The sequence below is a fragment of the Hevea brasiliensis genome, chromosome 2 (genome assembly GCF_030052815.1).
Source record: "Hevea brasiliensis isolate MT/VB/25A 57/8 chromosome 2, ASM3005281v1, whole genome shotgun sequence".
In the NCBI taxonomy this organism is placed as follows: Eukaryota; Viridiplantae; Streptophyta; class Magnoliopsida; order Malpighiales; family Euphorbiaceae; genus Hevea; species Hevea brasiliensis.
The window spans coordinates 63,806,982-63,951,160 of NC_079494.1; the positions used below are offsets into that span (position 1 = coordinate 63,806,982).

The 144,179-nt window shown below is 36.3% G+C and overlaps 2 protein-coding genes across 3 annotated transcripts; both read left to right on the forward strand.

Moving 5' to 3' along the window:
• Positions 1-19,976: 19,976 nt before the first annotated feature.
• On the forward strand, positions 19,977-82,509 carry LOC110639395 (phosphoglucan, water dikinase, chloroplastic). Of its 2 annotated transcripts, none has more exons than XM_021790321.2 (19): positions 19,977-20,324; positions 21,114-21,720; positions 27,768-27,854; positions 27,922-28,053; positions 28,726-28,851; positions 28,933-29,111; positions 35,469-35,553; positions 37,670-37,819; positions 37,931-37,983; positions 38,450-38,658; positions 38,764-38,882; positions 39,210-39,280; positions 48,983-49,100; positions 63,539-63,622; positions 63,729-63,815; positions 63,902-63,978; positions 64,203-64,356; positions 64,450-64,561; positions 81,315-82,509. In XM_021790321.2, exons 1-19 carry the CDS (start codon positions 20,152-20,154, stop codon positions 82,214-82,216), a joined length of 3,525 nt encoding a protein of 1,174 aa, XP_021646013.2. In that variant the 5' UTR covers positions 19,977-20,151; the 3' UTR covers positions 82,217-82,509. The 2 variants fall into 2 exon arrangements, with proteins under 2 accessions (XP_021646013.2, XP_021646035.2); XM_021790343.2 differs by lacking the exon at positions 81,315-82,509 and adding an exon at positions 80,142-81,094.
• On the forward strand, positions 75,356-80,135 carry LOC131173342 (uncharacterized). The gene is made up of 3 exons (XM_058135623.1): positions 75,356-76,695; positions 76,807-76,860; positions 77,004-80,135. Exons 1-3 carry the CDS (start codon positions 76,339-76,341, stop codon positions 77,346-77,348), a joined length of 756 nt encoding a protein of 251 aa, XP_057991606.1. The 5' UTR covers positions 75,356-76,338; the 3' UTR covers positions 77,349-80,135.
• Positions 82,510-144,179: the final 61,670 nt, after the last annotated feature.

The following is a 144,179-nucleotide window of genomic DNA, read 5'->3' on the forward strand; positions in this document are numbered from 1 at the left end:
ACTGGGTGAGTCCATCCTGCAGTTTTGCACAGTTTCCGTGTCACCTCACCACCTGCAGTGCATTGGTAGGACACTAGGTGTCATTTTGGCATTCTGTAATAAATTTTGATTTTCTCATATGTAATTAAACTTGTGTAATGTATATTGATGATTATGTAAATAATGAGAATTGAGTTTGTGAATGGAAAAGTAAATATCTAATTGTGATTTATACTTGATTATCACATGTGATGGATGATTGAAAAATGTTGTTGAGATCTTGATATTGAGACTTTGTTAATGAATTGAAGTTGGGATTGTTTGGAAAATTATTTGGAAGTGTTTTAATAGGTTCCGAAGAACTGTTTTCTCCATTTTTAGCCGATACTCCGCCGGATTTTCTTTAAAATTTTCGGAACCTTAAATGAATAATACTTTTGATAAATGGCTTAAATAAATTATATTTCATAAATTATATTCACAAGCATGGTATAAATTAATTAAGGTATATTAGAATGTGCTGGCACACCGTGTGGCATTACTTACTCGGGTATACTGTACACGGGTAAGGGGTGTCACATTTAGTGGTATCAAAGCACGGTTTAGGCGTTTCTGGGCCTAGATTGAGTCCATACCATGCATTGCATTTGTAAGAGTCGATGTGACACTAATGCAGATCTGTTTATCTTTCTTATTTTGAATAGGATATGGACCCTTCATCACAGAGAGCAGTCGAGGAGGAAGTGGAGAGCCATGCTTCACCTGCAGCAGCTGAGACTGGGGGTAGGGGAGAACCTACTCCACCAGCTCAAGCAAAGCCTGCTCAGCCTCCACAGGCCATGTTTCAGCAAATGACCGATTTCTTTAGACAAATGGCCGGAGTAATGCCAGCACCACCACCACCTCCACCTCCACAGCAGAAATCACACCTGGAAAGGCTAAGAAAGTTTGGAGCAGTGGACTTTTTCGTTAAGAGAGAAGATGACTCTGTTGCAGCCGAGAATTGGTTGAACAGAACGGGCAGAGTTCTAAAACAACTCCACTGCACTCTAGAGCAAAACCTGGAAGCTGCCATATCTTTGTTGCAAGATGATGCCTACGAATGGTGGGACACGGTATCCAGTGAAGTGCAGCCAGAAGCTATAACTTGGGACTTCTTTCTCTCAGAATTCAAGAAGAAATATGTGGGTACTGTATACCTGGAAGAGAGAAGAAGAGAGTTCATTAACCTGAGGCAGACATGCCTATCGCTGGCCGAGTATGAGAAGGAATTTGTTCGATTAAGCCGCTATGGAAGGGAGATAGTCCCTAATGAAGTTGAAAGGTGCAAGAGATTTGAAGAGGGACTAAATGATAACATCAAGATCCAGCTCACTGCCTTGGGAATCACCGAATTTAGCAAGTTAGTGGAAGCTGCAATAAGGGTTGAAAAAGTAAGAATAAGTGAGCAGACCAGAAGGGAGAGACAGCAGAAGAGGGACCCGGGTCAGTCTAGCTCATCTCCTGCACCTGGGAAGAAGTTCAGAGGTCCACCTGCACAGAGTTCAGGTTAGCCACATGGTCAGGGTCAGTCTCAGGGGCCCAGGCCACAGTTCACCCCTAGGAGAGGTCACCCACACCATCGTGGCGCTCTCCAGGGATGGGGTTCAGGGGACCAGCCCCAACATCTTCTGCATGTCCACACTGTCTGAAATGGCACAAGGGGGAGTGTTGGAGAGTGACTGGTGCCTGCTTGAGATGTGGGTCAACAGAGCATCAGTTGAAGAACTGTCCACGCAGAACTACTACAGCTGCTCCAACACAAGCAGAAAGACTCGCCTGCACTACGTAGAGGTAGAAAATCCGCAGATCTCGACGCAGGTGGGACCATCACAGAGGCTCAGCATCCGAGCCCAGAGAGAGGCCGATAATGCACCACCCGCCGTAAATTATGCCCTAAGAGCTCGGGAGGAGCAAGATGCCCCGAACGCCATCGTGGGTACGTTTCTCCTCTACAATACACCCGTGCATGCATTGGTGGATCCAGGATCCACTCATTCATACATCTGCATCAACCTACCCGTAGAAAGGGGGATACTAGTAGGGGAGAGTGACCAAGACATTCTGGTCACTAATCCATTGGGCCACAGTGTAGTAGTAAACAAAGTGTACAAGGGTTGCCCGTTAAGGATTCAGGGGTATGAATTCTTGGCAGACCTGATTGAGTTGCCCTTCCACGAGTTTGACGTGATTTTGGGAATGGACTGGTTGTCACGTCATCAGGCAATAGTTGATTGCAAATTGAAGAGAATTTCTCTGAAAACTTCTGAGGGTAACGAGATTACAGTTGTGGGTGAAAGGACAGATTTCTTGTCCAATGTCATCTCAGCCACAGTTGCAAGAAGAATGATGAGAAAAGGTTGTGAAGCCTACCTAGCACATGTGGTGGATACTAGGCAGGCTAAGCCAAACCTGAGTGACATACCCACGAAAGGACTTCCTGCAGGTATTTCTGAAGAATTACCAGTTTGCCACCGGAAAGGGAAGTTGAATTTGCTATTGAGACATCTGCCGCACAAAGACCCATTTCCATTGCTCCTTATATGATGGCACCCACTGAATTGAGGGAGTTGAAAACTCAGTTGCAAGAGTTGCTGGATAAGGGGTTCATACGCCCCAGTGTGTCACCATGGGGAGCTCCAGTGCTATTTGTGAAAAAGAAGGATGGGAAATTGAGGCTTTGCATTGATTACCGGCAGTTGAATAAAGTGACTGTGAAGAACAAATATCCGTTGCCTAGAATTGATGATCTGTTTGATCAGTTGAAGGGAGCAGGAGTATTTTCTAAGATTGATCTCAGATCAGGGTATCATCAGTTGAGGGTGAAGGATGTAGATGTGCCCAAGACTGCATTCAGGACCCGATACGGGCATTATGAGTTTCTGGTGATGCCCTTTGGCCTAACAAATGCACCAGCGGCATTTATGGACCTTATGAACCGTATCTTCCATCCATACCTAGATCGGTTAGTAGTGGTCTTTATTGATGATATTTTGGTGTATTCTAAGACCAGGGAAGAACATGATGAGCATTTGAGGATTGTTCTGCAAACCCTGAGAGAAAAGGAACTGTATGCTAAGTTGTCCAAGTGTGACTTTTAGCTGAATGAGATTGCATTCCTTGGACACATAGTGTCAGCTGATGGGATTAGGTTGGATCCCAAGAAAATAGAAGCGGTGATGGAATGGAAGCCTCCCAGAAATACAACTGAGGTCAGAAGCTTCTTGGGGCTAGCTGGGTATTACAGAAGATTTGTGAAGGGATTTTCCCTAATAGCTGCTCCAATGACCAAGTTACACAAGAATATCAGATTTGACTGGAATGACAAGTGTCAGACCAGTTTTGAGAAGTTGAAGGCTATGTTGATAGAGGCACCAGTGTTAACATAGCCAGTGTCAGGAAAGGACTTCGTGGTCTATAGTGATGCCTCACATAATGGGTTAGGGTGTGTATTGATGCAAGAGGGAAGGTGGTCGCTTATGCTTCCAGATAGCTAAGGCCTCATGAACAGAACTACCCTACCCATGATCTAGAGCTTGCAGCAATTATCTTTGCACTGAAGATATGGAGGCATTACTTGTATGGTGAAAAGTGCTACATTTACACAGACCACAAGAGTCTCAAATATTTGCCAACCCAGAAGGAGCCCAACCTTAGACAGAGGCGATGGATTGAATTCTTGAAGGACTATGATTGTGTAATTGACTACCATCCTGGGAAGGCAAATGTAGTTGCTGATGCTTTGAGCAGAAAGTCCATCACAGCTTTGAGATCATTGAATGCCCGTCTCACTTTGATTCGAGATGGAGCTATTTTGGCTGAGTTGCAAGTGAGGCCAAACCTGCTACAGCAGATTTTAGATGGGCAGAAGGTAGATGAGAAGCTAATGGCTCTTATGAGCAAAATCCTAGAGGGAAAAGCAGCTGACTATGAAGTGAAAGCAGATAGGTGTCTGCACTACAAAGGAAGACTGTGTGTACCAGATAATGGGGAATTGAAAGCCAGTATTCTAAAAGAGGCACACACCAGTGTATATGTTATGCACCCAGGAAGTACAAAGATGTATCATGATCTGAAGCTCCAATATTGGTGGCCTGGTATGAAGAAGGACATAGCTGACTATGTGACTAAATGCTTGACATGTCAGCAAGTCAAGGCAGAACATCAAGTTCCATCAAGTTTGCTACAGCCTATACGCATACCTGAATGGAAATGGGATCGGGTCACCATGGATTTTGTAAGTGGTCTACCTTTCACCCGGAAGAAACATGATGCAGCATGGGTGATAGTGGACCGATTGATGAAGTCAGCACACTTTCTGCCAGTTAGGACTGACTACTCACTAGAAAAGTTAGCAGAATTGTATATCAGTGAGATAGTTAGACTGCATGGAATTCCACTTTCCATCATATCTTATTGAGACCCAAGGTTCACATCGAGATTTTGGAAGAAGTTGCATGAGTCCTTGGGTACACAACTCCACTTCAGCACAGCTTTCCATCCTCAGACGGATGGGCAATCAGAAAGAGTAATCCAGGTAAACAATTGAACCAATTGAATTAATACAAATATTGAACTGAAATGATAACAATAACATGAAATATATGTCAGGTCCTTGAGGATATGCTGAGGAGTTGTGTCATTGAGTTTGAGGGAAGTTGGGATAGATACCTCCCACTGGCAGAATTTGCATACAACAATAGCTACCAAGCTAGTATCCAAATGGCCCCGTATAAAGCATTATATGGGAGGAAATGTAGAACTCCAGTGTGCTGGACTGAATTGGGCGAAGACAAACTGGTAAGGTCAGACCTGGTGAAACAGACTGAGGAGAAAGTGAAACTAATCAAAGCCAATCTGAAGGTTGCCTCGCATGCATGTAAATCTTATGCCGACCTGAAGAGAAAAGAAATAGAATATGTGGTTGGCGACAAAGTGTTCCTCAAGGTGTCACCATGGAAGAAGGTATTGAGGTTTGGAAGGAAAGGTAAGTTGAGCCCTAGGTTCATTGGCCCATATAAAATCATCGAACGTGTGGGTCCAGTGGCCTATAGGCTAGCTTTACCACCAGAGCTGGACAAGATTCACAATGTGTTTCACGTATCCATGCTCAGAAGATACCGCTCAGATCCTTCACATGTCATCTCCAGAGAAGAAATTGAAATACAACCGGATTTGACATATGAAGAAGAACCTCTACGGATATTGGCTCGGGAAGTGAAAGAGTTGAGGAACAAACAGATTCCACTGGTGAAAGTGCTTTGGAGGCACCACAACACCGAGGAGGCAACTTGGGAAAGTGAAGAGACGATGAGGCAACAGTTCCCTCAACTGTTAGATCGGGTAAATTTCGAGGACGAAATTTAAATTAGAGGAAGAGTTGTAACACCCTCCCAGAACTACTCCGTACATCCCACTGCTCCGGTGATCGGTGTCGGTCCCGGACAACTAAAATGTCCTAAAAATATTTAAACTAAAGTGAGGAACCATAATTAACTCAAAAATTAATAAGAAAAATTTAGTAAAAATTTAATAAATAAAATAAAAACAAGTTAAACGAGCTGTTCTAGCGATGGGTAACTGAGAGGAAGTTGCGGTTCTCGCAACGAGGAGCCCTAGACCCGGTGAAAAATTCATAAAATAATTTTTGGGACTCCAGAGAAGGGTTATTGAGGTTCCCATGGCATTAGAATGCCAAGAAAATACCTAGAAAAATTTTTCAATCGGTACAGATAATTTTGACCCGTTAAGCCAAACGGAGGGCATTTTGGTCATTTCGCCTTCAGAGGTGATTTTTTGCCGACTTGTCCAGTTAAGTAAATAATTAATATGACATAAAATATGAAGAAACATTACTAAAAATTTAATTGAAATTGAGTAGTGATGAAAAGAAAAGAAAAATCAAAATAAAGCAATTTGTGATATCATAATGATGTCATTTATAAATTACCAACCAATCACAAGCTAATAAGCTTTCTTAAATACTTAAAAGAGACAAAACAAAGACTAAAATAATTAAAAATCTAGCAGCCATCATCCTCCCCAATTGCAGCCGAAATCAAGCCTTGCCCTAAACCTCCATTTTCTTCATTTTCAAGCTTGAAAAACCTCTCAAACCTCACCCCAAAACCCTAAGTCATCTTCACTAAAATTTATCTACACACCCTAAGGAAGCTTTAGGCAGCCAAAAGAGGAAGAAAGAAAGGAGTTTGGGTGGCTGAAAATTCTGCCACTTAAAGGTTAGTGCTATACTTTCACTCTCACTCCTTTAATCCTTGCTAGAGCATCATTTTAAGTTAAGAAATTGTAAGAATTTGAAGTAAATCATATATGTTAGAGTATCTTCAATTTTCGGCAGCCCTAAGGAAGGATGAGTTTGATTGTTGTAATGAATTTAGAGTGGCTAGAAGTGATATTTAAGGTATGAATATGCATGGATGTTGAACTAGTGTGCTAATTGAGGTTTATGGGTAAATTGAATTGGACATTAGGGTTTTGAGAAGTAAAAATTGACTTGGCTTATGAAACTGTTAAAGAACACTCTAATGGTCAATTAGTGACCATTTGAGGTATGTTGACCATAAATTGGACTGAAAAATGGCATGGCAAAGTGGAATGGTAGGCTACCTAAAGACAGCAGAATGGTGACTGAGATTCCAGTCCAATTACACAGCCATAACTTTGGCTGTGTTGGTCCAATTGGTGTTTGGCCAATTGGACATGAAACTAGGCTTATTATAATGGCACATTTTTGCTGAAGAAACCATGCCCAAAAGACCAAAGCAAGAGGACCAAAACTTGGCCCCAATCCGGATACCCTGCAACTGATTCTACAGAATGACCAAATGAACAGTGTAACTGTTCATTTGGCCATAACTCACTGTAGATTTGGTCAATTGACCTGAAATTTTTATAGCAACAAGACATAGACAAACAACTTTCATGAAGAAACCTACCCCAAATTATGGCCAGAACCAATTCAAAAATGCAATCACAGCCATCGCTCATGTTATCAGAGATATGGTCAATTCTGCAGATTGGCAATCAGGCCAGCTGTGATTTTTGAGCCATATCTGGAGCTACAAAACTCCAAATGGAGTGATTCAAAAAAGGAAATTCAACTAGACAAAATAAGGAACAACTTTCATGTTTGTCATTTCTTCAAATTCTCACTGCAACAGTGTTTAATGGAACAGTAAACATATGCTTCAAAAACTGAAATTTTCTGCCCTCTTGGTTTTAAATTAGAAATGGTAATGGTGACCAATTCCAACAAGTTTTAAAGGCAAAATGTGGTATGTTGGGAGTGCCAAAACCAATGTACCTAATTTCTACCTAAAAGTCAACATATTAGTTGAGCAAAGAGGTGAATAGTGACACCGAAATTTGAAATTCAAAGATTGAAGAATTTAAAAGTTTCAAATGCCCTAGTATACCTAACAAGATTGGTTTGGATAGTTTGGCATGCCAATAAGGTTCGATTAGCGATCGCACATGGCAACATGCCATTCCGTGATTCTATGGCTTTTAGCCATTCTGACCTTATATTGAGATTTGGCATTGTGCCTGATGTATTTACAGCTTGTTAGCTGTTCTGTCGCACACCGGGAGATGCATATGTGACCGATGGTGTGATGGCCCGAGGTACTAGGTACCCAGTGCCAGTTTACCCGTTTATCCAGTCCAGTCGTCTAGTGTAGGTTACTTGGGCAACCAAATGAATGAAGGTGAACAAAGTCAATGAAATGATGGATATACCAATACCAAACAAACAAATCATACACATTCTATACATATTTATTTTCTGCTATTTTCTTTTATTATATTATTGCACCACTAAGCATTATTGCTTAGCGCGTTGCTTTTGATACAGATCGTGAGCCCAGTAGACCGCAGACTGGGTGAGTCCATCCTGCAGTTCTGCACAGTGTCCGTGTCACCTCACCACCTGCAGTGCATTGGTAGGACACTAGGTGTCATTTTGGCATTCTGTAATAAATTTTGATTTTCTCATATGTAATTAAACTTGTGTAATGTATATTGATGATCATGTAAATAATGAGAATTGAGTTTGTGAATGGAAAAGTAAATATCTAATTGTGATTTATACTTGATTATCACATGTGATGGATGATTGAAAAATGTTGTTGAGATCTTGATATTGAGACTTTGTTGATGAATTGAAGTTGAGATTGTTTGGAAAATTATTTGGAAGTGTTTTAACAGGTTCCGAAGAACTGTTTTCTCCATTTTTAGCTGGTACTCCACCGGATTTTCTTTAAAATTTTCGGAACCTTAAATGAATAATACTTTTTATAAATGGCTTAAATAAATTATATTTCATAAATTATATTCACAAGCATGGTATAAATTAATTAAGGTATATTAGAATGTGCCGGCACACCGTGTGGCATTACTTACTCGGGTATACTGTACACGGGTAAGGGGTGTCACATTTCCTCTATGGGTTTTGCATCTAATTGGTAGAGAGCATCAAATTAATATTTGATTTAGAGATTAAAAGCAAGGGGAAACAAGAGATTAGAAGAAAATTGAAGATTTGGGGAGTTAAAAGGAAGTCATCAAGAGGTAAGTTCTTTAATGCTCATTTTGTTATACAAACCTTAAATTAAGTTAGATTATGATGAAATTTCATAAGAAAATGAAAGAAAACATGCATGGAACCTAAACTAGGGTTTTGGCCAAATTGGAAAAAAATTAGGGTTTGATGTATTTCAATGAAAATGATGATGAAATCAAGCTTAGTTGAAGTAGTATGCATGATTAGAGTAAAGAAATTGCATGAAATGTGTATAAATTTAATTATGGGAGATTAGGGTTCATGGGAAAATTGGAGTTTTGGTGCTAGAGAGTGAAAATGGAGTGTGTAGTGTTAAATTATGGTCATTTGAGGTTTATTTAGTTTGAATTGACATTGGGTTGATGAATGGAGGTAATGAAATGGTAGGATTAGGGAAAATTGCAAACTTTGGTGTTTGAAAATTGTGGGGTTTGTGCTAAGAAGTGCCATTGATGTGTCAATGCTAAATTATAGTCATTTTGGGTGAATTAAATGTGAATTGAGGTTGGTTAGTGGGAATAATTGAAGAAATAAAAAATTTGAACCTAGGGCAGAATTTGCACACTGAGTTCAGTGTGTTTAATAGCCCATAAATTGAGCTACACAACTCCAATTGGTGTGAAACCAATTGGAAATGAAACTTAAGACATAGGGCTTGTAACACCTCTATGTTCGGTAGTGCGTTCTACTGTTTCGGTGACCAGTGTATATCCGGACAGCTAGAATGCCTAGAACTACATTTAAATGTTAGTGAGGAGACATAAAATAATGAAATACAAGAAAAAAAATACAAGAAAAATAAAGGAAAAATAATAGCAATGAAATGAAACTAAGTTAAACGAGCCAGCATCGCAGCGATGGGTGACTGCATGGGAAAGTTACAGCACAGGCAATAGCTGATCCCAGGACTGCAGGGAACCCTAGAAATTTAGTTTCGAGACATAATTAAAGACTTATTGAAGTATAAATGTCATTAGAAATATCAAAGAAAAATTAATTAATTAGTACAAAAAAAAAACGAGAAATCGAGAAAACGACAAAACTTGGTGTTACCAAAAAATCGGGAATGCAACCCGAATAGGGGCATTGTGGTCATTTGACATCCTGAGTTGCCTTTTGACCTAAATTTTCATTAAAAATAAATGATATTACACTTGAAAAATGTCATGAAAAATTAAAATGGTGGTATATAATCTAAATAGTAAAAGATATGAGAAAAATGTAGAAAATTAGAAACTTTGGATTAATTAATACTTTAACCATACTTAGTGCTCCACTAAGTGAAGTTAATGGACATATAATATAGTATATTGGGACAGAAAATCTGTCATCTACAACCTCCCAAACAAACCAGCCGAAAATCTTCCCAAGCTTTCATCCATGGCCACCCACTTTCCAAGCTCAAATCTCCATGATCAAGCCATGCTTTCCACAACTTGTCTTCATTAAAGTTTATCCCCACTTTGCAAGCAAGAATTTGATAGTAATTTCAAGAGGAATAGGTGAAGCTTGGTCAAGCTCACAAGGGGTAAGTATCCATTTCTTCAACTTTTCTTTGTTAAAGTTTGTGTGGGTGTTGAGATAAGTTGATATATAGAAGAAAAGTTGAAGTTTGGTAAGTTAGGGTGCTGCTCCATTTCGACAGCCATGGAAGTTTAATATGTAACTTGTTTTCTTCATGTAATTGGTGATTTGGGGTGTTGATTTAAATGTTTAATTGTATTGAAGTTGAATTCCATGTATAAAGTTTGATTTGTAAGCTTGAAAAGTGAAAATGGAAGTTGATGTGTATGTGTAATTTTTGGGCAGCCTCAAAATGGAAATTTGTAAGGTTCAAATTCGTGAAATATTATTGAAATATTGTACAAAAGAATGGCAGCATATATGTGTGTGGAATAGTAGTGATAGGTATGTAATTTGATGATAGAAGTTTATGTGATAATTAGAAGTATTTATGTGTATATATTATTGGGATTGAACTTTGTGAATGGTGACTGCATTTGGTGTATTTGAAGTGGTTATATTCTGTCCAAGTTGACCTATAATGTAGAGAATGGAATGGTTTTGGTTAGTGCCAAATGCAGAATGGTATGGGAAATGAAAATGTAATTGGTAAACATGTGTTTGGTTTGGTGTTTGAAAAGCATGTAGAGGGCAGTGTGCAAATGGACTTATAACCCTAAGTTTGTGGCTCCAATTGGTATGAGACCAATTGGAAGTGAAACTAGGCACAAAATGTGCCAACTTTCATGAAGGAAGCTTACACGTCCAATTGGTATGAGACCAATTGGGAATGAAAATAAACACTAAATGACACAATTTTCATTTAGGAACCATGCCCAAAAAGTGACCAAAACCTAGTGAATAAATTGACCAAATCCAGAAATTCTCAGTCTGCCCTGTACAAACTGACCTGTTCATTTGGCCATAACTTGAGCTAGGCAGGTCTAAATGACCTGAAATTTTACCAGTTGACAGATGAGATATAGACCTAAAACTTTCATGAAGAACACAAATCCAAATTATGCCATTAACTAAGTCATTTGGCCACCCAAAGTTGGTGACCTAAAACTGCCAGAACCAAAATTTGCCCAAAAATCTGGGTTAAGTCCAATCCGGCAGCCATAGTTCAAATGGCTATAACTTGAGCTAAAAAATTCCAATTGGAGTGATTCAAAAGGAGAATAAGCTTAAGACAATAGGGAACATTTTCTATGAAGAAAGTTTTACCAAATTGTAATAGTAAAATGACCAATAGAACATTGCAACTCAAGATACCAAAACTAAAAATTTGCAAAATTGCCTAAAAGACTTAGAATTTGAGTAAACAACCAAAACCAAAAAATTTAGTGACCAAAATATGGTATGTGGGTGAAGTTAGAATTCCCATACCTATTAAGCCTTAGAAAGTCAACAATTTGACTTGAATAGTGTAGTGAATAGTAACCCCGAAATAAAAAAAATTAAAGAACATCGAGTTTAGCACATTAGAGCTAGGTAAAAGTGAAGTTAAATTTATTTTTGGATTTATGTTAAGTTATGGTACTGAAACACTGTAAAATTGTGTGTTTCAGTTGAAAAGAACACCAGGAAAGAACCCGAGGAATCGAGTCAAGGCCAAGAGGCGACTCGTTTAAGGTTTGTGCACAACGTATAATTTTTGTAAATTATCTTCTGCATATTGTTTTGAATAATGTGAAATATTGAATTATGACATTCTTATGATGCTTTTGATTTAAATTGTTGAAAGTTAATTGTGTATATTTGAAGTGGCAATGTTTAGCAAATTGTTAAGATAAGTTTTGAAACCACAGTGTCATGACCATATATTTGAACACCTCACTAGCATGACTAGTGGGGGTAATTAATTTTGAATTTTGATTCTTTCTCTGGTTGAAGTGTTGAGGTGTGTGCTAGTAGAAGAAGAAATTGAATGGATATCCATATATTTGAGCTAGCTAGCCTTGTGATGTGACTTCTCCTTAGCCTCTGGCTATTGAGATTATATTTGTTTCGAATGGCATGATATAACTATGGGTTTTATGAAATGTGTTTTAATACTTTAAAATGAAATAGTTTTGTAACATTTCCATTGTACGTGTTCTGTACGTTCTGTTGCTCCAGTAGTCAAATAACAGTCCAAGCAAGTCAGGATGTCTGGAACTACACTTCGATGATAGTAAACAGACATATAATGATGAAATAAATAAAAAGAAAATACAAGAAAAATCAAACAAAAATGAAAGAGAGAAAATGATGCTAAGTTAAACGAGCCGACACCACAGCGATGGGTGACCGCACTGGGAAGGTCGTTGCCGACCTCAGGACCGCGGAGAACCCTCTGAATTTAATTTTGAGACATAAATAAAGGTTTATTGAAATGTAATTGACAATAGAAATATCAAAGAAAAATTAATAGATTAGTACAAAGAAAAATGAAAAATCGAGAAACAGACAAAAATCGGTGTTACCGAAAAATCGGGAATATAACCCCAAGTGGGGTATTTTGGTCATTTGACACATAGTGTTGCCTTTTGACCTCAATCTCCATTAAAAATAAATGATATTACACTTAGAAAATGTCAAAGAAAAATTAGAAAGTTAGTATAAACGAAAAATAAAAATTAAAGAAATCGGCGGTACAGGGAGTAAATCGGTGTTATCGAAAAAATCTGAACTTGACCCAAAGAGGGGCATTTTGGTCAATTGACACCTAGAGTTGACTTTTGACTTAAATGTCAATGAAAAATAAGTGGTATTATATTTTGAAAATTTAATGAAAAATGAAATTATAAATGAAATGCAATTAAAGGAAATATGGGGCTATAATTAGAATTATGAAAGTTTAATTATTTTAACTATTATTTAAATGTTTAGTGGGGTATAAAACCATAAGTGGACAGCATTTTCCACTAAACCATTTCATCTTCTTCACTCCTTCATCACCATTGCCGAATTTGATTTTCTCTTCCAAGCTCATCCATGGATGCCCATATATAAGCCTTCATGCACCATTAATCAAGCCATCATTTCTTCAAGAGTCCTTCATTAAAATTGTTCTACGCATCATGGGCAGCATGTAGGAAGCAAGAAAGAGGAGTTTTGGTGAAGTTTAATCAAGCCCAAGATGAGGTTAGTGCTTAATCTCCCCATTTTCTTTCATTAAATCTTGTTTTGAGCTTTGGGTGAGTTGATTTGTGAAGAAATTGAGTAAATTAATGTATATTTGGTGAGCCCTTCATTTTGGCAGCCAAGACATTCATGGGATTTTGAGGTGTTTAAATGATGTAGATGAGTTTAAAGATGATGTTTGATATGGGTATATGTATGGGAAGTGATAGGACTTGAATTGATTGAAATTGAGAAATTTAAATTATGGTTTGAAACAATTATTGGAGATTTATGTTGTTGCTTCATTTTGGGCAGCCATGAACCCTTGTTGAGCTTGAGTTATTTTTACTTCTAATGAATGAAAATGAAGGTTGATTAATTCAAATGAAAGTTGTAGTAAGTTTGTATTTAAGTATGTGCACGTAGTGTTTAAATTAAGGGTGTGAAATGGAACCTTGATGCCTTGAGCAAACTGCCATGTTTGGCAGCCCCTAATAGCATGAATTTGTGTGTGAACATGTGATTATTAATGGTATATGCTAATGTTAAATTGTGGGCAGCAAGTGTAAGTGACATTGAAGTATGAATATGTTGAAGTGTATGTGTAATATTGACATTGAAGTATGTTAAATTTTGGTGGAAGTGAATGTTGAACTTAATGATGAATTGTGTTCATTGAGCACTTGAACATTCTACCCAGAATTGTTGCTGGAATTGTGTACAATAGATGTATGGAAGTATTGTTGATTGAATATTGTAGTAATGAGGAGGAGAAGGAACATTAAATTGGGAGTGTATGAGCTTTGTGCAGGTTGTGTATTGAAGGCAGCACCTAAATGAGGCCATAAGTGCCAAACTATGAACCCAATTGGTATGAGGCCAATATGGGATGAAACTAGATACCAAATAGGCCAACTTTCATGTAGAAATGTTGCCAAAATTCTGCCTAGAAACTGACCTTAAAAAGTGACCAAATCCGGATTAGTGCATTTAAGGCCTGAAAACTGACCATTTGGGCAGCAGTTAGTGTTTAGGCCATAACTCACACAAAACAGGTCCAATTGACCTGAAATTTTGACCATGAATATTAAGACCTATATCTACAAGTCATATGAAGACACCCAAGCCCAGAAATGACCATAAGCAAGTCAAAAAGCTTGCACAAGTTCGGGTCCAAAAACTGGCCGAACCTAAAATGACCTAAAGTGACCAATTTTGATACATTCTGTTCAGCTTTAGTAAATTGACCATATCTTGGTCTACACAACTCAGAATGACCTGAATATTTGCCCCGAGTGCAATAAGACATAGAGCTACAATTCTTATGAAGACACCAAAACCCAGAAATGGCCAGAACCAAGTCAAATAGCTTGCACAAGTTCAGGTACCAAAACTATCAGAACTAAAATTGACCAAATTTTGCACTAAAGGTGTAATCTGTCCAGTATTGGTAAATTGACCATATCTTGGTCTACACAACTCAGAATGACCTGAAATTTTGCCTCGCGTGCAATAAGACATAGACCTACAAGTTTGTAGTTTGGACCGAAACCCAAAAACCGAGGGAACTAGGTTGTCCGACTAGGTCAAAATCGTACACCGAAATCCGATAAATTGCAATAAAATGCAATACACTTGGAAATGAAACTGGTAACATATACCAACACTAAAGGGCTATAAAATGTGACATATTGGTAACATTAGAATTGACTCATATAGAGTGCATCAAGGGTCAACATTTTAGGTTGACTAATGAAATGAATTGAAGGGAATAGTACCAAGAGAAATAGGACTTTAAGCTAGACAAATCTAGCACACAAAAATTGAGAAATTAACCCAATTTTGCACCAAAGTTGCAATCTGTACAGCTTTAGTAAATTGACCATATCTTGGTCTATACAGCTCAGAATGACCTGAAATTTTGCCACGCGTGCAATAAGACATAGAGCTACAATTTTGCTTCTTTGACCAGAAGCTAAGAACCAAGGGAAATAGGACTTTAAGCTAGATCAATCTAGCTCACTAAAATTGAAAATTGGTAATTATATAAATAATGCTTGAAGTGATTTGGCAATGAATGCCAACTTGTGAAAATGGTAAATTGCATTATATTCACAACATATTAAATTGTAAATTGTGACATGTGATGCTAGAATCAACCTATCCATGATACATAAAAAGGTCAATAATTTTATTGACCAGTGAAAAGCATAAAGATGTATAAACCCTATGAATAAAGAATTAAATATGTAATATTGTAATATGCCCTAATTTACCTAGTTGACTAGTTTGGATAGGTTGGCATGCCAATAGGATTCTGACAGCTGTTTTGTAAATGACTTTACGTCATACTGTGTTTATGGCTTATTATGCCATACTATGATCTTAATAGCCTATGGTTATATAGATTGTGTTATTATACTCGGCTTAATGCCTGATTGATTATATGGCTTTTTAGCCACACTATTTGCACACCGGGAGACACTTTGTGACCGATGGTGTGACGGCTTGAGGTACTAGATACCCAGTGCTAGTATATCTGTTTATCCAATCTGGTAAGTGTATAGGCTACACGGGCAGTCAATTAAAATATTATTCAATTCAAGCAATTAAGTTAAGTTAAGTATAATGAAATTTCAGTATAATTAAGTTAAGTATTGAATGAATGAGTAAAAGAGATTAGCAAAAGAAACATAACAAAAATATAAATTGCAGAACCGTAGAGACTTGAAATACAATACAGTTAGAATAATTTGTATATTGGGTAGTATTACTGAAAAGTTATAAACTAAGCACTTCCAAAGAGGAACAAACTAGTATATGGGATCATTGATGCTAGAAATACCGTACCAAATTAAATTGATTCCTGAGTATCTGAATTATGATTTATTTCTTTCTTTACTTGTATATATTATTTCTTGTTATATTATTGCACCACTAAGCAGAAATGCTTAGCGCGATGGAATTGCTTCCTCGCGCAGGTACTGAAGGTAAAACCAGTAGACTGTCGACTGAGATTTTTGGAGTCCAGACCTGCAGAAATGTCAGAAGAGTTCAAGATTGTCACCTCCTCAGCAATGCATGTAGATAGGGCTCATTTTATACATGTTATGTATATTGTTCATTCCTAGCACATTGTAAATTATTTGTATATCTTGTACGAAATAAACTCACGTAATTAACCTATGAATTATGGAAGCTACTCAAAGTAATTTTTTTTATATGTGAATTGAATTTGAGTTATAATGAGTTTGTACTTGTGAATATTGAGATGTTGAAAATCTGATGAGATTTCTGAGAAATCTGAATACTGTATTGAGATACATTATGTTTGAAAATTTTTGAGGCTATTAAGTTTGAGAAATTGAGTATATATTGAAATTGTTTTTGGCAGGTTCAGAAGAACTGCTAGTCCACATTACAGCCGGCACGTTGTTGGATTATCATTAAAATTTTTGAAATTTCCAAATTAATTAGATTTTGATAAAAAAAATAGCCTAAACCTTAAATAAAGTTTTTGAATAAATAAATCAAGAACTGTAATAAAATCAGATAAGATCAGGTGCTCCGGCACGCCGTGTAGCACGCCTTGCTCGGCTACACTGTAAACGGGTGAGGGGTGTTACAAGTTTGGATTAAAATCTCATAATTCATGTTTTATATTTAATTTTTATGTTCAATCCAATTTTTGAATAAATGTGATTTAAATTCTGCATAAAGATTATTTTAGTATGTTGTGCACTACTGAGTCCTAGTACTCAGCAATAGCTGTTATTACTGTTGCAGATATAGAGACTAGAGGAGCAGCAGAGTGAGCTGCTGAGGATTGTGGAGTGACTTACCCTGAAGTTATATCGGGTATAATTTATACCCTGACTGTAAATATTTATTTTGATGTATGTAAGGCATGTAAATGTATGGACATATGAAAATGGGTCTTGAGCAGCTTGTACAAAGTTTGTATAAAGTTTGTAATAAAATTTAGTTTGAATATCTTTTAATGTAAATTTTTGCAATGATGTATATAAATTACTTTGTCATTAATGAAATATGAATGGTAGTATTTTATTTTGAATTGAATGAAATTCATTAATGGTATTTGATGATTGTTGGATATTGGAAATGGTGGATTTAAATTTTGGAAGTTGATAATGTATTGAAATTGATTGAGATGATTGTGAATTTGAAGAAGTTGTTGAGAAAAATTATTGGAAGTGCTTTTTTTTCAAGTATTTGAAGAACTGTTTTCTCAAAATACAGACGGCACTCTACAGAAATTTTTATAAAATTTGCGAAAAAATAAAATGGGCAAAAAATTTCAACTAGTTTTCAACTTTAATTAAATGTTTTGATACCAATTAGAAAATGCTCATCACTTATCAAAAGTAAGAAAATTGTTTTAAAATCCCTTGTAGGGTACTTAATGAGTCATCGGTAGGTGAAGTTCGGTAGTTCATTAGGTATTCTACGGGATCATTTTATGCCTTACAGAGGGGTAAAGTGTGACACTGCAAGGTTATAAACTCAGTACTTCCAAAGAGGAACGAATTAGCATATAAGATAGTTAATATTAGAAATGTCATTTTAAATCAAATTGATACTTGAATATTTAGAATGCTTGATTCTTTCTTTATTTGTATACATTATTTCTTGTTATATTATTGTACCACTAAGCAGAAATGCTTAGCGCGATGGATTTGTTTCCTTCGCGCAGGTACTGAAGGCAAAACCTAGTGGATATTAGACTAGGATTTTGAAGTTCAGATGTGTAGAAGTGTCAGAAGGGTTCAGGGTTATCACCTTCTTAGCAATGCATGTAGATAGGGCCCATATAAGTCATTTTATGTATTTTATATATTATAAATATTTTGTATGTTGTAATGTAAACTAAGAATTGTAAACTAAGAATTTGTAAGTAATATTTATGTGATGTAAATTAATAAATTGATTAGTTCATATGTAATTAATTTGTATATCATGCAAATTGTAAATTTATTCAATTAGTTTGCAAATTATGTAAATTAATGGAAATATGAGAATTTTGATATGTGAATGGAGTATGAAGGAAAGTGGATGGAAATGAATATGAGAATTGAAATACATGGATGATATTGAAATATGAGATGATTATGAGATTTTATTTTGAAAATATTATTGAATTTCAAACAGGTAAATAGTGAAATACTCTAAATGGTAATAAAAATAGGGGAAACTCAACTGGTTTCTCTATAAAAAAATAATTAATATTAAAATATACAAGAACAAAATTTTTAAAGGAATAAAGTAAGATAAAATAGGGTGCTTCGGCACCAAGTGTGACATACTTTGCTCGGCTACACTGTAGTCTGATGAGGGGTGTCACAGAGAGTGCTACATCTTTAATCCTAGAATAAGAAAACTATTCACACATAGTAGGTTTTACAATCAAGTTTATAAAATAATAAAGTGAAGAAATAAGAAGAAAATAGAATGAAAGAATCTAGATAGAGAATTATCACCTTGAACTTTTGGAATTTCAATTGAAAACCTTACAGATCTATTTCTCCTTTTGCCTCTCTCAAAGGTGATGTACTCTCTTAAATGTAAAAAGTCTAATCCTTGATGAAACCTTGAGTTCTTGTATTTATATCTGTCGAAAAACCTTATTTCAGAGTCTTAAAGGCCTTAGAAAACCTCTACGAGCTGCTAGGAGATGTGGGGTGTTGAATATGGAATTCTATCCTTGACAACAGCATGAGGTGTGTAATGGTTTTAGTTTACATGGCCTTACCTCGTGTAACCTTCTAAAGCATCAAATTTTGGAGTTTCGAAAGCGCTGAACATGACACAGGACGTTTTATTTTAACACAAGCCATGTAATCTCAATTATCAAAGAACATAGGCCATGTAATTCATTACACTAGACATGTTGTCTCTTTACCTCATAATATGGGTCGTGTAATGGAAAATACATGCAGTGTAATACTTTGGCTCCTTTTACGCTACATTTTTGTATTCTGATGCTTCTCCAATCGCCTTCATGCCATTTTGGGCTATTAATATGCACTTGATAAAGGCTAAAAACCAAGGAATCAAACTAATTTAATACATAATTTAAAAGAAAATTAAAAACACTTGAATTTAAATTAAAAGCTTGAATATAAACCTGAAAGTAACAAAATACTAATAAAATGCAATGAATTTATTTCCTAAATGCCTATATGATTTGACTATTTCATAAGGAAATAAAAAATAAAATCATCTAAAATCATTGCTCATACATATCTATTTTACTTAATCATGTTTTGCAAAGATGGGTATACACATATTACTACTATGAATTTTGAGTCAGTGAGAGAGAGAAAGAAATTAAATTTTGAAAAAAAATTAAAAATTATCAAAAATTAAAAATTTTGAATAAAATAAGTAATGTATATAAAAGTTTAGATCTATTCTTCCATTTCCATTTGGTCTTTCTTTTAAATATAAAGATTAATTAATAATTTATTTTATTAATCAATCAAAATTTCATGTACTATATTATAATTTATCACTAATTTTTTAAATTCAATTTAATCTTTCTTGGTAAACCTTAAAAGTTCAATTGTTTTATACAAAATTAAAAACTACTGATATAAATATAAATTTGCATAAAGATTTGGCATTTTTAATCTGACTGCCCCATGTTTTAGCGATGATAGTATGAGCTAAAATTATAAAATTTAAAATAAAAGAAATGAAAAAAAGTGCATTTTTAATTCACCTATAAAATAATTCGCACCGGATATGGTTTTGCGGGGGGAGAAGATATAATTTTGTGAGATTGGTCTTGGGTATTTGTTCGTTTCGTGACTCAGCACGTGGCGCGATGAAAATTCTCAAACCGTTCTCCTCCACTTTCTCAAACTGCAATAATTAGTTTCTGCTTCTCTCACGGTATTTCAATCTTTCTCTTCACAGAAATGGATTCTCTGCGTGTATTGCACCTCTCTAATTCTTCCCCCAGACTCAATTTCCACGGAAAGCGATTGAATTTCTTCCATGCTCTTCGTAATCCTGGGATTTCTTTTCCTCTTCGCTATCGATCAAGCACCATTCATAGAATCATTTGCGGTGTTTCTCCTACTGAAACAAGGTAAGCTACTCTGCCTTTCTACATGTTATTGTTTCTTTCTTTCTTTCCTTTTACCTTGCGTTAGGATAATTGATCGAGCTATTGGGTGGCGGGATTTTCTCTGGAGCCAATAAAAAGAGATTAGAGCTTGTTGGGTATATAAAATTTTAAGAAATTCATTTAGAAATCCACATTTTACATGTTTGGTAGGCAGAATAGTGCATTTGGCATTGCATATTTTTAAATCTATAGAATTGGCGAGTGCTCTTTTACTTTTAATTGCTGCTAGAAAATGTTGGGAACGCAATGAATGTGAAGATTTATGAAATTTCAGTCCCATATTATTTCATTTGGGAAAATCTGATGGGAAATATCTGTGAATCCTAATTTTATTTTCTTTTCTTTTGCTAGTTTTTTCTTGGCAATAAAACAGAGTATTTATGTTTCTAATTGTTTCCGTTTAACTTGCAAGCTGCATAGTATATGTGTTTTGAACAATTTTTTTGAATGAAAAATTGCCATGGCATGGAATACTGCCTTAAATGACTTACAAATTTTAAATTCAATAAACAATAAGTGAAAAAAAAAAGATTATGTTCCACGTTTTCTGCTTTAACATCTGCAATAGCTGCCTGGTTGAGTTGTAGCTTTGGCTATTGAAGGTATTCATTTCTATCCTCTAATAGTACAACATATAAATAGCATTATAGATATTGTGAAAACAGTGAAATGTCTTGATGTTTCATGGTTTCTTTGAGTTTTTTAGTTATTCTTTAATGAAAGTGGATGCTCAAATTGTTTTCATGGCAGAGAGGGAGAGAAGAAGATGCAAAAAGCCAAATCGAAGTCGGGGAATGGAAAGGTTCAGCTTAACGTTCGGCTAGATCACCAAGTTGAATTTGGTGAGCATGTAGTGATTTTAGGGTCTGCCAAAGAATTAGGTCTGTGGAAGAAGAAGGTGCCAATGAATTGGACAGAGTCTGGATGGGTTTGTGATGTGGAGTTAAGAGGGGGTGAGTCTATTCAGTATAAGTTTGTTGTTGTGAGGAAGGACAAGAGTATGGTATGGGAAGGTGGGGATAACCGGATCTTGAAACTGCCAAAAAGAGGAAGTTATGTGATGGTCTGCCAATGGAATGCAACTTTGGAGCCTATGAATCTGTTGCCTTTGAATTTGGAAGAGAATGAGGTGGAAGTGGAGGATGTGGATGAGAATGGATCTGTTAGTGCTGCCACTCTTTTGGAGGTGGAGACTAGTCCTTTTGTTGGGCAGTGGCAAGGGAAGTCTATCTCATTCATGCGATCCAATGAGCTCCGGCATAGCGAAACTGAAAGAATATGGGACACTTCAGACCTTGAGGGGCTGGCTTTAACACTAGTTGAAGGTGATCGGAATGCAAGGAACTGGTGGAGAAAGGTATTGCCATTTAATATGCCAGATGACTTTTTAGGATTTTTGGGAATTTTCCAGTAGATGTGGAAACAAATTTTCTATGTCACCCTTTTGATTATTAATACAGAATTCATAAGGTTACAAAAAATTTGCAATGACTACTATTTTTTTATCAGCTTTTTCTATGAGCTCGTGGGTGTATATGCTCTTAGTCTTCCATGCACGTGTTTAAGATTAGTAGCTGCATTAATTGATGGCTATTTGGTATGTTAAAATAGTTTGATTTAGTTTGTTGAAGCAACAACATTCATGTTACATTACTATGCCTTCCATGATGAAACACTCAATTTCTAACTAGCAAGTATGGAAATATGAAAATTGCATAGCAGTTCTTACAAAGATTAAGATTCTAAACAAAAGAAACACAATAAAAGATTTAAGGCACAAGATCAGTCGTAAGATAAACAAATAGAGAATATTTGACTCAACTTCTTTTTTTTTTTCCCTGGTTAATCACTATAACATCTCCATTATTCATGAATTGAAGAATTATATATTTGTTGAAGTGCTGAAATTGATTCAACTCTAAACAATGATGAATTGACTTATAAAATTAAACTACTTTAACACTGATGTGGCTACTAAAGGGCTCCATAACATAAATAAAACATCAAACAAGTTGCATGTACTCTTACTGCATTCTATATTACTACAAATGTTGACATGAACAATGCCATTGTCTGATATAATCATATGGCTTTGAACTCATTTGTTACTATCAACTTGATATTTGATAGAATATTTTGTAATTGGAGAGAGATTGAGGTAGATTAAGGCATTGGTGTTTTCTCCAAGGTATGTGTTATGGAAAGTCAATTACAATGTATATATGTTCCTAATTCGTTTAGATTATATTCCTAGTTTAGATAATCATAGGAATTTACATTCCTATTTTGGACACATAATTGTAGATAGAAGAGTGTACATATATGTACCAAAATCGTTATGAATATACAAGTAGAATTTTCCTCATCACATTGTATTAGAGCATATAAATATTTGTGAAACTGACAAACTTTTCCGTATTCCCCTTGAGTAACAAACCAAGCTGGTTGCTCCATATATACTTCCTCGTGCAGAAAAACATTCTTGATATCCAACTAGTGTAAAGACCAATTATAGGTGTTTGCAGGCAAGTTTTGCTATTAGAGAGAACGTGTCAGAATAATCAATACTATAGTTTGAGCATACCCTTTAGTAACAAGACAGGCTTTGAGACGAACCAAACTCAGGATTAAAAATGCGTTAAATGACGATGGTAACGGAAACGGTAAGCTAAAAAGCCTTTAAATAACGGCTATTTAAAACCATGATGGCTAGGCCAGCTATGTTGCGTGGGAGTGAATGTTGGGCATCTAATGTGCAACATATCCACAAAATAAATATGACAGAAATGCGAATATTAAGATGAATGTCTGGTATTACGATAATGGATAAAATTAGGAATGACTACATCCCCCTAGAGAGTGTATATAGCACACATTGGGGATACAACAAGAATGGGTCAATTATGATGATTTGGTCATAACCAAAGTAGAGCATTGAATGCTCCAGTACATGAACTTAGTAAGTTAATGGTGGAAGAGTGATATAAAAAAGGGGTACCTAAAATGACATAGATGGAAGTAGTATAAAAAAAAATTATAATTTTTGAATATTGATGTTGAGTTGCTCTTAAATAGAGTTGAATGATGAAAAAGATTAATATAGCGGATCTCAACTAGTTTGGGATTAAGGTTTAATTGTTGCTGTTGTTATGTATTAATTTTTGGACAAAAGTTAGACAAAAGGAATAAGAAGGCAGCTATTCTAACAATCATGGTTTCGAATAATGTCCATTCGCCGTTATTTACAAGTTTTGGAAGGGCCCGTTATGCAATACACCGTTTTTTACAGACAAATATGTAATTGCAGGTGTAATGGCCTTTGTGACCGTTACGTAATGATAACGGCTGTTATTTACCATCTTGTAACGGTAACGGCTGTTACTTTAATTATTTCTCTGTTGCAATCACATGGAAACAATGATATTTTGCTTCTCTTTTCTTTATTTATGTATTTCCTCTTACATAGCTACTATATCTCTCATAATTTCTCAAAATTTTCCCCAAATTTCTCATTTCTTCTATAGAATCTCTCCCTTATTTTTTTGCTAAGTTAAGATCATCATTAAATAAATCTATTCTAATTATAAATTATTTAATGCTAATGATGTCTAAATATGATAGATTTAATATCTTTATTTGATGTGTTTGTGCTTATTGTATAGTTGTGTACCTTAAGTTTACTTGTATCTACCAAAATATAGTAATTTTATGAACTTAGCAAATTTTTCAAAAAGATTTGTGTAGCATCAAGCCATTGCTGTTAAGTTATGGCCATTATCATCACCCGCAACTGCGATTTGAAACCATGCTAACAACAGAGCTTATAGCTATTATGTTAGGGTTACAGAACCTCAATAGAGACTTAGAAGAAAGAAGAGAAAGAAATAAAAAGAAATTTAGAAAGAAAATAGAGAATAGGTTGAGAGTGACCAAATCATCTCAACCTCCCTTCTCTCAACTTATCCTCAATTGGTACCACTCATACCTTTTCTCTAATACTCTCATTACGGACTTTATTTAGTCTAGTATGGCCACTCATCCACCTTAACATTCTCATATTCGCAACTCTTATTTTCGACACATACGACTCCTTCATTGCCCAACACTCACTACCATATAACATGGCCGGTCGTATGACTGTACGGTACAATTTTCCTTTCAACTTATTTTTAATCTTGCGATCACATAAAACTTCCGTGGCACGTCTCCATTTTAACCATCCGGCTTTAATCCTATGACTAACATCCTCCTCACATCCCCCATCTACTTAAAGGACTGAGCCGAGATATTTAAAGTGATTACTTTGGGACAGTATCACTCCATCCAAACTAACTACATCCAAACTAACTCATTCTCTATCACCAGTTCGGCCTTCACTGAATTTGCAATGCATGTATTCTGTCTTCGTTCTACTTAACTTAAAGCCTTTTGACTCCAGAGTACTTCTCCAAAGCTCTACTTTCTATTAACTCCTTCTTGCGTCTCATCTGTCAGAACTATATCATCCACAAACATTATGCACCAAGGGATACTCTCCTTACCATCAAAAGTAACTAATTCTATTCTAGGCAAAATCTGTGGCATCCCCTCCATATAAGAAAAATTCCTAGAAAGATTCTCAAAAAGACTTCCAAAATTGCCTTGATTCCTTTCTTGCAGATTCTGAGTCCCTCTTGGGTTGGGCAGCAGTCCCCTGCCATCCCCCAATATTGACTGAGGCCCCATATTATCAGATCTGTTTCCACCTTTACTAGAAGTACTAGCTCCTTTACATTGCTCTGCAGCAATAAAAACTCTCAATTCCTCACCATGAATAGAAGTTTTCTTCATCATTTGCTCTAAAAGAACACCCTGACTAGAGGTTTTCTTCATCATATCTTCCTTGAAATCCTTCAATTCTTCAGCATTCCTGACTGTCATATTTTGCAGGTTTTGAGACACATCCTGCAGATTCCTCACTTGTTCCTCCAACTCAGCAATCTTTGCCATTTCCTGGTTCACTATAGCTGATCTAGTCATAATTCCGACCCCCAAAAGACCAATCTTCCCCCTAGTTCTTGGCTTCGATAGCTTTGATCCCAAATGTTAGGGTTACAGAACCCTAATAGAGACTTAGAAGAAAGAAGAGAAAGAAACAGAAGAAATTTAGAAAGAAAATAGAGAATAGGTTGAGAGAATAGAGAAGTATTATTTCTTGATGGTTCTTGAATGACCTTTACAAGATATGCTAGCTGAGATTTACATCTCTCCAGCTGCAGTTACTTCTCTAAGAATCAGCCACAGTTATTAACTCTTCTAACAGAATCAGTGACAACTAATGACAGGATTAGTTACAGCTGTCTATCTCACTTTCCCACCACTACTTTTCCCTTCTATTTCTATATCTTTTCCTTTAATATGTAACATGTTGTTGCTCGCACTTTAGATTGTTGCAGTGGATGGAGTACGTTGAATGTGATGACTCATCATAAATACCATTTGATTCAGTGCAAAATCACCTTTTTAGGTCATGACTCTAGTTAGCAAGCACTCTAGTGCTTAATATTCAAAATGAAAATAGTACTTGATGTATTGATGAACATTTAAGGAATAGAGTTTGTTCTGTGGGTTCTATTTACTTCATTTTTTTTGAGTTTTTCTTTTCCTTTTAATTATGAAAATACTATTAAATTTGTAGTTATTATACATTATGCAAGTCGAGCAAATTCATATTTTACTTTTTTATTCAAAAATTATTACTATTTTATTTTATATTTCTATAAAAAGGGTTTATTGTTTTCTAACGCTTCACTTTTTCCCCTGTACTTTCCTGTATAAAATAACTGGAAGTGGGAAAAAGAAAAGAGTTTGGTCTATGGCTTCTATTTATTTCTTCATTCTTTTGAGAATTGTTGTTCTGTCCTTGTTAACTATGAAAGTACTATTAAATATGTAGTTGAATATATTATATTCTATAGGTCAAATAATTTCACGTTCAACTATTTTATTTGAAAATTATAGTCACTGCATTGAATATCACCATAAAACATTTAATTTTTTTCTAAGGCTGCATTTTTTTTTCCAAAAATCACCTACTTGTTTATTGATTTTACAATCAAAATCAATTAGAAATATATATATATATATATTGTTTAAAGTACATTGGAAAATTATCTTCCAAAAATGGAAAATACCATAAAAATATTTGGACCTATGAGATGCTTGTATACTTTGTTTAACCTACTTGAGCGAAAGAGAGAATTACACAAAGGGTAAATTGTGCTTTTTAGAGGTACGATACAAGGAGTAATTGTAATGGTTGTGACTAGAAATGATTTGTATTGTTGGTGGACTATTGAGTTCAAAGTAGTGTAAAAAACAAAACAACTCTTTTCTCAACTAGGAAATTATTTTTTGAGGTATATGTTTCAATTTTCAAATGCGGTTTTTAAACTCAAAAAATGTTTTCAATGAAGTCATTAAACTTTTACATTTTGTTACTCTTTCCTTTATTGAATTGGTCTTGTAGTAAAATGTAAATGTGCCACATGAGGTCAAATGGTCAATCCAATGGTGATTAGTGAAGGAGAGACTTATTGAACAAAACTGAATAGTTAATGGATGACAACAACAACTACGACTAAGCCTTTATCCCAAACTAATTGAGGTTGATTATATGAATTCTTTTTTAACATTCAGCTCTGTTTGAAATCAATTTTGCATTAATATCCTAAAATTGTAAATCTTTTGAGATTGCTTCCCTTTGTGTCATTTTAGGTCTCCCTTTTTCCTTCTATGTCTCATAATATTGGGAAATGTGGATTTTTTTTTTGTGAAAAGTGTTTTTTCAAACAAATTGAACCTAATTTAGCATTTTCTCCCTTGTTATGCAAGTTTGCTTTGGTTTCTATAATAAAGTACGGTGTGCTAATCGTGTGTGTACACACACACACACACACACACACACACACACACACGCACGCACATGTTATATAGGTAAAGGGATGAAATAAAATTTTGAAGTTATTGAAATTATGATTGTTAATTGGTGAAACTCTCTTTTATATTTTGGATTCCATCTCTTGTTATTATACATCCTATTTCAATTATGTTATGTAAATTAGTAATTTGTCCCAAAAATGATTGGTTTGGTAAAAAAGAAATTGACATTTTGGTCTTTAGGACTAAAGTTTGTGATTTTGACAAAAGCACCAAATTGTGTATTAGGCTTTGCCGTAGGAGTTTCTGTAGTTTTCTCAAGGTACCATGCTACATGGGTGCTTTGTCATGTTGGTGACCTCTCTCTCTCTCTCCAAACATGTATATGTATGTGTGGAAATAATTATTTCAGTTGAAGTGTTGAAAAGTCAAAATTTTGAACTTCTTTGCTTTGCTATTAACCATGGTTCCCTTCTATTTTTAAAGCTTGAAGTTGTACGGCAGCTATTGGTTGGAAGTTTTGAGACTGCAGACCGATTGGAAGCTCTCATATACTCTGCTATATATCTGAAGGTTTTTATACAACTTCTTCTTCTTCTTCTTCCTTTTTGTATCCCTCTTACATTTTTCTTTTATGCAGTGGATAAACACTGGACAAATTCCTTGCTTTGAAGATGGAGGTCATCACCGACCAAACCGGCATGCTGAAATTTCCAGCCTTATATTTCGGGGGTTGGAACAAATTTCTTGCAGAAAAGATACTTCGCCCAAGGTAATAGTTTGATATGATAAGGATGTCCTAGACTTTGATGATATTTTACCTTTCCTTTCACACATAACAGGGGTGCATTATCAGTTGTGTCTTGTCTGGTCAAACATCAACCAATTAAGTGATATTTGCAGCCTTGTGTTAAATGCAGGGTTCTTCTCCTACAGTGCTTTTGGTCAAACTCCTAGTTTGTCCATTTCTGAATAACAAGTCATTCGAGCATGTTCCCTGTCAACGCTAATGACTTTAAGCTCAGATTTAGACTTTGAGTAACTTCATATATTTATTTTTTTCAATGAAGATGCCACAGTAGCAAAATTGATTTTGAAATTGTATGTCCTTATGTCTATTCTAAGACTGCAGTGTACGCTTGCTAGCAACAGAAGCAAAAGTAGACCTCTGGCAAAAACAATTTGAGTACAGGGGCTTGGCTAATGAAAACTAGATTATGGTAGGACTGATTATTGTCTTGTCTTATTCAGTCTATGGTGGTGTAATCCTCTTAGTTTCTTGTACAAACTACTCGTTATTTGATATCTAATTCTGAATGTAACTGCAGTTTCATCTTTCTTGGTTTTGTTTTGTTTTGTTTGTTTAACGTGCTATCTATATGGCATTTAAGTTTTTTTTTTTTTTGCTTCTCCTTAATTACTATAATTTTTGTTTGATGTTTAGGAAATACTTGTTATCCGAAAGATCCATCCATGCTTGCCATCTTTTAAAGCAGAATTTACGGCATCTGTCCCTTTAACTCGAATTAGAGACATTGCTCATCGGGGTGATATCCCTCATGATCTCAAGGTTAAAATGCATGAATAATTGGTAAGTTATCTTTGCTGTAATAAGGTAATTTGTATTAATTTACTTATTTTTTCTTCCCAGCAAGAAATCAAACACACTATACAAAACAAGCTTCACCGCAATGCTGGCCCTGAAGATTTAGTTGCTACAGAAGCAATGCTTGCAAGAATTACCAACAACCCTGGTGAATATAGTGAAGCATTTGTAGAACAATTCAAGATATTCCATCATGAACTCAAAGATTTCTTCAATGCCGGAAGGTGTGATTTTATTAAGAAACTTTATTTAATCTCGTTAGCTTTTGGTTTTTTACCTTATACCTCCTTTGCTATTGTTTCATGTCTTCTGTATGACAGTATAGCTTTTCTCTTCTAAATTGTTCATATTGATTAGGTCTTACATGTAGAGATGTTTGCAGGCTGGGAAAGTGATCAAAGACACCTGTTTGGGAAGGTGATTTTTCCCTTTGGCCCAACTTGAAGGGGGCCTGACTATTACTTGAGATGGGCATAGGCAAGAGATTTCCTTGTGGCACAACTCAAATTTAACTTTGGAAAAATACCTGGCTCAGACCTTTGGGCTGGACTCATGTGTAAGCGTAAAGGTCTGTGGATTTTGCATGGTCTCCATTCTTAACAAGTCTAGTGATGCAGGAAAGCCTGCAGGTCTTAAGGTTGAAATTTGAGGTTTTAATGTGGGTGCGAATTTTGTTGGAAAGTAGAGGTTTAGAAGAGTATAGGTTTGGGAAGTAAAATTAGTGCAATAAGCACGGTTGTCTGGATGTTTTCTGGACCGAAATACGCAACGGAAACAATAGAATAGTTTAGGCTTCACAATTACACATCCTTAGGTATCCCATCCATGACTTCAATTGTATCACACAACTCAAGAAGCAAAACTGCAGGAATTCTTATTGATCCAAAAACTGAGGAACAACATCACAAACATGGGTGTTTATAGACAAAAAAAAAAAAAAAATCCTTATCCTTTAAGGATTTGAACTCCAAAAAAGTAAACAGTAACCTTTAAGGAATCTAAAAGTAATCCTTAACCAACAAGGACTCTAAATAAAGGCTCCTATAGAAATCTGGATCTTTCCTGTAAATATGGAATTACAAAACTACCCCTGTGACTTAAATAAAGGACCAGCAGCTAGTATTTTAAATAGACACATAAGTAAAAATCTAAAAGAACTAGAAAGTACTCTATAATTTTCCTAATAAACTCTTAGTAAACTGAACCATAACTCTTAGCTTCTTCAGGACTATGAAATTAGTTGAATTCCTCGGCTGCATTATCTAATTACATATTAAGTTAATTATGGTAGCATATATGGTTGGGATGATAGGTTGGATTGCATATTTCAGTTCTAATTTTTGTACCATGATAGATGATGATATGAATAGGTTCAGTCTATGGATAGTTAACTTGTTAACTTGCATTTTTATGATGGAGTATGTTGACTGTAGCTTTCATACATTCCTTCATAACATGTATGATTTTCAGTCTTTTGAATTTGATGTATACGTCTAATTGTTCTTTAGTTTCTTTTACTTACAAACCTCAAACTCTAAAAGGCAGGTGACCTTCCTAACATGCCCATCTTGACATGAGTTGGCTGCCTGGATGTGCCTTTGTAATATATAAATCCGCAACACTTTTTTTTTTTTTTTTTTTTTAAATTCTCTTTGTTAATGCTATTTGATTTTGAAATCTTGGCCATCGATGCAATTTTTCAAGTGACCTTACCATGAGGTCAAGTATACTGATCAAATTAAAATAGCAAAAAGAATGGAGGAAGAATATTTCTTTAGTTAGAAAAGGTAAACTAAAGCTGGTGGAGTTGAAGAGGATAGAGAAGAGAGCCTTGGAAATCATGAATTTGAATTTGAATTTGGCAGTGATGATGGGGGAGACTATGTTACTCTTGATGATGAGTAGTTATCTTGTGGTTGTTGTGGGGATTATTGCCATTTACTGGAATGTACAAATATGATTTAGGAACTTTTAACATTTTCAATCAATTTTATTTTGTTTATGTTTCAAGAACATTGGTGCTACTGTGCTAGAACTCCAAATGTTTCATGTTATTAACATTAATAGTTGTCTTTATTAATTTTGTGCCTTGTGCCTTTAATAACTATAGATCTAACATATGCAATTCTCATGAACTTAAATCCATGAATGTGGAAAAGAGGAAGGCTGCTTTGGGTTATAAGATTGCAATACCATAAATTTTAAAGCAATATATCTTTTTGTTAAACAAGAAAAGAAATGTTCTTATAACAATAACAACAACAACTAAGTTTTAATTTGAAACTAGTTGTGGTCGGATATATTGACTCTTTTTCACCATTTAGCTTTTTTTGAAACTAATTTCACATCAATATTAAAAAATCGTATATCTTCTGATACTACTTCCCTCCATATCATTTTCAATCTCCTCCTTTCCCTTCTCACTCTTTCCAACATTCACACCTCCAAATCATCTTAATTGACCTTCTCTCATTTTATCCCCAATGTGTGATACTTTCACTCTCTGATGAATGTGATTGTTCTTAATTTTATCCATTATCATAATACCAGACATCCATCTTAACATTTGCAATTTTACCACACTCATCTTATTGGTTTTTGGCTAGTCTGACTATAGTTTTATAGTACTTGCCTTTCACTTTCTTAAGAATCTTATGGTCGCACACACATCCATTACACTCCTCCATTTCATCCATCTCATTTTTCATTTATTATTTTGTTCTTTTGGATGATAGAACCTAAATACTTGAATTGGTTGCATTTTGACACCAAATCTCTGTCCAATTGAATCTCCCCTCCATTCATTCTGGGAGAACTAAACTCGTAAAGCATATATTTTGTCTTATTTATACTTAGCATTAAAATCATTACTCTCAAGAGTGTTCCATAAGTCCGACTTTTAGTTATTTATACTTAGCATAAGACCCTTGCTCTGAAGAGTCCTCCACAATTCCAACTTTTGGTTAACTTCTTCGCTAGTTTCATCCAGTTAGATAATATCATCTGCAAATAACATGCATCATATGACATTATCTTGAATATAACTGATTAGCTCATCTACAACCAAGGTAAATAGGTGCAAACTCAAAGTCAATCTTTGATGTAAATCCACTGTTATGGGGAACTCTTTCGTATCCTTTCCCATGGTTTTTATACTTGTGACCTTCCCCTCATACATGTTCTTTATGACATTTATATATTTAAGATAAACTCCTTTCTTCAAAGAACTCCCCTCAGTACTTTATCATATACCTTGTTTGGGTCAATGAATACCATGTGGTCTCCCTATAAATTCCATTAATCTTCTTAACAGAAAGATAGACTATGTTGTAGATATACTAGGTATAAAGCCAATATAATTCTCTAATTCCTTAGTTGTGTCCCAAAGTCTGCGTTCAATCACTCTTTAGTCTTTCCTATAGTTTCATCATTTGACTTGTTAGTTTAATGCTATAGTAGTTTGTACAATTTTGGATGTCTCCTTTGTTCTTAAAGTTAGAAGCCAAAGTGCTCTTTCTACGTCCATTTGACATCTTTCTAGATTTTATTATGCCATTGAGCAGCTTGGTTCGCTAAGCTATTCCAATCTCCACAAGACACTTCCATATTTTTACAGGGATACTTTCTAAGTGGCAAGCTCCCCATAAATTCATATTCTTCATGGCCTCTTTAACTTCAACAAACTTGATTCGACAAGTGTAATAAGGTTCTTCTTTATCAAAGGAACACTAAGGGCCTTTTTACTTTTGGAAAAAATTTTTAGTTTTCCATTTTTCATTTTCTATGAAATTCCCGTTTTCATTTTCTATGGAAAATAAGGAAAAACATAGAAAATGTATTCACCTTCAAATGATAGAAAACGATTTTCTAATTCAAAAAAAAAAAATTGACATCTCTCATAATTAAAAGAATAAATCATTGTAAAATAAATTTAAAAACTTATTTTATTTTTAAATATATTTAAAAGAATAAATCATTAAAATTTTTTAATGTGTTATTCATTTACATTATAATAATAAGATTAATTTTTTTTATCATTGTAAATAATTATTTTTTTGAATAATTACTGAATTTTAGTTACCAAAGTTCAAGTATAATTTTGATTATAAAAAAGTTTTTGGTTTCCATTTGGAAACAGTTGAAATTAAAATTTTTTGTTATAAAGGAAAAAGGTTTAGAAAACTGGTTTTTTAGTTCTAGATTTGGAAAACTAGCACATGTTTACACTAAACTCTATTTTCCAGTTTTCTTAGAAACTTTTTCTTTTTATTTATTTATTTATTTTTTTTTTCAGAAAATTAGTTTAAACAAGCCTTAAGGTTTCTAAAGTCATCCTCATGACTCGCATTAAACAACTGATCAAAGTTGTACTTTTCCTGCAACTGTGCTAGCTTGTACTTCTCATTCTCCCCTCCGGCGTCCGTAAATTTTGATACAAATTGGCAAGAGATTTACAATGAGTCTCAATAACCTCTAGCTTAGCTTCTCCTGTTGCCAATTTATATTTCTCAAAGCCTTCCACATGCCGTGAGTAACTTTCAATACCCTTCTTTCTTCATCTTAATAGCCTTTTGAACCTCCTCACTTGGCCACCAACACTCTTGTAGAGGTGATCCTTACTTTTGGATAGTGTAATTAGAGGCGTTGGGCTATGGGCTCGCCTCGCCTAGCTGAGGCGAGGCAACTTGAAGGAGGCGCACTACTGAGATTGCTGAGGCGAGGGGCGCTGGGCAACCAAGGCGTCGCCTGATTGAAGAAAGTCCATTTTTCCTTTTTCTATTTTTTTTTTAAATAGCATAAAAATACAAAAAAAAGGAACCCTAAACTCATGTCACCAATAGACTTGCAGAACAGCACCAGACCAGGTATTTTTCCTTTCTCTCTCTCTCTCTCTCTCTCTCTCTCTCTCTCTGCCCTCTTCACCTTCTTTGCTCTCTCTCTCTCTCCTCTATTCTTCTTTTGTATTCTTCTCCCCTCTCACTTGTCGTCTTCCTCTTCCCAACTGACTTGGAGAATGCCATTTTTTCTCCTTTCCTACTTATTTTCCCTTTTTTTTTTTCTTTTTATTTTTTTTCTCATCTTTTCTATGCTTTTCTCTCTTGCAAACAGTTACACCATTTTTATCAAGCAGTAGCACTTTTTTTCTTGTTAATTTGTTGTTTCATATTGTTTATTATATGGGCACTATGATATGCATTTTGTTATTTTCAATTGTTATATGATTTTTATTAAATGGATATTGTAAATCTCATTTAGAATGGTTAATTAATTTCATTTTAAAATGGTTTAGGTCCCATTAATGGGAAGTTTGATATGGTCCTCTTGGTTTAGAATAAAAAGGTATTGTGCATTTGCAAATGGTAATTTAATGTGCTTTTTTACTTATTAAACTAGTTAAATGAATGAATTTTTATGTTAGAACTATATATATATATATTAGGCAATTGAAGTTACAGCGCCTTGCTTCAAAAAGGCTTTCGCCTCGCCTCTCGCTTCTTGCCTCTCGCCTAAGGCCATGGGATACCTTATCGCCTCAGTGTCGCCTTTCGCCTTAATAAAACTGCTTTTGGATAGACCTACTATATACACTACTACTTTCTTAATGTAGTTCGCCTTTATCCTCATGTAGTATTAACATTATCTCTAAATTCCACGCATCTTCTATTTGGTTTGTGCCTTTTAGGTTGCACCATCGAGTTATAGGTTGCATAAATCTCTTTTCTTTCCTCACTAGCTTCACAAAGGATAACTTGCAATTCTTATATAAAGTAAGTCTATTTGGCTGTTGTTATTATGAGAAAATAGAACAGAAGAAGAATACTGAGAATGATTGAAGAGTTTGATTATTCCTTCAAGCCAATGGTGTCAATTTATAATCTGTACAGAACAACTAAATAGGAAATACAATCCTAATTAAATACGTAATTATAGCCACGATTCTAGCACCTAAATATATTCACACAATCACTACAGATACACATATCCTAGCTATTTATGGTACATATTTTAACAGTTATCTCCACCATTAAAAGTAATCAAGTGTAATTCCCTTTTTTTTTTTTTTTTTGAAAAATGTGTTTGCCAAAAACAGATCATAAGCCAAAACAAATCCTAGAATATACTATTATTGCAATTCAACCAAAAATGGGGTTGTTATTGTGAAATTTATGTCTAATAATTTATAGATGAACTACACATTTCTGAGGATTTAACCCAAAATCGTTCAGAGTGGAAAAAGCGAATCCATATAGCCGACCCCAAATTTTTGGGATAAATGCTTAGTTGAGTTGAGTTGAGTTGAGTAATTTATAGATGAACTACGACCTTAAAAATAATAGTTTTTCAGTAAATAGTCAATTTTAAAACTTGCTCATATTTAAAATTTCACTTTATTCACTTGCCTTGTTATGAATTTATTAAATCTGGAGTGAAAAAGATGTTCCATATCTATTTTCCAAATTTCTTTTGACTGTTAGAACTTAATTCAATTTTAAGTGTTTTCTTGTTTGTGAATAGAACTTCTAGTGGACTAGTTTTATATTTTGTTAATTTCATATCTATTTATGATATGGACTATGCAGTCTTGCGGAGCAACTTGAATCAATTAGAGAATCCTTGGATGAAAGAGGTTTATCGGCTCTTACATTGTTTTTGGAATGTAAAAAGGTAAATCACTCCTTTTTAGAAAAGGTCACATTTGTTGTTATGATTGTTAGAATTGTTGAGATTTTCATTAATTTAATGAGAAGATTACTCTTTAATTTAGGGAATGAGTTGTCTCTATAATATAAGGGATTTAGGAGTATTTTTTGGAACTATATTATGTATCTTCTAATATAAATATGGAGTTCTATGTATTATGTAAGACACACAACACAAGTAAATAAAATTTAGCCTTTTTTTTTTTTTATGTCTGTGGATGCAGCCTCTTCGTAGCTGAACCACGTAAATCCTTCTCTTGCTACTTTTCTCCTATCTTTTTCTATCCTTCTAAATTTCAACATGGTATTGGGGCCTAGGTTGAAGTCCTTGCTTTTGTCTTCCTTCATTAGAGTCAAAGGTTGAAGTCACTACTTTGTTCTTCTCTTTCATCAGAGCCAAAGGTTGAAGTGCCTACTTTGTTTTGCTTCCTCATAGCCAAGGGTTTGGAGTCGCTATTTTATTTCTTCCATTTTTCTCCTCTATTTCACAAGAAAAAAACAAACTCAAGGAAAAAAAAATTTTAAATAAACGAAAAGACGGATTTTTTTTTAAAAGAGAGATAACTCAACTTAACTCAACTTAACTAATCTTTTATTCCAAAAATTTATTGGGGTCGGCTATATGGATTCTCTTTCACTACTCTAAAGGATTTTAGGCTAAATTCTCGAAAATGTGTAATGCTTCTAAGTCATGTTGTACTAATCTCTTTCTCCAAGTCATATTTTATTTTTAAAGAGAGACAAAATAAAAAGAAATCAGATTACAAAAAATGGAGATGATAGATTAAAGAGAGAGAGAGTATTAATTCCATAACTTCATATAAGAGTCATCACTAGGGAGTGTTAGAGATATTGAGATTTTCCTTAATTTAAGGAGAAGAGAAGAGGAGTAGGGAATGAGTTGTCTCCATAATTCAAGGAATTTAGGAGTAATTTATGGAACTATATTATGTATCTTCCATTATAAATATAGAATTCTATGTACCATGTAAGACTCACAAACACAAGTAAATAAAAATGTAGCCCTTTTGAGGTTGTGTCCGTGGATGTAGGCTTTCCATTGTCAAACTATGTAAATCCTTCTCCTGCTACTTTTCTCCCATCATTTTTATCCTTGTAAACTTTAACAATGATGTATGAAAATTAACACATGATAACCTGCAGCAGTTTTATAATAACTTTATTTATGTTGTTAGCATTAACGTCACACTCTGTTATTTTCCACTTTCTACCCCTTTTTTTTTTTTTTTTTTTTCATTCATGATTTGGCTACATGTGAGTGGATTTTGTGTGTGCCTTATAAATGTCATTCAATGGTAACTTTTTTTGTTAAAACTTTGTCAATTTTATTGCTAGATAGCTAGTCATTAGCCTGTGCTGTGAAAATGTTGGTTAAATTTTAAGAATAAATGCACGTATACAGTACCCAGCTCAATATAATATACATTTATATCATATATTCATATTACATGCCCGTGCACATGCGCACAAATTACATGCATATTATATAAATAGTCTAGATGCAATGTATCTTGAGATACTACTTATGATGTATTACATGCAAGTAGAAATTCTTATAATATGATATGGTATGATATATATGATGTGCAGGTTCAGTCATATGCCAAAGCTGTGAAAGGGATTTATAAGCTGTTATCTTGTAATAGATTTTAATCTTTTGGAAATATAGTGTTACTGAGTTTATCACAGGTTCAAAATGTATCAAAAGTTATGTTTTAAATACATGGAAGAAATAAAAAAAAAAAAAAAGAAATTAAAGCAAATACCAAGAGAAGAACCATTATATTTCTCATTCATTATTTCAAGGTTAGGACTTGGGATGCTTATTTACTGTATTTTCTTATTTACAAATCAAATGATGCAACTATTATTTTATTGTGGATGTATTCCAATAATCATATATGTAGAAGTAGTTTCTTTTGTATTACTCTTTCCCTTTGCCTTTCGTTGTTTTGTGCAACACTCGATATGTTGCTAATTTTAGTTTAATTTTACCACATTGCTTAGTGATATTTGTTCCAATTGCTGCATCAAATAACGAGTTCATGTGTGCATTTCAGAACTTGGATACTTCTGAAGAATCCAGCAATAATTTTCAACTGATCACGACCTTACGATCTCTGAATGCTTTAAGAAATATAATTGTAGAGGGTCTTGAGAGTGGTCTTAGGAATGATGCTCCTGATGCTGCAATAGCTATGCGACAAAAAGTGAGATTTCTCATATTAATTATTCTTCATGTTGTGATTTGATGTTTCTGCTTGTCATTCTGTGTTCTTTTATTTACTTATTTTGGGTTTGATGGGGATTGTTCTTTGCAGTGGCGTCTTTGTGAAATTGGCCTCGAGGACTATTCTTTTGTTCTCCTAAGCAGGTATGTAAATTTTTATCTCTTAGCTCAAGAAACTAAAAAATTTCCCAAATATAACTTGAATATAACAAATTAATTATTTAAAAACTATCAGCTTGTTGTTGGACACTAGCAAACTTGAGACCTCCATTGGCACATTTTCCAAACAAGTTAGGCCTGGCACAAGATTCTATTCTTGTTTCCTTAAGCATGTAGAAAATATATGTACTGCCTGAATAATATGTGAACCAAATTTCTATTAAAACAGTTTCTGAAGTGTTATAATTTTGACACAAATCTTTAACAAAAGCAGTTACTTGTAGACTGACTATAGTTGTGTACATCATATTTATTCAGCTAGCAAAAAATGAATTGGTTGTTATAACAGTTTCAGTGTCGAAATGATCTAAACCCAAACTGTGCTTTCTTAATGTGTTATTCTTTTGGGGTTAAATTGACATGTCAAGACCTTTTGTTTTATGTAATATAGGTTGCTCAACGCACTTGAAAATGTGGGAGGGGCTAAGTGGCTTTCAGACAATGTGGAATTAAAGAATGTAAGCTCTTGGAATGACCCACTTGGTGCCCTCATTTTTGGTGTTCACCAGCTGAGTTTGTCTGGTTGGAAGCCAGATGAATGTGCAGCTATTGAATCTGAGCTCCTTGCCTGGCAAGAGAAAGGTCTCTTTGAAAAGGAAGGTACTTTCCTTGTCTTTGTCCTCTTCTAATTCTGGGAACATGACACATTTGGTCAAGTTGGTACATGCATCTTCACTATGCTTGGTTTGTCCTATCGTTATATAGGAAGTGAGGATGGCAAAATAATTTGGGCACTTAGGCTGAAAGCTACTCTTGATAGAGCAAGAAGGCTAACTGAGGAATATTCTGAAACACTTCTTCAAATATTTCCACCAAAAGTACAGGTATAAGAATTTATTTTAAAGTTTTTTTTTTTAATTTTTTTGGTGGGCAAAATTTAATTTGCTGTGATATGCCTTGTTTTATTGTCTTGGTTCCCTTCTTGGATTGTGAATCATTCATGCTTTTATTCTTTTCTTCTTCATGAATTATTTTAGTGCACAGTCTCTCAGCTCGATTTTGGCAAAAGAAACTATAGTATCATGTTTATAATAATCCTTTTCTAGAGCTATATTTAATCAATGTACAAGTATCAGGAAAGTGCTAGGATAGTAGGATTATAAATAAACTAATTCCAAATTGCATGAAAAGTTGTATCGTGGACATTGCAGATGCTTGGAAAAGCACTTGGAATTCCTGAAAACAGTGTAAGAACGTACACGGAAGCTGAGATTCGTGCTGGGTATGTTGAAATTTCTTCTACTAATAAAGATTGTTATCTTCTTCATAGACTTGTATACTTTTATGAGTGATACTATCTGATATTGAAGGAGCGGAAGCATGAAAATTATTGGATTAGAACATTGAATTTAAAAATTTTTTTCTAGGGTCTCATGCATTATGCAAAATTCATTATTTACCTAATTGATTTCAATGTTCAATTGCATATTAAAACCCTTTTAATATGTATTAGGATCTACATTTGCTATTTAAGATTTTTGAATTAACAGATTAATTTATTAGAATCCTAGATTAATTCAAGAACATATGCACTAACCTTTTGATGCACTGTAGATATGTTTGGTACCTTTGTGAAGCACCTAGGACCCCAAATGTTGTCCCTCTAATTTGTCCACACCAAGATCACCAATAACAGTCCCTTGAACAGCTTCTCAAGCCTTGCCAACCAATTAGAAATTAGTGATTTGCCTTTAGAGAGGTTAGATGTATACAGGACACTAGTAACAATTTCTAGCAATTTTAATTCAAGAGAATATGGGCAATTCTCTTTGAATTGATGAGAGAGGAAGAAGGCTTCAAGGGTGGCGGCACCTTTAAGAGGAAATCAGAATGTTATTTTTTAGTTTTCATTCTTTTCCTTTTATAATAAGGTCATCACTCAAAACCCTTGCCACATGTCATCTTCTGGTTGCATCTTAGTTTAATTGACCTAATCACATTAAGCCAAGTGTCAAAGCTAGATTTAATCTTGACTTTGGTCATCATGCATGATTGGAAGACAAATGGCACATGGTGACACATGTCACCCTGTGAAATGACCAAATTACCCTTGTGTTGGAATTTTGAGTTCTCAACCCAAAATAATTATTTCTCATCTTCTAATCAATTAATATCAAATATAAATTAATTAATTAATTTCTTATAATTAAATTCACATTTAAACACTTTAAATATAAATTTAACTTATATTATATATCCATAACCTAGATTTGGTTTCAAGTCATGCTAGAGACTTTGTAATCTTATTGCAAACCAAACCTATTTAATTAATCAATTAATTAATTAAATCACATTTAACTTGGTGATTACTTGTGTATGTGTGTGACTTACTAGGCTCATCACTAATTGGCAATGAGATATGATATCAACTCTTAATATCATCAGAACCTTTTCTTACCATAAATAATTTCTCTAAATCATTTTAGGCATCTCATAGACCATGGTTAACACCTAGCATAGCATGCCATGACCACCCAATCAGTAATAAGGAATACCTTAAATGAACTTTTAATCATATGTTACCATGCACTAGAATCTCTCTGTTACAAAATCCCAATTCGAGCTGGAGTCATGGTTTATGTCAAATCCCATTTGCTATGAATATTATGTTCTCTTTTAATTCTAATTCTTGATTAAAAAGATTCTCATCAGAAACTCTTTTCTGATTAAATCTGTCTGTCCTGGCAAGGAACTTGAAACAACAAGGATAATTAAATGAACATAGGATTTTATCCCTATTTACTTAGGGTAACACATTCCATCTTGATCAACACCTATTTCCATATATAACTGGTAGGAGCCAACACATGCCCATATACCCATACACAGTACAAGTATGAAAGCAGTATCAAACTCAAACCACCTATATACAAGATAACTGTTATCTCAGGTCTAAAGATTATATGCACTGATATGATTTATGACAATGCATTGACAAGAGTAAACTCCACGTGCTTGTCATAAGTGCCATTGGTTCGGCCTACTTATCATGTATAAGTGCCTATCATGTTTGTTATATGACATGAGACTCACTATTCCATCTTATTTATATCTCACATAAATACCTTGGAAACAAACATGAATACAATCTTTCTGGATAAGTCATGTCATGTTTGAAGTATCCTCGATTGTGAACCAATTTATGATACTTTGTGCTAGAAATACTGTTACTCATATTCTTAACAACTTAAGAATAGAATTTCTAACAAAATATCAATGAACATTTTTTATTACACATAAATATATTATGTAAAAGGAAAAGTGAAATTGCCTTTTTATTAATAAAACATGTACAAGATACATACTAAATGATATGCTATAGGGTATACTACTAACAATCTCCCACTAGCACTAGAGCCATTCATTATAATACCTTAGACCCATCTTCTCAAGACGTCGGTCTAACTGAGCTTGTGACATAGGCTTAGTGAATGGATCAGCTGGATTTTCAGCTGATGCTATTCTCTGCATGGCTACATCGCCTCGCCTAACTATTTCTCTGATAATGTGATAGCGCCTTTCTATGTGTTTGGATTTCTGGTGAGACCGGGGTTCCTTAGCCTGTATGATTGCTCCATTGTTATCACAGTAGAGTGGAACTGCCGACTCAATGGAAGGAACTACTGCAAGTTCTGTCACGAACTTCTTTATCCAAACAGCATCTGATGCAGCAATATAAAGGGTGATCAGAATCAGTTGGAAGGGTGCAATCAGTTGGAAATCAGAATCAGTATAATCATCCAATTGCAAGTCACCACCTCCATAAATGAAGAATAAATCTTTAGTTCTTCTCAAGTACTTAAGGATATTATTGACAGCTATGTAGTGTTCCAAACTTGGATTTGATTGAAATCTGCTAGTGAAACTAACAACATATGCGATATCCGGCCCAGTACACAACATTGCATATATCAAACTTCCAATAGCCGAAGCATATGGAATCCTAGCCATTTTATCTCTTTTTTCAGGTGTCTTTGGTGACATTTCTTTAGAAAGGTGGATACTATGTCTCACTGGTAACAATCCTTTCTTGGAATTAAGCATGTTAAACCTCTTTAATACATTTTTCAAGTATAGACTTTGAGATAAACCAATTATTTTTTCGCTCTATCTCTATAGATGCGAATCCCAAGAATATAGGTTGCCTCCCCTAAGTCTTTCATGGAGAACGTATTTGACAATCATACCTTTACAGTTGTCAACATACCTGTATCATTACCCATCAACAAAATATCATCTACATATAAGACAAGGAAAGTAGCAGTATTATCACTAACCTTCTTATATACACATGGCTCATCCTCATTTTTTATAAAACCAAATGACTTAATGGCTTCATCAAAACGGATGTTCAAACTCCTCGAAACTTATTTCAACCCATAAATGGATCGCTTTAGCTTGTATACTTTGAAACCATCTTTGAATTCAAAACCCCTAGGTTGTTCCATGAAAATGTTTTCTTCAATGTATCCATTGAGAAAAATTGTTTTGACATCTGTCTGCCAAATCTCATAATCATAGTATGCAACTATTGCTAATAGAATCCTAATTGATTTAAGCATGGCAACAGGCGAGAAAGTCTCCTCATAGTCGATTCCTTGCGTTTGGCGAAATCCTTTCGCCACTAGCCTTGCTTTATAGGTCTCTACCTTTTCTTCAGAACCAATTTTCTTCTTGAAAACCCATTTGTTCCCTATAGGTACAATACCTTCAGGTGGGTCAACAAGATCACAAACTTGATTCTTATACATGGAATCAATCTCGGATTTCATAGCATCAATCCATTTTGAAGAGTCTATATCTGATATAGCTTCTTCATAGGTAAGTGGATCATCTCCATGATCTACTTCTTCATGAGTAAACAATTCTTGTTCATCTTCATGAAGGAAACCATATCTCACTGGTTGGTGAGATATCCTGGTTGATCTGCGAGGAATAGCCGTAGATGCTTCATCAATAGGTGTAGGTTGACTAGATGGATCCATATCCATTTGATCTGTTGGTTGGTCAAAATTCTCAAATTCTAACTCTATTTGCCTTCCTTTGCCTCCTTCTTGAACAAACTGTTGTTCAAGAAATGTGGCATCTCTACTCACCATAACCTTTTGTGATGTAGGCAAATAAAAATAATATCCAAAACTCTCTTTTGGATATCCAACAAATGACATTTTTCTGATATGGTTTTCAATTTATCAGTGTTCAGCTTTTTGATATAAGTTGGACAACCTCAAATCTTAACATGTTTAAGACTTGGTTTTCTTCCATGCCATATCTCATAAGGTGTGGAAGATACTGATTTTGATGGAATCTTATTCAAAATATGCAAAGCTGATTCTAATGCAAATCCCCAAAAGGAGATTGGCATATCAGTACAGCTTATCATACTAAGTACTATATCTAATAAGGTATGATTTCTCCTTTCAGATATACCATTCAGCTGTGACGTTCCTGGAGGAGTCAGCTGGGAAACATGCCATGCTTTTTCAAGTATTCATCAAATTCAGTATTCAAGTATTCACCTCCACGATCTGATCGAAGAGCTTTAATTCTTTTTCCTGTTTGATTTTCTACTTCATATTTAAATTCTTTGAACTTTTCAAAGGATTCATGTTTGTATTTCATCAAATACAAATACCCAAACCTTAATTTATCATTAGTAAAGGTAATAAAGTAATAAAAACTGCCTCTAGCCATTTCTTTAAATGGACCACATACATCACTATGTATTAGCTCCAAAATATTTTCAGCTCTTAGTCCTTGCCCTACAAAGGGTGATCTAGTTATTTTGCTTTGAAGGCAGGATTCTCAAGTTGGAGTAGGTTCAGAACCCAATGAGGATAGAATCTCCATTTTCTCCAGTTTTGCAATCCTATCTTTTGCAACATGACCTAGCCTTAAGTGCCAAACATATTTTGAACTTGAGTTGATTTTTATCATGGCATTGCATTCTTTTAGATTGCTTGCATTCATTTTGTGTTTGTCATTATTATCCAAATAATAAAGACCATCATGCTTGTAACCCGGGCCAACATATTTATTTCCAAAATAAATATTGCAAACATCATCTGTGAACTGAAATTCACAGCCATTTCTAGTCAAACTAGATATAGAAATGATGTTCTTAAAAGCATCAGGTACATATAAGATATTATTCAAACACAAAACATGTCCAGACATGTAAAAAGATTTAGATCCTATGGCTAAAGCTTCAAACAGTTGAGCCATCACCAATCCAGAGTCTAACATCTCGAGAACGCAAGCTGCTACTGTTTGCTAGTTCCTGCATATCATAAGAAATGTGAGAACTGACACTAGTGTCTAAAATCCAAGCTGTAGATGAACTATGAGTATCATCAGAATCTAAATAACAAGATATGGGCATACCTTCCGAAGGTGTATCCTTCTTGTCCTTCAGAGAAGCAAGATATCCAGGGTAGTTCCTTTTCCAGTGCCCATCCTGCTGGCAGTGGAAACACTTTCCTTTGCCTCCATCAGCTTTGGTCGTCCCTTTCTGTTTGACTATCTTCTTTGAAGGTCCTGGAACTTGAGGTTTCTTTTCTTATTGCTCTTCTTCTTGTTGGACTTTCCAGCAGAAGAAGATGCAATCAAAGCTACCTATTTTCTTTTATTGCCTGGCATATTCTTTTGGGCAATGACCAGCATGTTAAGTAAACCAGCCAAGGTGTATTCCTGCTTAGTCATATGGAAATTTATCACAAAATTTCCAAATAACTCAGAAAGGGACTGAAGGATCAAATCCGTATGCAGTTGGAAATCCATGTGAAAGTCAAGATGTTCCAGCTGCTCAATCAGCCGAATCATTTTGTGGATATGATCCCCAACATTCTGTCTCTCAGACATCCTTATGCGAAATAGCTGCCTAGATATCTCATACCTGGCATTCCTGCTTGTAGGTGAAGGAGGATCTCACTCGCACTTTGCATGTTCTCATGCTGCTTATGTAACTCATTACTCATAGAAGCAAGCATGTAACACTTGGCTCTCATATTATGCTCCTTTCACTTGTCCAAAATATCATGTTCCTCTTGAGTGGCCTCTGGAGGTAAGGGACCAGGAACATTTGAGTTTAGAACATATCCTATATGTTCAAGATTTAGGACAAGTTTCAAATTTTTTAGACAATCTAAAAGATTAGGTCCTGCCAACCTATTGTGATCAAGTATGCTCGCAAGGATATTGGATGGTGGTGGTTGTTGTATACTCATTATTATCAGAAAATAACTGCAGAAAATAACTAGATTAATTAGTAAATGTATCATGTAATTAACCAAAATGATTATGGTCTTTTAATCAAATTGGTCCTCCTACTAACTTAGCGAATCCTACACTTTCAAAGTAGAAAATGAAAATCCTAGTTGGATGGATTTCTAGTGGGTGATTGAATTCTTATAGTCTTATTGATCATCCTCAAGCACATCCATTATTGGAATTACAAAAAACTGTAAGTGAGCAACTCCTTGCCCATCATATTTCATGTGAGGTTCAATCATTTACCTAGCCCCTTATGCTCAAAATTTCAGCACATCCATTATTGACTTATCTTACATTAGTTAAGTTGATCCCATTGAGCCAGTAAACATGCAAATAATTTTAATGTTCTCAGGCACATCCATTATTGGGCATCAAATCATTTACATATTTACAACATCTCATGCTTAACAATTATTCTTAAGAAAATCTCTTAAATTAATTGCATCATATGCAAGTATTTAAAATTTCTTAAAATAATTGTCTCAATGGAGGGCTCATGATATAATTACCTCAATGGAGGGCTCATGATATAATTACTTTTCATTATACCATTTTTAACTTAATCATTTGTTTAGAAGATTTTGTGGTCGGCCTAATTACTATTATGGTCTCACTTTGCACATTATTCAATTAGCATGCATATATCATATACTTGTATACATTCCCATATATCTCATGCATACATGGATAAACAATATAAATATGGTATGATCATGAACTTTCTAAGGGATTAAATTCTAAGTCACTAAGAATTGAATCAGGGCATTTCTAGATGCATTTCATTCATTCATATTACAAGAGTTGTTGAAGGAGTACATAATCAACACTTGATCTTGAATTCCTCCCACTGGTCCCACCAATGCTCTTGACCTCCTTGATCTTCTTGCAATCCAATTACATAGTAATCCTTGGCATACTAAGGCGAATTTACAAGAACCAAATAAATGAAATTACAACCCAAAAATATTACAACTTTTGTAATACATGCCACTAAAATAAATTAATTAATTTACAACTCAAAGAAACATAAAAGAAATAAATCCAATCACATTGGTCTTTTATTGTTCATGATCATCCATCATGCATATCACCATTTAACAATTAAATAAAACATACATACTAAAATTAAATTGAATATCTCATATTCAACTAAAAAATCTAGATTTAAATATGATTCAAACAAATTTAAAAATTCAGATTTGAATTACATTCAAACAAATTTAAAAATTCATATTTGAATCAAAATTTAATTGTGTGATTAAAACTCTTAATTAAACATTTTAATTAGTCATGGGCCTAATTATGGGCCCAGAAACCAAGCCCACAATCAAGCGCAAAACACCATGCGCATGCTTAGACCCATCAAACATGGCCAAACCATGCGCACCATCATGGTGATAACCAAGCCGCCACCTTTGTCCTTGCAACCAGCAATGAATCAATCATCTTATGATTAAATCACACAATTAAATCATATATTAAACAATCTAAATGGCAAATATAGTGGCTCTGATACCAATTGAAGGAGCGGAAGCATGAAAATTATTAGATTAGAACATTGAATTCAAAAATTTTCTTCTAGGGTCTCATGCATCATGCAAGATTCATTATTTACCTAATTGATTTCAATGTTCAATCTATATTTGCCATTTAAGATTTTTAAATTAACAGATTAATTTATTAGAATCCTAGATTAATTCAAGAACATGTGCACTAACCTTTTGATGCACTATAGATGTGTTTGGTACCTTTGTGAAGCACCTAGGACCCCAAATGTTGTCCCTCTAGTTTGTCCACACTAAGATCACCAATGGCAGCCCCTTGAACAGCTTCTCAAGCCTTGCCAACCAATTAGAAATTATGGATTTGCCTTTAGAGAGATTGTAGATGTATACAGGACACTGGAAATAATTTCTAGCAATTTTAATTCAAGAGAATATGAATAATTCTCTTTGAATTGATGAGAGAAGAAGAAGAAGAGAGGAAGAAGGCTTCAAGGGTGGCGGCATCTTTGAGAGGAAATTAGATTGTTATGTTTTAGTTTTCATTATTTCCCTTTTATAATTAGGTCATCACTCAAAACTTTTGTCACATGTCATCTTCTGATTGCATCTTAGTTTAATTGACCTAATCACATTAAGCCAAGTGTGAAAGCTAGATTTAATCTTGACTTTGATCATCATGCATGATTGGAAGACAAATAGCAAGTTTATATGGTGCCATGTGTCACCATCTCATGGTGCCACATGTCACCCTGTGAAATGACCAAATTACCTTTGTGTTGTAATTTTGAGTTCTCAACCCAAAATAATTATTTCTCATCTTCTAATCAATTTATATCAAATATAAATTAATTAATTAATCTCTATTAATTAATTTCTCATAATTAAGTTCATATTTAAACACTTTAAATATAAATTTAACTTATACTATACATCCAATAACCTAGATTTGGTTTTAAGCCATGCTATGGACTTTACAATCTTATTGCAAACCAAACTCATTTAATTAATCAATTAATTAATTAAATCACATTTAACTTGGTGATTACTTGTGTATGTGTGTGACTTACTAGGCTCATCACTAATTGGCAATGAGATATGATATCAACTCTTAATATCATTAGAACCTTTTCTTACCATAAATGATTTCTCTAAATCATTTTAGGCACCTCATAGACCATGGTTAACACCTAGCATAGCATGCTATGACCACCCAATCTGTAATATGGAATACCTTAAATGACCTTTAATTATATGTTACCATGCACTAGAATCTCTCTGTTACAAAATCCCAATTCGAGCTGGAGTCATGGTTTATGTCAAACCCCATTTGCTATGAATATTATGTTCTCTTTTAATTCTAATTCTTGATTAAAAAGATTTTCTTATCAGAAACTCTTTTCTGATTAAATCTATATGTCCTGACTAGGAACTTGAAACATCAAGAACAATTAAATGTACATAGGATTTTATCTCTATTTACTTAGGGTAACAAATTCCATCTTGATCAACACCTATCTCCATATATAACTGGTATGAGCCAACACATGCCCATATACCCATACACAGTACAAGTATGAAAGCAATATCAAACTCAAACCACCTATATACAAGATAACTGTGTTATCTCAAGTCTAAAGATTATATGCACTGATATGATTTATGACAATGCATTGACAAGAGTAAACTCCACGTGTTTGTCATAAATGTTACTGGTTCGGCCTACTTATCATATGTAAGTGCCTATCATGTTTGTTATATGGCATGAGACTCACAATTTCATTTTATTTATATCTCATATAAATACCTTGGGAACAAATATGAATACAATCTTTCTGGATAAGTCATGTTCTATGTGAAGTATCCTCGATTGTGAACCAATTTATGATATTTTGTGCTAGAAATACTGTCACTCATATTCTTAACAACTTAAGAATAGAATTTCTAACAAAATATCAATGGACCTTTTCTATTACACATAAATATATTATGTAAACGGAAAAGTGAAATTGCCTTTTTATTAATAAAACATGTACAAGATACATACTAAATGATATGCTCTAGGCCATACTACTAACAGATATTAGGTTTTAGCATCCATTTTTAATTTTTCTGATGATCATCTTCTAACTGGCAAATGCCAATTGTAGGGTAATTTTTCAGGTTTCGAAACTCTGTACCTTGTTTTTGAAAGCAGTTAGAAATACACTTGGTTCTCAGGGTTGGGATGTTCTTGTACCTGGAGCTGCTCGTGGAACATTGTTTCAGGTATCCTCATTGATGACTTTTAATTAGAAGGACATCAAAAGTAATATAATAATTTTGCAATTTTATCTGCATACTCTAAACTAGTACAATTTTATTCTTATTTAAAAAGGGAAATTTATTTTATTTCATTGATAAGTTGCATCCGGTAAAGATTAAAAAAGAAGGAAGCAGCAAACCTATTGCTGTTAACTTAAAAATGTTAACTCAAAAAGTTAAGTCAATAATGCGACTGACGTATTGTAGCCAATTAATAAGTTAGCTCATTTTGTACTTATATGGAACCACATAACATGTTTGATGCAGGATCTTCTAGAGAATTTAGGGCTACTTGGCTTTTATTTATTTCGGAAGTTATATTGATTTGGATTCCTAATTTGTATTTTCTTGTTTAGAAGTCCAAATCCTAATACTAGTAGGATTAGTAATTCTACTAAAAATATTTGTCGTCTTAGCTATTTTGGTAGACCTTTCTATGATTGACAATTGATTTGAGAATTAATAAAGCTTTGAGAATTTGTTTCTCTTCCTCTTTGTTCTGTTGGTTCTACATCAAATGATACTGGATCCTCTAGCAATTTCAGGACTACTTCTATTTTAGAGAAAATTATAGGGAGCAAAGTTTTATTTATTAAGGAAGTTATGTTGGTTTGGATTCCTAATTAGAATATGATTATTATTTTCTTGTTTAGAATTCCAAATTCCAATTCTAGCAGGATTAGCAATTCTACTGTATATACCTTCATTCTCCTCTTGATATTTTGATAGACCTTTTTTATAACTGATGTTGAAATATGACTTGCGGGAACAAGTCTCACATCGGCAATGTACACAAAAATTAAATGGAATATAAGTGTTGGCAAATCAAACTAAAATGACTTAGGCCATTTTGGTGATGTAGTTCAGTGTGAGCCCAACCAATTTAATATTCACTTTTCTAGGCCTATAAATTCTCAACATGTGTATGATAGCAATAAGGCCAAATAGGTGTAGATCTAGGACTCTGATGAAAGACATTGATATTTGAGGGAGTTTTCGGTTTTTTTTTTTTATGATAAAAATGATATAAAAGGCTCCTATTTATATAAAAAGAATCAGACCTAAATAGGAAACTAAAAAATAGGAAGCTAATTCCAATAGGAAAATATAATTAATGCCTAAAATCAAGGGATCCAACTCTCCCCTTCAAGTTGATTCATGGATATTACATATACCCAACTTACAAACTAAAGTGTGGAATACTTTGCTGCTTATACCCTTTGTAAATACATCTGGCAATTGCTCTTTTGAAATCACATAAGTTACAGTCAATGAACCATCTACAATCTTCTCCTTTATGAAGTGTTGATCAAAATCTGTGTGCTTGGTGCTATCTTGTTGAACTGAATTGTGGACAATATTAATAGCAGCTCTGATGTCACGAAACAGATAAATTATTGGTATCTGATAACATCAACTACTCCATCAACTTTCGCAACCACAACTAACAGATGCCTTATTTCATAGCCTTATATTATGCTTTTGCACTTGATCAAGCTATTACATTTTGTTTCTTGCTTCTCTAAGTAACTAGGTTACCACCAACAAAGGTGCAATAACCTAACTAGACCTATTATCAAGAGATCTAGCCCAATCTGCATCTGTAAAAGTTTTTATCTGGAGATGACCATACTTAGAAAAAAAAAAGTTCGTTTCTAGGTGTAGATTTTAGATATCTCAAAATACATAAAACAACTTTTATGTGAAGTACTTTAGGATCATGCATATATCGACTCACTAGACTCACTGCATGAGATATGTTTGGTTTAGTGTCTAGTGTGCGAGAGATAAATTAACCTCCCAACCAACCTTTGATATATTCCTAAGTCTACTGATTCCCCAACTCCTACTTGCAATCTGTGATTAGTTTCAATTGGAGATTTTGCAGGTCTACAGCCCAACATGCATGTTCCTTCTAAGAGGTCTAAAACATACTTCTTTTGAGAAATGAAGGTTCCTCTTCTAATCTAGCAACCTCTATCCCAAGAATGTACCTTAATTTACCCAAGTCTTTAATCTTAAACTCTTGGGCCAAGAGTTCTTTCAGATGGGCAATCTTTTACTTATCATCTCCTGTCAGAACTATGTCGTCAACATAAAAAATAAGTAATGTAATCTGACCTCTACTGTGTTTAATAAATAGAGTATGATTCGCATTACTTTGATAGTACACAAAAGAGATCATGGCTTTATTGAATCTGTCAAACCATGCTCTAGGTGACTGCTTCAAACCTTACAAAGCCTTCTTCAGCTTGCAAACTTTCCCTTTGGCTCTATCATCATCAAACTCTGGGGGAATTTTCATGTACACCTCCTCCTCTAAGTCCGGATGCATGAAAGCATTCTTTACATCAAATTGCTATAAAACCATTTAAGATTTACTGAACATGACAACAAGATTCTGATGGTAGGCAAAAGTCTCCTAATATTCCCATATGTTTGAGTGAAACCTTTAGCCACTAAACTAACCTTGTACCTTTCAATAGAACCATCTTCTTTATGTTGTATTGTGAACACCCACTTGCATTCCATGGTCTTTTTCTTGATAGAAGAGAAACAAGATCCCATGTCTCGTTCGTTGACAAAGCTCACATCTCCTCTATCATAGCTGTTTTCCATTTTGGATCAAGACATGCTTCCTTTCAACCCTATTGTATAGAAATAGAAGAAATAGACAAGAGAAAGGCTCTATAAGAAGGAGACAAGAAGTCATAGAAAATAAAATTAGAAATAGGATGCTTGGTACAAGCTTTGACTCTTTTTTTTTTTAGAGCAATGGGAACATTGAGATAATCAATAGTAGAATTAGAATTAAACTCAGGAACATAATTAGGATTCTCAAGAATTAAAAAAGACTCACCACATTCTTTAGGAACTGATTTCAAGGATGCTAGTTGTTCAAGTGTATCAAGATCAATGGTTATATCTGTTTTATTCCAACACATATTAGGTTCTTGTAGAAAGAGATGATTCTCCTTGATTTCAATTAATCTGTACATGGGTATATATATACAATTGATTCCTATAATTGTGTTCTACTGATTAGGAAGAAATCCTAAATAGGAATACAGAATACAAAATATACAAAGAAATAATATAGTGATCGACTTTCCATAACACTCCCCCTCAAGTTGGAGCATAAATGTTAATCATGCCCAATTTGTTACAAATGTAGTCAATTCTAGCTCCATTCAGAGCTTTTGTAAAAATATCTCCTAACTGCTCTTCAGTTTTGTTGTGTCCTGTTGAGATGATCTGTTATTGAATATTTTCACGAACAAAGTGACAATCAATCTCAATATGTTTGGTCCGCTCATGAAACACCAAATTAGAAGCAATGTGGAGAGCAGATTGATTATCACACCACAATTTCGCAGGCAGGAAGGTCTTAAAACCTGTCTCATCTAGTAATTGAAGTATCCACATCACCTCACATACTGATTGTGCCATGGCTCTGTATTTAGATTCAGCACTAGATCAAGAAACTACACTCTGCTTCTTGCTTCTCCAAGACACCAAATTTCCTCCAACAAAAATGCAATATCCAGTAGTTGACCTCCTGTCAACCTTAGATCTAGTCCATTCGGCATCTGAAAAACATTCAACATTCAAATGCTCATGATTACCATATAACAAATCTCTTCCTGGAGCGCCCTTTAGATAACACAAGATTTGTCTCAAGGCTTCCCAATGAGCAATAGTTGGGGAAGACATAAACTGGCTTACCACACTAATGGCATAAGCAATGTCAGGACGAGTGACTGTAAGGTAGTTCAATTTTCCTACAAATCTCCTGTATTTCTCTGGATCTTCAAACAACTCACTATCTCCTGCTAACAGTTGTAAATTTGGAGTCATTGGTGCACTACAAGGCTTAGTATCTAATTTTTCAGTCTCTGTCAATAGATCGAGGACATATTTTCTTTGAGACAAGAAAATACCCTTCTTACTTCTCATAACTTCAATACCCAAGAAATACTTTAACAATCCCAAGTCTTTGGTCTGAAACTGGATTTGGAGGAAGGTTTTAAGAGATGAAATACCTGCAGAGTCACTCCCAGTGATGACAATGTCATCTACATAGACTACCAGGAGAATTAGACCAGCCTCAGATTGCCTATAAAATACTGAGTGATTACACTTACTCTTTTGCATACCAAATTCCTGTACTTCTTCACTGAATCTCACAAACCAGGCCCTAGAACTTTGTTTCAAGCCATAAAGAGACTTCCGAAGCGTACAAACTTTACCCAACTCCCCTTGAGCAACAAACTCAGGTGGTTGCTCCATATACACCTCCTCCTGAAGATCACTATGAAGGAAAGCATTCTTGATATCTAATTGGTGCAGGGGCCAATTATATGTAGCTGCTAAAGAGATAAACAAGTGAACAGAAGTAAGTTTAGCTACAGGAGAAAGTGTCAGAGTAATCAAACCCATATGTCTGAGCATATCCTTTTGCTACAAGGCGTGCTTTTAACCTAGCCACAGAATCATCAGGATTTACCTTTATTGTAAATACCCATTTGCAACCAATAGCTTTCTTACCAGTGGGCAAAGTCAACAGTTCCCATGTACCATTAGTATCTAAAGCCTCCATTTCCTATTTCATAGTAGCACACCAGCCAGGATGAGACAGTGCCTCACCAACAGTATTAGGTATAGGAACAGAGTCTAAAGAAGTAACAAAACACCGAGAACAAGAAGACAATTGATTATAAGAAACAAAAGAAGAGATAGGGTAAGTACATGAACGTTTACTTTTACGAAGAGCAATGGGTAAGTCTAGATCAGAATCATGATCAGTATGAGATACATGATCTCCCAACGAAGTAGCTGGTGGAGGATCTGAGTCAGGAATCTCCAATCTCCTGTAATAAACATGAACAACGGGAGGTCGAATAGGTCTAGAGACAGAAGGAACAAGCTGTGGGAGAGGACTAGACATTGATTGGACAGTATATATTAAGAGATCATCCTCCTTTCCCTGACTCTCATACACAGATGATTGAGGAAAAAATGGAGTGGACTCAAAAAATGTGACATCTGCAGAAACAAGATAATGATTAAGAGTAGGAGAGAAACAGCGGTACCCTTTTTGGAGCTGGGAGTACCCAAGGAAGACACATTTGAGAGATTTTGGATCCAATTTAGTAACCTGTGAACGAATATCACACACAAAACAGGTACAACAGAAAATACGGGGTTCAACAGGGAACAAAGATTTTGTAGGAAACAAAGCAGTATAAGGAATATCCTCATTAAGGACAGAAGACGGCATACGATTGATAAAAAAACATGCCGTAGAAACTGTATCTGCCCAAAAGTGTTTAGGAACTTTCATCTGAAAAAGAAGAGCACGAGTTACTTCAAGAAGATGCCGATTTTTTTTCTTTCAGCCACGTCATTTTGAGATGAGGTATCCACACAGGAAGACTGATGAAGAACGCTATTTTGTGTCATATAAGATTGAAATTATGCTGAAAAGTATTCTTTGGCATTGTCACTTCTTAATATGCGCACAGAAATATTAAATTGAGTTTTGATTTCATTACAAAAGGCACAAAAGATAGAAAATAATTCAGAACGATTCTTCATTAAATATAACCAGGTAACACGAGAGTAATCATCAACAAAAGTAATAAAATAACGAAATCCAGTTTTAGAAGTAACAGAACAAGGACCCCAAACATCAGAATGAACTAACTCAAAAGGGGATGAAGCCCTTTTATTGACTCTAGACACAGAAGGCAAATGATGATGTTTTGCAATCTGACACGACTTACATTCTAGTACTTCTAAAGACTGAAACTGATGGCACAGCTTCTTCATGGTAGACAAAAAAAGATGGCTCAATCTACAATGAGCTTCAAGAGGTGTTAAGGTACTAGAGCAAACAAGCGATTGCAGTACATGATTTTCCAGAATGTAGAGACAACTTGACTCACGTTCTCTACCAATAATCTGCTTCGTCGTAAGATCATGAAACAAACACAGGTAAGGAAAAAAGGAAACAGAACAATTTAAGGTACGAGTAAGTTTACTAACAGAAAGTAGATTAAAAGAGAATTTTGGTAGACACAAAACAAATGACAAAGAAATTGACGAAGTCGGGTTCGCAGTTCCAAAACCTATGACACAGCTACCTGGTAGGCTTTAGAGATGTCCGATACTGGGAAAACTGTGCAAAATCCTCTGCAGATACCAAAACAGTTTTCCCAGAGGAAGATACTGTAGAATCCTCTGCTGCTATATTTACCATCTGTGATCGCTGCTTTTTCCTCTGAAGTTGCGGACAATTATATTTTGTATGGCCAGACTTATGGCAATAATAACAAATGACTCCTCTTGAGTCCGGATTAGAATTAGCCTTTCTATTACGCTAATTACTTCTGTTGCCTGTAATTCCTCCTCTACTTCCTCTTCTTCCTCTTACCCTGTTGTCCATTTGGATTACGATTAATAAGAGCACTACTGACAGGCTGTGAAGATTGGGTACTCTCTGTACGAAGGACACGTGTGAACGTTTCATGCAAAGAGGAAATCTCAGAACTGGAGAGAATCTGAGATTTAACAGTCTCATACTCTGAAGAAAGGCCTACAAGAAAACTCATAACAGCCAGTTGCTTCCGTGGGGCCTGCTGAACTTTCACATCAGGACTAAAAGGTAACAATACATTAAGTTTCTCATATACCCGTTTGAAATCCATAAAATAAGCAGTGAGAGACTTATCCTCTTTCTCAGCACGCTAGAATGCCTTACAAACATAATAAATATGGGAGATATTCCATTTACCAGAATACAGAAAATCTAAATAATCCATCAATTTCTTAACAAATTCACAGTGATTAATTAAACTAATTACCTCACTGTGAATCGAGTTCCGAAGCTGCAAAAACAATCGAGCATCCTCCTTTAGCCAAGTTTGTCGTGTATCATCAGTAGGTGGATCTTTAGTAAGGTGATCATCCTTATCAATGCTACGCAAATAGATCCTAACAGTCTTACTCCACTCCAGGTAATTCGAACCATTAAGTTTGTGTTCCGTGATCTTAGTCATCACCGGAATCACATCAGAAATAACATTCTTATTGTCTGCCATTTGTTGAGACAAAGAAAACTAACCGAAATGCTAATCCAAAGTGCTTACAGCAGCAAAATAACCCAAAATCACAAAGCAAGCAAATACCGAAATAGGATCTGAGAGCCAAACCTCAGAAGTCCTTTAATGGTGTACTGGATCAGGCAACAACACATAGTGGTGGAATGAGGGAGTAAAGGCGACGCCGACGATGTTGATCGGAGTCGAAACGACCCGTTGGCGGCCAAGGTCTCTCCTGAGCTGGGTGGTGAGAATAAATAGTCACCCTAGATAGATGACCTGCTCTAATACCATGTAGAAAGAGATGATTCTCCTTGATTTCAATTAATCTGTACATGGGTATATATATACAATTGATTCCTATAATTGTGTTCTACTGATTAGGAAGAAATCCTAAATAGAAATACAGAATACAGAATATACAGAGAAATAATATAGTGATTGACTTTCCATAACAGTTCTCAAATATAATCTATTCAATTTCCATGGGTTCAAGGAGGTGGTTGGTATTGGTCAGATGGCTCATTACTAAGCTGTGGCCCAAGCCTAAAGTCTCCCCTTGACGCCTAATAGCCTAGTTAGGAAAATGGACCTCTTCCTCTTTCTCCTTATGCTCCCCCAGAAGTGGTGACTTGACAAGGAAATGTGGATCAAATTCTCAAAAAAGTAACATCCATACTAACAAAATATTTCCTAGTAGTAGAATAATAACAGTTATAGCCCTTTTGAGTACCAGAATATCCTACAACACACATTTAGAGCTCTAGGTTCTAACTTTTCAATATTTGTTTTGTATACAAAATAACATATTCAAAAATTTTGGTGGAGCAGTATAAGAATTATAACCTTATAAAACCTCTAAAGGGCTCTTAAAGGTCGGTGCTCATAGAGGTATTCTATTGATAAGATATGTTGCAATAAGAACTGCATCCCCCCAATAAGGTGTAGGAAGATTTATAGCAAACATAAGAGATTGAGCCACTATTTTTAAAAACAAGGGAGACATACAGAGTTGCTCTAACTATAGGGGAATTAAACTCATGAGCCATACTATGAAGTTGTGGGAGAGAGTTGTGGAGCATTGACTACGTCATGATACTTCTATCTCCCTCAATCAATTTGGCTTCATGCCCGGTCGTTCAACTATGGATGCGATCTTTCTCATTAGAAGCTTGATGAAGAAATATAGAGATGTGAAGAAAGATCTACACATGGTTTTTATTGATTTGGAGAAGGCTTATGATAGTGTTTTAAGAGATGTCCTATGGAGTGTGTTAGAAGAAAAGAGGGTATCTATTAGGTACATATAAGTGTTGAAAGATATGTACGAAGGAGCAACTACTATTGTGCGCACAGTGGGAGGGGACACAAGAGATTTTCTGATCTCAATTGGATTACACCAAGGATCAGCTATAAGTTCTTACCTTTTTACATTAGTTTTAGATGAATTGATAAAACATATACAAGAGAGTATTCCTTGGTGCATGATGTTTGCGGATGATATTGTTCTGATAGATGAGACGTGAGAAGGAGTCAATAGAAAGCTAGAGCTTTGGAGAAGTACTCTAGAGTCAAAGGGCTTTGAGTTAAGTAGAACAAAGACAGAATACATGCATTGCAAGTTCAGTGAAGGCCAAACTGGTGATAGGGAAGGAGTTAGTTTGAATGGAGTGGTACTGTCCCAAAGTAATCACTTTAAATATCTCGGCTCAGTCCTTCAACTAGATGGGGGATGTGAGGAGGATGTTAGTCATAGGATTAAAGCCGGATGGTTGAAGTGGAGACGTGCTACGGGAGTTTTATGTGATCGCAAGATTCCTAATAAGTTAAAAGGAAAATTTTTCCGTACAACCATACGACCGGCTATGTTATATGGTAGTGAGTGTTGGGCATTGAAGGAGTCGTATGCGTCTAAGGTAAGAGTTGCAGAGATGAGAATGTTAAGGTGGATGAGTGGCCATACTAGACTAGATAAAGTCCGTAATGAGAGTATTAGAGAAAAGGTAGGAGTGGTACCAATTGAGGATAAGTTGAGAGAAGGGAGATTAAGGTGGTTTGGTCATGTGAAGCGTAGACAAACGGAGGCTCCAGTTCGACAAGTAAAGCACATTAGGTTAGTGGATAGAAAGAAAAAAAGGGGTAGACCTAAATTGACTTGGAGGAGTGTAGTACAACATGACCTAGAAGCATTACAAATTTCTGAGGATTTAATCTAAAATCATTTAGAGTGGAGAAAGCGAATCCATATAGCCGATCCCAAATTTTTGGGATAAAGGCTTAGTTGAGTTGAGTTGAGTTGAGTTGTATAGGAGATTGAGCTGCCTTCAATAAATATCTATTTTTTCTTTTAGACACCTCCTTTTTGTTCACTAGTATTGACACAACTAGTTTGATGCACAATACCATTTGAATCCAAATAAGCACGAAAAATACCATTAATATATTCTGTGCCATTATCAATTCTTAATTTTAACATTAGCATCAAACTGTGTGTAAATCATTTTTTGAAAATGCTGAAAGCAAGAAAATACTTCACTTTTTTCATTCATAGAAAAAACCCATATCAATCTAGTGCAATAGTCAATAAAAGTGACAAACCATATATAATCAGATAAAGAAACTATTTGAGTAGGTCTCCACACATTAGAATGAATAGTCAATAAAAGGGTCAACTTAACTCAATTAAGCCTTTATCTCAAAAATTTATTGGGGTCAGCTATATGGATTCTCTTTTTCCACTCTAAACGATTTTGGGTTAAATCCTCGAAAATGTGTAATGCTTCTAGGTTATGTTGTACTACTCTTCTCTGAGTCAGTTTAGGTCTACCCCTTCTTTTCTTTCTATCTTCTAACCCAATATGCTCTACTTGTCTAATTAGAGCCTCTATACGTCTATGCTTCACCTGACCAAACCACCTCATTCCCCCTTCTCTCAACTTATCCTCAATTGGCACCACTCCTACCTTTTCTCAAATAATCTCATTACGGACTTTATCTAGTCTAGTATGGCCACTAATCCACCTTAACATTCTCGTATCCGCAACTCTTATCTTAGACACATGCGACTTTTTCATTGCCCAACACTCAATACCATATAACATAGTCGGTCGTATGGCTGTACGGTAAAATTTTCCTTTCAATTTATTGGAAATCTTGTGATCACATAAAACTCCCGTGGCGCGTCTCTACTTCAACTATCCGGCTTTAATCCTGTTGCTAGCATCCTCCTCATATCTCCATTTACTTGAAGGATTGAGCTGAGATATTTAAAGTGATTACTTTGGGGCAATACCACTCTACCCAAACTAACTCCTTCTCTATCACTAGTTCAGCCTTAACTGAACTTGCAATGCATGTATTCTATTTTCGTTCTACTTAACTTAAAGCCTTTTGACTCTAGAGTACTTTTTCGAAGCTCTAGCTTTCTATTACTCCTTCTCGTGTCTCATCTATCAAAACTATATCATCTACAAATATCGTGCACCAAGAGATACTCTCTTGTATATGTTTCGTCAATTCGTCTAGAACTAATGTAAAAAGGTAAGGGCTTATAGCTGAGCCTTGGTGTAATCCAATTGAGATAGGAAAATCTCTTGTGTTCCCTCCTATTGTGTGCACAATAGTAGTTACTCCTTCATACATATCTTTCAACACTTGTATGTATCTAATAGATACCCTCTTTTATTCTAACACTCTCCATAAGACATCTCTTGGAACACTATTATATGCCTTTTCCAAATTGATAAAAACCATGTGTAGATCTTTCTTCATATTTTTATATTTCTCTATCAAGCTTCTAATGGGAAGATCGCTTTTATAGTTGAACGACCGGGCATAAAGCCAAATTGATTGGGAGAGATAAAAGTGTCATGACGCAGTCGATGTTCCACAACTCTCTCCCACAACTTCATAGTATGACTTATGAGTTTAATTCCCCTATAGTTTGAGCAACTCTGTATGTCTCCCCTTATTTTTAAAAATATGTACTAAAATATTCTTCCTGCATTCATTAGGCATTTTCTTTGAGTTTAGAATCTTATTAAACAATTTAGTTAACCATGCCACTTCCATATCTCCCAAACACTTCCACACTTCAATTGGTATTCCATCGGGTCCATAGGCTTTATCCACTTTCATTCTCTTAAGTGCTTCATTTACTTTTGAAGATCTAATCCTTTTAGTATAATTAACATTCTTTTCTATTACTCTGTAGTCTATATTCACACTATTACTACTTTGACTATTATTAAAGAGATCATCAAAATAATTTCTCCATCTTTCTTTAATGTCCTCATCTTTGATCAATACTTTTTTTTCTTTATCCTTAATGCACCTTACTTGATTGAGATCTTGACATTTCTTCTCTCCTCCTTGCTAGTCTATAAATATCTTTCTCCCATTCTTTAGTTTCAAGTTTCTCATATAACTTTTCAAAGGTATGTGCTCTTGCTTGACTAACTGCCTTTTTTGCCTCTTTCTTTGCTATCTTGTACTATTCATACGCCTCATTATTATCACACTTTGATAATTTCTTACCATTTCCTCTTTCTTATTATTGCCTTTTGTACTTCCTCATTCCACCGCCATCTCTCTTTTGAGGGCGGTCCATGTCCTCTAGACTCTCCAAGTACTTTTTTAGCTGCTTCTCTAATCTTTGATGCCATCTGTATCCACATACCATTGGTCTCCATATCCAGCTTTCATGCTTCGGACTTGAGAAGCTCATTTTTGAATTTCACTTGCTTTACTCCTTTGAACTCTCACTACTTCAATAACAGGGCCAAACTTTTATTATTTATGGAAGGGTAAGGCTGTCTTGTGTGTTTAACAAATTCACAAGCATCACATCTCATATGCTACTGGATAATCTCTTCATTAGCACTCATAAACCTTTCTAACAAAGCCTGGTTTACTCCAAGATTTGAGAGACCACATCCGTCATCTAACAGATACAAACCATCTTGCAAACTACTTCTACCAATCGTTTTCCTTGTTCTCAAATCTTAAAATATGTAATGAGTAGGAAAAAAAAAAAATTCAATTTTGCAATTAAGGGCTTGGGTAATGGAACTGATAGAAGATTGATAGGAAAGTTAAGAATATGAAAAATTGAATTGAGATTTATATTGGGAGTGCATGTAATATAATCTCTACCAAAAATTGTAGTTAAGGAACCGTCAGCTATATAAACTTTTTCTTTTCCTGAGCATAGGGAATAGGTAGATAATTTATTTGAAGAGCATGTTATATATTTGTTTGCTCTCAAATCTATAACCCAACAAGAGTTATCGAGATTGGCCGGAAAAATATTACCTGATTTGACAAAATTGAAAGAGACAACTATGGAAGATTGAAATTCAAGCTGAGACATCGAACGCCTTAGGGATTGAACTTCTTCATTGGAAAAAAAAATTCCAATATCATTTATTCCTTTAGAGTAATCCATTATTTTCGACATTCGTTTATGGTTTAGTCAAGGACAAGGGTTGGGTAGAGATGTGACACACGAGGAACAATTGAACAAAAGGCCGAAAAAAGGTCCATGTGCTATGAACAATACCCGTCAACAGTGCCAATGAATAATACTAAAGCTCGCCCTAATGAATCGAATACTTTGATACCAAGATGAAAGACACTGATAAACTCAGCTTAACTCAATTAAGTCTTTATCCCAAAAATTTATTGGGGTTAGCTATATGGATTCTCTTTCTCCACTCTAAACGATTTTGGGTGAAATCCTTGAAAATATGTAATGCTTCTAGGTTATGTTATATTATTCTCCTCCAAGTCAGTTTAGGTCTACCATTTCTTTTCTTTCTATACTCTAACCCAATGTGCTCTCCTTGTCTAACTGGAGTCTTCGTATATCTATGCTCCGAACCACCTCAATCTCTCTTCTCTCAACTTATCTTCAATTGGCACCACTTCTACTTTTTCTCTAATTCTCTCATTACGAACTTTATCTAGTCTAGTATGGCCACTCATCCACCTTAACATTCTCATCTCCGCAACTCTCATCTTAGACACATACGGCTCCTTCATTGCCCATCACTCACTATCATATAATATGGCTGGTCGTATGATTGTATGGTAAAATTTCCCTTTCAATTTATTGAAAATCTTGCAATCACATAAAACTCCCATGACACGTCTCTACTTCAACCATCTGGCTTTAATCCTATGACTAACATCCTTCTCACATCTCCCATCTACTTGAAGGATTGAGCCGAGATATTTAAAGTGAATACTTTGGGGTAATATCACTCCATCCAAACTAACTCCTTCCTTATCTCTATTTCGGTCTTCATTGAACTTGTAATGCATGTATTATGTTTTTGTTCTATTTAACTTAAAGCCTTTTGACTCTAGAGTACTTTTTTAAAGTTCTAGCTTTCTATTGACTCCTTTTCGTGGCTCATCTATTGAACTCGTACTACTTTGTTCGTGCTACAATATTTCTTCTAGCTTTACTTGAATTGTTCCTAAACTTAACATCCAAGACTACTAACCGATGTTGACTTGTTAAAGCCTCTCCCGGAATAACTTTGCAATCTTTGAATAGAGCTCTATTTGTCTTCTTGTTTAAGAGGAAGGCAATTTGGCTTTTATGTTGCCCACTTTTGAAAGTCACTAAATGTGACTTTTCTATGTATTTTCTATGTATTTTTTGATGATAAAAATGATATACATGGCTCCTATTTATATACAAAGAATCAAACTTAAATAGGAAAGTAAAAAATAGGAAGCTAATTACAAGGAGAAAATAGAATTAATGCCTAATAACCAATGACAAACCAAGCCAAATAAAAATGGCTTAAGCCATTTTGGTGATAAGGAGCCCAGTTCAATGTGTAACCTTCCAGTTTAATATTCTCACTCTTAGACTGTAATTCTTAACAATTAACGATTGATTTGAGAATTTGTTTCTCCTAAGAATAATAAAAGTTCAGGGAAGCAAAGTGACCAAATAAAACTATGGGGACTTGATAGGGGGAAAAAAAGTTCAAGGACTGAAGATGTGTTTTGCCAAACGAAATAGTGAATCCATCATAAACTTCGTGAATGCTTGGGTGGGAAAAGCCTTTCTTGTATTTTATAAAAAAAATTAGGAAAAGAAGAGAAACTCTATTTTCATGGTAAAATATTTGAATTGCACTAAGCTCTTATCCATTAATCTTGTCAAAGTCAATTTCATTTTGTTGCTATAGAAAGAAGGCATAAACATTCACACATTTTTACATGCATTACATCCCAAAGGAATCATTTGCTAGGTATTATATTCAGTTGCTTTGACTTCAGGTTGAGAGCATTGTGCCTGGATCATTACCATCAACCATAGGACCTGTTATTCTTGTGGTCAACAAAGCTGATGGAGATGAAGAGGTTTGCATGCGTCTAACATGCTATGTTCTAGCCATCTGTCTTGTTAAACCTTTTTTATTGTTGCAGTTAAATAAACATGAAATTTCGAGGTTAATGTATATTGCAGGTAACAGCTGCTAGTAGTAACATAGTGGGAGTTGTGCTTCTTCAGGAGCTGCCTCACTTATCTCATCTTGGTGTTAGGGCCCGGCAAGCAAGTACCTTTTTTAAGAATTAAATCTATAGCATGCTTTTGCAATACATATCAATGAAGGTGAACTTTAATTGTTTTTTTTGCAGGAGAAGGTTGTCTTTGTGACATGTGAAGATGAAGATAAAGTTGATTATTTACAAAGGCTTACTGGAAAATATGTGAGGTAAGTTTTTCAGAACAAGATTTAGAATCATTTATGTTTCTCCAATTTTTTTCTCAAATTCAAGTATCTTCTGTGATTTCTGTATTATTATTATTATTATGCGCCATCATTGGATATGATTATATGAACTAATGCCCTTCTTTTTTGTCTTTCCCTTTGTGTCTTTTTTTTTTTGGGTGGGGGATCTTGATGATGGTGGTTCGGCTTGCCTCTGTGATTTGTAGGTTGGAAGCATCCTCGACTGGCGTAAATCTAACTCTGAATTCATCAGGTAACATTGGTGGTAATTTTATTGGAAAAGATCTTTCTGGTAACGGTACACCTACAATTGAATCCTCTGGATCTCATGAGTCAGCTATTCAAAGTTTTTCAAGTCAGGTATGATTTTCCTTGCTTATAAATTCTATAAACATCAAGTGATTGTAGTGGGAGTAATTCAAAAAAATTGACAAACATTTAATTTTTGTTAAGGGTTTTTCGTCTGGAGGTGTTATACTGCTTTCGGATGTAGATACACTTTCTTCTGGTGCAAAGGCTGCTGCCTGTGGTCGTTTAGCCTCTTTGGCAGCTGTTTCACATAAAGGTCATTTTTTTTTCTTGATATGCCATATACTTTACTACAGGAAAATCTAAGAACTATACCTAAATACCCTTTCAAGTAACCACTGTGTCTCTTCCAAATGGAATTTTTGTTTACTAATTCAATTAGCCTTCATGATTTGAATCGTTAATTATTTGTTGAAGTTTTTATGTGATATCCATGGTTTTAAATCACAGTGTGTTTGCGGGTAATGGAAACAGGCCTATAACGGACGTAATGTAATGGTAATGGCCTGACGCTATGATACGAACTCAGAAGAACCACACCTCAAAAGCTAGCTAATGAGGTGGGAGAGCCAAAGTCCATATATACCCCACATTGAAATCCTATACTTTCGATGTGGGACATAAGTTTTTCTTACAATTGATCTTAATAATACCCCACGCTTGGAGAACTAACGTCCTCGTTGGTCATGGCTAGCACCCTACATATTGGACCACCTATCCATACACAATGGGCCTAGGCCACTACTCCGTGACCCATCACACCGTCCGAGCATTTGGTCTTGCAAGATAGAGCCGACTTTGATACCATGATACGAACTTAGGAGAACCACACTCCAAAAGCTAGCTATTGAGGTGAGAGAGCCCAAGTTCATATATACCCCACATTGAAATCCCATACTTTTAATGTGGGACGCAAGTTTCTTGCAATAGATTATAACAGTAACGTAAATGACGGTCGTTGCCGTTATACATGCAACTCCAAATTTGCCTATAAATAATAGTGTATCGCGTAATGGGCCCTTCCAAAACTTGTAAATAACAGTTGTTACGTTACATAACGACCGTTATTTGAAACCATGGTGACATCTTTGAGAAAATTATTTATATAAGGTGAATATTGGCAAATTTGAGTCAAATATACCAATATTGGCAAAATAAAGTTGTTTGGATCAAAATAATAAAAAGATTTCATCAATGTTCACTATGCAAGATAAGTTTCATTCCCACATTTATGAAGCATGTATCGTCTACAACATTTTAAAGGTAATTTTAAAGAAAAGAACATTGGGATTTGTCCCCAAAAATGTATTCTATGTACCAATGTTTGTGTTAGAATCCCTTAATTAGTGCATTAGCTGTAAATTATTGATATTAGAGATATTTATATTTATTAGCTTTTATTTTTTTCCTATTAAGGTTCTAACTTTAACTTTTGTGTATAAATTTGAATTATTGTAAAATCAATTTATATATTGAAATACATATAGAAATTCTTCAATTCTCTCTAATTTCATCATGATATCAGAGATTTAGCCATTTTTTTTTTTTTGCAAAGAGAGATCAGTGAGAAATAGTTAGGTTTTGTATGGGTAAGCCTTGAACGCGGGTATGTCGAGGGAGGTAGTTGTCACTGCCCCTTTAGGAAGTGTTATGGAAAGTCAATCATTATATTATTTCTGTGTATATTCTGTATTCTGTATTCCTATTTAGGATTTCTTATTTAGGATTTCTTCCTAATTAGTATAACACAATTATAGGAATCAATTGTATATAAATACCCATGTACAGATTAATTGAAATATATGAGAATTATCTCTTTCTACATGGTATCAGAGCAGATCATCTATCTAGGGTGATTATTTGTTCTCACCACCCAGCTCAGGAGAGACCTTGGCCACCTACCGGCCGTTTCGTCTCCGATCAACGTTGCCAGCGTCGCCTCAATCCACTGTGTGCTGTTGCCTGATCCAGTACACCATTAAAGGACTTCTGAGGTTTGGCTCTCAGATCCTATTTCGGTATTTGCTTGATTTGTGATTTTGGATTATTTTGTTGTCACAAGACTTTGGATTAGCGTTTCGGTTAGTTTTCTTTGTCTCAACAAATGGCAGACAATAAGAATGTTATTTCTGATGTGATTCCGATGATGACTAAGATCACGGAACACAAACTTAATGGTTTGAATTATCTGGAGTGGAGTAAGACTGTTAGTGTCTATTTACGTAGCATTGATAAGGATGATCACCTTACTAAAGATCCACCTACTGATGATACACAACAAACTTGGCTAAGGGAGGATGCTCGGTTGTTTTTGCAGCTTCGGAACTCGATTCACAGTGAGGTAATTAGTTTAATTAATCACTGTGAATTTGTTAAGGAATTGATGGATTACTTAGATTTTCTCAGATTCGTAAAGGGAATATCTCCCGTATTTATGATGTTTGTAAGGCATTCTACCGTGCTGAGAAAGAGAATAAGTCTCTCACGGCTTATTTTATGGATTTGAAACTGGGTTTGGAGGAAGGTTTTAAGAGATGAAATACCTGCAGAGTCACTCCCAGTGATGATAATGTCATCCACATAGACTACCAGGAGAATTAGACCAGCCTCAGATTGCTTATAAAATACTGAGTGATCACACTTACTCTTTTGCATACCAAATTCTGCATCGCTTCACTGAATCTCCCAAACCAGGCCCTAGGACTTTGTTTCAAGCCATAAAGAGACTTCCGAAGCCTACAAACTTTACCCAACTCCCCCTGAGCAACAAACCCAGGTGGTTGATATATGAGAATTATCTCTTTCTATATGGTATCAGAGCAGATCATCTATCTAGGGTGATTATTTGTTCTCACCACCCAGCTCAGGAGAGACCTTGGCCGCCGACCGGCCGCTTGCCTCTCGATCAACGTTGCGGCGTCGCCTCAATCCATCGTGGTGTCTTTGTTCGATCCAAGACACCATTAAAGGACTTCTGAGGTTTGGCTCTCAGATCCTATTTCGGTATTTGCTTGATTTGTGATTTTGGATTATTTTGTTGCTGTCAGCACTTTGGATTAGCGTTTCGGTTAGTTTTCTTTGTCTCAACAAATGGCAGACAATAAGAATGTTATTTTTGATGTGATTCCGATGATGACTAAGATCACGGAACACAAACTTAATGGTTTGAATTATCTGGAGTGGAGTAAGACTGTTAGGGTCTATTTGCGTAGCATTAATAAGGATGATCACCTTACTAAAGATCCACCTACTGATGATACACAACAAACTTGGCTAAGGGAGGATGCTCGGTTATTTTTGCAGCTTCGGAACTCGATTCACAGTGAGGTAATTAGTTTAATTAATCACTGTGAATTTGTTAAGGAATTGATGGATTACTTAGATTTTCTCAGATTCGTAAAGGGAATATCTCCCGTATTTATGATGTTTGTAAGGCATTCTACCGTGCTGAGAAAGATAATAAGTCTCTCACGGCTTATTTTATGGATTTTAAACGGGTATATGAGGAACTTAATGTATTGTTGCCTTTTAGTTCTGATGTGAAAGTTCAAAGAGCCCAACGGAGCAACTGTTATGAGTTTTCTTGGAGGCCTTCCTTCAGAGTATGAGACTGCTAAATCTCAGATTCTTTCCAGTTCTGAGATTTCCTCTTTGCATGAAACATTCACACGGGTCCTTCGTACAGAGAGTACCCAATCTTCACAGCCTGCTAGTAGTGCTCTTATTAGCCGTAATCCAAATGGACAACAGGGTAATAGAAGAGGAAGTAGAGGAGGAATTACAGCAAATGTAAGTAATCAGCGTAATGGAGAGGCTAGTTCTAATCAGGACTCAAGAGGAGTCATTTGTTATTATTGTCATGAGCCTGGCCATACAAAATATAATTGTCCGCAACTTCAGAGGAAAAATCAGCGATCACAGATGGCAAATATGGCAGCAGAGGATTCTACAGTATCTTCCTCTGAGAAAACTGTTTTGGTATCCGCAGAGGATTTTGCACGCTTTTCCCAAAGATCGTGCATCTTTAAAGCCTACCGGTTCCCTATCATCGCGATCACGAGTCAGGTAAATCCACTACATGCCTTGTGTCTTCCTCATCCAAATGGGTTATTGATTCTGGTGCAACAGATCACATGACAGGTAATTCTAGTCTTCTATCTACTTTTCAGTCTAATCCCACTTCCTCTACTGTTACTTTAGCTGATGGTTCTACTTCTTGTGTCATGGGTTCTGGAACTGCGAATCCGACTTCACAATTTCTTTGTCATCTGCTTTGTGTCTACCAAATTTCTCTTTAATCTACTTTCTGTTAGTAAACTTACTCGTACCTTAAATTGTTCTATTTCTTTTTTCCGATCGGTGTTTGTTTCGTGATCTTACGACGGCGATTATTGGTAGAGGACGTGAGTCGTGGTCTATACATTCGGAAAATCATGTACCGCGATCGCTTGTTTGCTCCAAAGACCTTAACACCTCTTGAAGCTCATTGTAGATTGGGTCATCCTTCTTTGTCTACCATGAAGAAGTTGTGTCCTCGATTTGATCTTTATCAAGACTAGAATGTGAGTCGTGTCAGTTTGCAAAACATCATCGTTTGCCTTCTGTGTCTAGAGTCAATAAACGGGCTTCATCCCCTTTTGAGTTAGTTCATTCTGATGTTTGGGGTCCTTATTCTGTTACTTCTAAAACTGGATTTCGTTATTTTGTTACTTTTGTTGATGATTACTCGTGTTACCTGGTTATATTTAATGAAGAATCGCTCGAGTTGTTTTCTATCTTTTATGCCTTTTGTAATGAAATCAAAACTCAATTTAATATTTCATGCGCATATTAAGAAGTGACAATGCTAAAGAATATTTTTCAAAGACAATTTCAGTCTTATATGACACAAAATGGCATTCTTCATCGCCTCTTTCCCGTGGATACCCCATCCCAAAATGGCGTGGCCGAAAGAAAAATCGGCATCTTCTTGAGGTAACTCGTGCTCTTCTTTTTCGATGAAAGTTCCTAAACACTTTTGGGCGGATGCGCTTTCACGGCATGTTTTTGATCAATCGTATGCCTTCTTCTCGCCCTTAATGGGGATATTCCTTATAATCGCTTTATTCCCTACAAAATCTTTGTTTCGTTGAACTCCGTATTTTTGGTTGTACTTGTTTTGTACGTGATGTTCGTCACAGTTACTAAATTGGATCCAAAGTCTCTCAAATGTGTCTTCCTTGGGTACTCCGGATCCAAAAAGGGTACCGTTGTTTCTCTCCTACTCTTAATCGTTATCTTGTTTCGCAGATGTCACATTTTTGAGTCCACTCCATTTTTTCTCAATCATCCGTGTATGAGAGTCGGGGAGGAAGATGATATCTTAATATATACTGTCCAACCAATGTCTAGTCCTCTCTCACAGCCTATTTCTTCCGTCTCTAGACCTACTCGGCCTCCCGTTGTTCATGTTTATTCCAGGAGATTGGAGATTCCTGACTCAGATCCTCCACCGCCTACTTCGTTGGGAGATCCTCACTCATACCGATCATGATTACGATCTAGACTTACCCATTGCTCTTCAGAAGGTAAACGTTCATGTACTTACCCTATCTCTTCTTTTGTTTCTTACAAGCAATTTTCTTTTTGTTCTCGGTGTTTTGTTACTTCTTTAGACTCTATTCCCATCCCTAATACTGTTGGTGAGGCACTGTCTCATCCTGGCTGTGTCTTTGCTATGAAAGAGGAAATGGAAGCTTTAGATGCTAATGGTACATGGGAACTATTGCCTTTGCCCACTGGTAAGAAAGCTATTGGTTGCAAATGGGTATTTACAGTAAAGGTAAATCCTGATGGTTCTGTGGCTAGATTAAAAGCACGCCTTGTAGCAAAAGGATATGCTCGCATATGGGATTGATTACTCGACACTTTTTCTCCCGTAGCTAAACTTACTGCTCGCTTGTTTATCTCTTTAGCACTACATATGATTGGCCCTGCACCAATTGGATATCAAGAATGCCTTCCTTCATGGTGATCTTCAGGAGGAGGTGTATATGGAGCAACCACCTGGGTTTGTTGCTCAGGGGGAGTTGGGTAAAGTTTGTAGGCTTCGGAAGTCTCTTTATGGCTTGAAACAAAGTCCTAGGGCCTGGTTTGGGAGATTCAGTGAAGCAGTACAGGAATTTGGTATGCAAAAGAGTAAGTGTGATCACTCAGTATTTTATAAGCAACTGAGGTCGGGTCTAATTCTCCCGGTAGTCTATGTGGATGACGTTATCATCACCGGGAGTGACTCTGCAGTATTTCATCTCTTAAAACCTTCCTCCAAACCCAGTTTGCACCAAAGACTTGGGATTATTAAAGTATTTTTTGGGTATTGAAGTTATGAGAAGTAAGAAGGGTATTTTCTTGTCTCAAAGAAAATATGTCCTTGATCTATTGACAGAGACAAGAAAATTAGGTGCTAAGCCTTGTAGTGCACCAATGACTCCAAATTTACAACTGTTAGCAGGGGATAGTGAGTTGTTTGAAGATCCAGAGAGATACAGGAGATTGGTAGGAAAATTGAACTACCTTGCTGTCACTCGTCCTGACATTGCTTATGCCATTAGTGTGGTAAGTCGGTTTATGTCTTCCCCAATCGTTGCTCATTGGGAAGCCTTGGGACAAATCTTGTGCTATTTGAAGGAGCTCAGGAAGAGGTTTGTTATATGGTAATCATGGGCATTTAAATGTTGAATGTTTTTCAGATGCCGACTGGGCTGGATCTAAGGTTGATAGGAGGTCAACTACTGGATATTGCGTTTTTGTTGGAGGAAATTTGGTGTCTTGGAAAAGCAAGAAGCAGAGTGTAGTTTCTCGATCTAGTGCTGAATCCGAATACAGAGCCATGGCACAATCAGTATGTGAGGTAATGTGGATATTTCAATTACTAGATGAGACAGGTTTTAAGACCCCCTTGCCTGCGAAATTGTGGTGTGATAATCAAGCTGCTCTCCATATTGCTTCTAATCCGGTATTTCATGAGCGGACCAAACATATTGAGATTGATTGTCACTTTGTTCGTGAAAAGATTCAACAACAGATCATCTCAACAGGACATATCAAACCGGAGAGCGATTAGAGATATTTTCACAAAAGCTCAATGGAGCTAGGATTGACTACATTTGTAACAAGTTGGGCATGATTAACATCCATGCTCCAACTTGAGGGGAGTGTTATGGAAAGTCAATCATTATATTATTTCTGTATATTCTCAGATTCTGTATTCCTATTTAGGATTTCTTATTTAGGATTTCTTCCTAATTAGTATAACACAATTATAGGAATCAATTGTATATAAATACCCATGTACAGATTAATTGAAATATATGAGAATTATCTCTTTCTACCAGCTACTTCGTTGGGAGATCCTGTACCTCATACTGATCATGATTCTGATCTAGACTTACCCATTGCTCTTCGTAAAGGTAAACATTCATGTACTTACCCTATCTCTTCTTTTGTTTCTTATAAGCAATTTTCTTCTTGTTCTCGGTGTTTTGTTACTTCTTTAGACTCTATTCCCATCCCTAATACTGTTGGTGAGGCACTGTCTCATCCTGGCTGGTGTGCTGCTATGAAAGAGGAAATGGAGGCTTTAGATGCTAATGGTACATGGGAATCAAGCTTTTGCCCACCGGTAAGAAAGCTATTGGTTGCAAATGGGTATTTACTGAAAGGTAAATCTGATGGTTCTGTGGCTAGATTAAAAGCACGCCTTGTAGCAAAAGGATATGCTCGGACATATGGGGTTGATTACTCGACACTTTTTCTCCCGTAGCTAAACTTACTGCTCGCTTGTTTATCTCTTTTAGCCTACATATGATTGGCCCTCGCACCAATTGGATATCAAGAATGCCTTCCTTCATGGTGATCTTCAGAGGAGGTGTATATGGAGCAACCACCGGGTTTGTTGCTCGGGGAGTTGGGTAAAGTTTGTAGGCTTCAAGTCTCTTTATGGCTTGAAACAAAGTCCTAGGGCCTGGTTTGGGAGATTCAGGAAGCAAGACAGAATTTGGTATGCAAAAGAGTAAGTGTGATCACTCAGTATTTTATAAGCAATCTGAGGCTGGTCTAATTCTCCTGGTAGTCTATGTGGATGACATTATCATCACTGGGAGTGACTCTGCAGGTATTTCATCTCTTAAAACCTTCCTCCAAATCCAGTTTCAGACCAAAGACTTGAGATTATTAAAGTATTTTTTGGGTATTGAAGTTATGAGAAGTAAGAAGGGTATTTTCTTGTCTCAAAGAAATATGTCCTTGATCTATTGACAGAGACAGGAAAATTAGGTGCTAAGCCTTGTAGTGCACCAATGACTCCAAATTTACAACTGTTAGCGGGGATAGTGAGTTGTTTGAAGATCCAGAGAGATACAGGAGATTGGTAGGAAAATTGAACTACCTTCATCACACTGTCCCCGACATTGCTTATGCCATTAGTGTGGTAAGTCAGTTTATGTCTTCCCCAATTGTTGCTCATTGGGAAGCCTTGGGACAAATCTTGTGCTATTTGAAGGGAGCTCCAGGAAGAGGTTTGTTATATGGTAATCATGGGCATTTAAATGTTGAATGTTTTTCAGATGCCGATTGGGCTGGATCTAAGGTTGATAGGAGGTCAACTACTGGATATTGCGTTTTTGTTGGAGGAAATTTGGTGTCTTGGAAAAGCAAGAAGCAGAGTGTAGTTTCTCGATCTAGTGCTGAATCCGAATACAGAGCCATGGCACAATCAGTATGTGAGGTAATGTGGATATTTCAATTACTAGATGAGACAGTTTTAAGACCCCACTCGCGAAATTGTGGTGTGATAATCATGTCGCTCTCTATATTGCTTCTAATCCGTATTTCATGAGCGGACCAAACATATTGAGATTGATTGTCACTTTGTTCGTGAAAAGATTCAACAACATGATCATCTCAACAGACATATCAAACCGGAGAGCGGTTAGGAGATATTTTCACAAAAGCTCAATGGAGCTAGGATTGACTACATTTGTAACAAGTTGGGCATGATTAACATCTATGCTCCAACTTGAGGGGAGTGTTATGGAAAGTCAATCATTATATTATTTCGTGTATATTCTCAGATTCTCGTATTCCTATTTAGGATTTCTTATTTAGGATTTCTTCCTAATTAGTATAACACAATTATAGGAATCAATTGTATATAAATACCCATGTACAGATTAATTGAAATATATGAGAATTATCTCTTTCTACCAGCTACTTCGTTGGGAGATCCTGTACCTCATACTGATCATGATTCTGATCTAGACTTACCCATTGCTCTTCGTAAAGGTAAACGTTCATGTACTTACCCTATCTCTTCTTTTGTTTCTTATAAGCAATTTTCTTCTTGTTCTCGGTGTTTTGTTACTTCTTTAGACTCTATTCCCATCCCTAATACTGTTGGTGAGGCACTGTCTCATCCTGGCTGGTGTGCTGCTATGAAAGAGGAAATGGAGGCTTTAGATGCTAATGGTACATGGGAACTGTTGCCTTTGCCCACTGGTAAGAAAGCTATTGGTTGCAAATGGGTATTTACAGTAAAGGTAAATCCTGATGGTTCTGTGGCTAGATTAAAAGCACGCCTTGTAGCAAAAGGATATGCTCAGACATATGGGGTTGATTACTCTGACACTTTTTCTCCTGTAGCTAAACTTACTTCTGTTCGCTTGTTTATCTCTTTAGCAGCTACATATGATTGGCCCCTGCACCAATTGGATATCAAGAATGCCTTCCTTCATGGTGATCTTCAGGAGGAGGTGTATATGGAGCAACCACCTGGGTTTGTTGCTCAGGGGGAGTTGGGTAAAGTTTGTAGGCTTCGGAAGTCTCTTTATGGCTTGAAACAAAGTCCTAGGGCCTGGTTTGGGAGATTCAGTGAAGCAGTACAGGAATTTGGTATGCAAAAGAGTAAGTGTGATCACTCAATATTTTATAAGCAATCTGAGGTGGTCTAATTCTCCCGGTAGTCTATGTGGATGACATTATCATCACCGGGAGTGACTCTGCAGTATTTCATCTCTTAAAACCTTCCTCCAAACCAGTTTGGACCAAAGACTTGGGATTACTAAAGTATTTTTTGGGTATTGAAGTTATGAGAAGTAAGAAGGGTATTTTCTTGTCTCAAAGAAAATATGTCCTTGATCTATTGACAGAGACAGGAAAATTAGGTGCTAAGCCTTGTAGTGCACCAATGACTCCAAAATTACAAATCAAGCGGGGATAGTGAGTTGTTTGAAGATCCAGAGAGATACAGAGATTGGTAGGAAAATTGAACTACCTTCATCACACTCGTCCCGACATTGCTTATGCCGTTAGTGTGGTAAGTCGCTTTATGTCTTCCCCAACCGTTGCTCATTTGGAAGCCTTGGGACAAATCTTGTGCTATTTGAAGGAGCTCCAGAAGAGGTTTGTTATATGGTAATCATGGGCATTTAAATGTTGAATGTTTTTCGATGCCGATCATGGCTGGATCTAAGGTTGATAGGAGGTCAACTACTGGATATTGCGTTTTTGTTGGAGGAAATTTGGTGTCTTGGAAAAGCAAGAAGCAGAGTGTAGTTTCTCGATCTAGTGCTGAATCCGAATACAGAGCCATGGCACAATCAGTATGTGAGGTAATGTGGATATTTCAATTACTAGATGAGACAGGTTTTAAGACCCCCCTACCTGCGAAATTGTGGTGTGATAATCAAGCTGCTCTCCATATTGCTTCTAATCCGGTATTTCATGAGCGGACCAAACATATTGAGATTGATTGTCACTTTGTTCGTGAAAAGATTCAACAACAGATCATCTCAACAGAACATATCAAAACTGGAGAGCAGTTAGGAGATATTTTCACAAAAGCTCTGAATGGAGCTAGGATTGACTACATTTGTAACAAGTTGGGCATGATTAACATCTATGCTCCAACTTGAGGGGGAGTGTTATGGAAAGTCAATCATTATATTATTTCTGTATATTCTCAGATTCTCAGATTCCTATTTAGGATTTCTTATTTAGGATTTCTTCATAATTAGTATAACACAATTATAGGAATCAATTGTATATAAATACCCATGTACAGATTAATTGAAATATATGAGAATTATCTCTTTCTACAGGAAGGAAGAGCACCTCGTCGCGGGTCCTCGCTTGAAGTCTCTCAGCCATCCGGTGAGGCACGTGATCCCATGCGTCGACATATGCTTTCCGCCCCGTGTACACACGCCGACGCATGAGCCTGTTCCTGGTCAGTTTTTTTGGCCACACCTTTTTTCGACAACATCCCTAGAGTACCGCGCCTCTGCCCAGCTCATTCCTATCTCTAGTTTGCAATTTTTTTTTTTTGGGTATTTGTTTTGCCTACTGTCTCTTTTAATCAGTTCTCTAAATCATGTCTGATGGAAAAAATTTTGTAGTTGAAGGAAAAATGGCTACAATAACTGAAAATTTCTCATTAATTATTAGCCTCGTAAAGCTTGATGGGACAAATTACCTTGCATGGTGTAGATCATGTCTCCTTTTTATTCAAGCTAAAGGGTTGCAGGGTCATCTTACTAGAGATAAGCAAAAATTAGAAAAATCTGTTTCTACCTATAGTCAGTGGGAGTCAAAAAATTCTCTTATCATGTCATGACTTATCAATTCCATGCACCCGCACATAGCTCGTGAGTATTTACTGTTGAATAGTGCAACTGTCATTTGGAGTGCAGTTTCTCAGACTTATTCTCAAGTTAGGAACGATGCACAAGTGTATGAGCTTCGAAATAAGTTCATGGTATAAAACAAGGTGAGCTAACTATTGTTCAATATTATGCAGAATTGAGTGGTCTATGACAGGAACTGGATTTTTACCAGGACTTTCAGGGCTCATGTTCTGATGATGCAGTTAAATTTCAGAAGTTGGTTGAGAAAGAGCGGATCCATGATTTTCTTACTGGGTTGAATGTGGAATATGATCAAATTAGGGTCCAAGTACTTGGGAAGGATCCTTTACCTACCTTAAGCAGACATACTCTTATGTTCAGCAGGAAGAGTGCCATGATTTATTCTATGTCTGTTGATAAGGCAAGGCTAGCTGCTAATTCCTCACTTGAACAGTTACATAGTTCATCAGATAAGGATCAGCTACACTGTGACTATTGTGGAAAAAACCGGCATACTAAGAAACATGGTTGGAAATTGCATGGACGCCCTACTAAAGGGCATGGAAGAAAAAGGATGGGCTCTGTTAGACCACAAGCTAATGGATCCGAGGCTGTGAATCTGTCTGAATATACTGCCATCACTGGGATGTTTTTCAATGAAGAGGTACAGACTCTTCACAACTTGAATCGCAATCCACCACAGTTGCATCTTCTAACTTCGTCAACTCAGGTAATGCTTTTCATGCCAATCTTAATAATTCTTTTTGGGTTATTGATTCTGAAGCAAACAAGCATATGACGTGCTCTTCAAATAGATTCATATCCTATTCTCCATGCTCAGGAAAAGAAAAAGTCTGCACGGCGGATGGATCCTTATCTAGTGTTTCTGGAACAGGTTCTGTTAAATGCACTTCTAATATAAGTCTTAGTTCTGTTTTACATGTGCCTAGCTTTCTTGTTAACCTCTTGTCTGTTAGTTCAATCACAAAAACTCTAAACTATAAAATTGAATTTTTCTCAACTCACTGTGTATTTCAGAAGTTGACGACAGGGAGAACGATTGGCAATGGTAGACTGCAAGATGGGCTATATCTCTTAAATGATTATGTTGGCCAGGCCATGTTTGGCCAATCTATGGGTGCCGAGGAACAAATTATCATGTGGCATAAGAGACTAGGACATCCTTCATTTACTGTTTTAGAGAAACTTTATCATTTTCTATTGAAACAATGTAAAACTGAATTGTTAGTATGTGATGCTTGTGAGTTTACTAAACATACTAAACAATCTTATTCTGCAATAAATAATAAGGCTTCAGTCTCTTTTATGACTATCCATTCTGATGTATGGGAGCCTACTCAAACTGTTTTTATTGGGTTATAAATGGTTTGTGACCTTTATTGATTATTGCAGTAGGTTAACTTGGGTATATTTGATGAAAGGGAAAAATGAAGTTTTCTCTTGTTTCCAGCAGTTTTATAAAATGTTTAGTACACAGTTTGATGCTCATATTAAAATATTGAGAATTGATAATGATACAGAATATATGAATGGAGTCTTTCAGGAGCATTTAAAGTCACATGGGATTTTACATTAGACTTATTGTGTTAATACTAGTTTACAAAATGAGGTATCTGAGAGAAAAAATACACTTACGTGAGGTTGCTAGGTCTCTTATGTTTACCATGAGTATTCCTAAACCTTACTGGGGGATGCTATTCTTTCTGCTGCATATCTTATTAACAGGATGTATTTTCAGGTACTGAAGTTTAAGAGTCCTTTAGAGGTTTTGCAGGGTAAAAATTTATATTCCGTTCCTCCAAAAGTATTTGGTTGTGTTTGCTTTGTTCATAATCTTAATAGTGGAAAATTTGAACCTCGGGCCCTGAAATGTGTTTTTGTTGGTTATTCTAGTACTTAGAAGGGATATAGGAATTATCCTTCATGGAATCTGAATCTTATTTCCATCCACCTCTTCAAGGGGAGCATAGGAAGGAAGAGGTGTATTTTCCTTCATCCTCATCCTCTCCCAACCTTCAACTTCAGGGAGAGAATTTGGATTTAGAGCCTATGTCTAACAATGATACTCGGGGAGTTACCTAAATCTTGAGAAAGACTGAAAAGGCCAAATTTGAGAACATGTACTCGGCAAAATAAGACAGATATAACCATCGGCGAATTCCTGGATTCAATTGCTGGACATCTTGAGGTATGTGATAAGTCTCCTTTGGCTCCTGATGAGTCTAATTTTGATTCTCAGTCTGTTCTTCCTTCGTCTGATAGTGATCTTGATATTCCTATTCTTCTCCGAAAAGGTGTGAGGACCTATACTAAATATCCCATTTCTAATTTCATGTCCTATAATTCTCTGTCTCCATCCGACAGAGCCTTTCTATTGTCTATTTGCTCTGTCTTTATCCCATAGAATTGGAAGAAAGTTTGTCTTGATCTAAATGGAGGGCAGCTATGGTGGAGGAGATGAAAGCTTTGGCAAAGAATGAGACATGGGAACTGGTTATTCTCCCACTGGAAAAAGAAGAGCAGATGGTTCACTGTGAAGCATAGAGCAGATGGTTCAATTGAGAAGTATAAGGTCAGACTGGTAGCAAAAGGTTTCACACAGACGTACGAAGTAGATTACTAAGAGACCTTTGCTCCTGTTGCTAAAATGAACACCATCAGAATTCTGTTGTCTTGTGCAGTGAATCTTGAGTGAGACTTGCACCAATTTGTTGTTAAAAATGCCTTTCTACATGGTGACTTGGAAGAAGAAGTGTATATGGAAATTCCTCCAGGGTTTGAGGATGAGAAGACTAGAGGGAAAGTTTGCAGATTGAAAAAATCTTTGTATGGTCTAAAACAGTCACCTAGAGCATGGTTTGATAGGTTCAGTAAAGCGATGATCTCCTTTGGATACTGTCAAAGCAATGCTGATCATACCTTATTTATGAGGCATCGTAGAGGCAAAATCGCACTACTTATTGTCTATGTGGATGATATTGTGGTAACTAGTGACGATAAAGAACCAATGACTCTTTTAAAGGAGCGCCTAGCATAAGAGTTTGAAATCAAAGATTTGGGAAGGTTTAAGTACTTTCTTGGAATAGAGGTTGCCAGATTAGATAAGGGAATCTTTATTTCTCAAAGAAAGTATATCTTGGATCTATTGGAAGAAACTTGTAAACCGGTGGAGTCTCCCATTAAGGCCAATCATAAATTGCAAGCTGGAATTGGAAAATCAGTGAATTTAGGGAGATTTCAGAGGTTGGTTGGCAGACTAATTTATCTTTCGCATACTAGACCGGACATAGCATATGCAGTTGGTTTAGTGAGTCAATATATGCATCATCCCCGTGAATCTCATTTGGAGGCTGTTTTCTGTATTTTGCGATACTTAAAATCTACACTTGGGAAATGACTTCTTTTTTCAAAGCATGATCACCTTCATATTAAAGCCTTTACAGATGCATATTGGTCTGGGTCTCTTGATGATAGGAGATCAACATCAGGATATTGTACTTTTGTTGGTAGTAATCTAGTCATCTGGAGAAGTAAGAAGCAAAATGTGACAGCTAGATTTAGTGCAGAGGTTGAATTTAGGGTAATGGCTCAAGGTATTTGTGAGTTATTGTGGTTACGGAAGTTGATGGAGAAATTAAAACTGTTTGAAGCTAATGTTTTGTTTTTGTTTTGTGATAACAAAAATGCAATCAGTATAGTTCATAATCCAGTTCAGCAATCTGACCAAGCACATAGAGATTTACAGACACTTCATAAAAGGAAAAATTGTAGATAGTTCCTTAAGTGTTTCTTACGTAGGTTTGAAAGATCAGTTAGCTGATGTGTTCACTAGGGGTTAAGTTGTAAGGTGTTTCATACCCTAGTTTGCAAGTTGGACATGTGCAATATACATGAACCAACTTGAGGGAGAGTGTTAGAATCCCTTAATTTGTGCATTAGCTATAGCTAAATTAGAATGTAAATTAGTGATATTAGGGATATTTGTATTTATTAGCTTTTATTTTTTTCCTATTAAGGTTTAGCCTTTGTGTATAAATTTGAATCATTGTAAAATCAATTTATATATTAAAATACATATAGAAATTCTTCAATTCTCTCTAATTTCGTCAGTTTGTAATGATTCAAGATTGTACAATGTGTTTAAAATTGTTTCAGACACATTCCTGTAGAAACTGCAGCCATAAAATTTGCTGTATGAGGTCAAAAAATAAATATGGTTAATAAGTGAAGCTTCAGCATATAGCTCACAGGGGCATGACTAGTTATTCACAAGACATGTTGCTACTGGCTATATGCTACTGTAATATTTTTTGTAAAATAATTAGTTATTTATTTCTCTACTGGTTTCATAAAATTAATATTTGTCTCCTGTTGTCTTAAAATGATACTCTTTTGTTTTCTGCAATTCATTGAGTGAATGAAATGAAGTGTAGCCAAGTTGAAATGCTGTCATTCCTTCAACCTTACGCTCTGTAATCTATATATTTAATTTCTTAATGAAATTGTGACTGCTAGTAGATGTTAATGAAATTGTGACTGCTAGTAGATGTCTTGAATTATAGTGCATTTGAATACAAGGAAAGGCATTCAATGGTTGCAACATGAAATTTGGAGATAAAATTCTTCATCTAAATACCATTTTTCACTTACAGCCATGTTGATTAAAGCCCAAAAGCTTTGTTGTAAAGCCAAATGATAAGCCCATGCACATTGAAGCTTCTTGGAAGCTTAGTGAAGATGGCCAAGCGAGTTCATTGAACTTGTGTTGAAAATGGAAGAATGCAGTGGCCAAGTATCTTGGCCATTCCATTAGTGGCTTTGGAAGCATGGGAAGTGAGCTCATGGGGAAAGCTAGGCAGTAAAGCGAGAGCCATTTGTGAGTGGTACAAACACGAGCTATTGAAATGGATGAGATTCGGGCGTGATGGAAATTTTATTCTTGATGGAAATTTTTAATCTGTCTTTGCCCTAGGATGTAGGCCTTAAAGCCAAACAACATTAATTTCCTGAGTGCTCACGTCATTTATTCTCCCACTTAATCAATTGATGACATTGACTAGGTTATTGTGTTAAACAATTAATGGTTGTTTATTGAACCATGCATAAAATTGTTGCCAACAATTTAACTGTTTAAATTAGCATTTAAGAAATGGTAGCAATGTCAAAATTGGAAAATTTTAGGTGTTACTTTGGTGTAGTGTAGTGCAATGATCATTTTACCTACGGTCATAAAGTGGTCCTTGAAACCCTTGATTTGCTTAGTTTACTTAACTCATGCATATATATTGAATTGTCAGTATTCTTATGGAAATTCATTTTAAATTACAGTTTATAGTGACCAAGGGGTCCCAGCTTCATTTCATGTGCCCAAGGGGGCAGTTATACCATTTGGTTCTATGGAATTGGCACTAAAGCAGAGTAAAACCATGGAAACATTCATGTCACTTCTAGAACAGACAGAAACAGCTAGATTGGAAGGTGGTGAACTTGACAAACTGTGCTCTCAACTCCAGGAGCTGATCTCTTCTTTGCAGCCCCCAAAAGATATAATTGATGGAATAGGCCGAATATTTCCAGGTAATGCACGTTTAATTGTACGTTCAAGTGCCAATGTTGAGGACCTAGCAGGACTGTCAGCTGCTGGACTTTACGAGTCTATTCCTAATGTTAGCCCATCAAATCCAATTGTATTTGCAAATGCTGTAAGCCAAGTATGGGCTTCACTGTACACTCGCAGAGCTGTTTTAAGTCGTCAAGCTGCTGGTGTGTCTCAGAAGGATGCTGCAATGGCAGTTCTGGTGCAAGAAATGCTTTCACCGGATCTCTCATTTGTGCTTCACACTCTCAGCCCTACTGACCAAGAACACAATTTGGTTGAGGCCGAGATTGCCCCTGGGCTTGGTGAAACCCTAGCTTCAGGCACTCGGGGAACTCCCTGGCGTCTTTCATCTGGGAAGTTTGATGGACATGTACGAACACTGGCATTTGCGAATTTCAGTGAGGAAATGCTAGTATCTGGTGCAGGTCCGGCTGATGGGGAAATCATCCGTTTGGTTGTTGATTACAGCAAGAAACCATTAACAGTTGATCCAATATTCCGTCGTCATCTTGGTCAGCGTCTCTGTGCTGTTGGGTTTTTCTTGGAGAGGAAATTTGGGTGTCCACAAGATGTGGAGGGCTGTGTGATTGGAAAAGATATCTACATAGTCCAGACACGCCCGCAGCCTTAGTGGATATTTAGAAGTGCATATTTAAGATTACTATTTTTAGACTGGGAACTTCAAATGATGTCGTATGTGAGCATTGGCTATGGTTCATTATGGATGCAGCAATTCATTGGCAAAGGTAGGCTGGCACCTATTGGATTCTTTCATGCCTGGGCATGTTATATTTATGATGTTTTTTCTTTGATATCTGTTACCAAAAGTCATTAATTACAATAATCCATGTTTCAAACAAGCCAAGCTGAAAGTGACCTTTGTATAAATGAATATAACCTGAAGCCGAAGCACTTTTGTTATCATTTGTTAATTTGTATTTCAGAAATTCTCAGGAGAAAAGGGTTATCAGGGTATCAGCCCCTGACCTGCTGCATTGTGAGATAAGCACATCATTGAGCTACTAGTCTAATGGCTCCATTTGTTATTAAATGTGCTCATTTTTCAAGCACTATCAACATGGGGAGATTGAATAGGCAATTGCACCTTCGAAGTTGCTTTATCCCTCTGCAGCCTCCTCCTTAATCCATGTTATTGTGTTTGGGCAAATTACAAACTGAGTTTATGTGGTAATAATTGGTATAGCAAAATTAACAGGCCTATCTTCGGCTTATTTGTTAGTAACGATTTAATTTTCAAATGTAATGTCTTAAGAACATAAATTGCTTTTAAATATGAAACAATTTGATTTCTAAAATTTTATTTTTTAATAAAATTGTTTCTACATTCAAATTTAATAGTATTTATTTATTTTACTTTTAAATAATTATAATTTTATAAAATATTATATATTTTTATATTTTTAATTTTTAAATATAAAATAGTAAAAAATCATTAATACTAAAAAAATATTTTACTAAAAGTTTTGTTATATTATGATCTATAATTTTATAGTAATATGTTTAATAAAAAAAAATAATTGTAAAAGTTCTTTCTAACTTAGATTTTCAAGAAAAAATTTGTATAAAAAGTTTATTTGTACATGATATTATATGATTTATGCGGACAATATATAATCATACAATTTTCATTTAAAGTTATAATTTATTTATAATTTATAAATATTATAAAAATTACATTTTAAATTAAATTTCTATTTAAATTAATTATTTGAAAAAGCATATTATTATTTATTTAGTATTTTATAAAATATATAACTATTTAAATATAAAATAGATAATAACTCAATATAAAATTAGATATAAGAATTATTATGTTAAAATTTAAGGAACTAAATTGTTATAAATTAAAAGCAGTTAAAAATAAAATTATTACTTAAAAAAATTAGAGTCTAGCCTATAAATTTTGTTATACCTCAATGACATAATTATGATTTACTCTATTGCATTTGAGATGAGCAGGACACAATCAAAGACAATCGGTAGGGATTATTAGTTAAGGTCTTTTAAGGATTAATTGCACAAATCATCTTTCAATTTTATTTTTATTTTAAAAAAATGGTCCTAACATGTGATAGCAAGTTTTCAAATAAAAAAAAATATATTTTATCTCTTTTCAAAAAAAAGTTATCATTTTTTTTCAATTCCTTAATTTTTTATGGTCAAATTATTGATAGCTATATAGTAATAAGATTATTTTATTTTTAATAAAATTATTATTTATTAAATTTATCAATAAAATTATTTATTAATTTATATTTCTAATTGCTATTATTTTTAATTACTAATTTAAGTTTTATTAGACATTATTATGCTTGAGCTATCTCTCCCTAGGATTACATAAAATAACATTATGCTTGAGTCATCACACCCTAAAATTATATAAATAGAAATTAAATAAAAAATATCTCCTTTAGTCTCTAAAAATTATATTTTACTACTCAAAAGTCCTGCCCTTCAGATTGTTTTAAAATAAAATGGGGTGAAATAATAATTTTTTGAAAAAGCAGGTAAAATATTTCTTTTCAGAAAAGATAAATAAAATAATTTTTTTTATTTGAAAATCTATTATTGCATATTAGAGCACTTATAAGAATTTTGTTTAATAATTAATATTATCATATGGGTCAAAATCAATCCTTTAATATGGCCCGATATTAATTGATATTTGTTTTAATTAATATAAATCATAATTATATAAGGATTACTTTAATTAAAGTAAATCCTAATCGTATATAGTTTACTTGATGGACGCACCAGATTAAATTATATATATATATATATATATATATATATATATATATATATATATATATATATATATATAAGTTGATCCTCAATCTATCTATAAAGTTTTTGGCCAAGGTGGGATCAAGAAGGAAGACCAAGTTTTGGTTAATTTGGAAGCAAATTGAACGCTGATTGGAGTTGTTTAAGGCTTGTACACAAAGGTTAGTGCTATGGAACCTTTTGAATTTTCAAAGTTTTGGCAATTTGGTTAGGGTTTTGCATAATTAGGGTTTTCCTTGTTTGTACCCTATTTAATGCATTTGTGTATATATTATGGCTATTGGATGTGTAATGTTTGGGATATGTTGATGGGATGGCAAAACACTTGAATGGATGTAGTGTTGTGCATTGGGATTGGTTCTGGATAGCCTGAGTCTAATGAGTCTCAATGTTCATAACTTGAGCTACACAACTCTAATTATTGTGAAACCAAAGCCAAATTAAAGCTGAAACCTAGACCTATAACTTTTGTGTTTTGACCTAGACCAAATTCCTAGGGTAACATGGTTGAATTTCTAGAGCAAATTAGAATTGCTGAATCAGGAATGTCCTGCAATTCCAGCAATTTGCTCTGTGACCTCCGTGTAGAAAATAGGTAAATCCAATTGAGGTGATTCAAGATGTTTTGGAAACCTAAGATATAGATCTACAACTTTCTTTTAGAGGCCTTACACAAATTCTGGGTGTAGAACACTTGAATGTTGAGTGCTTAAAAACCTGGAAACCTAGAATCTGTAGGATATTGCATCCATGAACCAGGGTTGATCATTTAGCCATAACTCACTCAACAAAATCCAAAATTGAGTGATTCTTAATCCTATGTAACCCTCAGACACATGAGAACAATTCACATGAAGAACACAAAGTTAAATTATGACTGTAACCTATCCAAAATAGCTTGACAAAATGGGTCCAGAATCTGCCTGAATTCTGGAATGCCCTGAAATTGGAAATTGGTTACTTGACCAGTTTTGTTAAAATGGCTATAACTTAAGCTACACATATGCAAGTTGAGTGATTCCAAAGCCAAAAAAAACCTAAAACATAGATCTACAAATCTCATGAAGAAGGTATGGCCTAATTCCTGCTATACCTTGGTCAAAGGTGTTAAAGAAATTGAGGTAATAAATCTGGAAATTATGAAATGTCAACATAATGATTCAAGATATGAATGGTTATGAATGCCAATGTCATGAAAAACATGAATGACATGTGAAATTGTATTTTTGGACTTATGCTCCCATGATGAATGAATGATGAAATAATGAGAATGTTGACTTGCTAATAATGATAAATTAGCTCGAGTATGCCTAGACAGTAGTGTAAGGGTTGGATAGATTGGCTTGCCAAGAAGGGATGAGATTAGCAGTACTGCATTTGGCTTTTATGCCTGGATACCATTGGCAGGCACCAAGTATCCGATGTGATTATCCTTTGTTCATGTTTACTTTGATGGCTTTTATGCCTAATTACATAGTATACTCAGTAGGCACCGATGTGTCTAACAATATGACTGCCCGAGGCACTGAGTGTCCAGCGCTAGAATAACCTGCATATCCAATCCAAACAGTCTGATTAAAGGTTACTTGGGCACTGAAATTAATTAAAAAAGTTGAATATTAAGATAAAGATCAAAGAAGATCTCAAGAAAATAAATGTTTCTAAAGTTTATAAAAATGTGTAAACATGAGAGAACAAGATAAACATTGTGAAAGGTGCTTAAAATTATTAAATGATTAAATAATGAAGTGACAACACAAAAAGTTGATACTGAAAATTCTATATTTCTTCTAAATGATTCGTGATTAAAAATGTGCATTTTCTTATATTATTTCAAGTCTGAAATTATTACTTTTATTTGTATATTATACTTTCATTCTATTAGTGCATCACTAAGCAGAATTGCTTAGCGTGATGGTTTTTCCTTGCGTAAGTTCAGGTGATAAGATCTAGTAGACTCTAAGACAGGGATATTTGAGTTGATCTACAGTAGGAGCTAATGTCACCTCCATATTTCATTTTGGGTATATATATTATGGGCCCACAATTATGCATCATCACATGTGTTGTAATTAGATATAAGTTTGTAACTAAATTTTAAGTTGTGTGATAATTATGTACATTAAATAAATTAATGAAATGAAAGAAATTCATATACGGAAATGGATGGAAATGATTATGCGAATGAATGTGGAATTTGATTGAGATGTTAGATTGATAAAAATTGAGATTATATTATTTAAGATGAGTTAAATAGGTTAATGATTTAACAGGAAAATGGTTAATAGTACGGGGAAACTCTTGCAGTTTTTCCATTAAAATTTCTTGAATTTAAATTATAATGAAATATAATTAATCCCAAATTGAATAAGTTAAGATTAGGTATTTTGGCACAAGATGTGACATTGCTTTGCTAGGCTACATTGTAGACTGGGTAAGGGTGTATTACATTTAGTGGTATCAGAGCAAGGTTTAGGTGTTCCTAGACCTAGGTAGATAAAAGAACATAAAGTGCATGTCATGCATTGCATCCATTAAGAGTTGAGGTGACACTAATGCAGATCTATTTTCCTGTCTATTTAGGTTATAAAATGGAGTCTAATCACAGAGGGTAGTTGAGGAGGAGGTGGAAAGTCATGCCCCTACTAGAGATGATGATAGAGGCAGGAGAGATCCAGCTGCACAGGATTCTGGAATGCTTGCATAGCCTCTGCTAGTTTTCTTTCAGCAAACGACTGACTTCTTTAGACAGATAACAGGAGCCATCCCACAGGCTCAGCCTCCACAAAAGTCCCATATGGAGAAACTCAGAAAATATGGGGTAGTGGACTTCAAGGGAAAGAAAGAAGATGATCCTGCAGCTGCTGAATATTGGTTAGAGAGGACAGAAGGGATTCTTCAGTAGTTACACTGCACTCCAAAGCAAAACCTAGAGGGTGCAGTCTCCCTTCTTTAGGAAGATGCCTACCAGTGGTGGGACACTGTATCCAAGGTAGTGTAGCCTACAGTGGTAACATGGGAGTACTTCTTGCTTGAGTTCAGGAAGAAATACATCAGCCATATATACTTGGAGGCCAGAAGGCGGGAGTTCATTAATCTGATGCAGAGGCAGCTTACAGTATTTGAGTATGAATCGGAATTTATATGGCTGAGCCAATATGTCATACCTTACTCCTTCGTAAGATGTAACATGATCCCGTAGTACACCTAATGAATTACCGTACTTCGCCTACCGGTAACCAATTAAATATACTACAAGGAATTTTAAATCATTGATTAAGATCTAGCATTATAAAATTTTTCAAAATTTCAGCAGAGTGCCGGCTGTATTTTGAGAAAACAGTTCTTCAAACCTGAAAAGAAAACACTCCCAATATGATTTCTCAAATACAACTCCAATAAACTTCATTTCATCTCACAATTCAAATCTCAATAATCATATCAATTCATTTTCAAACCAATCTCATCATAAAAGAAACATTTCATTGATTACAAGACTAAAAAAAATTTAATATTACAAAACTGTACAGGTAAATAAAATCTCAAATTTACATTACAATAATTTGCATTTAATTACATACCAAAATATTTTACAAGAGTTTTTATATAACTGCTCAAATAATTTACATACATATTATTACATGCATACAACAAAACCTATGTACATAGGTATACCTATGATATACCTGGAGCTAATCTGAATGTGTCTTCAAGGAAGCTTACTCAACTACTCTATGCTCTTTTCACCTGCGACAGCATACAAAGCTATTGCTGAGTGGTGAACTCAGTGGTGCACAACTATAATTTGAAACATAGTACAATATACATTGACAAAATTATAACAATTAATTTGAAAGTCTCAAAATTCGACAAAATTCCAAAAGTCAAAATCTTCGTTGCCAATAATATAGTTCATTAGTTAAAATGACTTTGAGCAAGAAATTCAATTTATCAAATCACAACTGGACATTTAAAGTAATTCCAGCAATCATGGAAATAAAGATTAATTCCAACAAAATCAATTATGCATAAATCCCATTTGAAATCGAAATTCTTTACTATTCAAAAACTATTCTTTATCTCACTAACTATGTAAGACTAATCTATGAGGGCCATCTTCAAGATGATTCTAACTCCCTATGGTCGGGGAGGTCGAATCGGATTCTAACTCTCTATGGTCCGGGAGGTCGAATCATTGTGCACAGTACACACCACAATAATAAAACTTCCGAAAGGGCCATAACATATAAACTTAGATCTAACCTCTAATAAGAGGAGAATCTAAGCCTGTGCATGTACCATGGTAATCAAAACAAAGCTAACTCTCTTGTCTCCTCAACAAATGAGAGAGACGGGTAATAACCTAGTCAAGCATCTATAGTGAGATACAAAAAAATATCATCAATCTCTTTTTCTTTTTTGTTAGCATAAATCACAACACAATTCGATTCAAAGTCAATTCTAATATCCAATAATTTTTTTATGCTCATCACAATTCAAAACATAAATTTGTATTTTTCCATGCAATTGCCCATCACAATTCAAAACATATTCTATCAAAATTTTCCAAAACATAATTTATTCAATCCACAACAATGCTTAATACTTGTTGAAATAACATTTCACAAAGCTAAATTCATATATACTATAACAATTTCAATAATAATTGAATTAAATCCAATACTTGATAAACATAATACATAAGGAAAATACATCATTAAGTCATATGAAATTTTTAGAACAAAATCAATTAAAAACTAGCTGTGCACAAACCTCTGAAGAGTAACCTCTTGGCCCTGACTCAGTGTTTCCTTCCCCTTCCCTGAGTCTTTGCTAACAGAAACACGCAATTTAAAGTGTTTCAGTACTCGTTTAAACTGTCTCTGACAATAAGGTTCAATAATTAATTTATTTAATACCATTGCTTTCCTTAGTCAACCTATAATTTTAACCCTTAATGCACTCTAGGGGAATAAATTTTAATGTTACCAATCTGTCACATTTTGCATTTCAATATGCTACCAATATAGTGCAATTTACCATTTTTACAAGTTGGCATTCATTGCCAAATTACTTCAAGCATCATTGTATGTAAATATCAAGTTCTCAATTTTTGTGTGCTAGATTGGTCTAGCTTAAAGTCCTATTTCTCTTGATTTTTAGCTTTTGGTCAAACAAGAAAAATTGTAGCTCTATATCTTATTGCACTCGGGGTAAAATTTCAGGTCATTCTGAGTTGTATAGACCAAGATATGATCAATTTACTAAAACTGGACAGATTGCACATTTAGTGCAAAAATTTGGTCAATTTTAGGTCACTTTTAGTTCTGGCAGTTTTGGTATCCAAAATTGTGTAAGCTATTTGACTTGGTTCTGGCCATTTCTGGGCTTTAGTGTCTTCATAAGAATTGTAGCTCTATGTCTAAGCTATCCATGGTAAAAATTTCAGGTCAATTGGACCTGTTTTGAGTAAGTTATGTTCATCCTAATGACTACTATTCATATGGTCAAAAATCTGGGTTTGCAAGGTTGCCATTCCGGATTTGGTCATTTTTAAGGTCAGTTTCTAGGCAGAATTTTAGCAACATTTCCACATGAAAGTTAGCCTATTTGGTGTCTAGTTTCACCCCCCATTGGCCTCATACCAATTGGGTTCATAGTTTTGCAATTATGACCTAATTTAGGTGCTGCCAATATGCACAACTTGTATTTAAACATCACACTTTCAATTTTGACAATACTCCTCCTCCCAATACTTCAACATTTAATCATGGCACTTATATATATATATATTATACACAATTCCAGCAAACATTTTGGGCAGAACACTCAAGTGCTCAATGCACACAATACACCATTAAAGTTCAACATTTACATCCACCCAAATTCAATGTACATCAACACTTATATTACACATACACTTGCATGGCAATTACACAAACTGCCCACCATTCAACACCATCATATTTCATTAATAAATTTCATAAACTCACACACAAATTCATGATATTATAGGCTGCCTAACATGGCAGTTTACCAAAGCATCAAAGTCCCACTTTTAAATCCTTAATTCAAATGTTCTAATTCAACAATTCACATTCAATCAATTTCTAGCACAAGTATTTTCATCAATCCAAGTGTAACCCTCATTTACTTACTTATCAATATCCCAAAACATAAATTAAATTCATGATATAATTAATCTCTCATGTTCTCATGGCTGCCCAAAATGAAGCAACAATACAAATCCCTATTTCAAAAGCTCAATCACAAGTTACACATGAGATTAACTTACTAGCATCACAAATTACTTTAATCCACACTAATTCCCATCAAATACCATCAATTACACATAAGAATAATTCATTTACCTTCCCTTTTCATAGCTACCAAGAATTACACACACCAAATACTCACTCAATTCCTTAAATTTTTCAACCAAACTACTCACCATAACCTTAATACAAACTTTAATTAAGCAAAGGAAGAAAAACTAGCACTAACCTTTTTTGAGCTTGACCAAAACCTCATCAAATCCTTTTCCTTTTGCTTCCAATATACTGCCCAAGAAGTGTAGTCCAACTTTAGTAAAGAAATTTATAAAGATCAAGGGATGAACATAGATTGATGGAGCTTGTGGTATGGTGCGGCCATGGAAGAATTTTTGAGAGAATTTGGTTTGGCTTAGAGAAGAATGTAGAAGAAGAAGATGGAGTTAGTGGAGTTGGCTGTCCACTTGAGTATTTATATACTCCATAGTGCTCCACTAATGTAATTAAAAATTGGATTAATATAAGATTTCCTTTAATTGCACTTTTACCCTCAACTTCCCTTAAATTACATTTTATCTTTAATTTCATTTTTCATTAAATTTTCAAAATGTAATACCACTTATTTTTCATGGAAATTTAGGTCAAAAGTCAACTCTAGGTGTCAATTGACCAAAATGCCTCTCTTCGGGTTGTATTCTTGATTTTTTGTTAACACTAATTTTTATCGATTTCTTGATTTTTCATTTTTCTTTGTACTAATTTTTTAATTTTCTTTGACATTTCTAATGTCAATTACACCTCTATAGGCCTTTAATTATATCCTAAAAATTATTTTTGAGGGTTCCCTACAGTATTGGGGTCGGCAATTGCCTTCGCCGTAACTTCCCGGTGCGGTCACCTGTTGCTACGGTGCCGGCTCGTTTAACTTACTTTCATTTCGTCTCTTTTATTTTTTCTTAATTTTTCTTGTATTTTCTTATTGTTTATTTTATCATTTTATGCCTTTTCACTATCACTGAAGTGTAGTCCCAGACATCCTGACTTGTTCGGACTGATATTAGGTCACCGGAGTAGTCGAATGTACGGACTACATAAAGTGAAGGCGTTACACAATATGCCCATAAGGTGGTACCCACAGAGGCTGACAGATTCCTTAGATTTGAGGAAGGATTGAATGATAATGTGAAGCTTCACATCACGACACTGCAGATTATAGACATTTCTCAAATGGTAGAGGTAGCTCTAAACGTGGAGAGAGTGAGTTAGAAATAATTAGCAGAGTCGTGAGGATAGGCAGTTTAAGAGAGGCCTGGGTAGTCTAGCTCTTCAATTGCACCTAGTAAGAGGCCCAGGGGACCTCAGAGCTAAAGTTAAAGTTAGAGTCAGAGTCAGCCTCAGAGACCCAGATCATAGCTTATGCCTAGGAGGGGCCAATCAGCAATATCAGTAGTGAGTTCCCCGAGGACAGTAGCCAGGGGAGCCGCTCTAGCCGTATGCAGTCACTGCAGTAAGAGGCACAGGGGAGACTGTTGGTATCTGATTGGGACCTATTTCAGATCTGGGGTTATAGATCACTTCCAGAGAGATTGCCCTTGGAAGAGCATTTCTGCCACTCCAGTATAGACAGAGAGACTTGCCCCTATAGCCCAAAAGGGTAGGAGACCTAGTAGGACAAAAGCAGCAGGTGGTTCACAGAAAGCTACTTCTGAGACTGTAGAGAGGCCGAAGGCTAGGGCACTAGTGCGTGCCTATGCTATGAGAGCTCAGGAGAAGTAGGATGCACCAAATGTGATCCGGGGTACCTTTTTTCTTTATGATTTGCCTGTTCATGCATTGGTAGACTCAGGATCCACTCATTCATATATTTGTGTTGCCTTATAACACCCCTTATCTGTCTACAGTGTAGTCGAGCAAGGTGTGCTACATTAGATGCTAGAACACCCTATCTTATCTTGTCTTATATTGTATTAATTTAAATTCCATTTATTTATATTATTCCATGTGTGAGAAAATTTTTTTTATCATATTTTATTTTTGTGGAGGCCCAGATAGAGTCTCCTCTGTTTTATTAGTGCATGGCGGGTTCCACCATTCACCCGTTAAAAATAATTTCATATAATATATTATACTATCCATCTCATTCTTTCTGTATGCCATGTCATATCATCTCATTATTCATAAAATTTTCAAGAAAGTAAATTTAATTTCATTCATATAAAATTTACATACAATAATGTACAATTTATATACAATCCAAAAATTTAATTACATATCTCAAAATGATTTACAACATTTACTTATGTACAATGATTAAAATGCAACATCTAATATATACATGAGCCCTACCAAAATAACTGATGAGGTGACACCAACACTCTAGCAAATCTGATCAATCCTCTATCGGTGCTCTACTGCTACTGCTGCTGGTGGTGGTGGTCTCCTATACCTACACGAGGAAACAATCCATCGCGCTAAGCATTTCTGCTTAGTGGTGCAATAATTGAAATAAAAATAACTAATAATTGAAATAATTATTCCATATAAAATTTCCTAAATTTTTGAATTAATTACATATTTGCAGAACTTTTTATTCATATATTTCACATTCAGTCTTATAAAATCCATAATAGTGATCTCGTCATGTACTTATTTAAATTTTAAGTGTATTACTCATATTTCACATCCGTATGTCTATCAAGTATACAACGATCATGTCAGGCACTAGGCCAATGGACAGGCATAAAGCCAGTAATAATAATAGGCACTGTGGCCAACGGGTAGGCATAAAGCCAGTAGAACAACCATCTCAAACATATCTTATCTTTCAATGATCATTCATGTAGGCAGCACTGTAATCTGTAGTCCCTAATTGGTATACCAATCGATCCATGCTATATAAATAAGTTTAGGTATACTTTGGGCAAAGTAGAATTATTAAGTATTTATAGTTTCATTAATTCATGTATAAACTAGTGGTGTTTCATAGCATTTTCATGTCACTTGTAATGGGAAAAATAAGTCCCACATGCATATTCATGTTAGTTTTATGTTTAGCAAATTACTTTAGTTCATGCAATATCATGTGCCAAGTTATTTTATGAACCTTTCTCAATGTCCAGATTTGGTATCTTAGATTCATCTAGCAAATTGGTTAAGATGAGGCCACTGTTTGGCCACACTTCCTCCATGGAAGTTGTTCCTCTATGTCTTGTCTTTGTTTTCATTTTTGAATCATGTCATTTGGAGTTTTAGAACTCAAGTTATGGTCAAATAACCAAAACTGGTTCATTAACTCATTCTAGTTCTAGAACTAGGCAGATTCTGGAGTCAAAATTTATCTAATTATTTGGACATGTTACAGCCACTTTTAGGCCTAATGTTCTTCATAGGAGTTATTACCCTATGTCTTAGGATCACTCAGATTTAAGATTTACAATTTTTCATGTTTTTTAGAATTAATTATGGCAAAGTAATTGGCCTAGACTCAGGTAGCCTGTGCCTTCAGGATTCTAGGTTTAGGTCAGTGGATTTGTCTCCCATTTTAGAGTTCTTACACTCAAAATCTGAGGAAGATTTCTGAATCAAAGTTGGAGCCCTATCTCCTATGTTTCCAGAACAGTTGGGCTCATCCCATTTGGAGCTTTCTACTAAAAGTTATGGTATAAAAATAGTTCTGGAGTCAAGTGGTTATTTGGTTCATTTCAGGTTTTGGTATGCTGACTTTTCCTAGCTAATTGGCCTAGTTCCATTAGGTTCTGGGTTTTGGTCAAAATACCAAAGTTGAATTTGTAGGTCTCATAGAAATTTTGGCTTTGGTTTCACTATATTCGTGGTTTGTGGGCCAAGTTATGGCATTTTTGCCAAAACTGGTCGAATAGGTTCAGGTCCAGAAATTCTGGGCAGTTTTGACAAGCTAAGTTTGGTTAGCAATTTGACTTAGTTATGGTCAGAATTTGGGTTTCTTTTCTCCATGAAAGTTGTTCTACTATGTCTAAGCTTTCCATGGGTTCAAAAATCATGTCATTCTAAGCTTTCTAGGGTAAGTTATGGCCATTTGAACATTTACTATTCATTTGGTCATTTTTCTAAGTCCAGATTAGGGTTTTTCGGATTCAAGCAATTTTTAGGTTAGGTTAGGGATAGCTTTTGGTCATGGTCTCTTCATAAAAAATGGGGCATTATAATCCTAGTTTCATCTCCAATTAGATTCACACCAATTGGAGCAACAAAACTCTACTTATAGCTTAAAAACTACACTAGACTCATGAGTTCGAAAATCTTGCATGAAAATCAGCACTCCGAATTTCAAATCCACCCAACTTCCAAACTTCAATTCACATTCATAGCACTTATAATAGTAAAAAATTGGTCTCAACATCATCAATTTCAAGTCATACACAAATTTCCCCAAAGTTAGGTTAAAAACCCTAACTCAAATTCACATTCTCTTGCAAACACATGCCAATCAATTTAATCATCATATATACTCATCAATAACACTAACAAATTCGATGAATTTCATTAAAATAATTAAACCTCAACTCAGTTCATGGCCGCCAAATTTTAGGGTTCCTACTTGTTAATGATTTTCTTTTGATTTCATGAAATTTTAACCTAATTTAGAATGCTTATACTAATTAAAGAAGAGTAAGAGTGTATATAGTGCACTAACCTCTTTGGAGCCAAGTGTGATCTTGTAAAACTTCAAGTTTCCTTCACTTCTTGGCTGCCACTGTCACACCCTACCCCTCTGTAAGGCATAACATGATCCCACAGTATACCTAATGAATTACCAACTCCGTCTACTGATAACCCATTAAATACACTACAAGGGATTTTAAAAACTTTTCTTACTTCTTTTACAGTGGTGAGCACTATTTACAGGTGTTAAAAACTTTTGTGAACTGAAGTGAAACAGCTAACTCATTTGGATTATTTGGAATTTCTGTAAAAATTTTGGCAAAGTGCTATCTGTATTTTGGATAAAACAGTTCTTCAGAAAACCTGTAAAAAGCACTTCAATAGATTTCCAAATCTCAACTCTAACATATTTCTCAACACAACACATTTCTCAACTCAAATCCACAGGGATTTTTCAAGGACTGAGATAAAAGAAATATAATATAATTTTTTTACAAGCCAAAATAACTCATAATTATTTTACAACTTCAATGTACAATTTTTATTTACAACTGCTCAAAACCAAGAACAATATATACATACAGTGAACATACATTATAGTACAAAATGCAAATATCGTATACTCAATATACCCGATGATCTCTCGCTGAATGCACTAGCAGCCTAGTTTGCTGCACTGTCTATCTGTCTACCTGCGACAGCAATAAAAAGCTATCGCTAAGACAATGTCTCAGTGGTGCACAACATTAACTAAATACAAATTTAAATCACAATTCATAATTCAAATAAATAGTGGATACTTAAAAACCATAGTTAAATTCAAGATAATACTGTCATAAGGAATTTAACACAATATCACAATAAATCTCAGTAATCAAAACATAGTTAAATTCAGAAGACAGTGAATGTCAATAAGAATTTAAACTCCATTTCACAAATTATCAAATCGCATAACAACACAATTTAGTCAAATAAGTTAAGAATACAGTGTTGCCAATTCATTCACAACTTAAGCCATGACACAAATTTCCGATCAATGCCGCGTTGTACACCACGACAAAGCAATCACAACCCCACTAATCGAAATCAATGAGGAAGGGAGCTAGCTATATAATGAGTACTCATCCGATCACCTCAACTGGTAAACCAGAGAGGGAGAAAAATAAATGATCACGACTCCATAAATGGAGAAGGAAAATAAACGATCACAACCCCATAAAAGGAGAAGGAATGATATGATACTGTCATGCTAAGTGTGAACACAAAATCAATTCCAAACATTTTATTCAAATGATTCGTGAGAATCCAATAAATTTCCAAATTTATAATTTCATTCACAAAATGGCAACACAATTCATAATTATCTTTAATTTCCACAAAAACCATTTACAATGCTTTTCAATCAATAGTATCCATCAAATCATTTACAATGCTTTTCAAGCAATAAATATCCATTCAAACACATTTCCACAATTTAAAACAATAATGTACAAATAGTCATAATTCATTTCAATTGAAAAATTCAAAAGAAATACTATTGTGCACATACACAATTTAAATCAATAACATACAATTAATCATATGAAATCTTATTCAGGGTAAAATCAGTTGAAAACTAGTTGTGCACAAACCTCTGATAATTGTCTCCTGGTCTGGACTCAGAGTTTCCTTCCCTTTTCCTGAGTCTTTGGTAACTGAGAAACACAATTTGAAGTGTTTCAGTACTAAATTAAACTGTCTCTAACGATAATGTTCGATAAGTAATTCACTGAAGGCTATTATTTGCTCAATCACCTAATATACCGACCCTCGATGCGTTTTAGGTAAATTAGGTTTTAGTGTCATTAATATGTCACATTCGATAGGGTTTTAGGGTTGGTACATTTAACCAAACTCATTTCCTTGTTTAGTGCATTTTAATGCAACTTGCTGGATTCCGGGATACCAGTTTGACCTAGCCGGACGACCTAGTTTCCTCGGTTTTCGGGTTTTGGTGAAAACTACAAACTTGTAGATCTATGTCTTATGGAACGCGGGGCAAAATTTTAGGTTATTCTGAGTTATGTAGGCCAAGTTATGGTCATTTTACTATTGCTGGTCAAATGGCATCAAATTTGGTCATTTTAGGTCAATTTTGGTCAACTTTGGTTCGGCCAGTTTTTCTTTTATTTCATTATTTTATGCTTCTCACTCATATCGAAGTGTAGTTCTAGGCATCCTAGCTGTCCGGACAACACTGGTCACCGGAACAGTAGAACGCACTACCAAACTTTGGGGTGTTACAATTCTCCCCCCCTTAAATAAATTTCGTCTCGAAATTTTACCCGATAGCCATCTTACAATAGTCATACGTTTATTTTCTCCTTTCTATACGATCGTATAATCTTCTTTTCCTCAAATTTGAATAAGACTTTTAACAATCTAATAAAACGTTTAATTTGTTTGTATAACACTAATATCCTCTTACTATTGTCCTGTCTAATATTTCGATTCATGTTCCTTCTTGAATGACCCTTGAGGTCATGTTAGAATCATTTATCTAGTCATTGGTCCTCTGACCATTCTAGTCCATAGTCTTCCTCACATTCGTAACATTTCTTTGTTATATTTGAACCAACTGTTCAAATTTTTACTTACATAACTCTTTTTATCTGTCAATATTCTATAACTTACTTTCTTTTGTACTGAACTATAACCTTTCGATATTCTAACCTTTGAGTTTTAAATCCCTAAGTAGGATTTTCAAACTTATTTCTAACAATTAAATTATGTCCTGGCATAACTATACAAAAACAGATTATGTTGGCAACTATCCTCATCTAGGTGTACTATCAGATAGTACGTAGCTCTACACAATAATCTCAAGTTAGTACTATAATCCGCAGTTTACAGTATAGACAATCAAGAACATTGCATAGTTACTACAATACATCCCAATAGATCAAACTTTCCTATCCTTTGTCCTTTTCGAATTCACTGATATCCGAACTTATTCTGATTACAATATCCATTAACAATTACTACAGTAACATCTCTGCCTTCATCTAGAGCAATTCTATTACTGTAACTTACTTTTACGTCCTCTTGCTTTACATTAAATAGGCTCGCCAATTAGCTTTATAATTTATGGTGTGTCAGGAAATACTTTTCGCCGATAAACTCTTCCAAAACTAATTTCACTTATTATCATAATCCCTATCCTAAAGGACTAATCACTAATGTATCAAAATTTATTTCCCTGACCTCCTGTCCTAGCGGACTTGTTACTAGCACCTCAAAGTCCATTTTTGTACATGGAACAGCAATGCAATCAATGATGCTAGCACTCACATAAGAATGGGTAGAACCCGGATCAAATAACACAAACACATCTTGGTTAAAAGTTGAGAAGGTACCAGCCACAACGTCAGATGTCTCGGCCTCTTCCCTCTGTCTCATTGCATAGACTCTGACCAGAGCACTGTCTTGCTCTGAATGTTTTACCGTGCCTTGGCTGCCTGCTGGGCTACCTCTACCCCTGCCTCTACCTCTGCTAGGTGGTTGTGAGCTTCTGGTGACAGGGCTCTAAACTGACCCATCTGTAGTAGTAGGAGGTGGTCCAACTCTGTGACTACTGGTGCAGTCCTTAGCAAAATGTCCTGTGCCTCCACAGTTATAACAGGCTCCAATAGCCTTGTAGCATATCCCACCATGATATCTTCCACAATTTTCACATTGGCGGGAATGGTAGGAACCTCCGGTACTCTGCTGACCAGATAGAGGAGGTTTTACATCACTGAATGTCTTCCCCTACCAGACTTCTTGCCACCTCTGCTATGTCCCTCATAGTTCTTCCTCTTTCCAGTGGGACCACTGGAACTCTGTTCTACAGATTTTCCCTCTTTCTCTATCTTCTCTGATCTCTTTTTCTCAGGAGCGGCTTCAAACTCAATTCTTTCCAACTCTAGGGCTTGAGAAACAAGTTCAGAGAAGTTAGTGTGTTTGAAGCCGACTACTTGTAATCTGATACTGGGCTTCAAGCCAGTTTCAAACCTCTTGCATCTCTCCCTGCTGGTAGCAAGTAAAATTACTGCATAATGGCTCAGGCGGGAAAATTCCCTTTCATACTCAGCCACTGATCGCTTTGTTTGGACTTAGGAACTCTTGCGACACGGTCTACATAAGCATCAGGGACATATTTCTGTCTGAATTCCCTGAGAAAATCATTCCATGTTAGCACTGTAGGTTCTACCAGACTGTAGGGAATGGTTTTTCACCAATCATAAGCATCCCCTTGTAACAAAGACACTGATTATTCAAATCTGAGCTCCTCTGTGCAATGCAGTTTCTTGAATACCCTATCCATCCTCTCTAACCACTGTTCAGCCTCTAGAGGATCTACTGTCCCCTTAAACTCTGTAGCCCCATATTTCATCAATTTATCATACTGCCTAGTAGGAGATTGTGGTTGTACCACTGGTGTCTGTATTGGGACTTGAGTAGGCACATTACCAGCCATTTGTTGGAACATTGCAGCCATCTGCTAAGCGAGCGAGAAAGCTGCGATCTGCAGTCTTTGGTCTTCTTTGAACCACTGACATTGTGTAGGCCTGGGGCATCCCCTTGCACCTCAGCCTCAATAGATTGATCGACTGAACGATCACCCTCTTCCATAGTCAATGCAAGGATTTTAGATCTCCTGAACCAATAACACAAGGAGATTTCCTCCCGTTAGTGCATATTTATAATGTAATGTACTGTATGTATCAAACAATGATATTGAGCAGTTGTACTATGAAGAAAGAATATTCAAATAACATGTGAAAACAGAATTTAAAAACTTTGCTTTGATACCACTAAAACATGTCATACCCTACCCCTCTGTAAGGCATAACATGATCCCGCAGTATACCTAATGAATTACCAACTCCGTCTACTGATAACCCATTAAATACACTACAAGGGATTTTAAAAACTTTTTTTACTTCTTTTACAGTGGTGAGAACTATTTACAGGTGTTAAAAACTTTTGTGAACTGAAGTAAAACAGCTAACCCATTTGGATTATTTGGAATTTCTGTAAAAATTTTGGCAGAGTGCCATTTGTATTTTGAATAAAACAGTTCTTCAGAAAACCTGTAAAAAGCACTTCAATAGATTTCCAAATCTCAACTCCAACATATTTCTCAACACAACACATTTCTCAACTCAAATCCACAGGGATTTTTCAAGGACTGAGATAAAAGAAATATAATATAATTTTTTTATAAGCCAAAATAACTCATAATTATTTTATAACTTCAATGTACAATTTTTATTTACAACTGCTCAAAACCAACAACAATATGTACATACAGTGAACATATATTACATTACAAAATACAAAATATTGGTATACTCATTATACCCGGTAGTCTCTCGCTGGAGGTACTAGCAGCCTAGTGCATTGCCTTTATGCATGCATCTACTGCGGCGGCAATAATAAAGCTATCATTGAGACAATGTCTCGATGGTGCACAACATTAACTAAATTCAAATTTAATTCTCAATTCATAATTCAAATTATTAGTTGATACTTAAAAACCATAGTTAAATTCAAGACAATACTGTCATAAGGAATTTAACACAATATCACAATAAATCTCAGTAATCAAAACATAGTTAAATTCAGAAGACAGTGAATGTCAATAAGAATTTAAACTCCATTTCACAAATTATCAAATCGCATAACAACACAATTTAGTCAAATAAGTTAAGAATACAGTGTTGCCAATTCACTCACAACTTAAGCCATGACACAAATTTCCGATCAATGCCGCGTTATACACCACGACAAAGCAATCACAACCCCACTAATCGAAATCAATGAGGAAGGGAGCTAGCTATATAATGAGTACTCATCCGATCACCTCAACTGGTAAACCAGAGAGGGAGAAAAATAAATGATCACGACTCCATAAATGGAGAAGGAAAATAAACGATCACAACCCCATAAAAGGAGAAGGAATGATATGATACTGTCATGCTAAGTGTGAACACAAAATCAATTCCAAACATTTTATTCAAATGATTCGTGAGAATCCAATAAATTTCCAAATTTATAATTTCATTCACAAAATGGCAACACAATTCGTAATTATTTTTAATTTCCACAAAAACCATTTACAGTGCTTTTCAATCAATAGTATCCATCAAATCATTTACAATGCTTTTCAAGCAATAAATATCCATTCAAACACATTTCCACAATTTAAAACAATAATGTACAAATAGTCATAATTCATTTCAATTGAAAAATTCAAAAGAAATACTATTGTGCATGTCGCAATGGGATTTTGCAGTCGCCCGGACGATCACTCACCGAAGTGGGAAAGAGTGAGGAGTCGCCACCTTAGTTTTGAGGGAAACTAAAGAAAACCATTTGAGAAGTTAAATTAAAAATGAAACCACTTCAAAACAGAGATTCTAAGTTCGGAATTAAAGTAGCGGGTGGGAAGGTGTTAGGCACCCCACCTCGTCCCTTAATAAGGGTAAGTAGATTTAATTCTGCGTCCTTTACAAATTAGTTAGAAGGGCTTAGGCGGCAATGTTAATCCTTTTGGTAGAAGGAATGTTTGATTTTTCACTAAATTTGGATCACCCAGATACATAAGTAAATGAGACAACCTTAGTGAACGGGTGTGAGAATCGGATAAGAACTCTCCTCCGATCTTTTTTAAGTTGTTCATTAAAATTTTGAGGGGAGACCGGATAAGAACCCTCCTCCGGTCTCTTCTAAGTTATTTATTTGAAGTTTTGAGGATGAGACCGGATAAGAACTCTCCTCCGATCTCTTTGGATGTTTATTAAAATTTGATTTTGTGTGAGGATAAGAAATCTCCTCAGTTAACTATTTTTTGTTTATTAAAATTTTGAAGGAGACCGGATAAGAAACCTCCTCCGATCTCTTTTAAGTTATTTATTAAAATTTTGAGAGGAGACCGGATAAGAACCCTCCTCCGATCTCCTTTAGAGTTATTCGTTAATGTTTTGAGTTGAGACCGGATAAGAACTCTCTTAGATCCCTACTTAATGTTTATCAAAATTTTGAAGGAGACCGGATAAGAACCCTCCTCCGATCTCCTTTAAGAGTTGACTTAAAACTTTTAGGCAAGGATAGGATAAGGACTCTTAGGCCCTTCTATTTTGATGAGACTCGGACAAAGACTTTTCCGACCTTTAAAAATTTAACCACGACTACGGGTCTTAAGAACCTAAAACTAAAATTCGACCTTCAAAAATGCAGGATAAGGTTTATGGATATCCTGTGGCTGAACGGGGAACACTCGACTTGATTCTCTGACGTTTTCATGTAGTCATTTTACCATTATCTATTAATGACCGATCCACTCTGTTTCGTTTACTTTGGTCTTATTCCTTTTCATGACATCTTTGTCGAATTTCTGTTTACATCGGCCCAATAGTTCGGCTATCTTCCTGACGTGTTATTCAGGTCCTCTTTTAAAGGAGACCTCTAAGTTGCACTACCTCGTTTACCCAACCATTTACATACTACAAAGAGTTAGAAAACTGGTTTTGAAATGACGGAGATCAATAAAATGGGATCACTAAAAAAATGATTTGAGAGTGACTTTCTTTGGGATTGCTTGTGCGAAATGGTCTAGATGTAAGAAGAACAAGGAAAATGCGGAAATAAGCGTAGACGCTTAATAAAACAGTAACATGAACTCTTATAACAATATTTTCTCTTGGGTTCTCTTGTACAAAATAACCTTGAAGAAAGTTGCGGATGTATGAAGAACAAAGGAAGTCAGGAAACAAGCGTAAGCGATGAGTGTGAACTCTTACCGTGAGGAGCCAAATATATTGAAATAAGCGTGAAGTGGTAAATAGTGATGGCGGATTGATCGGCTGAGAGTTGATGTCTGTCGTGAAACCGAGAGATGCTTTAGCTAAAAGGTAGCAGGTAAGAACCGGTGAAAGGAAGTTGAGCTTGAGCAGAGGAAAGGAAGCGAGATGATGAGAGTATGACCGGATAATGAACAAGCTGGAAATGTAGAGTTCCAATATTCAAAATCTTTTTCAAGAAAACACTCCTGAAAACTAGTTTCAAAAGTCTTTTAATCACTACAAAGCAGAGTAACAAAGCTGAATGAAGTTTGAGTTCCTCCACGATAATAGCGACCTCTTGCCTATATTTTTTTGTCCTTTTTTTTTCCCTTGAGCAGTTTTCATGCAGTATTTATAGGAATCGGGTGCTCCCCATGAAGGTCGAGATTCATTTTGAGGAGATGGAGGGTCAAGATTTTGAAGTACATGATCGGATGTTTAGGAATTAAAGAGAATCAAAGCGAATGGTGAGATCGCTTCTCAAAATATTTGTCCTTTTCCTCTTTTAATCAAGCGGTCTTGAATCCTCTTGTCGGAATGATCGAGGTGAGAGTGAAAAAGCTGGTATTGTCGTCTTCTCTTTTGATCCAAGGGTTCGGATTCATCCTTACAAGTGAGATCAACGGTGGAGATTGGGATGTCTGGAGGTGTCATGACATACCACGGCACTGTCGGCATTGCGGGCGATTCTTAGGCGTGCGGTGGAGATCTCGTGCAACGCTTTAACTACCTCGGCTCGATTACGGCGGCGGTTATTGGGATTTGTCTTATTCTTTTTGTCTTCCGATCCCTCCCTAGCTCCTATTCCGATCTCTCATGCGATCTCCTATCTCGATCTCTTTTATCCCTTGATCGATGCGGATTCGGTCCAAGCATTAATTAAATCTCGATTTTGAGCGTCAAGCCGTTTTCCTTCGACATTAAATGCCCATTTTCCCCTATATATACCCCTGTTGATAGTGGCATTTCCTTCATTCGATTTTCTCTCTTTCTCCTTGTTTCTTGGTTCTAGCTATTCCGGGGAAAGTTCCGGCTACAACTGTGGTTTTGATCCTCTTCCGATGGAATTCCCTATTCCTCGTGAAAATTCGATCCGGTGATTGGATGGTCCTAATCGGCGATGGTGAGAGAAGCTGGATTTGACCGATCCGTGTGCGGGCTTGGTTGTACCGATCTCGAGTTGCTCAAGCGAGTTCATTCGGCTTCTCATCACATTGAGTGTTAAACGGCGATTACGATCCACATTGGGTGTTAGACGGAGTTAAGCTCCGGTCGGCAATATCCTTGGGATCGATTATAAAGCGATCCTTAGATCACACAGGAGTATCCTTGGAATTAGTTATAAAGCGATCCATGGATCTCTGGGAGTATCCTTGGGATCGATTATAAAGCGATCCTTAGATCGACCTCTTGGATAGGATTTTCACGGTCTCTAGAGATCGTCCAAATGATGTAATTTTCAATGTAATCGGATCTCTAGAGATCGGCCACATGATGTAGCTAGACCTTTATTGTAATCCGATCCTAGAGATCGCCCAAATGATGTAATAAAGACTTTATTTTGTCGGTTATCATCTTATTTTTCATTGATTATTTTCCGATCTCTACCGTGTTTATCCGATCTGGTTCTTTACGAATGACACTTAAGCGATCCTTTATTCAAAATATTTAACTTATTATGCCGATCTCAATTAACCGATCTCTGAACATTCGGATATTTGAGAGAAGTGTCGAAACATTTGTCGAGTCTCACCAATCGATCGCCGCCTAGAACCTCGCGAGCATTAAATGCTCGGACTAGTATAAATAGGGAGGGTTAGCCGGTTGTTCTCTCATTCCATTTTCAATCCCTGCTCACAACTTGAAGTTCTCTCATTTTTCCGGTTTCTCAGGCCGATCGGACTCGGTAAGGGCTTTAATCCTCTTTTTAGTTTAAGTTCTTTGTTTTTTCCTTGAAAATGAGCGGTGCAGAAGGTCGGAGAAGCGAGCCCTCCTTCCATTGAGTTCTCTTGGTCATCGTCGATGAAGAAGAGGCGGTCGGGCCAAGCACTCAACTGAACCCCTAGGGTCTCTGCTCCAGTCGGCGGGTCATACCATCAAGGCTTGCACCACCTTCAAGAGAGAGACCCTTCCTATGAGCGAGCTTCCATCGGTTCTTGGGAATCCGATCTGCAATCGTTGTTCAAGAATACAACATTTGTCTGATTCATATGGAATCGATCAAGTGCCATGGCGATGTTCGTGTCGATCACTCCTTTGAAGAGAACGACATAGTCATGGTGTATGAGGAACGATTAAAGGCGGTCTGATTCCCCTGGATGACTTCTATAAGGAGGTCCTAAAACTTCACCGCGAGCATCGTTCAGATCCACCCTAACTCATGGCGGATTTTAGTAGCCTTAGAGGCCTATGCCGAGCTAAGGGAATCGGACCTACGGCTAAGGTGTTCGCCGAGTTGCCGGCTATCTCAGAAAGGGCGATGACCACTGGTTCTTTCAGTGAAGCCTCGTTGCGAGCTCTTTTCCGATCTGCCCTCGTCTCTTAAGAATTGGAAGAATCGTTTCTTCATTGTGAGGAGCAAAGATCAGAGCCATTTTGAGACTTCCCCATGGTGGTGGTACCGGGGACCTTTGCTTCGAATCACATCACCTGAGCCAAGATGAAAGCCTAATAGTGATGGATTTGAAGAGTGAGGCTGCCACTAAAAAGTATTCTTGTTTGGATGCGGTGTTGCAGAGCTACACCATTGGGTACATTCGGTGCTCCTTTGGCCAAGACCGCGAACTTCCGCTCTCTAACCTTGGCATCGGTATTTTCTATATCTCAATTCTCACGACCTTAGCGATCTCACTAACCTTTTCTTTGTGCGGTATGGCGGGTGGCGATGGCTCTAGGAAAGCGGAAGAAGGAGAGAGAGATCTCGGAAGATAAAGGAGATCAAGCGTTGAACGACTTCAAACACCGGTCACGAACCAGGGAGATACAAAGAGACCCACCTCAACCTTGGTCCGCCGACCACTGAAGCTACCCGATCTCCTCCTAGATCGGAGGAGCAGCCTCCGACTCTTGCGATTGTTCCAAGCGGGGAAGGGGGCCTACTCAAGCAGGAGGACCTCTTCTCGGGGCGCTCAAGTACTGATCGACTGCTTGAGGAATAACCGGACTGTCAAGGAGAACTCTGATTTCGCCAAAGTCCTGGGGTCTACCATCTTCTTTTCGGAGGATCGGGACAGGCTATCCCAGAATGGTCTCGACGACATATTGACTCGGACCATGAGCTTAAATGTGGAGTGTCTAGTGAACCAGACCATGATCCGGGAAAGGATTCAGCGCCTGGGTAAGGAGATCGGGAAGAAGAATCAGGAGGTGGATTCCCTCCGATCCCAACTCTCATCCGCTCGGGATTATATATCTCAAGTCGAGGGACGGGCAAAGCTCCATGAAGACCGGTTGGCCGAACAGAATCGAGTTTTGGATGAGAGGGACCGTGCTCTTAAGGAAGTCCAGGTGCTTCACGCCAACGAAGCCGCTCAGGTCGCTCAACTTATAGAGGAACTCGAGGCGAAGGATAAGGAGCTTAAGGAGAAAGATAAGGAGCTTAAGGAGAGGGATGAAGAGATGGTGACGGGAATAGCCGAGGCCTATGTGAAGGCTCACAAGGATCTCATGGCCGCACTCCAGAAGCGTTACCCAGAAGAAGACTTCTCTTGGATGGCAGACGTGGCTCCTGAGGACAATGATGAAGACAGTGAGGATGAAGCCGAAGGTGAGGGAGAGAGGAGAGTGATCAAATGTAGATCAGTGGGGTGATCCCCAGTAGAATAACTGTACAAATTATGACATGAAATGGAATGCCTTTTGTTCAATGAATGATTGTGATCGGAAAATTTTAAACCATTATTTATGCGAGTATTTGATTGTATGAGCACAACAAAACAAAAACTAAATGTGATTATTAATCTAAGTATGAGAGATCGGAAAGCACTTTAAACATGAGATCGGTAGGGGAGAAATCTTTGAGCAGAACTTGAGTGAAAATTTAACTCGAACACTTAAGATCGGAATCGAACCAAAACTTTAGCTCTTAAACTTTCGGAAAGGAGGTCGTGATAAAAGCGGTAGGAAAAGATCTAGTGCCGTTCATTTCATTTATCAACAGAGATCGGGAATATTCTTGGCAGTCAGGAAATCCGACATCGGGTTTGAGAGGTCGGTAAAATGATTTTGAGAGATCGCGAGGCTTTAATGAATGTGAGGACTTAGCATTGATTCAATTCTCTGTGAGGAGAGATCGGAAATGTGACCGCCTATCAAAGAGGATTGGAAACGTGATTAGCTGTTCAAAAAGAATTTTTATTGATTCTAGGATCGGCCAAAATATGGTGTCGGCAATTTGCCCCTCTTTACATAATTTCAATTAAAGGAAAAATTTCCGTATAGGAATTATGTAAAGATTCGACTCATATTTTGGGCGATTAGGTATTTGAAATTAGGGAACTAAAGCACACCTAAGTTAATGACCTAGAAAATTAAAATCAACTTGGATCTAGAAACCAGAGGTTGATAACGGGAATGTAAATTGCATGACATTAAAATCAACTTGGATCAAGGATCCAGAGGTTGATAGCGGAAATTTAAATTGCAGGAAATTAAAATCAACTTGGATCAAGGATCCGGAGGTTGATAGCGAGAATTTAAATTGCAGAAATTAAAATCAACTTGGATCAAGGATCCGGAGGTTGATAGCGAAATTTAAATTGCGAGGAAATTAAAATCAACTTGGATCAAGGATCCGGAGGTTGATAGCGAAATTTAAATTGCGAAATTAAAATCAACTTGGATCAAGGATCCGGAGGTTGATGGTGGAATTGCAGGAAATTAAAATCAACTTGGATCAAGGATCGGAGGTTGATAGTGGAATTGCGAGAAATTAAAATCAACTTGGATCAAGGATCCGGAGGTTGATGGTGGAATTGCGGAAATTAAAATCAACTTGGATCAAGGAACCAGAGGTTGATAGCGAAATTTAAATTGCGAGGAAATTAAAATCAACTTAGATCAAGGAACCGAGAGGTTGATGGTAGAAATTTAAATTGCAGGAAATTAAAATCAACTTAGATCAAGGAACGGAGGTTGATGGTGGAATTGCGGGAAATTAAAATCAACTTGGATCAAGGATCCAAAGGTTGATGGTGGAAATTTAAATTGCGGAAATTAAAATCAACTTGGATCAAGGACGAGAGGTTGATAGCGGAAATTTAAATTGCGGAAATTAAAATCAACTTGGATCAAGGATCCGGAGGTTGATGGTGGAATTGCGAGGAAATTAAAATCAACTTGGATCAAGGAACCGGAGGTTGATAGCGAGAAATTTAAATTGCGGAAATTAAAATCAACTTGGATCAAGGATCCGGAGGTTGATGGTGGAAATTTAAATTGCGAGGAAATTAAAATCAACTTGGATCAAGGAACCGGAGGTTGATGGTAGAAATTTAAATTGCGGAAATTAAAATCAACTTAGATCAAGGAACGAGAAATTTATGGTAATTGCGGAAATTAAAATCAACTTGGATCAAGGATCCAAAGGTTGATGGTGGAAATTTAAATTGTAGGAAATTAAAATCAACTTGGATCAAGGATCCAGAGGTTGATGGTGGAATTGCAGGAAATTAAAATCAACTTGGATCAAGGATCCAGAGGTTGATGGTGGAATTGCGGAAATTAAAATCAACTTGGATCAAGGAACCAGAGGTTGATAGCAGAAATTTAAATTGCAGGAAATTAAAATCAACTTACAAGCGAGTCTAACCACGACATGAAGTTCTTTCCACTGAAGAAGTGTACTTAACAAGATAACGAGGCGGATGATTAATGGAGGAGGAGTTGCAAGACGACCTATGATCTCATTCTTTCGGATGCCCCTTTTCATTCAGACTTTCTTCTTACTCTTGAGCGCCCTTGCAGGTTTCACTTTCTCTTAGTCCATTCGACTGAGCGCCCTTTCGGGTTTCACCTCTAGAGGTTTTTCCTTTTTTTTTTTTTTTTTTTTTTTTTTTGAAGGCTATTTCCAAATCTCATAATAAAGTACGTGAGGTTATCAATTTTCAAATTCAAATCTTATGGCAAAAATTTTAACTAATTAATAGCGCATTAAACAAAGAGAAAGGATAGCATGGGGAAAATAACAAAGAAGGAATGAAGTATAACTTTATTAGAAAGAATAGACTTTCAAAGGAGAGGAAAAGGTACAAAGATAGATCTCACATATTCCTTATGGTTAGTTTTGAAGTCTTTTAAGCGCCATTATTTGAGTTCTCCGGAGTCTCATGCCTTAACGGTCTCTTCTCTATTCGCGGTTTCATACCCTCTTCCTTATTTCTCCACTTTGGTTCTTGGGACGCCCTTTTGGGTTTTCACCCCGAGAAGGTTTTTTTTTTTTTTTTTTTTTTTTTTTTTGGGTGCCCATTCGGGTTTTAACCCCTGCCCCTTTTTATGCATAGTATCTCTTGTGATGTCGGCATTGGTAGTCTCGGGAATTCTTCACCGTCTATGTGGGTCAAGATCAAGGCTCCTCGGAAAATGTCTTTTAACCACATAGGGTCACTCATACGAAGGTGACCACTTGCCCGAGGATCGTTTTGGTTCATGACACTTTCTTGATACTAGGTCCCCGGGTTGGAATTCACGTGTGCATACATTTTTATCAAATGCCCTGGCCATTCTTCTCTGGTATAATTGTCCGTGACATGCTGCTGTTAACCTTTTCTCATCCAGCAAATTCAACTGATCCAACCTTGACTGGATCCATTCTGACTCATCGATCCCTGATTCCTTCAGAATCCTTAGGGACGGAATTTCAACTTCAATGGGCAATACAGCCTCCATCCCGTAGACCAGTGAGTATGGAGTTGCCCCGGTCGAGGTTCTTACGGAAGTCCGGTATGCGTGAAGAGCGTAAGGAAGCATATCATGCCAATCCCTATATGTGACCGTCATTTTCCGGATTATTCTCTTGAGGTTTTTGTTTGCAGCTTCCACCGCTCCATTCATCTGGGGACGGTATGGGGAGGAATTGAGGTGTCGGATTTTGTATTGGTCACATAATTCCTGAATCTTCGGACCATTCAAGTTCTTGGCATTATCAGTGACAATTTCATTCGGGAGACCATGCCGGCAGATGATATTGCTTCTGAAGAATTTGAGAAACGTGTTCTGCGTGATGTGAGCATAGGATGTCGCCTCGACCCACTTGGAGAAATAGTCGATGGCTACAAGGATGAATCTGTGCCCATTGGATGCCTTGGGATTGATGGGACCAATCACATCTATGCCCCACATTGCAAAAGGCCACGGTGAGGCGAGATTGAGCGACTTGTGAGGTGGCACATTTATCGGATCTGCGTCGTCGACACTTGTGGCACTTAGGAAATACTCGATGCAATCCTTTTCCATTGTGATCCAAAAATACCCACGTCGCATGATTTGCTTCGCCATCATGTGTCCATTGGCGTGAGTGGCACAATTTCCCTCATGAGTTTCAAAAAGGATTTTCTTTGCTTCCTTTGCATCTACACATCTCAACAATTCTCCGTTGGGGCTCCTCTTGTATAGGGTTTCTCCTTTGGGAAAGTACCTAATGCTAACCTCGAATCATCTTCTTTTCATTTTTGCTTGCCCCTGAAGGGAATTCTGCAGTTCTCTGATGAGCCGGATGTCATGATACCAAGGCTTTCCGTCGGGCTCTTCTTCAATCATGAAGCAATAGGCTGGCTCATCCTTTACCTTAATCTTCAACGTCTGAAACATCTGCCCTTCTTCGATTTGAGCCATAACAGCTAGAGTAGCTAAGGCATCGACAAATTGATTCTTGTCTCTACTCGGATGAGTGAAAGAGATTTCTTGAATTCCTTGATCAACTCCGATGTAAGTACTTACGATATGGGATCAACTTGGGATCCTTAGTTTGCCACTCTCCCTTGACTTGATAGATTATCGAGCGAGTCTCCGTACACCACCAACTTTCGATTTTCATCTCTATAGCGGCATGTAGACCCATTACACAAGCTTCATACTCTGCGACATTGTTGAGTACAGTCAAATCCCAACTTAGCGGCTATTGGGAAGTGCTTTCATGCAGGGATACTAGTGACTCGATTCCATTTCCGATAAATTGTTGCTCCATCAAAATACATCTCCCATACATCGGTTGGCTCATCTTCTTCGTGGTCTACTTCATTGATATGTTCATCGAGAACTCAAAATCGAGCTTCATAATCCGGGATAGGGTTTTTACGCTAGGAGGTCGACAATCACGCTACCTTTCACGCTTTCGGGTCATATAAACTATGTCATATTGGGAGAGTATAACTTTGCCACTTGGCTATCCTCCACAGCACGAGCGGGCTTTCAAATCGTATTTGATAGGATCCATCACGGAGATAAGCCATGTCTTGTGATTCAACATGTAGTGCTTAAGGCGATTTGCCGTCCAAGCTAACTTGTGACAAGTCTTTTCTAAGAAAGAATACCTCGACTCACAATCATTGAACTTCTTGCTCGGGTAATAAATGGCCCTCTCTTTTAGGCGGTATCATCATCTTTGTCCCAAAACACACCCCATAGAATTCTGTTGGGTGCCAGTGCAGGATCAAAGGCACTTTGCCCACAGCGGGACCAATCTTGATGGATTTGACAAATCTTGCTTGATTGTTTGAAAGCCTTTTGACAATCCGAATCCCATTGGGTAGGGTTGTTCTTAGAATGTCTGAAAATAGGCTCGGCTTTGGCGGTGAGATTAGAAATAAACCTCGAAATGTAGTTGACTTTCCCGAGCTGCGCACCTCCCTTTCTGTTTTTGGGGATGGCATTTCTTGAATAGCTCGAACTTTATCTGGGTCCACTTCTATTCCCTTCTCGCTTACTATGAATCCCAACAGTTTTCCCGATCTAGCTCCGAATATGCACTTAGCAGGTTGACTTCAAGCGATATTTCTGAGCCTTTCAAACACCCTCCTTATCACTGAGCGTGGCTCTCCTCTCCCGGGATTTGATGATCATATCATCCACATACACCTCCACTTCTTTATGCATCATATCATGGAATAATGTGACCATTCTTGTATTTGGTAAGTAGCCGGCATTCTTCAACCGAATGGCATGACCCGATAGCGAATACCCCCATTGGGTGATAAAGCGATTTTATCCTTGTCTTCCTCATCCATTGGGATCGATTGTACCACGATGCCCCATCAATACACGAACATCTGCCCAAACCAGCGGCATTGTCAACTAGCACATCAATGTGGGGAGAGAAATCATCTTTCAAACTAGCTTTATTAAGATCCGGTAGTCAACGCACACCACGACTCTCCGTCTTTCTTCATTCACGGACGGCGTTAGCCACCCATTGGGGGTATTTGACCACTTCTAAGAACGGCGTCATCTTGTTTCTTGACTTCATCCGAACCTTGAGCGGTGTGTCGGGATTCAATCTCCTTAACTTTTGTTTCACGGGATCGTTCCTGGAATTAAAGGAATCTTGTGCGTCACTATCTGAGGGTCCAAACCGACCATGTCATCATAGCTCCAAGAGAACACGTCGAGAAATTCCTTAAGCAGACCGATCATATCTCCCAATTCCTCACTCTCCACTACCTTAAGTTCCCTTTTTACTTCTTGGTGCCTAAGTTTATTGTGCGCGTTTCATTTTCACAAGGCACGAGGGAGGGTTCATCTTTTTCATTGCTTTCCTCTGTAAGGTCTTCCTCAGAATCACTTGAAGTAATGGCAGTTATGGGGATTTCAAAATTAACCAGAGGGATTCCTGAGTCTATTGGATTATTAGGTGTTAATTGATGAATTGTCCTGAAGGAATAAAGAATAGAACATGTTATAAGGATGGAATTAAAAAAAAGTATTGGATTAAAAATGCGCTATTAATTCATTAATATTAATGCCATAAGAAAAGGTCCATTCTGATTACACTTGTCACCATAGACAAAATGATCAAGTGTAGATAACCGGAGTACTTTACTCGAGATTGAGTGCGAGGATATCCTCCGTTGTCGGTTGTCAAGCTCTGCTCCTCGACCATTGGTGAAATTAGGGCCTCATACAAGGAATCGGTTGGATGACATCTATGGATGGATCATCGGTGATTCTTACGTACTTGCGGATGTTGAATGGCCGGTTTGGTGAAGATTTCCGTGATTCTCGGGACTACTTTCACCTTTCCCATCTTACGGTCAAATCTCGATCCGAAGCATTTTCTCATCGAGAATCGCCCATCCACGAGGCATCCTCCTCATACCCCAAACCACAACGGCCTATCTTACGAATGGCGGTATAGGCTCGACAATCCCTTGTAATGTGGCGCCTAGGCCTTTACCCTCTTCATATCCGCTTCTTGACATTACTTTGGCCACCATAGCCATGGCCCCCTCCTTCCCGATATCTTGCAATTCAAGGGCACGGAAAGAACTTTCCAATGACTCCTCATTTGCTTCCACATAAGGGAGTGATTGCGGCTTGGTGACGATATGGCCTCTTCGCCCCTCAGTGATGATTTTGCCGTCCTTAATGTATTTGATCTTACGGTGCAAAGTCGGAAGGAACGACGTTCGCGAGAATGGATCCACGGCCTCCCCAACAACATAGTGTAAGCGGCTCAATGTTCATCACTTGAAGCGTGATATTGAAAGTACATGCACCGACGGATTGGCAAGTCAATGTCCCCCGACACCTCTCTCCTTGTTCCGTCAAAGCTCTCACCACCATAGCACTTTGGCGTATGTCCGATGGTCAGCGGCAATCTAGCCAAGGTAGCACTAAGCGATACATTGAGGGCGATCCGTTATCGATGAGGACCTTGGCCACTATCTGACCTTTACATTTCAGTTACATGCGAGCTTTATTGTGCCCTAAGCTGCGGGATCTACCTCTTCTTGAGAAAAGGCTACAGTGGATGCTGGATTTGTACCACTATTTTCTCAAACTGCACCGGAGTAATGACGGGGTTCACAATGTCTTGATGGAGGATTCTTTGTAAGGCTTGTAGGTGGACTTAGAGCTCGGGATCAATGATACTTGATGATATTCGGGCGGGGGTTTTCCTCAACTGCTCCACTACGTCAAACTCGCTCTGTTTCATTATATGGAGCAGCAGCACCTCCTCTTCTCTATGCTCAACAGGCTCTGCTTCCCCTGCTTTCTCAACCTCCTCTTCCGTGTTTTTGATGACTCTCCCATTTTACTTTCCCTTTCCTCTTCTCTCTTTCTTTGTTCGTAACACCTTCCACTTGAGTTATAAACTCGACTTCTTGTTCAGTGGAGAGGATCTTGTTACAATAACGGGAAGCTGGTTTGGGGAGTGATGTTGCTGGTAGGTCCATCATAAGTCATCCTGAAATGCTCGTGAGGAGCAAAACATGGTTTTGGTGGTGCCGGAGGCGAGGCCAGGCTAGGAGCGGATGTGCTGCTTGCCGCTCCCTGAGTAAAAACTTGGAAATTGTAGTTCCAAGGGACAGCAAGAGTGTTGGTGATGGGGAGCTGAGGTGGAGTTCGGATAAGCAGATTCTGGCGGTGAGGCTCTGGGGTGAGAAGGTGATTGGGCTTGGAGGTAGTTTGGTATTGAATCTTGTGGTGTTCACTTCCTTCCATCTTTGACCTCTTCGACATCTCGGAACCTTAGAGACAATAAGTTAGGACCTCTTGCAGAACCCCTCACAATCTCGCGACTCATGATGTTTGCCCCTCCATGATAAGGACACCCGTATCCTCTTCTAATCCGTTACGAGGGCCAAGGTGACCTTCTCTCGTTGATATGGCAAAAATTTCTTTGAAGTAAGGGACCAACTTATCCACTTCGGTGTTGATCCTTCTCCCTTAGACTCAATCATATTTACACCACTACCCACATTATGGTTGGGCGGTGGATTTGAGGTGACATTGGGGAGGAACCATTCCCCTCAATCTTCAACCACCCGTTCGGATTAAGCGTGCACTCTCCCTCTGAGTGCCCGCGATTGTCGATTGAATGCCCTTGTGCTCCTCCATGATACTCACAGCAGGCGGTGGCATCATACCACAGGATATGGCGGTGGATTGGGTCCAAAGGGGTGATGCGATTTGGTTTATCTGACCAGGTATCGGTATATTTCAGCGAGAGGAGGAAGGGGTGGATCGGGATTCCTTGGAGGTCTCGGGTTATTTTGTGGTGGTCGTGGTTGAGTTGGTGGAGGAGGTGGTCTTGGTTGGAAATTTGCGGTGGGGCGTATTGTGGGCGTGGTTGTGGATAATTAGGGAAAGGAGGTGGAATGTTGGCGATAGTTGGGCCATGAGAGGGAGGATATGGCGGTGGTTATTTTGGGAGAATTGGGAAAATTATTACATCTAGTGATGGAATGCACATCACTCTCCTTTTTCTTGCCAAAATTGGCGGTCTTTTCCACGAGGTTCTCGATCAACTCCTGTAGCCTTCCTATTCTCAGTTAGCTTCAATTCTTTCACGGCTTGGATGATATCGAGAAAGCTGTTGGAGGTATTTCCAATCATCGAGGTTGAAGTAGGGAGCCTTCAATGTTTCAATGAATAGGGAAGCGAGTTCATTGTCGATCCAGGAGGATATACTTGCGACCTTCTCCCTCCATCGTTGGGCGTACTGCTTGAAACTTTCCCGGTCTTTCTGTACCAGGTTCTGGAGGTCCCTCCTTGTGGGTGCCGCATCACAATTGAATTTATATTGCTTCAGAAAGGTATCGGCTAAATCCTTCCGAGAGCGACTTGCTCTGTCAATTGTATGCACCATCTCGGAGTTTGCTCGGAGAGGCTCGTGAAAGAAGTGAATGAGAAGTCTATCGTCTTCTGTTAAAGCGGACATTTTGGCAATGTAGGTTGCGGTGGATCTGAGGATCTGAGTTTCGGTGTATTTGTGAAATCGGAATCTTGAATTTGGGTGGTACCACCACATCGGCACCAATCTCGGTGATGATACATCAGTGAACCATACATGTTCAACCCCTCTATTGCTCTCAATCTTTCTTCTAGGCGGATAGTTTCTCGTTCTCTCTTGCCCTATGTTCTCCTTCCACCGCATGATACACTCCTCAGCGGGAGGCGAGGGTGGAGTAAAGCTGGAGGATCGGGATTGAATGGTGAGGCTCGGCATTTGAGGCAGACGGGTAATAGGAAAAAGGTGGGTCATTATTTATGGTCATCGGATTGGTGATGATTGTCGGGTCGGAATGGGAGGCGAAAGGTAAAAGAGGTTGAAGCTTGTTGAGGATCATTTCTTTGTAGGGCGGAGGAGATAATGGTGGGCTAGGTTACGAAGTAGGTTTGTTACGAGACATTTCCTTCATTAGTCTCATAATTTGAAAGTGATCCTTCAACTCGGAGACACCTTGTAGGTTCTGTACTTGCTCCTGATTTTCCATTATCTTCCTTGTTCGAGATCTTGTTAAGTACACTCGCTTAGGTTGAACCGTGTGTTTGGTCAGACTTGCCTTGTTTGAATCAATATTGATTTCCTGTGAGGATAAAAAAAAAATTTAAATGAATTTGAGTTTTGCAAAGAAACTAAAAGTCCTGGTCTGGACGAAGGATACAGTGGCATTTGAGAGCCAGGTTGGAATCTACAAAAGGATAATCGCCTCAGCTTTATCATGGCATCGTTCGATAGTCTGACCGTGAATGACGGGATTGAATGCGCATTTATGATACCTGTCCATATAGCGCATTTCAATTTTTCACATAACCCTAGCGAGGAAGTTCCTACGGGAGTCATACTATTCATTCACAAATTTTGCTAAACAATGGTCCAAAAATCACTTCATTAACTGAGTAATTTGTACATCGTATCTTTTACATTGGCCTAGGCTCTGGAAGATTCTTTATAATAAGATGACATTTTCTGAGATACTCATATAACCTTTCTTCTTGCTTGGCAGGGTCGAACACTTTCAGAGCATACTCGGATTCAGGTAATAGTTCCTTTTTCCTGTGCTATCATCTTCTCCAATGGTCCACATTTTCTTTCGAGTCCTTGATAGAGGCGACTTGTTTCTCTTTCTCTTTCCTTTCTTTAGCACACTCTTTCAAGATGTCGTTGATGAGAGTGCTGTTCTTTTAATTCAAGCTTCTTCTTCTTGTTTTCCTGTTTATACTCTTCAATGAGTACCTCTTGGTACTTCATCCTTTCTGAAGCTTACTATTACGCCCTTTCATTTCTTTGACCTCGGCTTGGAGAGTTTCTTTCCTTTTCCCACTGTACCTCTTGCTCTTGAACCCTATCCTTTCGGCCTTTGCCTCTTCCTTGAGCTTTCTTACCCTTCTCTTAAGTTTCTGTTGGTCCTCCAATTGTGTCATTCGTTCTTGCATTTGTGAGTTTTCGGTATTTGCCTTTTGTAGCGAGTCAACCGGCGATTATTAGCTTCCTCTAATAGGCGTCTTGGCGAGGTTGTCGTCCTTGAATTCTATGGTAGAGCGTTCTTGGTCCCTATCGACTCTCCATTTAAGGTAATCGTCAGAGGCACTCGGGCCTTTGGGTGATCTCTCCATTAGAGTGATGTTTTCCCGGGACTTGCGAGCCATTTTCAACCCTTCTTCTTCCTTGAGCTCATGGTAGAAGTGACCTTGGTGGTATTCTTTAATGTTGAACATGGGTGTGTTGAGCCAAAGCGCCTCATTACGGTCTTTGGAGTGTAACTTGCATACCGGTTATTCCAATTAGGGACCGATGAATACCTCTGTACCAATCAAGGCGGGTTGGCTTGGCGTCCACGACTTCCTCCAACGATAATCATGGCTATTGAAACTCGAGAATCCGTTCCATACTGTTTTTCATTCTTGGGCTGATCACTAACGGATCATCTTCTCAATGGGAGGTTGGTCAAGGTACCAAGTCAATCCTTTTGTCTCCACGGGACACATGTGGTGATAGTCCAGAGGTATAATAGCGAGAGCAACACTTAATGGACCCTTTCCCTGTTATGCGGTAAGTTAGGGTTAACAAGGTTTCGGCAAGGATTGCGGTATCGGATGATCCTGCCTTTCTCTTGTCCAAAATACCTCCTTTGCCTTGCTAGTGATGATCCCCAATGGCCCAGGAGCAGGATCGGACCATAGATTCCCAAAGGCGAGTGCCATGGAAGCTTGATCCCCTTTGTTTCTCTTGGAGGTAATGATCTAACCGCTTCTCAAGGTCGTCAATACCATCCATGCGTGTTCCTTTGGTGTTTCTCTGGACTTCACTTCTTACGGGGAGAACCCAACATATGTGCCAACCGTTTCGAGTGCGCCTATGCTCGAGGTGTAAGTAGATCCGATTACGCAATGAGTATGGGATCCCGGACAATGCTGATATTCCTCCATAGCGGGGCCGTATCAATGTCATTGAAAGAGAACACTCCGTGCTTAGGATTCCAAGCCGTCAACATGGCTTTTAATGCGAGGATTTGGACCTTGACTTGCATTAAGGTTGCAATCCTTCCGTACTTCTCTTCAAAGCGTACCTTGACACAGTCGGAAGCAACCTCCATCTATTAGACATACCCTCGAGGTTGTTCATTTTGACCTCTATTTTGTCGGATCTAGCGAAGGTAGCGAGCTAACAGGTGCCTCGGAAGCATCATTTTGCGAAGTGCTTGGACTATGAAGCGGTCGGACCAAAGTTTAGCATTACGAGCCTTTTACGCCGGTGACTCGAGGATGCCATGATAAAAATGATGCCTATCCTTTTCTGGACCCTCGGTTTGGTAACGCTGCGGGAGAATTTGTTAGTAAGACAAATTAGGGTAATTTTGAATCATCTTGTTGTGAGTAACACGTACACATTTATCAAAGTAGGAAAATGTGTAGGCGTTTTAGTAGGATTCAAAATTACCACGAAGAAATAAACAAAAGGAAATTAAAGCGAGAATAGGGTAAGAGTAAGTATGCCCCTTTTGTCCTATAGTAGGAGACTCCTAACAGGAGTAGCGCTACCTATCTGGATAGTTCTATCTTATGAGGCGATTTACTACGACTTTCAACTATTGTGATGGTTTAGCTCGGGATCTAATTTTCTAATAGCCACGAGTTCCCAAATTGCCCCTCATGGCAGTAGAGCCCCATTCTACCCCATGATATTGTCGGGAAAATTCCACGGGTATCACGGTAAATAGAACGAGTTTCAATTTGGCGAAGCCTTCACGGATACTAACGGGGTAAAACCCACGGGTACCGCTACATGACTCCCTCCTACTTTCCTAAAAGGGTAAGAAAGCCCGGGTTAGGACCATAGTGTGTGAGGATATTGTGTGAGTGTTCAGTGTGTGAAGGGACACCTTTACCTCTTCCCAATTCGAGGATTTTATTTTTCCATTTTTTCCTTTTTCTTTTCTTGAAATGAAGAGCCTTTGTGAGAGATAAAGCAGGCAAAACAAAATAGTTAGTAGCAATAATAATCAGCATATAAAACATCGTCGAGTGAGCCCATCTAAATATAATTTGATCGGACAACAATTAAATCTACTTTTGGGCCTCTAGGCGGGGTTAAATTGGGTCCTCAACGTCCCGATGGAGTCGCCAGTATCATAGCGGGATTTTGCGATCGCCGGACGATCACTCACGAAGTGGGAAAGAGTGAGTCGCCACCTTAGTTTTGAGGAAACTAAAGAAAACCATTTGAGAAGTTAAATTAAAAATGAAACCACTTCAAAGCAGAGATTCTAAGTTCGAGTCCGTAAGCGGGTGGGGAAGGTGTTAGGCACCCCACCTCGTCACATAATAAGGTTAAGTAGATTTAATTATGCGTCCTTTACAAATTAGTTATAAGGTCTTAGGCGGCAATGTTAATCCTTTTTGTATAAGGAATGTTTTATTTTTAACTAAATTTGTATCACCCGGATACATAAGTAAATGAGACAACCTTAGTGAGCAGGTGTGAGAATCGGATAAGAACTCTCCTCAGATCTTTTTTAAGTTGTTCATTAAAATTTTGAGGTGAGAACTGATAAGAACCCTCCTCAGGTCTCTTTTAATTTATTTATTTGAAGTTTTGAGGATGAGACCGGATAAGAACTCTCCTCAGATCTCTTTCAGATGTTTATTAAAATTTGAGGTTGAGGCAGGATAAGAACTCTCCTCAGATCCTATTTAATGTTTATTAAAATTTTGAAGGAGACCGGATAAGAATCCTGCTCTGATCTATTTTAAGTTATTTATTAAAATTTTGAGAGGAGACCGGATAAGAACACTCCTCCGATCTCCTTTAGAGTTATTATTGAATGTTTTGAGTTGAGACCGGATAAGAACTCTCTTCAGATACCTACTTAATTTTTATCAAAATTTTGAAGGAGACCAGGATAAGAACCCTCCTCCGATCTCCTTTAAGAGTTGACTTAAAACTTTTAGGCAAGGATAGGATAAGGACTCTTCCAACCCCTTCTATTTTGATGAGACTCGGACAAAGACTTTTCCGACCTTTAAAAATTTAACCACGACTACGGGTCTTAAGAACCTAAAACTAAAATTCGACCTTCAAAAATGCCGGGGATAAGGTTTTTGGATATCCTGTGGCTGAACGGGGAACCCTAGACTTGATTCAATGACATTTTCATGTAGTCTTTTTACCAATATCTTTTTATGACCGATCCACTCTGTTTCGTTTAGTTTGGTCTTATTCCATTTCATGACATCTTTGTCAAATTGCTTTGTTTCGTCGGCCTAATAGTTGGCTATCTTCTGACGTGTTATTCGGTCCTCTTTTTAAAGGAGACCTCTAAGTTGCAGCTACCTCGTTTACCCAACCATTTACATACTACAAAGAGTTAGAAAAGCGGTTTTGAGATGACGGAGATCAATAAAATGAAGCGATCACTAAAAAAATGATTTGAGAGTGACTTTCTTTGGGATTGCTTGTGCGAAATGGTCTAGATGTAAGAAGAACAAGGAAAATGCGGGAAATAAGCGTGGGCGCTTAATAAAATAGTAACATGAACTCTTATAACAATATTTTCTCTTGGGTTCTCTTGTACAAAATACCCTTGAAGAAAGTTGCGGATGTATGAAGAACAAAGGAAGTGCGAGGAAACAAGCGTAAGCGATGAGTGTGAACTCTTACCGTGAGAGCCAAATATATTGAAATAAGCGTGAAGTGGTAAATAGTGATGGCGGATTGATCGGCTGAGTTGATGTCTGTCGTGAAACCGAGAGATGCTTTAGCTAAAAGGTAACAGGTAAGAACCGGTGAAAGGAAGTTGAGCTTGAGCAGGAGGAAAGGAAGCGAGAGATGATGAGAGTATGACCGGATAATGAACAAATGAAATGTAGAGTTCCAATATTCAAAATCTTTTTCAAGAAAACACTCCGAAAACTAGTTTCAAAAGTATTTTTAATCACTACAAAACAGCGAGTAACAAAGCGAATGAAGTTTGAGTTCCTCCACGATAATAGCGACCTCTTGCCTATATTTTTTTGTCAGTCCTTGAGCAGTTTTCATGCAGTATTTATAGGAATCGGGTGCTCCCCATGAAGGGTCGGGATTCATTTTGAGGAGATGGAGGGTCGAGATTTTGAAGTACATGATCGGATGTTCGGGAATTAAAGAGAATCAAAGCGAATGGTGAGATCGCTTCTCAAAGTATTTGTCCTTTTCCTCTTTTAATCAAGCGGTCTTGAATCCTCTTGTCGGAATGATCGAGTGAGTGAAAAATCTGGTATTATCATCTTCTCTTTTGATCCAAGGGTTCGGATTCATCCTTACAAGTGAGATCAACGGTGGAGATTGGGATGTCTGGGGTGTCATGACATACCACGGCACTGTCGGCATTGCGGGCGATTCTTAGGCGTGCGGTGGAGATCTCGTGCGCCGCGCTTTAACTACCTCGGCTCGATTACGGCGGCGGTTATTGGAATTTGTCTTATTCTTTTTGTCTTCCGATCCCTCCTAGCTCCTATTCCGATCTCTCATGCGATCTCCTATCTCCGATCTCTTTTATCCCTTGATCGATGGATTCGGTCCAAGCATTAATTACATCTCGATTTTGAGCGTCAAGCCGTTTTCCTTCGACATTAAATGCCCATTTTCCCTATATATACCCTGTTGATAGTGGCATTTCCTTCATTCGATTTTCTCTCTTTCTCCTTGTTTCTTGGTTCTATTTATTAGGGAAAGTTAGGCTACAAGCGTGGTTTTGATCCTCTTAGATGGAATTCCTATTCCTCATTGAAAATTTACGATCCGGTGATTGGATGGTCCTAATTGGCGATGGTGAGAGAAGCTGGATTTGGCCGATCCGTATTGCGGGCTTGGTTGTACCGATCTCGAGTTGCTCAAGCGAGTTCATTCGGCTTCTCATCACATTGAGTGTTAAACGGCGATTGATCCACATTGGGTGTTCCAAGCGGATGAAGCATCCGTCGGCAATATCCTTGGGATCGATTATAAAGCGATCCTTAGAACACACAGGAGTATCCTTGGGATTAGTTATAAAGCGATCCATAGATCACTGGGAGTATCCTTGGGATAAGTTATAAAGCGATCCTTAGATCGACCTCTTGGATAGGATTTTCACGGTCTCTAGAGATCGTCCAAATGATGTAATTTTCAATGTAATCGGATCTCTAGAGATCGGCCACATGATGTAGCTAGACCTTTATTGTAATCCGATCCTAGAGATCGCCCAAATGATGTAATCCGAACTATAGACAATAAAGCCTTTAGTTAGTCGGTTATCATCTTATTTTTGCATTGATTATTTTCCGATCTCTCCTGTGTTTATCCGATCTGGTTCATTACCTGAATGACACTTAACTGATCCTTTATTCAAAATATTTAACTTATTATGCGATCTCCAATTAACGATCTCGAACATTCGGATATTTGAGAGAAGTGTCAGAACAGCTGTCGAGTCTCACCAATCGATGCGCCGCCTAGAACCTCGCGAGCATTAAATGCTCGGACTAGTATAAAAAGTGGAGGGTTAGCCCGTTGTTCTCTCATTCCATTTTCAATCCCCTGCTCACAACTTGAAGTTCTCTCATTTTCTCCGGTTTCTCGGCCGTGGATTAGACTCGGTAAGGACTTTGATCTTCTTTTTGTTTAAGTTCTTTGTTTCTTTTGAAAATGGCGGTGCAGAAGGTCGGAGCGCGAGCCCTCCTTCCATTGAGTTCTCTTGGTCATCGTCTGATGAAGAAGAGGCAGTCGGGCCAAGCGCGCAACCTGGACCCCTTAGGGTCCCTGCTCCAGGTCAGGGGCGGGTCGTACCATTAAGGCGTACGCGCCCTTCTTCAAGGAGAGAGACCCTTCCTATAGACGAGCTTCCATCGGTTCTTGGGAATCCGATCTGCAATCGTTGTTCAAGAATACAACATTTGTCTGATTCATATGAGTGATCAAGTGCCATGGCGATCTTCGTGTCGATCACTCCTTTGAAGAGGATGACATAGTCATGGTGTATGAAGAAACGATTAAAGGCGATCGAGGTTCCCTCTGGATGATTTCTATAAGGAGGTCCTAAAATTTCACCGAATATCCATTGTTCAAATCCACCCCAACTCATGGCGGATCTTGGTAGCTTTAGAGGTCTATGCGAGCTAAGGGAATCAGACCTACGGCTAAGGTGTTCGCCGAGTTGCACCGGCTATCTCACTGAAAGGACGATGACCACTGGTTCTTCCAGGCGAAGCCTCGTTGCGGGCTCTTTTCCGATCTGCCCTCGTCTCTTAAGAATTGGAAGAATCGTTTCTTCATTGTGAGGAGCAAAGATCAGAGCCATTTTGAGACTTCCCAGCATTTGGTGGTACCGGGGACCTTTGCTTCGAATCACATCACCTGAGCCAAGATGAAAGCCTAATAGTGATGGATTTGAAGAGTGAGGCTGCCACTAAAAAGTATTCTTGTTTGGATGCGGTGGCTGAAAGCTACACCATTGGGTGTTCATTTGCTCACTGCCAAGACCCATGAACTTCCGCTCTCTAACCTCGGCATCGGTATTTTCTATATCTCAATTCTCACGACCTTAGTGATCTCACTAACCTTTTCTTTGTGCGGTATGGCGGGTGGTGAGGTTCAAGGAAAGCGGAAGAAGGAGAGAGATCTCCCGGAAGATAAAGGAGATAAAGCGTTCGGAACGACTCCAAACGCCCGGTCACGAACCTGGGGAGATACAAAGTGATCCTCCCCAACCTTCGGGTCCGCCGACCACTGAAGCTACCCGATCTCCTCCTAGATCGGAGGAGCAGCCTCAGACTATTTAAGTTGTTCCAAGCACGGAAGTGGGGCCTACTCAAGCTTCTGGGAGGACCTCTTATCGGGCGCTCAATCTTGATCATTGCTTGAGGAATAATTGGACTGTCAAGGAGAACTCTGATTTCGCCAAAGTCCTGGGGTCTACCATCTTCTTTCCGGAGGATCGGGACAGGCTATCCCAGAATGGTCTCGACGACATATTGACTCGGACCATGAGCTTAAACGTGGAGTGTCTGGTGAACCAGACCATGATCCGGGAAAGGATTCAGCGCCTGGGTAAGGAGATCGGGAAGAAGAATCAGGAGGTGGATTCCCTCCGATCCCAACTCTCATCCGCTCGGGATTATATATCTCAAGTCGAGGGACGGGCAAAGCTCCATGAAGCCCGGTTGGCGAGCAGAATCGTGCTTTGGATGAGAGGGACCGTGCTCTTAAGGAAGTCCAGGTGCTTCACGCCAACGAAGCCGCTCAGGTCGCTCAACTTATAGAGGAACTTGAGGCGAAGGATAAGGAGCTTAAGGAGAAAGACAAGGAGCTTAAGGAGAGGGATGAGGAGATGGTGACGGGAATAGCCGAGGCCTATGTGAAGGCTCACAAGGATCTCTTGGCCGCACTCCAGGAGCGTTACCCAGAAGAAGACTTTTCTTGGATGGCCGATGTGGCTCCACGAGGACAATGATGAAGACATTGAGGATGAAGCCGCGGGTGAGAGTGAGAGAGGAGTGATCAAATGTAGATCAGGCTGGGGGTGATCCCCCAGCCGAATAACTTGTACACATTATGACATGAAATGAAATGCCTTTTGTTCAATGAATGATTGTGATCGGAAAATTTTAAACCATCGTTTGTCTGAGTATTTGATTGTATGAGCACGCAAAAAACAAAAACTAAATGTGATTATTAATCTAAGTATGAGAGATCGGAAAGCACTTTGAACATGAGATCGGTAGGGAAGAAATCTTTGAGCAGAACTTGGTGAAAATTTAACTCGAACACTTAAGATCGAATCGAACCAAAACTTTAGCTCTTAGACTTTCGGAAAGGAGGTCGTGATAAAGCGGTAGGAAAAGATCTAGTGCCAGTTCATTTTATTCATCAGAGATCGGGAATATCTTTGGGCCAGTCCGAAATTCGACAACGGGTTTGAAAGGTCGGTAGAGATCTGCGAGACTTTAATGAATGTGAGGACCTGGCATTGATTCAATTCTTTGTGAGGAGAGATCGGAAATGTGACCGTTTATCAAAGAGGGATCGGAAACGTGATTAGCTGTTCAAAGAAGGATTTTTATTGATTCTAGGGATCGACCAAAATATGGTGTCGAATATAATGTACAAAGAAAAATGATCTGAAAATAATAAATTTATGCTTATATTATTATATAAGTCACATTTGCAATATTTATTTATGCTATAATTTTTTCTTTGCTAATCTTTTAGCATTTTCTCTATACTTGCTAGGTTGTCTCAGATTATCTCATAATAAGTAAATTTTAATATCTGTCCAGTTCATTTCGATTCTTTCTAATAAATAACTATTCTAATTTATTTTAGGTCATCTTACTCATTTATTTTATTTAATTTCTAATATTTTTAATTGCTAATATTCTTAACTTATCTCAATAAATTTCACTGCCCAAGTAACCTATGACAGGCTGACTAAACTGGATAACGGGTCGTTGGCACTGGACACCACAGTGTCTCGGGCCGTCATACCATGGGACGCAGAACGTCAACCACGTATGCAGTCAGTATGGCTAAAAAGCCATGATAACACATAATCAGGCATAAAAGCCATGAATGTTGGCATAAAGCCATGAATGCGGGCATAAAGCCATGAATACGGGCACAAAGCCATGAATACAGGCATAAAGCCTTTCGCAGTACTGCTAAAATAATACCCTATTGGCATGCTAATCTATCCAATCTGACACACGTGTCTAGGCAATACATGGGCACATAGTACCATTAAATATTAATATATTGTGTTTTATGACTTTATTATTTCATGATAAATTTCAATTATAATTCATACATTCATTTGATCATTTATATGATCACAATTCACAACAATGGTGTTCATATACCATTGTACTCAAAACATTTTTCCTTTCTCTTATAAAGAAAACTAATGTTCCATTCATATTTTCATGTTATTCATTTATTCATTACAATATTTATATGAATTCATAACTCATACAAGATGTTATTATCTTATTTGTAAAGTAAACATAAATCCTAATGTGAACCTCATCCCATTTATACTCAACAATCCATCTAGTTTAATGTCATTTCATATTCAAGTGGTATTACTTATGATTTATTAGACCTACTAGCAATGGAAATAAATCTTAACTATATACTCACATAACTTAAATGTTCATTAAGTCATTTAGGTGAATTACTATTTCTATTTCAAGTAATCCATGAATGTTTCATGGATTCCAAATTTCATACCTTAATTTCCTCTACCAATTTAGTTATTATACTTTGTGTCTATGTATTACTATTCACATTACTATTCACTCAAATTGTTGACTTTTTAATACATAATAAATTTATTGAACCTAAGTTCTCAAAGATACCACATTTTGCATTCAAAATTTGTTGATATTGGTTGCCAATACCATTTCCAATCTTAATGTTAATTGGGCAGAATTTTCAGTTTTTATGCCTTGTGTTTACTATTCTATTGGTCAATTTTGCAGTGGGAATTTGGCAAAATGATCAACATGAAAGTTGTTCCTTATTTTGTCTAGATGAATTTCTTTTTTTGAATCACTCCATTTGGAGTTTTGCAGCTCAAGTTATTGTCATTTTACCATAATCGGCGGATTGAAATTTTTACGACTGATCATATCTACGATCTGTGAATAGTGACTTCAACTCACTTGTTGGATAGGTTCTGCTCATAATTTGGGTTAGGTTTCTTCACGAAAGTTGTTGGTCTATATCTCAGCTTACTGTGGGTAAATTTTCAGATCAATTGGACTATTCTACATTGAGTTATGGCCAAATAACTAAACACTGTTTGTTTGATCATTCTGCAGAAATAGACTGCAGGTCACCCAGATTTGGGCAAGCTTTTGGTCCACTTGGTTTAGTCTTATGGGCATGGTTTCTTCACCAAAGTTGTAACATTATGTGTCTGGTTTCATGTACAATTGGCCAAATACCAATTGAACCTCTACAATTCAAGTTATGGCTGCCCAAACCTGCTGGACTCATGTCCATTCGCAAGTCACCTAAGCGACCACACTAAACCTAAATCCCATCACTAAACACACTTCATTTCTTGTTTACTAATAACCAAATGGTCACTAATTGACCATTAAAACTCACTTTCATCATTACATGATCAAAGTCTTAATTTCATGCTCAAACCCTAACTCAAATTTCCAATTCATGGCATACACACACCAAACTCATACCAAATCACTTTATCCATCATCTATACTCATCAATAACATAATTAAGCCACTTAATTTCATCAAAAACCAACAATCCTTAAACTTTCTCATGGCTGCCAAATTTAGAGATTTCATTTACTCAAGTTTTTCTTTTAATTTCACACAATTTCTGATACCAATAAATGTAACACCTCTCACCCGACTACAGTGTAGCCGAGCAAGGCATGCTACATTCGGTGCTGGAGCACCCTAACTTACCTTACTTTATTTCTTTAAAAATTTTGTTATCGTTATATTTAATATCGATTATTTTTCGACGAAGAAACTAACGGAGTTTCCCCTATTTTATTTTCATTTGACGTGTTTTACAATTCATCTGTTTGAAAATTCACCAATATTTTCTAATTATAATCTCATCCATACTCATATCATCATTTGAAAAATCATTATGTAACTCAAATCTATACTCATTTATACAAATTCATTCATGCTCCATTCTTAAAGCAAAATTCTCAAATTTGCATTAATTTGCATCATTTGCAATAATTAAATAAATCCTTAATTTACATGATATACAAATTAATTACAATTTGCTAATTTATATTACAATATAAGAAATAAATAACATACACAAAATACATGATATGCTTAATGTGAGCCCTATCTACATGCATTGCTGAGGAGGTGAGAACCTTGAACGCTCTGCAGATCAGAACTCCAAAATCTCTGTTTAGTATTCGCTGGGCTTTAACTTCAGTACCTGCACGAGAAAACAATTCCATCGCGCTAAGCATTGCTGCTTAGTGGTGCAAAAATATAACAAGGAAATAATATACAAATAAAGATATAAATAAAACATAATTTAAATAATTAAGATTTATTTATACTTCACATGCGATTCTAAAATTTAATATGTTTTATCGTAATTTAGTCTTATTTGGAAGTGTTTATTTCGTCAATGTACAGTAATAATGTACAAAGAAAAATGATCTGAAAATAATAAATTTATGCTTATATTATTATATAAGTCACATTTGCAATATTTATTTATGCTATAATTTTTTCTTTGCTAATCTTTTAGCATTTTCTCTATACTTGCTAGGTTGTCTCAAATTATCTCATAATAAGTAAATTTTAATATCTGTCCAGTTCATTTTGATTCTTTCTAATAAATAACTATTCTAATTTATTTTAAGTCATCTTACTCATTTATTTTATTTAATTTCTAATATTTTTAATTGCTAATATTCTTAACTTATCTCAATAAATTTCACTGCCCAAGTAACCGATGACAGGCTGACTAAATCGATAGCAATTCGTTGGCCGGACACCACGGTGTCTCGGGCCGTCATACCATGGGACGCAGAACGTCAACCGCGTATGCAGTCAGTATGGCTAAAAAGCCATGATAACACATAATCAGGCAAAAAAGCCATGAATGTTGGCATAAAGCCATGAATGCGGGCATAAAGCCATGAATACGGGCACAAAGCCATGAATACAGGCATAAAGCCTTTCGCAGTACTGCTGAAACAATACCCTATTGGCATGCCAATCTATCCAATCTGACACACGTGTCTAGGCAATACATGGGCACATAGTACCATTAAATATTAATATATTGTGTTTTATGACTTTATTATTTCATGATAAATTTCAATTATAATTCATACATTCATTTGATCATTTATATGATCACAATTCACAACAATGGTGTTCATATACCATTGTACTCAAAACATTTTTCCTTTCTCTTATAAAGAAAACTAATGTTCCATTCATATTTTCATGTTATTCATTTATTCATTACAATATTTATATGAATTCATAACTCATACAAGGTGTTATTATCTTATTTGTAAAGTAAACATAAATCCTAATGTGAACCTCATCCCATTTATACTCAACAATCCATCTAGTTTAATGTCATTTCATATTCAAGTGGTATTACTTATGTTTTATTAGACCTACTAGCAATGGAAATAAATCTTAACTATATACTCACATAACTTAAATGTTCATTAAGTCATTTAGGTGAATTACTATTTCTATTTCAAGTAATCCATGAATGTTTCATGGATTCCAAATTTCATACCTTAATTTTCTCTACCAATTTAGTTATTATACTTTGTGTCTATGTATTACTATTCACATTACTATTCACTCAAATTGTTGACTTTTTAATACATAATAAATTTATTGAACCTAAGTTCTCAAAGATACCACATTTTGCATTCAAAATTTGTTGATATTGGTTGCCAATACCATTTCCAATCTTAATGTTAATTGGGCAGAATTTTCAGTTTTTATGCCTTGTGTTTACTGTTCTATTGGTCAATTTTGCAGTGGGAATTTGGCAAAATGATCAACATGAAAGTTGTTCCTTATTTTGTCTAATTGAATTTCGTTTTTTGAATCACTCCATTTGGAGTTTTTTAGCTCAAGTTATGGTCATTTTACCATAACTGGCCGGATTGAAATTTTTCTGGACTGACCATATCTACAGTGCAGTGAATAGTGACTTCAACTCACTTGTTGGATAGGTTTTTGTCATAATTTGGGTTAGGTTTTTTCATGAAATTTGTTGGTCTATATCTCAGCTTATTGTGGGTAAATTTTCAGGTCAATTGGACCATTCTACACTGAGTTATGGCCAAATGATCAAACACTGTTTATTTGGTCATTCTGCAGAAATAGACTGCAGGTCACCCATATTTGGGCAAGTTTTTGGTCCACTTGGTTTGGTCTTATGGGCATGGTTTCTTCACCAAAGTTGTAACATTATGTGTCTGGTTTCATGTACAATTGGCCAAATACCAATTGAACCTCTACAATTCAAGTTATGGCTACCCAAACCTGCTGGACTCATGTCCAATTCTGCAGGTCACCTAAGGCAGCCACACTAAACCTAAATCCTATCACTAAACACACTTCATTTCTTGTTTACTAATAACCAAATGGTCACTAATTGACCATTAAAGCTCACTTTCATCATTACATGATCAAAGTCTCAATTTCATGCTCAAACCCTAACTCAAATTTCCAATTCATGGCATACACACACCAAACTCATACCAAATCACTTTATCCATCATCTATACTCATCAATAACATAATTAAGCCACTTAATTTCATCAAAAACCAACAATCCTTAAACTTTCTCATGGCTGCCAAATTTAGAGATTTCATTTACTCAAGTTTTTCTTTTAATTTCACACAATTTCTACTTGATTTAGCATGCTTACAAGATTAAAGAAAGAAAAGAAATTGTTTAGGGCACTAACCTCTTGTAGCTCAAATCCAAGCCAACCAAGACTTTAATTTTTCTTTACTTTCTTACTCTTTCTTGGCTGCCAAATACTTCTCCTTGGTGTGGGTATAATTTTTAGTGAAGGGAGGATAAGGTTTTAAGGTGAATTGAAGTGGGAAATGAAGCTTAAGGGAGCTTTAATGGTGGAACCTCTTCTCTCTCTCTCTCTCTCTCAACGTTTTTGGCTGCCCAAAGGTTGAAGATGCAGATTGGTTTTTCAATTTTTTGGTCTCTTTTATCTCTTTTAATGAGTTTAACAAATTGTGATTGGTGGAGGAAATTTAAATGACATCATATGATGTCATAATTAGCATTTTCTTTCATTTTCTTTTCTTCTCTTCTCTACTCATTTTCAATTTAATTTTTAGCAATATTTATTCATATTTTAGATCATAATAATTATTTGCTTAACTGGACAAGTCGGCCAAAAATCATCTCTGAAGACGAAATGACCAAAATGCCCTCCGTTTGGCTTAACGGGCCAAAATTGTCTGTACCGATTGAAAAATTTTTCTAAACCTTTTCTTGGCATTCTAATGCCATAGAAACCTCAATGACTCTTCTCTGGAGTCCCAAAAATTATTTTATGAATTTTCCCCCAGGTCTAGGGCTCTTAGTTGCGAGAACCGCAACTTCCTACTAGGTTACCCATCGCTAGGGCACCGGCTCATTTAACTTGATTGTATTTTATTTCTAAAATTTTTTCTAAATTTTTCTTATTAATATTTGAGTTATTTATGACTCCTCACTCTAGTCTAATTATTTTTCTAGACATTATAGCTGTCCGGACCGACACCGGTCATCAGAACAGTAGAATGTACGGAATTTCTACAGTAAGGGTGTTACATTTTCTTTAGGTGTCTTTAGAGACATTTTCTTAGAAAGATGGATACCATGCCTTACTAGTAACAATCCCCTCTTAGAATCAAGCATGTTAAACTTCTTTAACACATTTTCCAAGTAAAGACTTTGGGATAAACCTATTATTCTCTTTGATCTATCTCTATAGATACAAATACCAAGAATATAAGTTGCTTATCCTAAGTCTTTCATAGAGAAAGTATTTAATAGCCATAGTTTTATAGTGGTAAGCATACCGATATCATTACATGTTAATAAGATATCATCTACATACAAAATCAAGAAAGTGATTGCACTCCCACTAACCTTTTTATATATACAGGGTTCATCCTCATTTTTGATAAAAAAAAAAAAAAATTAATGGCTTTATTAAAATAGATGTTTCAACTCCTCGAAGCTTTTTTTAACTCATATATAGACCGTTTTAGCTTGCATACCTTAGAACCATCTTGGGATTCAAAACCCCTAGGTTGTTCCATGAATATGTCTTCCTTAATATATCCATTAAGAAAGGCTGTTTTGACATCCATCTGCGAAATTTCATTATTATTGTATGCTGCCATAGCTAATAAAATCCTAATGGATTTAAGCATGGCCATAGGCGAGAAGGTCTCCTCATAGTCCATCCCCTACCTTTTGTGAAACTTTTTTGCAACTAGCATTGCTTTGTAGGTCTCCACCTTTCCATCATAATCAATTTTCTTCTTGAAAACCCATTTACTTATTATAGGTACAATACCTTCAGGTGAGTCCACAAGATCCTAAACTTGGTTTTTGTGCATAAAATCTATCTCAGATTTCATTGCTTCGATCCATTTAGAAGAGTCTATATCAGATATAGCTTCTTCATAGTTCATAGGATCATCACCATGATCCAATTTCTCATGAACAAACAACCCTGTTCATTTTCATGAAGAAAACTATATCTTTCTGGTGGATGAGATATTCTGGTTGACCTTTGAGGTTGTGTAGTGGATATACCATCAATAGATTAAGGTTGACTGGTTGGATTAATATCCATTTGGTCTGTTGGTTCATTGGAATTCTCTAATTCCAATTCTATCTGCATTCCTTTGCCACCCTTTTGAATAAACACTTTTTCAAGAAATATGGCATCTCTGCTTATCACAACTCCTTATGATAAAGAGAGATAGAAATAGTATCTAAAACTATCTTTTGGATATCCAATAAACCATCCCTTTTCATATCTAGTTTCTAATTTCTCAGTCTTTAGCTTTTTAATGTAAGTTGGATAACCCCAAGTCTTAACATGCTTAAGCCTTGGTTGTCTTTCATGCCATATCTCATACGAGATGGAAGAGACTGATTTTGAAGGAAATCTGTTAAGAAGATATAAAGCTGTCTCAAACGCAAATCCCCAAAAAGAAGATTGGGAGATCTGTATAACTCATCATACTTTGTACCATATCTAATAAGGTACGGTTCCTCCTTTTTGACACACCATTTAATTGTGGCATTCTTAGAGGAGTCAATTGAGAAATAATACCGTGTTCCTTTAAGAACTCATCAAACTCAATACTCAAGTATTCTCTTCCTCGATCTGATCATAAAGTTTTAATAGTTTTTTCTATTTTATTTTCTACTTCTGATTTAAATTCTTTGAACTTTTCAAAGGATTCATGTTTATATTTCATTAAATACAAATATCCATACCTAGATTTATCATCTATAAAGGTTATAAAGTAGTGATAACCTTCTCTTACCATTTCTTTAAATGGGCCGCATACATCACTATGTACCAGCTCTAAAATATCTTTAGCTCTTAGTCCTTGTCCTACAAAGGGAGGTCTAGTCATTTTGCCTTAAAGGCATGATTCACAAAGTGGAGTAGGTTCACAACCCAATAGAGACAAAATTCCCATTATCTCCAATTTTGTAATCCTATCTTTTATAACATGATCTAATCTTAAGTGCCAAAGATGTTTTGGACTTGATTTGGTTTCAATTATGGCATTAAATTCAATTTGATTGCTTGAACTAATTTTTTATTTATCATTATTATCCAAATAATAAAGTCCATCATGCAAACTATCCATGCCAACGATTTTATTTTTAAAATAAATATTGCACACATCATCTTTGAACTGAAATTCATATCCATTTCTAGTCAAATTAGATATAGAAATGATATTTTTGAAAGCATCAGGTACATATAATACATTATTTAAATACAAAACATGTCATTTTAGATACAAATATTTAGACCCTATGGCTAAGGCTGCAACCATTGCTCCATTGCCAATACAGAGTCTAACATCTTATGAGTCTAACCACTCACTGCTTGCTAGTTCCTGCATATGAAAACATATGTGAGAACTCGCACTAGTATCTAAAACCCAAGCTATAGATGAAATATGAGTATTATCAGAATCTAAATAACAAGAAATAGACGTACCTTTAGAAGGTTTATCCTTCTTATTCTTCACAAACTCTTAATACTCAGGGCAATTACTCTTCCAATGCCCTTCTTTTTGACAATTGAAACATTTTCTGTTGTCTGAAATAGGCTCAATTTTTTTTCTTTTTCTGTTTGGTTGTTTTTCTAGATGGACCTAGAACAGAAGGCTTCTTTTTTTTTTATTACATTTCTTCTTCTTTTTGGACTTTCCAGCAGAAGAAGAAGAGGCAACTAAAGCAACCTCCTTTCCTTTATTGGCCGGCATGTTCTTTTGGGCTATTACCAATAGGTTCAATTAGCCAGCTAGAGTGCATTCCTATTTAGTCATGTGAAAATTTGCAATGAAAGATCCAAATGACTCAGGTAAGGACTTAAGGATCAAATCCATTTGCAAATGGAAGTCAACGGAAAAATCTAGATCCTTCAACTATTCAATAAGCCGAATCATCTTATGTACATGGTCTCCCACATTTGTCCTTCAGTCATCCTAAATAGTTGTTTAGATATCTCATATCTTGCATGTCTGTTATGCTCACCATACAACTCTTGTAAGTGAGCGAGGATGTTTGATGCACTTTGCATTTTCTCATCTTTATGCAATTCATTTGTCATAGAAGCAAGCATACAGGATCTAACCCTAAGATCATGCTCTTTCCATCTATCTAAAGTTTCTTATTCTTCCTGGGAAGCCCCCATAAGTAAGGGACCAGGAACCCTTGAATCAAGAACTTATCCTATACGTTCTAAATTCAGAACAAGTTTTAGATTTCTCAACCAATCAGAAAAATTAGGACTAGTAATCCTATTATAGTCAAGTATGCCTGCTAGGACATTGGATGGTTGTGGTTGGGTGCTCATTTTATCAGATTTAAAACTGCAGAAAATAACAAGATTCAAATTAGTATATTATATCATGTATATTAACCAAAATGATCATAGTCTTTTAATCAAATTGATCCTCCCACTAATTTGGTGAATCCTACACTTCCAAAGTAGGAAATGGAAATCCTAGTTAGAATGGATTTCTAATAGGTGATTAAATTCTTATAAATTGTCATTCATTCTCAAGTACTTCTATTCTTGGAATCACAACAACTTATAATTGAATAACTCTTTACTCGTCACATCGTATGTGAGATTCAATCATTTATTTGGCCCCTAATGCTCAAAACCTTAGGTGCATCCATTCTTGATTTATCTTGCATTAGTTAAGTTGAGTCCATTAAGCCAGCAAGTATGCAAATTTGAACCTTAATGACCTCAGGTACATCCATTCTTGGCCACCAAAGTATTGACATACTCACAAAATCTCATGCTTAACAATTATCTTGAGAAAATCTCATAAACCAAATGCATCAGCCCTATATAACCATAACCAATAATGCAAGTGTTTAAAATTCTTCTCAAATAATTGCCTTAGTAGAGGGCCATGATACAATTTCCTAAATTACACCATTACTAACTTAATCACTTTGTTGGAATATTTTCTTGGCTGACCTAATTACTATTTGGTCTCACTTTGCACATGAACTTCATGTATATCAAATACACATCATGAATATACATACCAAACTTACATATATTCATACAATGGCAATGTAAGAGACATGATCATGGACTATTCTATGGGAATTCAATTCTAGCTACAAAGATTGAATTCAGGGCATCCTAGGTCACATTCATCTATTTGCAGCTTATTCACAATTCTTCAACTCTTGAAGTGTTATGCTCTCACTGATCTCCATCAATGTATCATGCTCTCACATTTCTTCTTGTAAGACCACCAAGCCAATTACATCTTATATCCTTCACATACCAAGGTAAAATTCCAATGAAATTAAGCATGCAAGCTCAAATAAATAAATTATAACCTAAGGAATCTATCACAACAACTTATGATACAATCCTTGTAAGAATTAAAATAATTATTACAAGTCCATAGAAAAGATAGAAACACAATCACATTGGTCTCCTAAAGTCCATGATCACCCTTCATGCCAACATTCATACATTCATCACATGAATATACATTTAATTCTAAATATCATATATTCAAAATAAAATCTAATCACCTATGAATCACATTCATAATCATGTTATATTCAGTTTTTGGACTTGGATTGAACATTTTAATCACCATGAAAATTCATACAAGTTGAGAAAACACCTTGATCACATTAATAGCCTAATGGATATTCTACCTTGGCATAATGGAGCTTCACTCAAAATTTATTATTCTTCTTAGTATCTAATGATTTTAAACATCATCATATGCATGTCCAAGACCATTAAACAAGCTAACTCAAAATGATAAAATTGTTTACAAAAAGCATAACTTTGCAGAACCAAAATATGAACAGTAACTCAACATACTTGTTTGAATTGCAACAATTTTCCTTTGAGTTTTACTTGTTTCCAATTGCATCTCATGCAATATGCAAATGTCCCAAATTTCCTATAACATGAATTAATGTTCCTAATGGCAAATTAGGGTGGCTCTAATACCAATTGAATGAGGAATTGCACTAATTGCAAGAACAATTCATCAATAGGTGCAATCAATAGCAATTTAAAACTTTTCATAACCTAAGGTTTCATGCACCATGCAACCATATTAAGCTATTGAAAAACATCATCATTTAGTCAAACTAAATAATGTTTTAAATGCTAATTAAGCCTAATTGCTATTAGAAAACATTTTTCCCAAAATTAAACAAGTTAGGGTTTTGAAGAATTTCTTACCCAATAGGCGCAGAATCAAATTCTCGACACCTTATCAGGAAGCTAGGCCACCAATTGTTAGCCCTCTAGCTTGGCCATACAAGCTCCTTGATCAACTTAAAATTCCTTCTTTATCCTCCTTATGGTTGACCAACAACAAGAAGTGTGACACTTACCCGACTACGATTGTGGCCAGAGCAAGTTATGCCACTCGGTGTCTGGAGCACTCTATTTTATCTGATTTCATTCTGACTCTTGATTTATTTATTCAAAAACTTTATTGAAGATTTAGGCTATTTTTACTTTTATCAAAATCTAACTAAATTGGAACTTTCAAAACTTTTAACGAGAATCCGACCAAGTGTCGGCTGTACTTTGGACTAACCGGTCTTCTGAACCTGCCAAAGACAATTTCAATCTATACTCAAGTTCACAAAATTAAGAGTCTAACAAATTTTCAAACATTATGTATCTCAATACGATTATCCAGTTTCTCGAGAAATCTCATTAGATTTTCAATATCTCAATATTCACAAGTATAATCTCATTATAACTCAAATTCAATTCACATTCTAAAATACTTACTTTGAATAGCTTCCATAATTCATAGGTTAATTACATGAGTTTATTTTGTACAAGATATACAAATAATTTACAATGTGCTAGGAATGAACAATATACATAACATGTATAAAATGAGCCCTATCTACATGCATTCTTTGAGGAGGTGACAATCTTGAACTCTTACGACACTTACGCAGATCCGGACTCTAAAAATGAGTCGACGATCTCTGGTTTTACCTTCCATTACTGCGAGGAAGCAATTCCATCGCGCTAAACATTTCGCTTAGTGGTGCAATAATATAACGAAATAATATATATACAAGTAAAGAAAGAAATAAATGATAATTCGGATACTCAAGAATCAATTTAATTTGGTATGGTATTTCTAGTATCAATGATCTTATATACTAGTTTGTTCCTCTTTGGAAGTGCTTAGTTTATAACTTTTGATAATACTAGCGGTATATAATTTATTCTATCTGTATTGTATTTCAAGTCATGATTCGCAATTTATATTTTTGTTATGTTTCTTTTGCTAATCTCTTTTGCTTATTCATTCAATACTTAATTTAATTGTCGATTTTCATTATACTTAACTTAACTTAGCTGCTGAATTGAATAATACTTTAATTGATTGCCCAAGTAACCTATACTAGGCATTTGGATGGATAACGGGTCGTTGGCCTTTGGACACACCGCGTGCCTCGGGGCGTCATACCATGGGACGAGCGTCAACCATGTATACGATCGGTATGGCTAAAAAGCCATGATATCACATAATCGGGCATAAAAGCCATGAATACGGGCATAAAAGCCATGAATACGGGCATAAAGCCATGAATACGAGCATAAAGCCTTTTCGCGATCTTGCTAAAACAATATCCTATTGGCATGCCAAATTATCCAAACCAATCTTGTTAGGTATACTAGGGCATTTAATATTTTAAAATATTAATATATTGTGCATTATGACTTCATTATTTCATGATAAATTTCAATCATAATTCATACATTCATTTGATCATTTATATGATCACAATTCACATCAATTATCCTTTTATACCATTGTATTCACAATACTTCTCCTCTTTACAATAATGAGACCTAATGTCTCATTCATACATTATCACAGTTTATTTGTCCATTCATTATGTTATTCATATTGATCACAATTCTAAACAATGGTTCACATGTACCATTGTATTCAAAACATTTTCCTTTCTCATTTATACATTCAAGAATTTACTTATGTAATTACAAATTTTATATTTCAAGTTGAGTTTCTAATATTTTATGAATTCCATTTGTGATGAGCATATGTGCTCTAACTATCTATTCACATCAATTAGGTGACTTATTTTTCATGTTTCAAGTAATCCATGAATATTTCAAGGATTTCAAATTTATGGCCTAAAGTTCTTTTTTAACAATTTTGACTAGGATGCATAGTCCATATTTGTCATACAATTCTAAGCATTTAAGCTTAGAATTGGTTCTAGGTCTTCATCTTAATTTACTAATCATTTTGATTACTATTCACCTTACTAGTCAACCAAAATGTTGACCTTTTTATACTTAATGAATATATTAATTCTTATTACACCAAGATCCCACATTTTGAGTTTTACATTTGCTAGTATTAATTGCTAATTGCAATTTAAAGTCCCCTAGATGCATTTCTAATTTCAAATTTTGAATTTCAAGTTTTGGTGTCACTATTCATTTCATTAGTCAACTAAAATGTTGACTTTTGCATAAAAAATAGGTACATTGGTTTTAATACTGCCAACATACCACATTTTGTATTCAAAACTTGTTGGTTTTGGTCACTTTCTCAAAGCTTAGGTCATTTTGGCAAAATTGCCAATTTTTGGTTTTGCTGACACTATTCACCTCATTGGTCAACAAAAATGTTGACTTTTGCATAAACAATATGTACATTGACTTTGGCACTTCAAACATACCACATTTTTCATTTAAAACTTGTTGACATTAAGCATTAATACCATTTCTAAGCTTAAACCAAGAGAAGCAAAATTTTCAATTTTGCTAACTCAATTTTACTATTCCATTGGGCACATTGCAGTAGGAATTTGAGGAAATGGTAAACATAAAAGTTGTTCCTTATTTTGTCTAGTTGAATTTCCTTTTTTGAATCACTCCATTCGGATTTTTGTAGCTCAAGTTATGGCCAAAATAAGTTTACTATTCACGTGCCTTATTCATCTTTGCACTTTTGGGTTTTTGATTTTTGTCCAACTTTGGTCAGTAATTTGATCAAGTTAAGTTCATAATTTGGTCTAACTTTCTTCATATGAAATATTCTACTATGCCTTAGGTTTTCATCGGTTCAAGAATCGCCTAAATCCGAGTTTCCTAGAGAGAGTTATAGCCATCCAAACATTCTTGCTCAAATGAAAATCTGCGAGTTGCTGGTTTGAACAATAACTGTGACTGCCATTTGGGTTAGGTTCTGGTCATAATTTGGGGTAGGTTTCTTCATGAAAGTTGTTTGTCTATATCTTAACTTGTTTTTGTAAAAATTTCAGGTCAATTGACCAAATCTACAGTGAGTTATGGCCAAATGAACAGTTACTATTCATTTAGTCATTTCTGAGTCTTTGCGAGGATCAGATTGGGGCCAAGTTTTGGTCCTCTTGCTTTGGTCTTTTGGGCATGGTTTCTTCAGCAAAAATGTGTCATTATAAGCCTACTTTCATGTCCAATTGGCCAAACACCAATTGGACCAACACAGCCCAAGTTATGGCTGTGTAATTGGACTGAATTTTCAGTCCCTCTGCTGCTGCCCTAGGGCAGCCTACATCTTCACTTTGCAATCCTATTTTTCAGTCCAATTCATGGTCAACATACCTAAAATGGTCACTAATTGACCACTAAAATTTCCATTACTCAATTCAAATGCCAAGTCCAATTTTAACCCTTAAAACCCTAATTTCTCATTGCAATTCACCCATACACCTTAGTTACACACTTCCATTCATTATATATGTGTTTATACACTTTAAACATAAGCTCTAATTCATTCTAAGTCCATCATCAACACTCAATCCTATTCCTTCCTTAGGGCAGCTGAAATCCATGGTATGTATACACATGAATTTAGTCCATTTAACTTACAATTTCATACTAAATTCAAGTCCTTAACATGGAAATAAAGGAATATTAGCATAAGTAAGCACTAACCTTTGCATGAGCTTTTTGTCCCTTCACAATCCTTCATTTCCTTAACTTTTCTTAGTAACCAAACACTTCCCAAAAGAGGTAGACAATTTTTAATGAAGGCAATTTAGGTTTTAATGGTGAGAATTCATGGGAATGAAAGAGAGATGAAAGAAACTTCTATGGAGGCTATGGAGAAGAGAGTCACGTATTGGAGGAAGAAGAAGAAGAAGAGCAGATTTATTTTGGTCCATTTTGACTCTTTTAAGTGTTTTAAGAATGCTTATTAACTTGTGATTGGTTGGGATTAAGTGAGTTACATCATGTGATGTCATTATTTGCATTATTTTGATTTTTCTTTGCTTTTCTTTTCTACCACATTTCAATTTAATTTTTAGCAATATTTCTTCATATTTTATGTCATATTAATTATTTACTTAACTGGACAAGTCGGCCAAAAATCACCTCTGAAGGCGAAATGACCAAAATGCCCTCCGTTTGGCTTAACGGGTTAAAATTGTCTGTACCGATTGAAAATTTTTTCTAGGTATTTTCTTGGCATTCTAATGCCATGGGAACCTCAATAACCCTTCTCTGGAGTCCCAAAAATTATTTTATAATTTTTCCCCCGGGTCTAGGGCTCCTCGTTGCGAGAATCGCAACTTACCTCTGGTTACCCATCGCTTGGGCACCGGCTCATTTAACTTGGTTGTATTTTATTTCTAAAATTTTTACTAAATTTTTCTTATTAATATTTGAGTTAATTATGGTTCCTGACTTTAGTTTAAATATTTTTCCGGACGTTCTAGTGTGGGACCGACACCGATCACCGGAACAGTAGACTGTGCGGAATTGCTACCGGGAGGATGTTACAACTCTTCCCCTCTTATTTAAATTTCGTCCTCGAAATTTATCCGGTGTAAATAGCCAAGGAGCTAATACCTCTTTATTTCTTCACCTTTCCGTGTTATCCTATTTCACTTTCTCCTTAGTCTCAATCCTATCCTCAAACAGTTATGTACTCATCCTTTTTCATCTTAAATACAGTCTCCTTCTCATCTCCATTCACTATCTCATTGTCTCTTCACTCTCTTATTCCATACCTTAACCTAAAGTAAACTAGAAATACAGATCTGCAATAGTGTCACCTCGACTCATGTAAATGCAATGCATGATATGCAATCTATCTAGGTCCAGAAACGCCTAAACCGCGCTCTGATACCACTAAATGTGACACCCCTTACCCGACTACAGTGTAGCCGAGCAAGTTATGCCACTTAATGTGCCGGAGCACTCTATTTTATCTGATTTCATTACAGTTCTTGATTTATTTATTCAAAAACTTTATTGAAGATTTAGGCTATTTTTACTTTTATCAAAATCTAACTAAATTGGAACTTTCAAAAATTTTAACGATAATCCGACAAAGTGTTGGCTGTAATTTGGACTAACAGTTCTTCTGAAACTGCCAAAGACAATTTCAATATATACTCAATTTCTCAAACTTAATAGTCTAAAAAATTTTCAAACATAATGTATCTCAATACGATTATCCAGTTTCTCAAATCTCATTAGATTTTCAATATCTCAATATTCACAAGTATAATCTCATTATAACTCAAATTCAATTCACATACTAAAATACTTACTTTGAATAGCTTCCATAATTCATAGGTTAATTACATGAGTTTATTTTGTACAAGATATACAAATAATTTACAATGTGCTATAAATGAACAATATACATAACATGTATAAAATGAGCCTTATCTACATGCATTGCTGAGGAGGTGACAATCTTGAACTCTTCTGACACTTCTGCAGATCTGGACTCAAAAAATCTGAGTCGACAGTCTACTGGTTTTACCTTCAGTACCTGCGCGAGGAAGCAATTCCATCGCGCTAAACATTTCTGCTTAGTGGTGCAATAATATAACCAGAAATAATATATATACAAGTAAAGAAAGAAATAAATGATAATTCAGATACTCAAGAATCAATTTAATTTGGTATGGTATTTCTAGTATCAATGATCTTATATACTAGTTTGTTCCTCTTTGGAAGTGCTTAGTTTATAACTTTTGATAATACTAGCGGTATATAATTTATTCTATACGTATTGTATTTCAAGTCTGCATTACGCAATTTATATTTTTGTTATGTTTCTTTTGCTAATCTCTTTTGCTTATTCATTTAATACTTAATTTAATTGTCTTTGGATTTTCATTATACTTAACTTAACTTAGCTGAATTGAATAATACTTTAATTATTGCCAGTAACCTATACTAGATGGTTGGTGGATAGCGAATTGGTTGCTGGACACCGTGGTGCCTCGGGCGTCATACCATGGGGCCTTGAGCGTCAACCATGTATCACGGTCGGTATGGCTAAAAAGCCATGATATCACATAATCGGGCATAAAGACATGAATACGGGCATAAAAGCCATGAATACGGGCATAAAGCCATGAATACGAGGCATAAAGCCTTTCGCGATCTTTGCTAAAACAATACCCTATTGGCATGCCAAACTATCAAACCAATCTTGTTAGGTATACTAGGACATTTAATATTTTAAAATTTTAATATTTTGTGCTTTAGTACTTCCTTATTTCATGATAAATTTCTATCATAATTCATACCTTCATTTGTTCATTTATATGATCACAATTCACATCTCTTATCCTTTTATACCATTGTATTCAAAATACTTCTCCTCTTTACGATAATGAGAACTAATGTCTCATTCATACGTTAATACGGTTTATTTGTCCATTCATTATGTTATTCATATTGATCACAATTCTAAAATGGTTCACATGTACCATTGTATTCAAAACATTTTCCTTTCTCATTTATACATTCAAGAATTTACTTATGTAATTACAAATTTTATATTTCAAGTTGAGTTTCTAATATTTTATGAATTCCATTTGTGATGAGCATATGTGCTCTAACTATCTATTCACATCAATTAGGTGACTTATTTTTCATGTTTCAAGTAATCCATGAATATTTCATGGATTTCAAATTTATAGCCTAAATTTCTTTTTAACAATTTTGACTAGGATGCATAGTCCATATTTGTCATACAATTCTAAGCATTTAAGCTTAGAATTGGTTCTAAATCTTCATTTTAATTTACTAATCATTTTGATTACTATTCACCTTACTAGTCAGCAAAATGTTGACCTTTTTATACTTAATGAATATATTAATTCTTATTACACCAAGATCCACATTTTGAGTTTTACATTTGCTAGTATTAATTGCTAATTGCAATTTAAAGTCCCTAGATGCATTTCTAATTTCAA

What these genes read in the sequence shown, in the direction of transcription:
- LOC131173342 (XM_058135623.1), top strand. Translation starts at nt 76,339, where the DNA reads ATGTTCAGCAGGAAGAGTGCCATGATTTATTCTATGTCTGTTGATAAG. An exon ending in TTCTAACTTCGTCAACTCAG is followed by an intron (nt 76,696 to 76,806) that starts GTAATGCTTTTC and finishes CTCCATGCTCAG; the next exon opens with GAAAAGAAAAAGTCTGCACG. An exon ending in ATCTAGTGTTTCTGGAACAG is followed by an intron (nt 76,861 to 77,003) that starts GTTCTGTTAAAT and finishes TGTGTATTTCAG; the next exon opens with AAGTTGACGACAGGGAGAAC.
- LOC110639395 (XM_021790321.2), top strand. Translation starts at nt 20,152, where the DNA reads ATGGATTCTCTGCGTGTATTGCACCTCTCTAATTCTTCCCCCAGACTC. An exon ending in GATTTCTTCAATGCCGGAAG is followed by an intron (nt 29,112 to 35,468) that starts GTGTGATTTTAT and finishes TGGACTATGCAG; the next exon opens with TCTTGCGGAGCAACTTGAAT. An exon ending in TATTTCCACCAAAAGTACAG is followed by an intron (nt 38,883 to 39,209) that starts GTATAAGAATTT and finishes TGGACATTGCAG; the next exon opens with ATGCTTGGAAAAGCACTTGG.